This window comes from Elgaria multicarinata, chromosome 10 (genome assembly GCF_023053635.1).
Source record: "Elgaria multicarinata webbii isolate HBS135686 ecotype San Diego chromosome 10, rElgMul1.1.pri, whole genome shotgun sequence".
Classification (NCBI taxonomy): domain Eukaryota; kingdom Metazoa; phylum Chordata; class Lepidosauria; order Squamata; family Anguidae; genus Elgaria; species Elgaria multicarinata.
This window is the reverse complement of record NC_086180.1, coordinates 7,567,016-7,688,076: the sequence shown is the minus strand read 5'-3', so window position 1 is coordinate 7,688,076 and position 121,061 is coordinate 7,567,016. Positions and strand designations below refer to the sequence as shown.

At 46.5% G+C, this 121,061-nt stretch overlaps 1 protein-coding gene across 2 annotated transcripts; it reads right to left on the bottom strand.

Annotated features, from left to right (window-relative positions):
* Positions 1–19,337: 19,337 nt before the first annotated feature.
* SMOX (spermine oxidase) lies at positions 19,338–99,755 on the bottom strand. 2 transcript variants are annotated; one of them, XM_063136140.1, is made up of 7 exons: positions 99,636–99,755; positions 46,044–46,278; positions 33,259–33,485; positions 29,449–29,622; positions 26,471–27,173; positions 21,232–21,392; positions 19,338–19,896 (listed from the first exon to the last, which is right to left on the bottom strand). In XM_063136140.1, the coding sequence occupies exons 2-7, from the start codon at positions 46,249–46,251 to the stop codon at positions 19,759–19,761; spliced, it is 1,611 nt and encodes a 536-aa protein (XP_062992210.1). In that variant the 5' UTR covers positions 46,252–46,278; positions 99,636–99,755; the 3' UTR covers positions 19,338–19,758. The 2 variants fall into 2 exon arrangements, with proteins under 2 accessions (XP_062992210.1, XP_062992212.1); XM_063136142.1 differs by lacking the exon at positions 99,636–99,755 and adding an exon at positions 93,476–93,555.
* Between the last annotated feature and the right edge of the window lie 21,306 nt (positions 99,756–121,061).

The following is a 121,061-nucleotide window of genomic DNA, read 5'->3' as shown; positions in this document are numbered from 1 at the left end:
TCTGGGACTGGAGGGCCCTGGCATTTGCCCTAAAATGCCAGGTGCTGGCGACAGGCATGAATGTGATTATAAAAATTAAAAATTATAAAAAAGGCAAACTGAGATGGGAAGGAAGGAAGGAAAGAAGGAAGAAAGGGGCTGATAGGATGGGACACCAAGAAAGGGTTATAAGTCTATTTTTCTGCTCCCTTTTTCCTTTGCTGTCAAAGCATGGGATGAATTACAGGCCGCCATTCTGGTGTTTGTCAAAATATTTGCCCCACAGCCAGCCAATAGCGTCAAGCAAAACTGGCCCTGATTGAACTGACACAACCCCATCTGTTCTCTGCTGTTCCTGCATGTGTTTTAGAGAAAACAGGCAGGTTTGCCAATACGTGGAAACCTCCAGCGGGGGTAATAACCTTCTGAACCCCAAATTTGTTAAGTCAATGGCAATATTCCCAATAGGACATCTTGGTGGGAAATGTATTTTTCCCCTCCGCTTGTTTATTTGGACTTGGGTAGAAGCTAGCAAATCGAGTCCCTGCAGCAACTGTGGATCGAACCCAAGAGCTGAAAATAGCAGCGTCGTCATTGAACGTCGCCTGTAGATGTTTTCATAGGCAAGTTTTTGACTGGCCATCGAAATCCAACTGGCGCGCAGTCAGAATTCCACTGGAAGTCGTTGCGAAGGTCTGAATGCGGAGAATATGCTTTTCTTTAATGGCAAACTGCAGGGGCCACTAAAATCGGTGGAATTCTGTAAGCAACTGAAGGTCAAAGTGGATGGTACCCAGGCAACGCGCTGGCTGATGCACGTGACACTTCATCAGCAATGGAATAATAATAGCGGCTGGAAATGCAATGAATATTCTCCCTTTTTGATTTGCACGCTAAAAAAATGGTCGTTCGGGTGTGTTGGAAATACTTCTTTTCAAAGACCACACAAATTTCATAGAATCATAGAATAGCAGAGTTGGAAGGGGCCTACAAGGCCATCAAGTCCAACCCCCTGCTCAATGCAGGAATCCACCCTAAAGCATCCCTGACAGATGGTTGTCCAGCTGCCTCTTGAAGGCCTCTAGTGTGGGAGAGCCCACAACCTCACCAGGCAACTGGTTCCATTGTCATACTGCTCTAACAGTCAGGAAGTTTTTCCTGATGTCCAGCCGGAATCTGGCTTCCTTTAACTTGAGCCCGTTCTTCCGTGTCCTGCACTCTGGGAGGATCGAGAAGAGATCCTGGCCCTCCTCTGTGTGACAACCTTTTAAGTATTTGAAGAGCGCTATCACGTCTCCCCTCAATCTTCTCTTCTCCAGGCTAAACATGCCCAGTTCTTTCAGGCTCTCCGGTCATTTAATCAGAGGTAGCCAAAGGGATCATGTCCTAAACAGGATGATATCATAAAGCTGCATAGCCAATCAGATTTGGCTATGTGATTACATCATAGAGGGCTGTGCTTCCTCTATTATTCACACGGCTCCTCTGCTACTACTAGAGCATCTTGGGAAGCTGTGAAGACACACTCTCAATCATGGAGTACTGAGCATACTGTGAATGCAAGATATATACAAATGGAGAAACAGTTAACCTTTTGGTGGTGATTAGGGTGACCCTATGGAAAGGAGGGCAGGGCTCCTGTATCTCTAACAGTTGCATAGAAAAGGGAAGGTCAGCAGGTGTCATCTGTATGCATACAGCACCTGGGGAAATCCCCTCTTCATCACAACAGTCAAGGCTGCAGGAGCCCTGCCCTCTTTTGCATCTGATCACTCTGGCATAGCTTCTGCTGTTTTAATTGTTGTGATGAAGAGGGGATTTTACCAGGTGCTGCAGGCATATAAATGACACCTGTTGAAATGGTCGCCATAGTGGTGATGAAGTACCATCTGTAACTATGTCCAGCCGCCAAGAAACACCGTTTAACTTGTTAATGAGAAGTGGGAAACCTTAGGTCTGTGGGCCAAATTTAGCCCTCCTCTGAGATTCCCCGGATAGTCACTGGTCTCTGATTGATTGTGTAGTTTTCCCCCATTCTGAAAAGTTAGCATTCCTCTTCTAAGGGTTAATTACTAGCAAAAGAGATTTAAGCAAAACGATGCTGGTGTTTTTGTGGTTTTTGGCTCCACCCCTTTGGCCCCGTCCATCACAGGAATGCAGGGCCCCCCCCCCAGCTTCCCTGAAACTGAATTCAGCCCTCAGGCTGAAAGAGCCTCCCCAACCCTGTGTTAACGAAATGCTGTCCTGTAGGGTAAAAGGAGGACAGGGCTCCTGTAACTTTAAGAAAAGGGAATTTCAGCAGGTGTCATTTGTATGCATGCAGCACCTGGTGAAACCCCCTCTTCATCGCAACAGTTAAAGTTACAGGAGTCCTGCCCTCTTTTGTATTTGGAAGGGAGGGCGCCTGCAGCTTTAATTGTTGTGATGAAGAGGGAATTTCATCAGGTGCTGCATGCATACAAAGGACACCGGCTGAAATTCCTTTTTTGATACAACTGTTAAAGATACAGGAGCCCTGTCCTCCTTTTCATAGGGTCACCCTACTGTTCTGCTACCTACCACTGCAATTCTCCTTTTATTGAGAGCAAAGGAAAAGAGAGAGTGTCCAAAGAGGTCCAAATGTTCCCCTGCTGTTTTCTCTGTAGACGCCAACTAGGAGAGTCAACGCTAGCCAATTGCAAATGCCCCAGTGCCTGTCAATGCCCGTACCTAGGGGGCCGTTGAAATGGCAGCCTTCATTCCCATGGAAAGTAGTAGCAAGCTATCTGCACGCGTTCAGATGTACGTGGCGTGGATTCTGGATCAGGTTTTCTCAATGATCCCTCACAAGTTCACGCTTTGGATTGTGTTAAGAAGCTTTGGAAACCAGATGCCGCCATTGCCTTGGGTAGCCAAACTCCGCTGGCATTATCACAGCCCCAAAAGGATTAGTGGAGAATCCACGATTAGGAGTCCACAAGGGCCTCCAAGTATAGAACTAATCAATAAAACTGAGGCATGGTTGTTTTTAACTAGTGAACCATCAAAGTTCTCCCAAACCGACTGAGAAAGTCCACTCCAGTCAATGACCACGGCAGCTGCACAAAGAAAAGTTGTGTCCGTCAGTTGCGAATCCAGTGATAGATCTGTATGATGGTTATGCTCAAGGTTCTGTGACTATGGCCCAGAGCCAAGGGAGGGACATTCACATGTAGGAGGGCACATCGCGCATAGCAAGAGTATCCCTCAGCTCTTTTGGTGCAGGCATTTCCGCTGCTGATGAGACAAGCCGCTGTCCCATTATTCAAAAGACTTGCCTCTTTGATTGTAGGATTTTTATTTTTTTTTAAAGACGAAGGCCATGGCTAGACCTGCAGATATCCTGGGGATCGCCCTGGGATCATCCCTGTGCATTCACATGACGCACAGGGGATCCCGGGACCCGGGAGCATGAGTGTTGTGCCCATTGGGGGTGCAGTAGGGGGAGGGGGAGTTTTTTTTAAAAAAAAACTTAAAAGTTTTTGGACGAGCGCTCGTGCGCTCCTTCTCCTTTAAAAAACAAAATGGCGCCCGCAATGTCACACGCCGTGTGTAGACGAGGGCGACGATCTTGTGATTATAAAATCGTGAGATCGTCGCCCTCCGAACGCCTCGTCTAGCCTTGGCCCAAGTGAAGGGCCTACTTTTCAGTCATGGATGTAACATATGGGGGGGGGGGACAATTGTCAGATTTGACAGCTCCCCCCCCACACACACACACAATCCTTTCTGTCTTATATGAACCTCTCTGCTCAACACAGTTGATTGAACTCCATCAGCAAAATCTCACCGCTGACACAAAAGAAGAAGACTTCATCTGCAATTATACAGGACTGATGTTTTATAACCTTTCTATTTTATTGTTTACAGATGTGTACATAGGTGTACATTTCCTTTAACAAATCTTTGGAGATTTCATGTCTAGGGTTCCCCTCCCCCGCCATCCTTTTTAAAATCTGCAAGTGTATTTATTAGCTGGAGTGGGGTTTCATTTCTTGTCACATGGTTCTGCCAGATTGATTTATGTATACCTTTGCAAGACCAGAATGCACATTATCTTTTGTTTCTTTGTACCAAATACACGCACAAGTCTGACTAAGAAAGTGCATTGTTTTAGATGCATGGTGGCCTACCTTTATTTGTTCAGCCTCCAGAAGGGCCTAACGTCTCCTGAGGTTCCACCACAGACAGAGTTGCCCTAGAAATCCAAAGTAAACTTCCTCCTCAGGCAAGACTTTGAAGGGTTATCCAGGAAAACCAAGAGTTTGATAATACTAGTGAAATATCAAGAAGTGGGGTAGGGGCTTCTACATAGTTCTGGACCATCCCACCATACTTCGAGTGTGAAGGAGTCATTTTGGAATGTTCCCCCCATATTAAAAAAAAACCCACCCTGCATCTAGAAAACTAGCACCTCAGGGCCAGATCTACGCCAAGCAAGATACAACACTTTGAAAGTGGTTTGAACATGGTCTGTGGGATGTATCATGGGCCCCAACAGTTGTCAATACCGTGGTAAACTAATATAGCAGCCATGTACATCCTGCCCAGGAAGAGGACTGTGCTCAATCTTTACCCCTGATGTGCTAGTTTTTTACTTGCAAGGTTTTATTTTACATGGATGAACACTGAAAATGAGAATTCCCACCCAATATGCACACATTTGGTGTAGTTTGGGCCAGATTTCAATGTGGTGGGTCTTCGAAAAACATTCACCCGTGCAACCGTGCTGATGGAAGTGGACTTCCCATTTCCTCTCCTTCTGATATCACTCTCTCCAGGATCCTGAAAATCCTGCACAGAGAGTCAGGTGACCTGCTGAGTGGGTGAACTGCAGTATGTCTAGGGAGGGATCCCCAAAAATCAGGTGGGGGGACCTACCACAAGCGGAGGGCACATCCTGGATCAAACCCAATATATATTACTTCACTTACTTCTAGGGTGACCGTATGGAAAGGAAGACAGGGCTCCTGTATCTTTAACAGTTGCATTGAAAAGGGAAATCATAGAATCATAGAATAGTAGAGTTGGAAGGGGCCTACAAGGCCATCGAGTCCAACCCCATCTTGACCAGATACAGAAGAGGGCAGGGCTCCTGCAGCTTCAACTGTTGTGATGAAGAGGGAATTTCACCAGGCGCTGCATGCATACAAGTGACACCTGCTGAAATTCCCCTTTCGATACAACTGTTAAAGATACAGGAGCCCAGTCCTCCTTTCCATAGGGTCACCATACTTACTTCAAAATGTGGTAAGCTAGCCCTGCTGCATTTGGGGGTCTTCCTTCCTTCTCATTCTGCTGAGCAGAACCCCGGCCCATAATCCAAAAGTCCTACTCTGGTGACGCCATCGTCTCCAGTAGACCTATTGGTCCAACACCATTAGGACTCTCTATAGGAAAACACTTGAATAGGAAAACACTTGAGCACATAAGCTACCTGCAAGGCTCCCTGATGTCAAGAAACTACAGACTGACTACGATGGGGCTATTCCTTCCAAGCATGACCCTATGGAAAGGATTACAGGGCTCCTGTGTCTTTAACAGTTGCACAGAAAAGGGAATTTCTGCTGGGGTCCTTTGTATGCATGCAACACCCAATGAAGCTCCCTCTTCATCACAACAGTTAAAGCTGCAGGAGCCCTGCCCTCTTTTGTATCATGCTAGGCCAGGCTCCTGCAGCTTTAAATGTTGTGATTCATTACAGCGTGAAAATCACCGGCCAGCCTTTGCCATCCCCACCGCCAAGCCTAAAGGAGAGTCATATATTATCTACAGCCGCAGTGGCCAATATTAACAGCAAGCAGAAGATCGTTAGCACAAAATGAGATGAACCTCACAGAATCGTTTGGACGGTGTTAAATTAAGTGAGAGCCGCCCCCCCCCCCGCCCCCCGCTGGGCACAGTGCTAAAAGCCCCATTTCTGCTTTGCTGCTCCTGGAATCGTGTCGGTGGGATGGAGGAGAAAGTCTCACTGGCTTCCCCTCCGATACTGACGCTCCGTCAATGTCATTGTCCTGAACGCAGCAAATTAATTTTGGGGGGAGGGGGTTGGTTTGAAAGAGAGTGTTACATAAGTGATTAGTTGTCATGAACGCCGGCTTGCATTGTTGTTTCTCCCACCCCACCCGCAGCTTTTCCTATAGCCCCCAAAGAACACCCCATCGATTCTAATACAGTTGACCTTGACAACACAAGCCCAGGTCCCAAAAGTCATGATGACAGCGTTATGGAATCAGAGGCGGTATGCCATTGAATAGGAGTGGCAGAAGACGTACGGGGTCAGATTGTGCCTTTGGTTTGTGAACCTGGGCTGCCTCTGAAAGAACGGGTTTGTAGTTTGGGGGTACTCTTAGACCCATTTCTGTCATTGGAGGCTCAAGTAGCCGCCACGGCTCAGAGTGCCTTTTACCATCTTCGGTTGGTTCGCCAACTACGGCCTCTCCTGGACAGGGATAGCTTGCCCACGGTGGTACAGGCATTGGTAACCTCAAGATTGGATTACTGCAACATGCTCTATGTGGGGCTGCCCTCGAAGCTGCTCCGGAAGCTGGAGCTAGTGCAGAATGCTGCAGCTCGGCTGTTGTCTGGAGCTGCCCCTTTCCAGCATGTAACTCCTCTGCTGAGGGAACTGCACTGGCTGCCTATTCGCTACCGGGCCAGGTTTAAGGTTCTGGTACTTGTGTACAAAGCCCTAAACAACTTGGGACCAGGAGAGAGCGCCTTCTCCCTTACCATCCTGCCCGGTCACTGAGGTCATCCGAGGGCCTGCTCCTGGTGGTTCCACCTAGATCCATCCTCCGATTGGAATCCACCAGGGGAAGAGCCTTCAGTGTGGTGGCCCCCCTCCTGTGGAATTCCCTGCCTCTGGAGGTCAGGCAGGCGCCAACCTTGTACTCCTTTCGGCGCCTCCTGAAAACATCTTTATTCCAAGAAGCCTTTCTCTAACATGCAGCCTTGGATTACTGTTATTGCTTCTTTTAAATTTTGTTTTAACTGTTTTTATTCAGTTTTTATTTTCATTTTACATTGTACACCGCTCAGAAATTTTTCAATGGGGAGCGGTATATAAATATTCTAAATAAATAAATAAATAGATAAATAAATAAATAAACAAATAAGAATCAACCATCCCTGCTCCCCCAGTGCTCTGCAGAGGGACAGGAGACTTTGCTGAAAGGGGTGAGCTGGGAGCAAGATACCCCAAAATTGGGCAGGGGAACCTTCCACGAGCCGAGCCTTTCACAGAGTTTGCAGATACCCTGGAATTCGCTGCCACGAGTGACGGCCACCAGCTCGGATGCTCTTAAAAGGAGATTCGACAGATTCGTGGAGGAGAAGGTGGTCAGCGGCTAAATATGACTTCCAAGATCAGAGGCAGAAGGCCTTGGTAGGCCAGGTGCTGAGATCACGGGGGGCAGGCTGCTGCTGCACTTCTGCCCTGCTCGTGGGTTTCCCACTGGGGCATCTGGTTGGGCCACTTTGGGGACAGAATGCCGGGTGAGAGAGGCCTTCGGTCTGACCCAGCACAGCTCTTCTGAGGCACTTTTTAAGAACGAAACAGAAATTAGGGCTGTGCACGCACCCCCCGAACCGCTTCATGGCCCAATCCGGAAGTTTCGGCTTGGGCCCAAACCTCTTCAGTTCAATCCGACCCTCCGCCACTCTGCTCCACAGAGCGAGATCTGGAGTGGCAGATCGAGATTTTGCCCCCCACCCTTTCCTATTTACTTGCCTCCGCAGCAGGCAGCAGAGGCAGGTAAGTGGGGAGGGGGGACAAAATGGGGACCGAATAAGCCTCCCCCCCCTTACCTGGCTCTGCCACCATCACCACACGGACTTTTTACCTGCATTCGGAGCTCCGGATGGAGGCGAACCGCTTCGCATCGATCCGCAGCTCCCCCAACCCGATTCGGATCCGCCTTTGGCGGAGGCGGATCGGGTCGCTCCGCTCCAGAATCACGATCTGAATCGGAGCGGAGCACAGCCCTATCAGAAATACCCACTTATTTATTTATTATTATTACATTTATATCCTGCCTTTTTTTCTCTTCCAAGGAATCCAAGGCATCTTACACGGTCCTCCTCCTCCCCATTTTTGCTCACAACAACAGCAACCCTGTGAGGTAGGTTAGGCTGAGGGTCCGTGACTGACTCAATGAGTTTCATGGTCATGTGGAGACTAGAACTCAGACCTCCCGAGTCCCACTCCAACACTCTAACCACTATGCCACGCTGGCTGTCCTACACCACACTGGCTGTCACACTCAGAAGCAAACATGCAATTACCGGGGCTTCTTTTCAATGAAGGACAGAACTGCTTGTTAAACGAAAGTCCCATTTGCTGCCAATACCACCACCCTGCGCATCAAATCTTTTCTCCTTCCTACAGGAGAGCAACACTCCAGATAAATTCCTGGAGGCGAAAGCTATCCATGGCTACTAGTCCTGATGGTTGTGTGCTATCTCCAGTATCCGAGGCAGTAAGCCTGTGTGCTCCAGTTGCTGGGGAACATGGGTGGGAGGGTGCTGTTGCACCATGTCCTGCTTGTTCATCCCTGGCCCATGGCTGGTTGGCCACTGTGTGAACAGAGTGCTGGACTAGATGGACCCTTGGTCTGATCCAGCATTAGGGCTCTTCTGATGTTCTTATGTCCTGTGAAGCATTTTGACCCCTTTCATACTGCTTTTAACCCGGCTCCCTTTGCTGCGTTTGCAGGAGGAGTTAAGTACTCCATCTAAGCGATTTCCTAGCCAGGGCTAACCAAATTTGGCAGGAAAATAGATAAATATCAATAGGAAAGTTATACCATGACGCCATATTGCTCCGTGTCTATGCTACATGCAAGTTCCCCAAGCCCTTTTGTGCATCGCGACCCCAGTAACTCCAACTCACTGCTACCAAATCCAAACACACACACACACACACACACACACACACACACACACACACACACACACACACATTCTTGATCAGGGTTGCTTCAAGTGGAGGCTGGTGGCTCTGATGTCAGTGGAGCGGTGAATCCACTCCGGGTTTCAGTTAGAACACTAAAGAAGCCTCTGCTGATTCTGCAACACTAATGGCAATGTGGAATCAGCCATCCCAATTGGCATTGCTGGGCATGATGGAGGCTTTTGACGCCTCCTCTTCTCTCAGTGACCCCCACACATCCTTCCCCCCGCCCCAGCCCAGCATTCTTGAGCTTCCCCACCCACCCCACTCCGGTGTATGTGTGTGTGCCTGCACCCCCACAGGCCTGGATGCTCTCCTGCCATGGCTAAATCAGGCTCAAGTTATACCAAAGGGCAACCCAAAAGCAAGTCAGTCAGCAAGCAATAGCCAAAAGCACAGTTTGATCAGGCAAGAGGGAGCCATCCGGAAGAGAGGTCTAAAAAGCTGCCGAGGCAAAAACACAGATATACAATCAGACACAATTAGGGTGACCCTATGAAAAGGAGGACAGGGCTCCTGTATCTTTAACAGTTGCATAGAAAAGGGAATTTCAGCAGGTGTCATTTGTATATATGGAGAACCTGGGGAAATGTCCTCTTCATCACAACAGTTAAAGATGCAGGAGCCCTGCCCTCTTTTAAATCTGGTCACTCTAGTATAGCTCCTGCAGCTTTAACTGTTGCGACGAAGAGGGAATTTCACCAGGTTCTCCATATATACAAATCACACCTGCTGAAATTCCCTTTTCTGTGCAACTGTTAAAGATACAGGAGCCCTGTCCTCCTTTTCATATGGTCACCCTAGACACAATACACTGCCCAAGAAGCAGAGCCAAGCAGAATTCCACAATTGCTTACAGGTGCTTTAGATGATGTCATGACCCTCTTCTGTATATAAAGAGCACTTTCTGAAAGGTTTTTTTTTTTAAGGCAGGGAAAATGCTTTTAATTGTGAAAGTGGGGTAGGGTGACCATATGAAAAGGAAGACAGGGCTCCTGTATCTTTAACAGGTGCATATATGCAAATTTCAGCAGGTGCCATTTGCATATATAGAGAACCTGGTGAAATTCCCTCTTCGTAACAACAGTTAAAGCTGCAGGAGCTATACTAGAGCGACCAGATTTAAAAGAGGGCAGGGCACCTGCAGCTTTAACTGTTGTGATGAAGAGGAAATTGTGGCGCAGAGCGGTAAAGCAGCAGTTTCTGCAGCTGAAACTCCCCACGGCCTGGGTTCGATCCCAGCGGAAGCTGGTTTCAGGCAGCCGGCTCGGGTCGACTCAGCCTTCCATCCTTCCGAGGTCGGTAAAATGAGTACCCAGTTAGCTGGCGGAAAGGTAATAACGGCCGGGGAAGGCAACGGCAAACCACCCCGCTATAAGGCCTGTCAAAAATGTCAGCAAAAGCTGGTGTCCCTCCAAGAGTCAGTAATGACTCAGTGCTTGCACGAGAGATTCTTTTCCTTTTTTCTTCCCCATATATACAAATGACACCTACTGACATTTCTTTTTCAATACAACTGTTAAAGATACAGGAGCCCTGTCCTCCTTTTCATATGGTCACCCTATTCTTGGGTATTTGCACTATTCCACTACACCATGCTGCCACCTAGAGGTGAGGTAGCAGAAAAGCAGGGAAGAAAAAGTTCTTCAGGTAGTGCACAGATCTCTGTCCTGCAACGAAACCAAAAGCAGGTACAGACGATTAACAGCCTTGTGTAGAAAAGCTCAACAATGGGTTGCAAACCTGAGAATCGAGATTCATCATAGTATCTCAGTGTGTGCTCAAGGGAGATTACACAGTATTTATTTATTTAAAAAAAAAATTCTTCAATTAAAATGTCTAGAGGTTTACAACAAATCACTTAACAATGAAAAAAAAATCCACCACCCTATAATAATCAATAAAATAATAGTTAACAACAGTTAAGACCAGCTGTAAAAATAATTTCAGCAGGAGATGGAAAGCACTAGAGGGAGGGGGGAGTGTAGATTATAATGTTTAAATATCTTAACTGGGTCCCTTAGAAACAAACGCAGGCACAGATCTGTTGCAGTGTGGTGTAGTGGCTAAGGTGTTGGACTGGGAGTCGGGAGATCCGGGTTCTAGTCCCCACTCAGCCACGGAAACCCACTGGGTGACTTTGGGCCAGTCACAGACTCTCAGCCCAACCTACCTCACAGGGTTGTTGTTGTGAAGATAAAATGGAGAGGATTATGATGTACGCTGCCTTGGGTTCCCTGCAGGAAAAAAGGAGGGATATAAATGTAATAAATAAATAAATAAATAATTATCTATTTTGTTACTCCTCTTCCCTCTCTTGAACGTGTGTTTGGTGCTGAAACATGAAATGTAGAACGGAGTCCTAATTAAACATACACACGGATTATAATTCCAGTAGCTGTTACGAAAAACAAGCGTACGCTGAATCATCAAGTTAAACCATTCTTTGCTTGGCCGTGCATCTGGAGTTATAAACGTGGTGAGCTTATTTTTGGACTCCGAGTTCTCCCAGGAGGCCGCCCCGTCTGATTTGACATCGAGTTATTGTTATAGGCTTTGTGACCTCGGGATAAGGACTACTACAATCACAAAAGGGCCATTCACAAGTCCACGTAAGTCACACGAGCTCGGATATGGAGTTGTTTCGTTCTTACGCAGGCACACTTCATGCACACAAGGTGGCAGACGTGAACCACTTTTGAAGCTCAGACTCTAGCCGGCTGCTGAATGGCAGGGATAGACAGGTCTTTGCAAAGGGTCTTGCTGAAAACGATAAAGACTAGCCAATGTGTTAGTGCATAAAAACGCATGAACTCCATCAGATTCCTGAAAAGTTTGCCTCTTAATTGGCAGAGAGATAAAAAGATCATAGAATCATAGAATAGTAGAGTTGGAAAGGACCTATAAGGCCATTGAGCAACCCCACACTCAATGCAGGAATCCACCTTAAAGCATCCCTGACAGATGGTTGTCCAGCTGCCTCTCTTGAAGGCCTCTAGTGTGGGAGACTGTAAACAAAGCCCTATGAAGAGAGACTGAAACAACTGGGCATGTTTAGCCTGGAGAAGAGAAGATTGAGGGGAGACATGAAAGGTTGTCACACAGAGGAGGGCGAGAATCTCTTCTCAATCCTCCCAGAGTGCAGGACACGGAATAACGGGCTGAAGTTACAGGAAGCCAGATTTCGGCTGGACATCAGGAAAAACTTCCTGACTGTTAGAGCAGTACGACAATGGAACCCATTAACTATGGAGGTGGTGGGCTCTCCCACCCTAGAGGCCTTCAAGAGGCAGCTGGACAACCATCTGTCAGGGATGCTTTAGGGTGGATTCCTGCACTGAGCAGGGGGTTGGACTCAATGGCTTTAGAGACCCCTTCCAACTCTACTCTTCTATGACTCTAAGTACAGTCTGTGACGCGCATAGACATGTCGCAGGCAGGAAGGTACAGAAGCATGACTCCAACCACGTGGAAACCACATGTGGCACTACCAGCACAAGAACCACGGAAGGCTGGTGGCTCCAACATCAGCGAATCCACTCTGGGTTTCCAGTCGGAAATCTCTTTAGAGTTATAGAAGTGGCCACTTTATTATGGGCTGAAGTGTCATCAGTGTGTGTTTGATACTCAGCTCCACCTCTTGTTTCCAGCTGCACATCCCAGGGAGGCTGTGGAACTCCTGAACCAGTGTTTGGAGGCTGTTTGGGGATGGATGTGGGTGAACAAACTGGAATTTAATCCAGACAAGACAGAGGTACTGTGGGTGGGGGAACCAACTACTTTGGATGGAGGTTTACAACTGGTCTTAGATGGGGTTGTGCTCTCCATAAAAGACCAAGTACGTAGTTGAGTCCTCCCTAATTCTGAGCTAACTGGGGAAGCCCAGGTAGCTGTGGTGTCCAGGAGTGCATTCTACCAGATGAGGCTGGTACGCCAGCTGTGGCCCTATCTGGAGAGCATGGGCCTGGCCTCAGTCATCCATGCGCTAGTCACGTCCAGGCTGGACTACTGTAATGTGCTGTATATGGGGCTGCCTTTGAAGACAGTTCAGAAACTTCAGCTGGAGCGAAATACAGCCACCTGAGTACTGGAAGGGGCAAGGTGTTATAACCACATAACGCCTCTCCCGCGCCAGCTGCACTGGCTACCTGTGTGTTTCCAAGCCCAATTCAAAGTGCTGGTTTTGACCTTTAAAACTCTAAACAGTTTGGGCACCAAGCTACTTGAAGGATCCATATCAGCCTGCCCGCACTTTAAGATCGGAAAGAGAGGCCTTTCTCACCTGCCCACCAGTGAGAGAAATTAGGTGGGTCTCCTCACGGGAGAGGGCCTTCTCAGTGGTGGCCCCACACCTGTGGAACGAACTCCCACCGGCGGTCTGCCATGCACCATCCCCACGGCCTTTTAAGAAGACCTTTAAATGTTTTATTTTACTATGGTCTTCTCCGAAATGAATACTGTTTTGCTGCTGCTATCCTTGTTGTTTTTATTATGTCTTTACCGTTCACTTTTATTGTTTTTAACTGATATCTTAATGTGATTTTATTGCTTTTAGTATTTATACTGTTTTTATGTATGGTTGTAAGCTGCCTTGGGAGGGCTTCTGCCCTGAAAGGTGGCTAAGAAATATTTTGAATAAATAAATAAAATAGAGTCCTGACTGGTTCTGGCTGAAACTTGCAGGAGGGATCACTGCTCCTGTCATCGAAGCCACCAGCCTTCACTGCTTGTACCTCTTGTGTTTTATGGCCATTTTGTGTTGCCAAAATAATTATTATTATTATTATTATTATTATTATTATTATTATTATTATTATTAATTATTTATTTATATAGCACCTTCAATGTACATGGTGCTTTACAGAGTAAAACAGTAAATAGCAAGACCCTGCCGCATAGGCTTACAATCTAATAAAATCATAGTAAAACAATAAGGAGGGGAAGAGAATGCAAACAGGCACAGGGTAGGGTAAGCAGGCACAGGGTAGGGTAAAACTAACAGTATAAAGTCTGCACAACATCAAGTTTTAAAAGCTTTAGGAAAAAGAAAAGTTTTTAGTTGAGCTTTAAAAGCTGCGATTGAACTTGTAGTTCTCAAATGTTCTGGAAGAGCGTTCCAGGCGTAAGGGGCAGCAGAAGAAAATGGACGGAGCCGAGCAAGGGAAGTAGAGGCCCTTGGGCAGGCGAGAAACATGGCATCAGAGGAGCGAAGAGCACGAGCGGGGCAATAGTGTGAGATGAGAGAGGAGAGATAGGAAGGAGCTAGACCGTGAAAAGCTTTGAAGGTTAACAGGAGAAGTTTATAGTGGATTCTGAAGTGAATTGGAAGCCAATGAAGAGATTTCAGAAGCGGAGTAACATGGTCAGAGCGCCGAGCCAAGAAGATGATCTTTGCGGCAGAGTGGTGAACAGAAACCAACGGACTGATGTGAGAGGAAACCACCTGTTTGGGGATTTTGCACATTTTGTGGGTGATCTTTAAGTTGGCCTATGTATTTTTGGCATTTTTCTTACGTCCTTTATTTTTTGCCCGACAAGGGTAATACCACATTTAGCTGTTCAACAGTGGGTCCCTAGACTGGAGGAAGAGGATTTTATACCATCTGAAGCTGTGTCATTATTCTCAGGGGGTGTGGGGAGGTCATCCTCTCCAATTACTAGGTAAAACTGCCTAATTTGGCTGTTTTGTACCTAGCACAGCATCTAAATTGATCTCCAGGTCAATTTACAAAGCCAAGTGGTTTCTCCCAGCCTCACCATATACAGCCACATCTTCCAGATCAATGTAATAATACTGACCTACCTCACTGGGTTGCTGTAAGGATGACTGAGATTATGCAGAGTGCTCAGAGCACTTCAGGAAGGGGCATATAAATACTATGGGTTTTCACCATCACCTCCCAGACAGATGGGTTAAAAGATGTGACTCTGAGAGGCGTCCTCCTGAAGTCATCCGTGTATTTCAGGCACATACACAAACTTCTGCAGACTGCAAACACGTCTAATTTTACCCGCCTGCCTGTAAACAATTGCTAAATTTAGTGCAATGGGAGAAATACGAACCCGGAGCCGAAGGGCAGACGGCTCTGTTTTCGGAGTGCAATGGTGCAGTTAAGAACATAAGAAGAGCCCTGAGGCTGGATCAGACCAAGGGTCCATCTAGTCCAGCACTCTGATCACACAGTGGCCAACCAGCTGTCGACCAGGGACCAACGAAGCAGGACATTAATGCAACAGTACTCTCCCACCCATGTTCCCCAGAGACTGATGCACATAGCCATACCACCTGTGATACTGGAGATAGCGCATAACCATCAGGGCTAGTAGCCATGGATAGCCTTCTCATGCAGAAATTTATCCAACCCCCTTTTAAAACCATCCCAATTGGTGGCCATCACTACATCTTGTGGTAGTGAGTTCCATAATTTAACTATGCTCTGTATGAAGAAGTACTTCCTCTTATTTGTCCTGGATCTCCCACTTATTATTAGTATTAGTATTATTCATGGGATGACTCCAGGTTCTAGTATTATGGGAGAGGGAGAAAAATGTCTCCCTATCCACGTTCTCCACACCATGCATAATTTTGTACACCTCCATCATGTCTCCCCTTAGCTTCCTCTTCTCCAAGCTATACAATCCAAGCTGTTGTCACCTTCCCTCGTAGGGGAGATGCTCCAGCCCCTTCATCATTTTAATTGCCCTTTTCTGCACTTTTCCCAGCTCTATAATATCTTTTTTTAGGTGTAGTGACCAGAACTAAGTATGGTCACACTATAGTTTTGTATAAAGCCAGTCTGGTACTAGCTGTGGACAGGGACGCTATAAACAATCTCAACTCCTTAGGGGGTGGGCAGAATGACCCAGGACAAGCTTAAATTTGCAGCCAATGATCTGATGGATCTAATGCAGGGGTGCATAACCCTTTTGGCCTCGAGGGCCACATGGGATGCTGGCTTGGGCTCAGGGGCCACTGAAGAGGGCCGGAGACAAGGGTAGGCATGGCTGGGCATCTGTCATGGGCCCACATCCCAGCAGGGGCCCATTGAGAGGAGCTCCCTGGAGTTCTTCACCTCGTCTTCACCATTGCAGTTTGCTTGTTCCCCTCCCGCTCAGTCTGGTGATGGAGGGGGAGAGGAAGAGGAGGAGCATTAAATGCCTCTGCCTCCTTGTGTGCTGACAAGCAAGTAAGTAGCAGCAAGGATGAGAAAGAGGGTGTGGAGCTATAGCAGATGGTGGCAATGGTGGTAAGGAGGTAGACCCAGTAGGGTGACCCTATGGAAAGGAGGACCGGGCTCCCGTATCTTTAACAGTTGTATAGAAAAGGGAAATTCAGCAGGTGTCCTTTATCTGCATGCAGCACCTGGTGAAACCCCCTCTCCATCACAACAGTTAAAGCTGCAGGAGCCCTGCCCTCTTCTGTATCTGGTCACTCGAGTATAGCTCCTGCAGCTGTGTGATGCATGCATACAAATGAAATTCCCTTTTCTATACAACTGTTAAAGATACAGAAGCCCTGCCCTCCTTTCCATAGGGTCACCCTACCACTGAGGGAAGGGGCATAGGGTCAGAGCACCATGGTAGGCTGCATTTGACCCCACCGGCCCATAGGTTGAGCACCCCAATCTCCTGCAAATGAACCCCATCCTCTATTCGAAGAGTTCAGCAAGGCCGTCCCAAGACATTTTGCCACCTGAGACAAAGATGGGGCCCCCTCTCCATCCCATTTACAGAATCCAACCAGTCTTGGAAGTTGAGTTTTAGTTTTAACAATTTTACTAGCAATGGGATTACGAACATAGGAAGCCACCTCATCTAGCCCAGTATTGTCAACACTGACTGGCAGCAGCGGCTCTCCAAGGTTTCAGACAGGATTCCTTCCTCGCCCCACCTGGAGATGCTGGGAATCGAACCTAGTCGAACCTTCTGCATACAACACAGTTATTCTACCACTGAGCTATGGATCTCCCGCCCCAGCCAAAGGCAGGAGGTGAGTTCATAGGCTGCCGGACTGGGCGTGTGTCCTGCTCCACTTTGCTCTTGAAGATACCACCTCTCAGTTTGCCTTGAGGCAGGGCTGCCTCTGATCAGACAACCCAGATGAAGGCTACGCAGGCAGCCGGTTTTCAAGCTACTGCTTTATCAACAGGGAAAACAAACGGAAGAGCGTAGCCGTCAACCTTGGCCACGGTCTGCTTGGAATGATATTTAGACTCCTTTCAGAAAAGGGACTGGAGCAGTCAAAAGAAAGGGCGATCCTACAGCAGAACCTGAGCTAGACAAAATAAAAGGGTCTCTCCAGCTTCACTAGAGGCAGCCATTCAGCCCTCGCCCATCTGAGTCTAGCCAAAATGATTAAGCCCTATTAAGAACGTAGCGTTCGGGTACGTTCACATCGGGAACACTGTGCTTCTCTTTTGGCTGTTTGAAAACGGTTGGCGAGGCAACGTCCATGTTCTCGGTATCTGGAGAATGAATGCACTCCCCAAACCGTGAGCACACGCATACTTACCTGCCTAGGAACCCCACTGGTGGGCTTTTTGCCCCTGATTTCCTGCCTTACTGTGTGACATCTTGTCTCACGTACCCACAATTCGGGCCGGTTCTCACGATGTCTAAGCCATGACGTGTGCCGGGATGCTATTTGCCTCATCACCCACCAGGGGGCAGGTTGCCGTGTCTTCCAAACCCGGGTGGCATGGCTTGTTGAAGGGGGAAATAGCCCTCAAATAACCCATGGGCTTGGGAGGGTTGTTTCCCCCCCACACACACAAGCTGGGCCACCCAGCTTCAAACAACACAAGGACAATGCCTGGGCAGGTGAGTAGGCAAATTGCACCCATCATTCAACATGACTTAAAACAAGCCACAGCGATCATACGAACCAGGTCTGTCCTTTCCTTTGCCCTAGAAACTCTCCCCTTCCTTCTTCAGTCTGCCCCTTTTGCACACCAAACTCCCAAGTTCACTCCAGGGCCCGTATTGCCTTTTTAATTTTTTGTGAACCGCCCAGAGAGCTCAGACTATTGGGCGGTATAGAAATGTAATAAATAAATAAATAAATAATTGCCTTAGAACAGCCTTCCTCAACCTGGTGCCCTCCAAATGTGTTGGACTACAACTCCCATCATCCCCAGCTAGCATGATGGGAGTTGTAATCCAACACACCTGGAGGGCAACCGCCACTTGGCAATCCCTCTGTTGGATCAAAACCTTGTCCATCTTCCTTTCTTCCCCTCCTTTTCCCCATATTTGGATTCTCTCTCTCTCTCTCTCTCTCTCTCTCACACACACACACACGGAAATACACACAGCACATGCTCTTCTTTCTCTACTCAATGTTTTCCTTGTGTTCGCTAGGACAGCTAACGTCTATGGTCATCTTAAGCTACTGTTCACACTATAAATACTGTGTCTTACTTGAACGCCTTTAAAATAAATGCTCTATATTTTAATTCTGAATAGATGTTATCCTTTTTAAAAGCCTTTCCTAATGACTCTAATACCTTAGTGTCCACTTCCAAGTGGGTTAAGCCAGGACATGTGTGAACACACGGGTCCTTTTGCCTAGGATGTTCCTGAGCATGCTCACGGTAGCATCCCAACCACAAGGAGCCTTGGGACATGTCGTTTCCAAGGCACCTGACTTCCTTACTAAGGACTTTGGGTTCCCTGGGAAAACTACATTTCTCAGGGCTCTTGCTCAAGGCACCCAGGGATAAAAGGGAATGCCCAGCTCAGAAGACAACCCAAGTTAGAGAAGAACATTTTGGGGAGTGGTGCTCACGTCATCATAGTTCTCACTTCATGACACAAGCAAGCATTGTAGAAATTAGTATTTTGAACGAATTTTGGCAACATCTAAGGTAACTGAAAGACAAACAGAAACAGCTAACTCACATGCTTCCAGGAGAACAGGCTTAACTTCTCTGTTAAAAAGAGTTTGTTCTTCTCTGGGGGTAGATTTTTGCAAGCTAGCAGCCTCCGTGAACATCTGCGCAAGGCCAAAAAAGCCAATGTCTCAATGATCACCATGGAGTATTCCACCCCTCGGACAAATGGAATAAGCACCTTTTCTCTCAGCCGTTTGGTAGCATATAATGGCTTTTTAATCAAGTCCTGTATTGTCTTTGGTTGATTGCTTGAAAACTGGTTTTAGATACTCTGTCTGTGTGCGCGCTTTCTGTTTATATGTTTTTATGTAAATGGTTTTGGTACTTTGCATCACGTATTTTTCATGGTTTTTTCACTTTTGTGAACCACCCAGAGAGCTTCAGCTATAGGGCGGCACAGATAGAAATATAATAAATGAAATGAAATGAACAAATAGACTGCTAAATCACCCCCACTGAAATGGACTCACAAGAGCACAGTGGTTATTACAACATTTATTGAAATATAGAAGGCACTTACAATACCATGTGGGTGGGTGGGGGGGAGAGGGAGGGAAGGAGAGAGAGAGAGAGAGAGAGAGAGAGAGAGAGAGAGACCTCCAAAAGCAGCACCAGAGGTGCAATCAGAAATCAAATTACACGAAAAGAAACAGCTTTCACCCAGGCAGGAAGGAAGAGCGCCCGTTCCTGCTAACAATACAGTACATGGAAGAAAAGAAAAAAACCTACAATCAGCCAACTACAGGTTAAAATGGTTAAGACTCTTTTTTAATATAAAAAGATAAAAATGTTGCTATTATTAGTTTTGTTTTGTTTGTTTTTTTAAAAAGAAAGGAAAAAGAAAAAGAATCCTTTAGACGCGCAACTGTAAAAGGAATCACGAGTTAGTTGGTTCTTCTGAAATCCCAGGGCCTCTCAGTTCCTGCATTGCAAGAGGTCTTGGTACATTTCAGTGAGGTGAGCCGCCTCTCTCTGGCCAGAAAGCAAAGCACCATGGGTAGTGGAATAATACTTCCTGTGGGTGGCCTCTCCTGAAAACATCACCTGCATAGGCTGGAGATCCAGAGGAGGGAAAGCAAGCCGGGAAGGAAAGACAGAGGGAAACATGTTAAAAAGATTTCTTCCAAAGAGAAAACGGTAAGGAATTAACACAATTGGGCTGTTCACACAACGCACTAACTCACACGTAGTGGCTGAGCGTGGGTTGTTTGTTGAACCATGGCTTATCGTGTTATCTGAACACAGCCAGGGGGGCTTGCTTAACCATCCAGTGTGGTTTATTCTCTCAAACAAGCCACCTTGAGAACACATGGTTTGTTGTTGGGCTGTTCAGGGTGGTTAAAAACCCGCCCTAATTTCGGAGGCCGATTCGGAACTTCCAAATTGGCCCCAATCCGACTCGGGCTGCTTCGGGCCCAAGCGACATCTGGATACTTGAAGCGGGTCAGCCATTACGGGTTCCCGGGTACCAACCGAGCAGCTGGGCACAAGGCCGACCAGGAGTCTTGCCCTCCACCCCCGAACCCAGAGCCACTGCCCCCACCTGGCCACAGGACTTACCTGACCTCTCCAGCAGCCGCCCATCCTCAATGAGAAACGCTTTGGTTTGAATTCGGGGTTCAAGCCCAAAGTGGTGAACAGCCCTGGTAAACAAGCTACCCTAGCTGCATTCAGACAACACAATAACCCACCATGGGGGAAAAGGGCTATGTTCAGAGGAATGCGCTGGTTCAAAACAACCCACACTCAACAGCCCCATTCAGATACAACCGCAGGTAAGTGTCTCCATCATCTTCAGAGAATGTCAGCTGTGGAGCCAAGGAAGTCCTCAAAGAGTATAGCCCTACACTAGGGATGTTTCACCTCAGCCCCCTGAGCCCAATGCAGCCCTCTGGGGCTCTCCAGATCACCATCCTCTAGCCCCAACCGACCATCATTCAGTGTTTCCCTGGCTTTTACACTTCCTCCCGCCCATTCTAAAAGCCTCCCCTAAAGCTTAGTTGAAGAGGTTTTTGCAAAAAAAAAGAAGTGCTGCTATTTTGGCCCTGCCCTCTTTTGCCTTGAGACCATCTCCAAATTTGAATTCAGTCCTTGGGCTGAAAGAGGTTCTCCAGCCCTGCTCTATGCTGGCGACCCCCCTCCCCCATGCTGTTCTGTGACCAGTGATTCTATGATGGAGGAGCAAGATCACGCCGGCCCATCGTAGCCCATGAACCTGACCTAGCCACTGCCCATGAGACCCCGGCCTCCACAGTTGTACAGTTAGCAGTGACATCTTTGACGGGGACCGTCTTTAGGAAGATTCACGTTTCTCAAGCTGTGTAAAGCGTCCCTTGCGGAAGTGTTCCCGCCTTCCGGCAGGAGCGCCGTTCCGGCATGAATACTTACAACCGTCTTGGAGCTCTCAGTATAAGGCAATGGCTTTGCAAGTTTCTCCACGTCTGCTCCGGTCGACCCGACCTGAGTGTAGGAATAGGAGCCACGAAAGTAGGGATTGCTGCCCCAAGAGGATCGGAGGATCCGCCGAGGTTTCGGAATGTCTGGATTCCCTAAAACGGAAGAGAGACAAACAAAGCCGTGAGAAAGACACAACAGAAGGCCAAAAATGACCAGGAACCCGGCTACCTAAAAGGAGTCTCACAATGACCATCAACCACTTTGTTTTCGGTATGTTTTCATATCGTGATGCTGATAGCCGCCGCCACTGTCCTGCTAAGCCTACTGAAAAGACTGCAGCAAACCAAAGGCCTTCTTGGCAATAGAGAAGCCCACACACTCATCAATATTGACTACAGACATTATACCAGCCACGAGTCAGTGGTCAGGGAATGCATCCATGTGGCGGCTGTTCCACTTATGGGTGAAGAAGGTGTAACCTGGAGAAAGACTTACAACATGGGCCAAGTTGCATGAAGGGGTCTCCACGCCAACAATGCATGTCCCTGGAACTGGTGGCACTGCCACGCAGAGACACCCCACGACACGTGGCCCAACATCTCTACATGTTATGTTCACCATGTGGAACTGCTTGCAGGAGGACTAATCTGGATTCCTATCTTTTTACTTTATGTTCCTCTTAGAATCATAGAATCGTAGAATCATAGAATAGTAGATCTGGAAGGGGCCTACAAGGATATCGAGTCCAACCCCCTGCTCAATGCAGGAATCCACCCTAAAGCATCCCTGACAGAGGGTTGTCCAGCTGCTTCTTGAAGGCCTCTAGTGTGAGAGAGCCCACAACCTCCTTTGGTAACTGGTTCCATTGTCGCACTGCTCTAACAGTCAGGAAGTTTTTCCTGATGTCCAGGCGGAATCTGACTTCCCGTAACTTGAGCCCGTTATTCCGTGTCCTGCACTATGGGAGGATCGAGAAGAGATCCTGGCCCTCCTCTGTGTGACAACCTTTCAAGTCTTTGAAGAGTGCTCTCATGTCTCCCCTCGATCTTCTCTTCTCCAGGCTAAACATGCCCAGTTCTTTCAGTCTCTCTTCATAGGGCTTTGTTTCCAGACTCCTGATCATCCTGGCTGCCCTCCTCTGAACACGCTCCAGCTTGTCTGCGTCCTTCTTGAATTGTGGAGCCCAGAACTGGACGCAATACTCTAGATGAGGCCTAACCTAATTTGAGGTTAAAAGCCTGTGTGATTTCCTGACTTGGAAGGTTTGAATGTGACCCAAAGCCAGAAGTTTCTAGTGCTGCCCATCCAAAAGAAAAAAGCTTACAAGGTGACATAGCTGAATTTTTGGTTCAGTACACAAGATCCCTTTGTCTGTGTAATCAAAGATCACTTTGCTTAGGGATATTGTTTGCTAAAGAGATATTCTAGCTATTGTTCAGAAGAAACCTAAAGACGTCCTTAGGTCATGCACTGATCAAAGATATATTTGTGGAGAAACAACATGAGAGACTATTCCCCTAAGACCTGTTTTTCAGTTCGTGAAAACATTCTGACGACCTTCTTGAATTAATACGTAAAGATGCTGTTCAGCAGAAAACATTGATCAAGCTTCTTGCTCAAGAGCATGTCCTGTAAAGGTGGTTTGTATCCTGCAATCTCAAATATGGAATTAAGAACATAAGAACATAAGAAGAGCCCTGATGCTGGATCAGACCAAGGGTCCATCTCGTCCAGCACTCTGTTCACACAGTGGCCAACCAGCCATCGGCCAGGGATGGACAAGCAGGACATGGTGCAACAGCACCCTCGCACCCATGTTCCCCAGCAACTGGTGCACACAGGCTTATAGCCTCGAATACTGGAGATAGCACACAACCATCAGGGCTAGTAGGCATTGATAGCCTTTGCCTCCAGGAATATTAGAATTCTACTATGTAACCCCAAACCTGACTCGTACATTCCAAACCAGGATAAAAATTTGTGTATAAATTTGTTGTTGTTGTTTAAAAAAAAAACTTTAGAAAAACTTTCATTAACCACAACAAAATCCCTGGCTATTTCAAAAGGCCTCCAAAGTGCCACACAAGGGAGGGGACCGGATGGCGCCCTCTCCAGGGGTGGGAGAAAGGTAGGGTCATATCCCTGAGATTGCACTGAGCTCCACATGGCCTCAAAAGCAGCAAGACATCTCCAAAGGCCAGTGAAAGAGCAGAGGCATGGCCCTGCCCGTCCCGCTCTATGCACCGAGACAGCAGACGGCCAAACGTGGAGGTGGGGTCGCCACTGCTGACCACGATTCCGGAGCCCTGCAGCCCACACCCTATGACTTCTGATGAAGATGACTAGTGAAGGTACCGGCTGGCAATGTGGCCCAAGATCAAAAGGGTTTCGGAAGCTCGATTTCAGTGCTGGTGACCTCTGAGCGATATTGTAAAAGGCCGGCAACACTGGAAGATCAAAAAGAAAGCTGGGACATTCAGTGTGGCTAAAATCGTACAGGGAGGGCATCAGTGGACAGGGGCCCAAAAGCTGCTACACAATCCTGTGAAGATGAAAGCTTCCGGCTCCCCCGAAATCCAGGCGCCAAACCCAGAGGGTTTAGAGGACGAAGGCCTGAGTACAAGGCGTTGAGTTGTATGAACGGTGCACCACTTTAAACAGATTTACAAAGTGCCGAGTTGCCAATGGTTGATAGGCCGCTCAAGTCCAGAGCGTTTTGAAAGCAAATCCAAATAATCCACTGCACTAACTTGCGTGGGAAAGCAAAGCCCCACCGTCGAATCACTGCGGCGATGAAAGGGACACAGAGTACAAGTGATCGTGAATGGTAAAGATCACAGAAGCGAGGTCTAACCCAGAGCGACTGCAAAGTCCATGGGGTAACTCTCCCAAGAGCCATTCTCAGGCTGCCCTGGGGGCCCTGCGAAAGCACCTCCAGGATCCTCAGTAATGAGAAGCTCAGGAATAAAGGACAGGTTTCCCTGGAAGGTGGTTCCCTCTTCGCATGGCACATCTGAGCACTGTTCAGCAAGTTAAGTGTACCAAGCATCTCCGCTCTAAAATTCTGCCTGGCCCTCCTCCACACAGAGGAGGGCCAGGATCTCTTTTCAATCTTCCCAGAATGCAGGACAAGGAATAACGGACTCAAGTGACAGGAAGCCAGATTCTGGATGGACATCAGGAAAAACTTCCCGACTGTTAGAGTGGTACAATCATGGAACTGATGACCTAGGGAGGTTATGGGCTCTCCCACAGTAGAGGCCTTCAAGAGGCAGCTAGACAACCATCTGTCAGGGATGCTTTAAGGTGGGTTCCTGCAATGAGCAGGGGGTTGGATTTGATGGCCTTAGGGGACCCTTCCAACTCTTCTATTACAGGATTCTATGAATTCCCTGCAACACAAGAGACAAAACCTTTCCTGCAGCTATAACATTTCGGGAACGTTGCCCCAGGGCTGGGGCAATTGAAAGTCTTTGCGCATGAAGGCCGAATTCCATTCTTAGGCACTCCTGACTGTGGAATAAGCTTCCCAGAGGCGCCTGCCTGGTGCCTACAACCTGCTCTTTTCGGCACCAGGTGAAGACCATCTTACTTCCCCAGGCATTTTAGCATTATTGCTTCTGCTGTAATTTCATTCTAAACCTTTGCAGTGCCGCTAGGTTTTATTCTGGTTTGATTTTGATTATATCCAGTCGATTTAAACTTTGATAACAGCGCTTTATCACATTGTATTTTATGGTTTTAATTGTTGTGGACAGCCCAGAAAGCTTTGGTTATTGAATGATATAGAAATGTAAGACATAAATAAATAATCTCAGAAATCTTTACAACAACCCTGTTAAGACAGGTCAACACAGGAAGAGGCTGCAGCTGAGTATCAGAGTGCAGGCTTTGCATATAAAGGGTCTACAGTTAAATTTTCCACATCTCCAGTGAAATCATTGTCGTCAGCAGCAAGGCTGGGGAAGATCTCGGCCCGTGAGAACATGCAGGACTGCTCCCAGTCAGAGCACACAGCTTCAATAAAATAAATAAGATGAACTCAGCAATATGTTGGAGAGGTTGTCAAAAGAAAGGAACGTATTTACATATGTGGTGGGAATGCGAATTTGTACAAAAATTATGGAAAATGATGTTTAACGAGATAAAAGAAATTTTAGGAATGGAGATTGAAGAGACACCTATAGTGGCATTGTTATCATTATATGGAGAACTGAATTGTAATAAAGAGACAAAAGAATTGATAACGAATTTGTTAACAGCAGCAAGATTAATGATATCTAGAAACTGGAAGGTTCAAGGGGATTATCATATAGAAGACTGGTATAAAGAAATATGGGATATTGCTATTAACGATAAATTAACATGTAACATAAAAGTTAGAAGAGGGATGATAAAAACGAATGATTTTGAGGGAATATGGAAACAGTTTCTAGAATTTGTTTTATCAAAGGGGAGAGGGAAAACACCTCCAGAGGAAGCAATGAGATTCTGGAAACATGAATAAGATCCCGTGGTTGGGGGTGCACTTTTATGTTAAGAATGATTATGTTAATAGAATTAAGCTAGAATATATGTTATCAAATGTTTATTTTATATTATTGTGTATTATGTAGTATTGTTTTATTTGTATTGATGTATTGATTTGTATTGATGTTTAATAAAAAGTTTTTTAAAAAAAGAGCACACAGCTTCAGACATTTATAAGTATGCCTATTCTGCAGACAGAAGCCTAGGGGTAAGACAGAGCCTGGGTTCACACAACATGCTAATCCACTCAGTGGTTGTTTCTTGAACCGTGGATTGTTTGTCGAACCGTCTGCTAGTATGTTGTCTGAAGCCAGGATGTTTTCCGCAGGGCGGCCCGTTAGCCATGCAGTGTGGCTTATTTTTCTCCAACAATCCAACCCATGGTTTGTTGTTGGCCTGTTCGGTTAACCCAACAACAAACCCCGGTTAACAAGCCACCTTGCGGAAAATGCCCTGGGTTCAGACATGTTATCCCATGGCTCGACCAACAACCCAGGGTTCAACAACAACCCACCCTCAACCAATGGGTTAGCATACAGTGTGAACAGCGCCATTGTCGCGTGCCTCTGAAGGCACCCGCTAAGTTCATGACAGAGCCAAAATGTGGACATGTGCTACTGATTTGTCTCCCGTTCCAACCCCAATCCACACGGCCTTTTAGCCTTCTGGGCCTGAAAGGGAAGGCGAGAAGATCACAGACCTGTAAATTTACGCAGCATCTCAGTGCAGGTCTCTGCCACGGTTTCGTCGTCGTACTTCTCCATGATCAGGGCCTCTTCCCCACAGATCCAGCCGCTCAGCACGTGGCCGTAGCGCTCCGGCGGGTAGAGGACGTCGAAGCTGCAGATCTTCTTGTACCACAGCTCCTCCGGGTAGGTGAGGCTCTCCGCCTCGGCCTCATCTTCCCAAACAAACTGGAGGCTGTTGCACTCGGGGCTCCAGAAGGGCTCCTCAAACTCCAAGAATATCTTGTCCGTGGTGCTGATGCCCAGCTTCTGAATGGCCAAGACCTTCTCTTCCGGCAGCCGGGGATAGAACATGTTCTCGTGGTGCTTCTTCAGGACTCCCAGGGACACCGTCACGATGACGTGGTCAGCCAGAATGAACTCGCAGTCCTCGCACTCCACGAAGACGTGGTAGCCCGCGTCGTCTTCCTCCATGCGGTCACTGTTGTGGTCGGCCACGCGCTCGATCTCCTGGCTGATGGACTGGTTCCAGTGGATGCATTTGACGGGCTTCTTCAGCTGGATGACCTGCTCTGGGATGGAACGGGACAAGATCTCCACAATCTTCATAAAGCCACACGGGATGATGTGGTGGGCCCCGGGGATTTCGGTCCACTCCCCGAATTCGCTGAGCGAAACTTCGTCCATGCTGTGAGAGCTGCTCTCGCAACTTTCCACCTACGGCAACGGAAGCAGAGAACAAGGCCTTACATGGGGCTGTTTCTCCTCCTAGTGAAGGCTTACCGATGGCCACTAGTCTTGATGGCTACGTGCTACCTCCAGTAACAGAGGAGCAAGCCTACATACACCAGTTGCTGGGGAACATGTGCGAGAGGGTGCTGTTGCATTTGTGTCCTGCTTTGTAGGTTCCTGGTCAACAGCTGGTGGGCCACTGTGTGAACAGAGTGCTGGAGTAGACGGACCCTTGGTCTGATCCAGCAGGGCCCTTCCGATGTCGTCATGATGATGCAAAACAGGGAGAACCTAGTATGGCTGGGCAGTTTAATCGAGGACAGGCCTACGGGTGGATAAGGACAGCTAAATAAAACCTCCATCTGTGGGCAGGGGCAGTCAATGAACACCAGATCCCAGGAACAAAAGAGAAGGGAAGGCTCACCCATTCATGCTCACCTTCCCAGAGGCAATTAATTATAAACAGTGACGGAAGGAAGATATCGGCCCAGACAGGCCTGGGCGTTGATCCAGCAAGGTAAATTCTTACATTTTAAGAGTGAGACTAAGGACCAAGCTAGTTATGATGGAACAGGCATGTGTATTTCGTCTGCCTGTTGCCTCGTTCACATATAAAGTATGTGTGTGGGGCGGGGGCGGGGGCAGTATTTATTTATTTATATTTATATTTATTTGTTACATTTATATACTGCCCCACAGCCGAAGCTCTCTGGGCGGTTTACAAAAGTTAAAAACAATAAACATTTAAAAAGTATACCAAATTTAAAAACATAAAAACAACAGTATCCATTTAAAAACAACACAGTTCGGGGGGGGGGGGGTTCCGTTAAAAAACAAACTTAGCGTTGTTAAATGGTGTTAAATGCCTGGGAGAAGAGGAAAGTTTTGACCTGGCGCCTAAAATATAACAGCGTTGGCGCCAGGCGAGCCTCATTGGGGAGATCATTCCACAGTTGGGGGGCCACCACTGAAAAGGCCCTCTCCCTTGTTGCCATCCTCCCAAGCGTTCCTCGGAGTAGGCACTCGGAGGAGGACCTTAGATGTGGATAGGTTCATGTCGGGAGAGGCGTTCCATCAGGTATTTCAAGTATTCTTTACTTGAAAAGGAACACACTGGGGAAGGGACAAAAAACCTCCCCCAATGTCCATCACAACCGTTTTACCTTGCCGCTTTCCATTTTTAAGCAATTTTCTCCCTGCCTGGCTCCGATACTGGAAGCAAGTCACACTGGACAGTGGGGATGTGAACCCGCTTTAGGGTTCAGTCAGAACCATCCAAGGTTCTGAACCCATTTTAAGGATAGGATTCAGCACCGTGGAGAGCTCCTTTAGAAGCCTGACTGGTTATGACCAAAACCATGGCCTGAATTGGCTTTCCTTTTCCCCCTCCTCCTCCTCCTCCCTCCCAATCCTCTTTCCTTTTGTGTCATGTCTTTTAGATTGTAAGCCTGTGGGCAAGGGCTGTCAAGAAATACTTTTGTAAGCCGCGGTGAGAGCCTTTTTTGGCTGAATGGCGGCATAAATAAATAAAAATGCTTAAATAAAAACGCAGAGCGGATTCACCATCCCACGGACATCGGGCAGCTTCCACTGGTGCGGGCAGAAAATTGCTTTGAGTGATGGAGCACAGGAAATATGGAGAGGAACCAGCAGCCTAACCATGGCTTAGCGTGTTGTCTGGACTTAGGGCAGCCTTCCTCAACCTGGGGTGCTCCAGATGTGTTGGACTACAACTCCCAGAATGCCCCAGCCTGGCTGGGGCATTCTGGGAGATGCAGTCCAACACATCTGGAGCGCCCCAGGTTGAGGAAGGCTGGCTTAGGGTGTCATGCGAACCATGATTTAGCATGTTGTGTGAAGCATGGCTTAGCGTGTCGTCTGAACAGGCCCAGTATGACTTAGCGTGTCATGCGAAACACTCCTAACCACGGTGGCTACATGACCCTGGTTTAAACACACGCACTAACCATTTGCTGAAAAAGGGTTAGCAGCCTAACTATGACTTAGTGTGTTGTCTGAACAGGCCCACTGAAAGAACTGAAAGAGGCCAAGTAACTGTTCTGAGTAACAGAACTGAACAGAGATCACAGCATAATTTGAGGGCAGCGGGTGGAGTCATACTGTTGCTGCTATTGTAAAAAATAATAATAATGGGAGTCAGGAATCCTTGCTGATCTACTGCAAGATCTACCCACACGCCTTGGCTACAGCGTCCCCAGGGCCTGCTGCCACCCACCCCCGCCCTGCCAGCTGGCCTTACCTTAAGGTATTGCTGAATCATGGCGAGTTTTAGCCTCCTGACCGCCTCCGAGTCATCGAGATCAGCTTTGACGCGCTTGCGCACAACGTCTCGCGTGAAGACCCCCACGCTGTTCCTGCTCTCGGCATTGACTGGTTTACCACTCTGGAAGAACTCCTGAGTCAGGTTATAGACCTGTCCCGAGACAGGGAGGGAGAGCACGTGCAAAAAAGGGGTTAGCCACCCGGAGCAGAGCCGGAGCGACGAATCCGTCCACCTCGGGTCGCCTCGTTCTTTTTTTCCCGCCTCCCTCTCCACCACCACCCGATGGTTGAGCTCCTAGTGGGGTGGGGGGTGGGTGGGACCGACTTGGAACGTCACAGGGACCAGAAGGGAAGTAAGAGCCTAGCTCAGCATTGGCGGCCTTCAGCAAAGGAATTTCCCCTTTGGGGGGAAAAAGAAAATAGGAGAATAAAAATGACCTACCTGTCATAAGACCAGGGTGGGGTGGGGATATATACCTGTTGAGAGCCGGCAGAGCACAGTGGCTAAGAGACTGAATGAGGCAGCCACGGTCCCGATCTCACCTCCGCCACCCACTCCAAGCCTCAACCTTCTATACGGAGATGCCAACACTACTGAACTACCTTGAACATTCGAAGGCACTAGCTATAAAACGCGGTATTGCCGCAACCCTGCCTCCAGCCTTCCCCAGCCTCCGGATGCGTTGGACTGCAACTCCCATCATTCCCATTGCTGGCTGAGAAAGATGGGAGTTGTAGTCCAAGACGTTTGCTCTCGGAGAGGCCCACCAAGTGCCCTCAATAGTTTTCAGCAGGAGTCTGCCCTCCCTTCCGCCCCCAACACCGATTTAAAGGGGTCAAAACCACAGCCAGCCAATACACCTCAACACTGCCGCAAACCTTTCCTTCAGCCTGATGCCACCCAGTCTTCGTAAGCCACTTGCCGGCCGGAAGCAGATCCCGCACACAAGACAAGCAAAACCACGTGCATCTCCAGGCTGAATCAGCCAATGCCAATTTTTTTACTGCCCTTTTGTGTTGGCTTTGTGCCAAGTGGACCCCCACCCACCCACCCAAAAAAGAAGCCAATGAATGGTTTTAAAACTTCAAACACTTGTCTGAAACAGCAGCTGAAGAGTCCCAAGGGATGGGGAGGCGTCTTAAACCAGCTGTGTGACCCTAATTCCCAGCATTTTAATTGGCGCTAGGAATGTTCTAAGAGGATCTAACTTAATACATCTCCGAAGCACTCCCCATACCATATCCTTACCCAAGTCGGTGGCGGGGGAAATTGGCGGGGGAAATTCGATGCTCTAAAATCTCATAAGAGGCAGAGTTACTTGAGAGAGAAAGCAGCATCAAGCTTAGAGGGAGTTACTACTTGAGTAAGTAACTGCCCCTTATGCCTGGAACGCTCTTCCAGAACATTTGAGAACCACAAGTTCAATCGCAGCTTTTAAAGCTCAACTAAAAACTTTTCTTTTTCCTAAAGCTTTTAAAACTTGATGTTGTGCAGACTTTATACTGTTCGTTTTACCCTACCCTGTGCCTGCTTACCCTACCCTGTGCCTGTTGGCATTCTCTTCCCCTCCTTATTGTTTTACTATGATTTTATTAGATTGTAAGCCTATGCGGCAGGGTCTTGCTATTTACTGTTTTACTCTGTACAGCACCATGTACATTGATGGTGCTATATAAATAAATTATAATAATAATAATAATAAGTAAGCACGCGTAGGGCCGGGCTGCACATCAGTAGATGTAAATAAGAAACCAGTAGGCGGCCTTTTTCAACCTGGTGATGTTTCATGACAGCAATAATCCCAAGCGGGTCGTGTAGGACTGCCTGAACCATCTGGAAAGCTCACCAAAGAACCTTGATACATGGTCTGAGCAATAAGGGCCCCCTGCTTCTGCTGCTGAACCCCCCCCCCCATCCCCAGCGATGGACTGACCTCCCCTCACATTCTCCTCTAGCTTGGCCCTACCCAGAACTCACCAACCTCAACCTCTCCCCCTTCAAGCTGGCAGGAGCTGGGTCTGACAGTGGCTGCGTTCGGACAACACAATAACCAACGGTGGTTTAAGTAGTCAACCATGAGTTGAACAGTCAACTGTTGGTTATTGTGTCATCTGTCGGGCAAAAACCACCCCACAGTTGACTATTTTCCCAAAATAATAATAATAATAATAATAATAATAATAATAATATATTATTATTTATTACATTTTTACACCACCCCATAGCCGAAGCTCATAGACTCATAGCAGAGTTGGAAGGTGCCTACAAGGCCATCGAGTCCAACCCCCTGCTCATTGCAGGAATCCACCCTAAAGCATCCCTGACAGATGCTTGTCCAGCTGCCTCTTGAACGCCTCTAGGGTGGGAGGGAGCCCACAACCTCCCTAGGTAATTGGTTCTGTCTGGGCGGTTTACATAAAATAACCAACGGGGGGGAGGGGAATCGCTCTGCGGAGTTGACTAGTCGCACAACCATTGGTTAGCGTGTTGTCTGTTGGGCGCAGCGGACTATTTCGCCCCATTGAGTTGACTATTTCGGCAGGCCGCAGAGTCCTCCGGGCAAGAGCAACCAAAGCAGCGACCAACAGAACTTGCAATGGCTGATGGGATACCAGCAGGAGGACTGGGGTGGAGAGGGGGCGGGGGATGTGTCAATCAAGCACACAGTTGGCCAACAGCCAACTCAACGCTGGCCTTAATCCACACCACGGTTGATTATAACCATGCCGTGTGGGGAGTACTCCCTTGGTAATCAACCCCGGACTTGACTATTAACCCAACATTGACTATCGTGCTGTCCGAACGCAGCCAGTCAGTGGCCATCGGAGAATGAACAACGTCGTTGAAATAGGAAGGCCAAAGAAACGAGACGCTACCCTCTTTAGGAAGTTGCAACCACATCAGGAGTGAATGAATGATAGAGGAGAGGCCATAGCCAGTGGAGGTTGGTGGCTCCGACATCAGTGGGACGCCGAATCCACTCTGGGTTTCAGGCAGAACTTTAAAGGACCTCGCCAAGGTGCTTTCAAAGCACCTCGGGGAGCTCTTTTAGAATTTTGACTGGTTCTGACTGAAACCCGGAGCAGTTGCACTGCCCTGCTGACTTTGGAGCCACCAGCCTCCACTGTCCATGGCCCAGTGGCAAATCCGGTGTTTTGCACGCAGATGGTCTCAGGCTTAATGCCCAGGGATCTCCAATAAGAGGGCTGGGAAAGACCTTGACCTGCAGCAGGACGTGGGAAGCAGACGTCAGTCACAGTAAGCATTTCCAGGGCAGTGTCCTAGGCTCAGTTTAAAACCCATTTCAATGGCACGAGCCGTTTGTGGTTTCTCTTCAAGTCTTGATGCCACCTGGCGCCCTTCAGATGCCTTTGGACTACAGCTCCCATCAGCCCCAGGCCAGCAGAGTCAGCGTGGTGTAGTGGCTAGAGTGTCGGACTGGGAGTCGGGAGATCCGGGTTCCAGTCCCCACTCGGCCACGGAAACCCACTGGGTGACTTTGGGCCAGTCACAGACTCTCAGCCCAGCCTACCTCACAGGGTTGTTGTGGTGAGGAGAATATGGAGAGGAGGAGGAGGACTACGTCCGCCGCCTTAGGTTCCTTGCAGGAAAAAAGGTGGGATATAAATGCAATAATAAATAAATAATTAAAACTAAATGCTCGGAGATTACAGGAGTTGTAGTCCAAAGCATCCGGAGCGCCCCGGGTTGCCTGCTTCCGCTTTCTGCATACAATCCGGCCGGTGCCTCTACCCAGGCAAACCTTTCGCGCCGCTAAATACCAACCTCGTTGTATAAATCACTGAATTCTTCAACCACATCTTTCGGGATCCTTTGACCACTGTTGGTGAGGTGGTAAGCCACCCCATTCTTGGAGTACAGGCTGATGCGGCCCACACTCCTCTCGTCGTCCGTCGTCGCTTCAAGTAAGCCATTATCTTCTGCTAGATGATAGACTGGGTTTCCATTGGAACCGTGGATCCACGTAGCTCCCAGTTCAAAAGTGGCGTTTTCTGCAAGGGGAGAGGAGACAGCCTCAAGTCGGAACGTGGGAAGAAAAAGACAAAAACATGGCCAGTCCAAAGCAAAGGAGAATAGGCAGGAATGGAACAAGGAAGAGACGGTGTTTGCAAAACACCTGTACACACACACACACACACACACACACACGAAGCTGATTGGTGGGAGATCCAGGACAAATAAAAGTACTTCTTCAAATAGACAATACTGAGCCTCGTGTGGCGCAGAGCAGTAAAGCAGCAGTTTCTACAGCTGAAACTCTCCCCACGGCCTGAGTTCGATCCCAGCGGAAGCTGGTTCTCAGGCAGCCGGCTCAGGTCGACTCAGCCTTCCATCCTCCCGAGGTCAGTAAAGTGAGTACCCAGTTAGCTGGGGGAAAGGTAATAGCGTCCGGGGAAGGCAACGGCAAACCACCCCGCTATAAGGCCTGCCAAGAAAACGTCAGCGAAAGCTGGCGTCCCTCCAAGAGTCAGTAATGACTCAGTGCTTGCACGAGAGGTTCCTTTCCTTTCCTTCACATAGACAACAGCGCTAACACTGTTATCTTTCAGGCGCCAGGTCAAGTCTTTTCTCTTCTCCCAAGCATTTAATAGCATTTAACAACGCTAAGTTTGTCTTTTAATGGACCCCAGCACTGTTGTTTTTAAATGGAAACTGTTATTGTTATTATTATTATTATTATTATTATTATTATTATTATTATTTATTTATATAGCACCATCAATGTACATGGTGCTGTACAGAGTTGTTTTTATACTGTGGTTTTTATGTTTTTGATGGTTTTAAATTTTGTACATTTTTTAATGTTTACTGTTTTTAACTTTTGTAAACCACCCAGAGCGCTTCGGCTGTGGGGTGGTATATAAATGTAATAAATAAATAAATGAAATTCACATAGCGCATAGTGAAATTATGGGACTCACTGCCACAAGATGTAGCGATGGCCACCAATTTGGGTGGCTTTAAAAGGGGGTTGGATAAATTCCTGGAGGAGAAGGCTATCCATGGCTACTAGCCCTGATGGTCGTGTGCTATCTCCAGTATTCGAGGCGGTAAGCCTGTGTGCCCCAGTTGCTGGGGAACATGGGCGGGAGGGTGCTGTTGCGCCATGTCCTGCCTTGATCATCCCTGGCCGACGGCTGGTTGGCCACTGTGTGAACAGAGCGCTGGACTAGATGGACCCTTGGTCTGATCCAGCATCAGGGCTCTTCTTACGTTATGTTCTTACACACATCCAAAAATTCTGCTCTTGTTTTCTTAACTAGTTTTTCCCCCCCACCACAATTACTGCTGCTGTTTAAACTCAGGGGGTTGTAAAAGACAGTGTGCAGTGATGTACAGAGTGGGCAGCATTTGTTAAATGGGGAGGTAAGCACATGGTGAATGCAGATCTACCCTCCTTGACACCCTCGGGGCACTAACGCTTCTGGCTGTGTTGTGTGCACAGAGGTACGGGACAGCCAGCAAACCAAGGCCAGCAAATCTCCTCCCTGACTTTGCAAGGAGGAGGAACATCTGCCCCGTCACAAGGAACCTTCGCTTGCAAAGAAGCTCTGCAGCAAGGTCAGCACGACCGGGTTAACGATAATGGGTATCAACTATTTCAGATCACCCACGGACAGAACCCTGTTGGATCCTGGAATGGATCCTGGATATGTTTCCAGGGATTTACTAATTGCTGAGGAGCTGGAGGAATCAGAAGACTCAGCAGAAAACTTAAAGGTCAACGTTGCACCTGGACATTGATGTCATGATTGAATAATTGGTGACTTGATTGTTTCAATTAAGGGATTGCAAGCAGTTGCATCATTGTACAGTTAGCCTATAAAAAGGATTGTATTCCCATGTACATGTATAACTCAGAAATTATCACTCTATGAGAGCTGTATTGACTGACCGTATGTAAGTATTTGTATTTGTGAATGCCATAACTAAATTATATTTTTATATGCCAGTAAAGGTTTCTTTAAACCTACTGAAAGTCTCAGTCTTAATCTGTGTCTGTGCTGATTTGCTGGAAACCGCTGCAAAACTCTGTTATAAGGTTATTGGCCAGAAGCCCAGTCTGGCAATAACTAAAATAAGGTTGTAAATATTAGACCAACATATTCCAATAAACCCAACCGTCTGTGTTTCGTTCAACGTGCAGCAGCAGCTGGGCAGAACACAGAGAGGGTCAGGCGAACCTGTAAATAGAGGTTCCTTCGAAACTCAATTAAGCTATCTTCCTCAAAACAGATTTACTTATTTATTTATTACATTTTTATACTGCCCATCAACCGAAGCTCTCTGGGCAGTGCACAATTAAAAACCATACAGTAAAAACAAGACCTGGAGCAGACTGTAGTTCAGATCACGAACTTCTTATTGCACAATTTAGAATCAAACTAAAGAGAATAGGGAAGACCCACAGATCAGTTAGATATGAGCTCACTAATATTCCTAATGAATATGCAGTGGAAGTGAAGAACAGATTTAAGGGACTAGATTTAGTAGATAGGGTCCCGGAAGAACTATGGACAGAAGTTCGCAACATTGTACAAGAGATGGCAACAAAAAATGTCCCAAAGAAAAAGAAAACTAGATGGCTGTCTGCTGAGACACTGGAAGTAACCCAAGAAAGAAGGAAAGCAAAAGGCAACAGTGATAGGGGGAGATATGCCCAATTAAATGCAAAATTCCAGAGGTTAGCCAGAAGAGATAAGGAATTATTTTTAAACAAGCAATGTGCGGAAGTGGAAGAAGACAATAGAATAGGAAGGACAAGAGACCTCTTCCAGAAAATTAGAAACATTGGAGGTAAATTCCAGGCAAAAATGGGAATGATCAAAAACAAAGATGGCAAGGACCTAACAGAAACAGAAGAGATCAAGAAAAGGTGGCAAGAATATATGGACGATCTGTATAGGAAGGATAATAATATCGGGGATAGCTCAGACGGTGTGGTCAGTGAGTTAGAGCCAGACATCCTGAAGAGTGAGGTTGAATGGGCCTTAAGAAGCATTGCTAATGACAAGGCAGCAGGAGACGACGGTATCCCAGCTGAACTGTTTAAAATACTGCAAGATGATGCTGTCAAGGTGATGCATGCCATATGCCAGCAAATTTGGAAAACACAAGAATGGCCATCAGACTGGAAAAAATAAACTTATATCCCCATACCAAAAAAGGGAAACACTAAAGAATGTTCAAACTATCGGACAGTGGCACTTATTTCACATGCCAGCAAGGTAATGCTCAAGATCCTGAAAGGTAGACTCCAGCAATTCATGGAGCGAGAATTGCCAGATGTACAAGCTGGGTTTAGAAAAGGCAGAGGAACTAGAGACCAAATTGCCAATATCTGATGGATAATGGAGAAAGCCAGGGAGTTCCAGAAAAACATCTATTTCTGTTTTATTGACTATTCTAAAGCCTTTGACTGTGTGGATCATAACAAACTGTGGCAAGTTCTTGGTGGTATGGGGATACCAAGTCATCTTGTCTGCCTCCTGAGGAATCTGTATAACGAACAAGTAGCAACGGTAAGAACAGACCACAGAACAACGGACTGGTTTAAAATTGGGAAAGGAGTACAGCAGGGTTGTATACTCTCACCTTACCTATTCAACTTGTATGCAGAACACATCATGCGACGTGCTGGGCTTGACGAATCCAAGGCTGGAGTTAAAATCGCAGGAAGAAACATTAACAATCTCAGATATGCAGATGACACCACTTTGATGGCTGAAAGCGAGGAGGAGCTGAGGAGCCTTATGACAAAGGTGAAAGAAGAAAGTGCAAAAGCCGGGTTGCAGTTAAACCTCAAAAAAACCAGGATTATGGCAACCATCTTGATTGATAACTGGCAAATAGAGGGAGAAAACGTGGAGGCAGTGACAGACTTTGTATTTCTGGGCGCAAAGATTACTACAGACTCTGACTGCAGCCAGGAAATCAGAAGACGTTTACTTCTTGGGAGGAGAGCAATGACAAATCTTGATAAAATAGTTAAGAGCAGACACCACACTGACAACAAAGGTCCGCATAGTTAAAGCAATGGTATTCCCCGTAGTAACCTATGGCTGCAAGAGCTGGACCATAAGGAAAGCTGAGCGAAGGAAGATAGATGCTTTTGAACTGTGGTGTTGGAGGAAAATTCTGAGAGTGCCTTGGACTGCAAGAAGATCAAACAGGTCCATACTCCAGGAAATAAAGCCAGACTGCTCACTTGAGGGAATGGTATTAAAGGCAAAACTGAAGGACTTTGGCCACATAATGAGAAGACAGGATACCCTGGAGAAGAGGCTGATGCTAGGGAAAGTGGAAGGCAAAAGGAAGAGGGGCTGACCAAGGGCAAGACGGATGGATGAGATTCTGGAGGTGACAGACTTGACTTTGGGGAAGCTGGGGGTGGCGACAGCCGACAGAAAGCTCTGGCGTGGGCTGGTCCATGAAGTCACGAAGACTCGGAAACGACTGAACGAATAAACAACAAACATTAAAGGCCAGGGAAAGCCTGTGTAAAAAGGTATGTCAGGAGGTGTTTAAAAGATATTATGAGTTCCACCTCCCGAACCGCACGAGGGAGGGTCCTCCAGAGGGTGGGTGCCGCCACAGAGAAGGCCCTGCCACCGAGGTTCTTCATGGTGGCATTCTGTTCGTCTCGGAATGGCCAGCAGGGCCTCCTCTGAGGATGGAGTTCTGGGCTCCACAATTCAAGAAGGATGCAGACAAGCTGGAGCATGTTCAGAGGAGGGCAACCAGGATGATCAGGGGTCTGGAAACAAAGCCTTATGAAGAGAGACTGAAAGAACTGGGCCTGTTTAGCCTGGAGAAGAGAAGATTGAGGGGAGACATGAGAGCACTCTTCAAATACTTAAAAGGTTGTCACACAGAGGAGGGCCAGGATCTCTTCTCGATCCTCCCAGAGTGCAGGACACGGAATAACGGGCTCAAGTTAAAGGAAGCCAGATTCCAGCTGGACATCAGGAAAAACTTCCTGACTGTTAGAGCAGTACGACAATGGAACCAGTTACCTAGGGAGGTGGTGGGCTCTCCCACACTAGAGGCATTCAAGAGGCAGCTGGACTACCATCTGTCAGGGATGCTTTAGGGTGGATTCCTGCATTGAGCAGGGGGTTGGACTCAATGGCCTTGTAGGCCCCTTCCAACTCTGCTAGTCTATGATTCTATGATCGTAATTGTCGTCTGGGTGTATATAAGGATGAGCCTGGCGTGAGCATCCAGCATCAAAGTGCGAAGTTAATCACATATAATGCAGACGCTCCACAGTGACTGAAAGGCCCCCTCGGAAGTGTGCTGGGGGAATAACTCTGTGTCCATCTCAGCTCCCGCTGAAAGCGAAGCTAACTGCAGCAGCCATGCGGTGCGGGCTACGATTACCTGTTCCTAGTGTGCATTTGCTGCTGGGAAAAGGTACTAATTTCCCTGGGAATATGTCAAAAGAGGGAGGAGCAGGAGGAGGAGGTGGAGGAAAAACTTACAATTTTAAAAACAAATCAAATAACCACTGGGTTCAGAACATTAAAAAAACAGTGTGTTTTTGGAGGCGAAATCAATAAACTGTTCATTATAAAACGGCCCTGTTGTCTTTTTTTTTCTTTTGTTCTCATGTAAAGGGTTAATTTAACCCGAAGAATATTTTTCCCCTGTCCATTCATGCATGGTGAGAATAGGGTTAATGACCTCCATTTGTGGGGTGGGGGCAGGTATGGTTCACACTGCTGGAACACTGTTGTTCTTTTCCCAATGGGACTGGTGCAGGAGAAGACCTTGATGCATACGTTAATTCACATGTGGGTGGGGGATTCCACCCTTGGGCTCTGCAAGAAGGCTGAATACTGCACGAAACCTACCAACGCCTGCACTTCTGCGTGACCAAAGGATACAGAGAGCCCTGCCTGTACAAAAGACTGAGGGGAGACACGTGAGCAGTGTTCAGGTACATAAAAGGGCACCACAGCGAAGATTATTATTATTATTATTATTATTTATTTATATAGCACCATCAATGTACATGGTGCTGTACAGATAACACAATAAATAGCAGGACCCTGCCACGTAGGCTTACAATCTAATAATTTGTAGTAAACAATAAAGAGGGAAGGAGAATGCGAACAGGCACAGGGAAGTGTAAACAGGCACCGGGTAGGGTGAAGCTAAACAGTATAGAGTCAGAACAAACTCAAGTACTAGTAGCCATTAGTATACTTATCAATGGTCAAGAACTATTTTCTACGGCCACAAAAACTAGGACCTAGAATAATGGGTGTAAGTTACAGCTACCTAGATTCAGATTAAATATAAGGGGAAACTTCCTGACGGTGAGATCTGTATAACAGTCTACCTACAGAGGTTGTGGGTTCTCCATCTCTGGAGAATTTTAAGAAGAGACTGGACAGCCACCTCTCATGGATGGTTTAATAGGTTTAACTATCCAGATTCAAAGGGTTAAGGAAAAAGACAATTTTAACAAGATTTTATCACATCAATACAATTCAACCACTGTATTAAACAATTAAAGTGCACTGGCATCTACTGTATACATCTGATTGCATTAATGTTATACAAGAATACCAAAAAAGAAATTAAAAAAACAGGTCAAACGTGTTTCGACACCGGGGTGTCTTCTTCTCACAGAGCTCCTGTAAAATGTACTTGTACGGGCTGACTTAATAGAAAAGCCCTGAATTGGGCAGCCAATGTCACTCCTGTCTATCCAATAGAGCAAGCCTCACTCTATCTGCTGCTGACTGCGTAACTATCTTAGAGCAGCTGGTTTTCATGCACACTGCAGAGGGTTAGACTAGATGGTCTTTATGATCCCTTCCAACTCCACAATTATAGGGGGGAATTCCTAAGGCACTGCTCAAGCAAGGATTTGCACAATGTCAGCAAGAGGAATATGGATGTTTCTTTCTTCAAGACTCCAATCCCATTTGTGGATAAAGCCTCCTCTCTCTCTCTCTCTCTCTCTCACACACACACACACACACACACATGAAAGACCACAACCAGGAAACATTCCACAGGTGCGCTGATCGACGTGATGGCCCCCTAAGGGCTTGGAATATTGAGTATTTCCCTCCTGTCTGGCAGCACTCACAGCCAGGGGGGCTATTTTTGACACCGCGTATCAGCAATCTATGACCCACTTCCCATCCCAACACCAGTGCCAAGAGTTTAGCAGCGTCTGCGATTCTCCACTGAAAAGCCGGACGCTGGACTTGCCAGGCATCCTTCCTCGTCCGCTTCCCTCCCGAAAGCCCGTCAGAGGTCCAGGCTTTAATTTACTGCCGTTTGTTTATCGACTGCGTTGGGAGTGCGTGATGTCGGGGCTGGGCTAAAAAAAGGAGGGTGAGGGGGGTGGCTAGAGCCCACCCCGGCTCATGAAACAATGCACAGCCAAAAAGAAGAGGAAGGTAAGCTCGTTGCCACGAGGAAGGGCTACAGGGTGCGGAAAAGGACGTCATTTGCAGCACAGTCAAGGACACGTTCAGCACCATCCAGGGCAACCTTTAAAAAGAATGGGGCCAGGATGATCATGCATTTGAAAGGTTACTGTGGAGTCATAGATTCATAGAATCATAGAATAGTAGAGTTGGAAAAGGCCTCTAAGGCCATTGAGTCCAAACCAGTGCTCAATGCAGGAATCCACCCTAAAGCACTCCTGACAGATGCTTGTCCAGCTGCCTCTTGAAGGCCTCTAGGGTGGGAGAGCCCACAACCTCCCTAGGTCACTGGTTCCATTGTGTTACCGCTCTAACAATCAGGAAGTTTTTCCTAATGTCCAGATGGAATCTGGCTTCCTTTAACTTGAGCCCATTATTCTGTGTCCTGCACTCTGGGAGGATCGAGAAGAGATCCTGGCCCTCCTCTGTGTGACAACCTTGTAAGTATTTGAAGAGTGCTCTCATGTCTCCCCTCCATCTTCTCTTCTCCAGGCTAAACATGCCCAGTTCTTTCAGTCTCTCTTCATAGGGCTTTTTTTCCAGACCCCTGAGCATCCTGGTTGCCCTCCTCTGAACACGCTCCAGCTTGTCTGCGTCCTAACTGGCACTCTACAACTGTGGGACACTACAGCTTCAGCTTTTCATTGGTGGTACTCTGAAAAGCCTTAAGCCACCAGTTTCTTAGGGACTGAGCTGACAGAAGGCATACCTTAAGCTAAGCAGGATTGGCTCTATAAACTGCCTGGGTCGGGAACTACACGAAAGCTTTTCTGATCTCTTTGGAGGGACGGCGGGCTGTACGTGCGATGGATGATTAGATGAAAGAACCCGGACCAAAGCATCTCAGGGTGGTGTTCCGTTTGCACTCACTTCAACGGGGAGTGTGCAAGAGAATCTCCCAGGGCATGGTGCCCGATGCCCATTTGTGTAAGGACGGGAACGCCGTAGGGATTTGCCAGTGCGAGATGGCTGAATTCCGTGCAAGAATTGGGGGACAATTGCAGAGCGCACAGAGACCTTTGCTATACAGACCCCTCCTCACTGCATGCCTGTTCCATTTTCTGAAAAGAGCCTCCTGATTTTAAGGGGACCCTCCAGCACAGTGTGCAATGTGGCAGGAGCGGGCTGCACCTGAGAGCGCACACACACACACACACACAGCAACTCCAAAATGGAATTCAGCCCTCAGTCTGAAAGAGATTCTGCACCACTTGACTTAGAGACAAACGGAATTACCGTGGCATACGCATACACGAAACTAACACATGTGACTCAGTGCCACTAGCTTAGAAGAATTTTTAAAGGATTTGACAAATTCACGGAGAACAGATCTACAGCTGTATTAGCCTGCTGTTGTAGTAGGGAAAATTGGGTGGGCGAGAACCACAGTGTCTTTTGGCATCACAAAGGCCTCCTTCAGATGGGGGGGGGGGAATGGTGTTCCCTTACCGTGGCTCTGCTTCCTGCTTCCCTTCCGCTTCTGCAACGAGCTGTAATTCCACGAGGAAAAGCGCAGGAAGAGAGCAGCAACCACGTGGCTTGTACAGCCTCAATGCAGTTGAATGGTACAGCGCCTTCTAGTGGGCATTTTGTAGCGCAACTTTGCCTGCATAAGAGTCGGGTTTCCTGAGGTTTTATTTTTAGCGCTAAAACGGGGAAATGGAGGAGATTCACAGAAGGCTGATGGCGGCGCCAGAATGAACCGCGAACACCCGTGAATGGCCAGTAACGAGCGTGCTATAAAATGCTCATTTAAAGAAGTTCAAAGACGAACAGATTTCTTGCAGCATAAAGCATGGTGCCATGTCCTCAGTTGGCCGATAAATCAATATACATGGATAGAGAGGTCAGAAGCCTGTACCGTCTAAGCCAGCCCTTACTCAACCCGAGACCCTCCAGGCGTGTTGGACTACAGCCCCCATCATTCCCACCTGGCATGGCCATTAGCTGGGGATGGTGGGAGTTGTAGGTGAACACACCTCTGGTTGGGTGAAGGCTAGCATAAATAATACAGCCATGGAATGGAAGAGGTACAGTCAGTTCTGTGCAAAGGTTACGAGGCTTATGGACTTCTGGCCCCACTGTTTGCATCTTACATGCCCGTGGTGTGCACACATGCGTGAGCACACACACACACACACACTCCCCTGGGCTACAGATTTCCCTGCCAACAGAGGAGAAGACTTCATGCATCTGATGAAGTGGGCTTTAGTCCATGGAAACAATTGCCACTATAAATCTGTGAGTGCTTGAAGAGGTCACAAGACTTCTTTGTTTTTGCTGCACCGGTCAGACCCACACAGCTCCTTCTCTGGAATCTCAGCTATTTATAGGAACACGAGCGGGTTATTTCTAATGCGAATGAGCATTCTGGCCAACTGCAGTTTCAGCCTCCTGGAAGCCAGGGCTTCAGGCGTGAAAAGCAAAGGCCTGTGGGAAAATAAACAAGACACTGCTCCCCCCACACACACACTCCACCTCCCTGCTTGAGAGGAGAACTGTAATGACCTTTGCACACTGAGAAGTGTGAAGGAAAACATTCATCCATATAAATGAAAAAAAGGTAAATGGTAGTTTATGGGATCCTGGTCAGGGTGGTAGAACTGGCTTAAAAGACAGCAACCAGGATGATCAGGGGTCTGGAAACAAAGCCCTATGAAGAGAGACTGAAAGAACTGGGCATGTTTAGCCTAGAGAACAGAAGATTGAGGGGAGACATGATAGCACTCTTCAAATACTTAAAAGGTTGTCACACAGAGAAGGGCCAGGATCTCTTCTCGATCCTCCCACAGTGCAGGACGCGGAATAACGGGCTGAAGTTACAAGAAGTCCAATTCCAGCTGGACATCAGGAAAAACGTCCTGACTGTTAGAGCAGTACGACAATGGAACCAGTTATCTAGGGAGGTGGTGGGCTCTCCCACACTAGAGGCCTTCAAGAGGCAGCTGGACAAGCATCTGTCAGGGATGCTTTAGGGTGGATTCCTGCATTGAGCAGGGGGTTGGACTGGATGGCCTTGTAGGACCCTTCCAACTCTGCTATTCTATGATTCTATTAATGAAACTAACTGAAGTCATTTTTTTTTCTTCAAAAAATACGTTTTCTTAATCCTTTAAAAAAAAAAAAAAGATTAGACTAATTCACCGAGGATAGATCCATCCATGGTTATTAGCCACAACAAATGGGACTTAAACAATAGAGTGGAGGTCTTCTGTTGCAGAAGGACCTGGCTCCACAGCTCAGTGGAAGAGCATCTGCTTTGCACACAAGAGGTCCCAGGTTCAATTCCGGGCAGCAACTCCAGGGAAGGCTGGAAAAACACCTGCCTGCAAACCTGGAGAACCCCTGCTGCCAGTCAGTGTCGACAACACTGGGGTCTGGCTCCGTATAAGGCAGCTTCCTATCTTCACTATAACAGTCAGCCAGCCACACCCTTCTCCACAGTACTCCATTCCATTCTTCTTCCCAAACAGTTTCCCTTTCCCGTCTGGGCCCCACTCCAACAATCGGCTAGCATTCTGTGGTCAGCAAACACAATCAATCCTCATTGGGGGGGGGTGTTTTTGGGGGGTGATAATTCTCCCTCCGAGGCATCTTTTTCCAAAGATGTTTGTACTTCTGCAAACCTCAGGAGTTCCCTGAGCCTGCTGATCCCTCCCTCCTGGGCCTGGATAACACTGTTTTGGCTATATAACCAGCGGCACGCACCTCCGAACATCAGAAATAAAGGGAATACTGATAGGTTACGTGGAGCCCCGAATAAAGATGTGAAGGCTGGAAAAAACCCGGAAAAATTCGGGGGGGGGGAACCGGGGGGGTTTCGTTTTTTTCCGAAGCCTTTTTTTGGATTTTTTTCCGAAAAATTGAAAAAAAATGAAGAAAAAACGGATTACGGAATGTTTTATTTTAGCATGATGAATAAAATGTCTAAGACAAGATGTTCAGGTATTTACTTCTCCAAATGATTTCTAAAAACTGTACAGCATCAGATTATTACAATTTCTGTGCACCAAGTCCGAGGTTGCAAACTGAGACTACAACTCTCAAATGCAAGAGGAAGATGCATATCTGCCTCTAGGGGGCAGCACTGCCACTGAAGCAGGGACTGAAACTAAGTAGTCATAGCTATAGGTCAGAAAATGAGTCTGATTAAATTTCATGCATATTCATTGAATCTTTGTCCCCCTTTTCTCAGTTCTTTTTATGGTAATGGAGGATTTATGTCTTGACACTGGAGGACTAGCGGAGACATAAATAATTTTCTTTGTTACTAATGTTGGTGGTTTCTTCTGCTGTTGTTTCTTAAAATATATATATATATTGTTATTTGCCTGCGCCTCTTAAACTGGCAGAACCAAAGTGGTTCCTTACAGTTCAGATGTTCCTAACAGTTCAGGAGCTTGTAGCTCCATTTGTTACCAAAAAAAGTAAATTAAATTTGTAATGATTGTTTGAATACACTACTTTTAATATACCAAATGTAATAATTTTACGCCAAACCAACTTAGACATAATTACATTTTATGTTCCTAAAGTCACGAAGTGACTTTCAATCTGTAAAAAGTGCTAATATCGCATTATTTCAATTTTTCCAAAAATTTCCGTTTTCCCCCCAGAAAAAAAAACAGGGGAAAAAGTGGGTGTTTTTCTTTTCATGGCTTCAAAATTTCCGGAAATTTTACATCTCCAGCCCTGAGGAATATTAGATGCTTTGGGGACAAACAGCAAGGAAGACCATCACTTTAACGGCTGCTGAGCTTCCTCTGGGCATCTGTCAGACCACTGTGAGTGCGAAAAGAAGGAAAACCCGTAGGGGAGTAAAAAATACGCCAAAGGTAAGGGCGGAACCAAGGAATCTTCTATGATAATATTAGTAGTAAAAGGTTTATTAAAGTGCCAGGCACCTGGCACTTTAATAAACCTTTAACTACTAATATTATTGTAGAAGATTCCTTGGTTCCGCCCTGGCACTAGTCCACTGTGAGAAGCAAACCGTTGGAGGAAGTAGACCCATGGCTCCATCCGGCAAGGCCGTTTCCTTACCCCTCATGCAAAGCCTGCCCAAGCAGAAGCCACCTTTGCAGGCCGTTCCCTTACCAAGCTTCACGCTTTGTACTCGGCCTCCGATCCGGTCAGACGCTTCGAGGACAGTCACATCCGTGAAACCGTTTTCCAGGAGAGTTTTCGTCGCAGAGAGACCCGCGAGACCAGCGCCGATAACTACTATTCGCGGCTGTCGTTTTCTCCGTAGGCCACTACTAAGAGGGTCATCAGTGCTCTCTGCAGGTATTTCACTACTTTGCATGCCGTCCAAGCTCTCTTTCTAAGGAACCTGCCAAGGAAAGACACGCAAACGGGGTCACCGCATTAGGCTGGCAATTCTCTGTCCTCTTCCCCCTCCTCTGTGTGTGCTCTATCACCTTGAGACCCTTTTCAATCCTTTGGTCCAGCACAGCAATCAATTCTGGAGAAACGTCGGAAGCTCAAGGACTGGCAGATCCGAAAACGAGAGCCAAGCGGCGTTAAGTGGGACACACTGAAAGGGCCTGCAAGAGCAGCTTGGAATATAAATGTTTCTCAACCCGGAGAATAAAAGGTTTGGAAGCGACAGAGGCCTCCACCCGGTCATCAGAGATGTCATTTTCAGAAAATGCACAGAATTTTTAACTTCGTGCTTCTTTTTATAGGCCTGTGGACCCTACAGGAGTGGCAATTTTGTGGTCAAGGGAAAATACTCCTGACACCACGCCGTGAAAACGTGCTGAGCGGAGGAATGATGCAAGCCCGGCTTCTGCCTCTCTGGCAACCACAAAACACACGTTTCGGGGCCTGAAGATATGGGACTTGGCCGCTAGGCCTGGTGTTAAAAGCAAAGCACGCCGTATGAAACCAGAGGGACTCTACACACACAAGGCATTTGGGGTGCACACCGATCAGGGATGAGGTGGAGGCAGCAGCTGGAGGGGAGCCCGCATGAACCGTGCCAGGGAAGGGCTGTGGGTAGAGTAGGGTGGAGGGCACAAAGAGGCACACCACAGCCAGGAAGAGCTCTTGGGCTTGGGGATCTGGCCTTTGATCACCCATCCTATCCGGGAAGCCCAGCTGCCAGCTGGAGAGGACTGCGGAGGACTAAGAAGAGGACAGCTAGAAAGCTGCTAACGCAGCCTTCCCCAACCAGAAACACTGCAGATGAGCTGGGCTACAGCTGGGCGAAGATTATGGGGTTGATAGTCCAAGACAACTGCAGGGCTCCAGGCTGGGAAAGGCTGTGTTATCAGGTGGAAAGCCACAAGATGGATCAGAAGTGTGAAAAAAGTGTTATCTTAAACCAAAACCAAACCTGAAAGCAAAATAAGTTTAGGGAAACTGATTAAAAACAATATATCCAATTTAGGTATAACTATGCTAATTACAATAAAATCATATTGTTAGTAGAAAATATTTTTAATCTTAAAACAAATACGTACATTTAAAATGTAAACAGAATGGTCCACATACAACAGACATCAAACAAAACTCCCAAACGCGTTTCAACCATAAAAGGTCTTCCTCAGCGGGGAGAAAATGAGGTGTGGATTTTTAAAACATATTATACAAATGTTTAAAACAACTTTTTGTGCCCCAGATATAGGGAGTTTCTATAAGACCCAAAGTTGGCTTCAAGAATGTGACAAAAAAGATGGGGGACTAGGCATTCCCTCCCATCTTCAAGAGGCTTGGCTCCCAAGTTATACCTGGTTGCACAACTAATATCTCAAGTTTATGTAGACAGGTATATGCAGGATAAACTTCTGCAGATGAGCTGGGCTACAGCTGGGCGAGGATTATGGGGTTGATAGTCCAAGACAACTGCAGGGCTCCAGGCTGGGAAAGGCTGTGTTATCAGGTGGAAAGTCACAAGATGGATCAGACCAAAGGCCCACCCAGTCTGGCATTCTGTCCACACGGTAGCCAGACAGATTACACGCCCCCCAGCCTACAAAGCAGGACATAAGGGCAATTTAGCACACTCCAGCTCATGTTCTCCAGAAACCCATACAGAGAGGCATACCGCCTCTTCATACTGGATGATGAGGACCAGAGCCATTGATAGTCTTCTTGACCTTCGCACACTTCCACATAGGTAGAGTGCCCACGTGTCCTACCTTACAGCCCTCTGTTCAAAGGCATCCTCTCTTTAAGGGGTGCCCAGTCCCAGCCTTGTTCAAAGATAAAGACGGGAGAGCAGCAGGGGTCATGCAGTTGCCCATCAACAGTGGGCACCCGGACAGCAGACTGAGCGGGCCCACGCGGAACACCTGGTCAGTCTTCCCGTCTCCCACCGCTATGCTGAGATGTAGGGCATTTCTATTTGTTATCGTAATTACTTCTACATTTCCGTCTAACTAAGTTAGCTGACTAAGTAAGCTGGGCTGAAAACAACAGGATGAAATTTAATAGGGATAAATGCCAAGTTCTACATTTAGGAAATAGAAACCAAAGGCACAGTTACAAGATGGGGAATACTTGGCTCAGCAATACTACAAACGAGAAGGATCTTGGAATTGTTGTAGATCACAAGCTGAATAGGAGCCAACAGTGTGATATGGCTGCAAGAAAGGCAAATGCTATTTTGGGCTGCATTAATAGAAGTATAGCTTCCAAATCACGGGAGGTACTGGTTCCTCTCTATTTGGCCCTGGTTAGGCCTCATCTAGAGTATTGCATCCAGTTCTGGGCTCCACAATTCAAGAAGGACACAGACAAGCTGGAGCGTGTTCAGAGGAGGAAAAACCAGGATGATCAGGGGTCTGAAAACAAAGCCCTATGAAGAGAGACTGAAAGAACTGGGCATGTTTAGCCTGAAGAAGAGAAGATTAATAGGAGACATGATAGCACGCTTCAAATACTTAAAAGGTTGTCACACAGAGGAGGGCCAGGATCTCTTCTCCATCCTCCCAGAGTGCAGGACACGGAATAACGGGCTCAAGTTAAAGGAAGCCAGATTCCAGCTGGACATCAGGAAAAACTTCCTGTTAGAGCAGTACGACAATGGAATCAGTTACCTAGGGAGGTGGCGGGCTCTCCCACACTAGAGGCATTCAAGAGGCAGCTGGACAACCCTCTGTCAGGGATGCTTTAGGGTGGATTCCTGCATTGAGCAGGGGGTTGGACTCGATGGCCTTGTAGGCCCCTTCCAACTCTGCTATTCTATGATTCTATGAAATCTTGCTCTCCGCTGCTCTACAATAATTTTAATAACTATGAGCTCACTGCAGCTTCATATCTGTATGCTTTAACCATGCCCAAGTATAGGAGAGCATTTACCCTCGCTCACTTTAATATGTTGCCATCAGCATTACTAGAAGGACGATTTAGTAAGATCCCGGTTGATGAATGGATATGTCCCTGTGGTTCTAGAGCAGCCTTCCTCAACCTGGGGCGCTCCAGATGTGTTGGACTGCATCTCCCAGAATGCCCCAGCCAGGAGTTGTAGTCCAACACATCTGGAGCGCCCAAGGTTGAGGAAGGCTGTTTTAGAGCAACAGAATCTGTTGAACATGTCATTTTGCACTATAACATGCATGAGGAATGCAGAAAAAAAGTTAGTCTTTCCTTTATTAACAGCCTTTTCTGGATGTAGCCCCACAACGATGGTATTAATCCGTTAAGGGATGTGTCCTCCCATATTACTGAAAGGGTCTCTTAAGTTTCTCATGACCTCAATGCAAATTAGAAAAATAACATTGCAATCCTTCTGAGAGAAGCAACTCACCAAGCTATATTTTGTTTTTATGTCACTTTTTATCTATCCTTTGTATGTTTTGGTGTTGATTTTGCTGGTCTGTGACCGTAATAAATAACAATGATGATAAGTAAGCAGACACTCATGCTATGCAACCCAGCGTCCTCTTCTGTCCTCCTCTTTGCTGATGCATTGCCTCTATTTTAGCGATGCCTGCGTGGCCACCTAAGACAGCCTGTGGACACTTGGAATGCATTTTCTTTTTAAGGAAATTTCCCCCTCTGCAGTTTCATCTCCCCTTGGAACACCAGGCATTGTGTGACACTGCAAATGTTTACGGCTCATCGTTTTTCGGCGTGCATGCGTCATATAGCATTCAAGGGTCCCCACCCCATCCCCATGGAATGTGGGCTCCGGTCCTATTTGTTCAGCTTATCTCCTGCTGTTTCTTGCGGGCAGGAGGATCGCACATCAAAAGGCCGCTCTTAAAAGAAGCATGAATGAAGCTGCCCACCAGTCTCCATTGGCTGCTGAGGTATCTCCAAAGTAGGAACTCAGGTTTTATCTAGCTCGGCTGGTTCTACAAAATCACAAAAACACTTCTCCCCACCCAGCTCTTCCTTATCAGATAAGCCAGTTAAAAACTAGGCACAAAGAGAGAAAACGGACCGGTTTGGGGGGGAAGTCTTAAAGCCACACCAGACAGGACGCCGCAATGAGCAATTGCATGAGTAAGTGGGGGGGGGCTTGTTTTTTTGAGTAAGCAGCAAGCAAGTGGAGGGAGGCAATCCGGATTAGGACCCTGGTGGGGATAGCGGGGCTTTAACCTTTGCCCCTGTGGCTCCAATCCAGATCCCCCTTCCCACTGCTATTTGCACAGGAATGAAAAGTTCCATTGGAGCAAACGGCAGCTTCCGGTGGAGGGGGGGTCGGTCCGCTCAGGATTGAAAAGGGAGCAAAGGGTTAAAGCCCCACCTTCTCCCAACAGAGTCCCAATCTGGACTGAGCTTCCCAGGCCTGCTATTTACTACTACTTCTTTTTTAATGGCAACTGATAACCGCATGAACGGTGTTGTGTCTAGTCCGGGCGTGACATACTGTCAGAGACAATGAACCTGCAAAACCGTGAAAAGCGTTGCTTGTCTAAAATGGCCCTCTCAGTTCAGGGCGGCTCTTCGTGCTAAAATAAAGCTGGGGGGGGGGAAGGTGGGCTGCAATTCCATTGCCATATGCAAAAGGGAACTTGCAGCAGTAAGATACTTTATAGAGCCTATTATGGAGGCATTTGTGGAAGCTGTTTTTCATTCATTCATTCATTCCTGTATTAGTTAGGCTAGGTTACTGAATGGAATTATATTACATTTAGTAAATGAATGATTGAAACACTGCTGTTCTATTATGCATTACTTTATTATCATTACTATTCCAGTTACTTGTTTGAGGCAAGAGTTTTTACTGAACGGATCGTTATTGGTCACCGATACATCTAGGGGTGACCATATTACGCCAGCTTTAAAATCATTACACTGGCTGCCAGTTAGTTTCTGGGCGAAGTATAAAGGGTTGGTTATCACCTTTAAGGCCCTACATGGTTTGGGCCCAGGCTACCTGCGGGATCGCCTTCTCCCGTACAATCCGCCCCGCACACTCAGGTCCTCTGGGAAGAATCTACTCCACTCAACAAAAACAAGGCTGACAACCATTACCCAGAGGACCTTTTCTTCTGCCACTCCCAGATTGTGGAACGGCCTGCCGGGAGAGATTCGTCAACTTAAAGGGTCTTCCAGAATTTAAGAAAGCCATAAAGACTGATCTCTTCCGGCAGGCCTACCCATTGGAATTTTAAGATGCCTTTTAATAATGTGCTGCTTTTTAATAATGTATTAGTTTTATATTTTAATCTATCATATGTATTTTATGGTGTTTTGCATTTGTGTTGTACCCCGCCTCGATCCAGAGGGAGAGGCGGGTAACAAATAAATATTTAGTAGTAGTAGTAGTAGTATTCAGGGAGCCACCGTGGAGAGACATGGGTTCTACATTCTCCCCTCTCTTCCTTCCCCACACCTAAGCCACTCCCGTGAGATGCTCGAAGGAGGTTTAAGCATCTAACCTACTCCTTTCAAAGAGGTTTCATTGTGTCCATTGAGTAGAGCAAGAGGCAAACAGCATCAACGCACCCTCTCTTCCAACCAACACGCCTTCTTGTAAAGAGCCCCAGTCTATATCCAGCGATGATCTAAGGAACATTTTTAGCCTTTGTCTTCAGGAGCATCTCATTGAATAAGGGAACCTTCAAGCGAAACACAGTTCATAAGCCACACGGCCTTCTGATTTGCAGTTTGAAGCAGGCTACACGTACAGGAGGTGGACCGTGTACACCAAGCCGGGCGTAGCCCACAAGCCATGTAAGGAGGCCTATGACCCATGTATGGTGGCTACTTTGATGCCAGCTTGATGTGCCAAAAAAAAAAAGTAAGAACTCTCTCACACAGACCTCATATTGATTATTCTTCCAGCCAAACAACGTAATTGTGTAAATCAATGTATACCTCTAGCATCAGCCTTTTCCAACCCAATGCCTGATAGATGTGCTGGACTACAAGTCCCATTACCAGCCAGACAGCATCTGGAAGGTGCCAGGTTGAGAAAACAACCTTACATTTTGGAAAACTGCTCATTTCCCCTATACTGAAGCAACAGCCTGATAATCCCTAGTCAGGACAAATGACAGAAATGGATCTATTTTGCTGCCAATTTCCCCAGTTCAGACACCACCCTCTTCGCGTCCGCCACGTGAATCCACAGAGGGAAGACAATTAAATCCCATGGCACCAAAAAAAGGTCTAAACTTCTAAAACAAGCTAAATTGGTATGTAACTAAGTTGATGACAGTACCATGGAGCCAGGAGAATTTCAGGATCACATTATATGGTGTGCCAAGCTTGTAAAATGCAACGTGTATAGAGTCGTATAGTACCAGGGAATTTCTCAGCTCCACGGCTGACAGCTGGAATAACTCTCCTGCCCAAAACCCACCCAGCTGATCGGTTTTAAGAGCCGGCAGAGGATTGCAAGCCTTCTGAGGTGATAAGAAGCTGCAGTACACTGAGAGTGGAGATGACACGGAACGTTGTCCTCAAATGTTGCTCATGAGTTCCAACTATTCAGGGAGCAGCTGTCAGAATATTGGGGTCAGCTTCTGTGAGGGAAGGGGAATCTGTCAGTTGCACTAGATTAAGATCTTGCACTACCTCCTTATGAGGGGGTTTGATGGTGCTAAGGACGAGATCTCCAGGAGATTCTTTGACTGCGATCTCCAGTCATCACTGGCTGTTGTTGAAATGAGCCACTCAAATACAACATATAAAAGTATAAGTACTACCCCGGGAAAGATCCCTTTATATTTAACCTCTCTTACTTCATATGAGCTAAGATGGTTATTCACCCGGTGCAGTTTAAATTCACTCCAGTTGATGGAGGTGAAGGCGCGTGAAAGCAGACTGCCCAGCTGGCTGCCCCAAAATTGAGGATATGACACATTTTCTAGTCGAATGCCCAATGTATGCGGAATTGAGGAAGCAATATCTTGAGCCTTTAATTCCTAGGTTTAATTACGTGCCACCCAAAAAGGCAACTCAAATACTTCTGTTAGGCTCTGATCATTATATATCATTTAGGTCTGCAAAATTTGTACATCGGGCGCTGGAGGTGAGGAAGTTCCTGACTACCTTATAGGATCAAATTATAGCCTGTTGATACCATATAGTTAACATAAATAAGACAACCTGGCTGTCTATGATGTTATTAATGTTATTAATGATTGTATTACTCTTTCGGCTGCGGTGAGTTGGCAGCTGGGTGTGCAATTATTCTGTTTGTATGAGAATGGCCTACCTGGCTAATATGCAATAAAGTGTGTGTGAGATCTTGCACAACCCTAGTGACAGCGGTGTATTTTATTGATTTCATTTCTATACTGCCCAATAGCTGGATCTCTCCGAATGGTTCATAACATTTAAACCTAGATGTAGGATGAGGTCTGGGGAAAGGTCCCAGGTGATAGACAATCTATTTCACAGGGGTCCAAGTTGCCAGCAAGAAAATGTGTTAATTAAAAAAAAAAAAGCAGGAGAGGTAGAGCACCGTGGCAGGTGCCAAGAAAGGTGTCCGAGGGCATATTGGAGGCCACAGGCACCACACAGCCTACAACTGAGGTAAAGGACAGACAATGAATTGACAACCAGGAGCTCGAGGGAAGGATGCTGAAGGAGATGTGAGGAAAATGGCAACAGGGATAGGACACCAAGGTGGGGAAAGGACCTGTAGAAACCTCAAAGCCCTTCAATCTGGAAGGGTGCGTGGACATATTTGGGGATGGAAGAGACAGACAGGAGAGCTAAGGAACCTGATCAAAAGATGGGGTAGCTAAGAGTACCAATTCATTAATTCTCAAATGCAGGACACAGACTCATGGGCTCAAGTTACAGGGGACCAGATTCCGGCTGGACATCAGGAAAAACCTCCTGACTGTTAGAGCAGTACGACAATGGAATCCATGACCTATGGAGGTCGTGGGCTCTCCCACCTTAGAGGCATTCAAGAGGCAGCTGGACAGCCATCAGTCAGGAATGCTTTAAGGTGGATTCCTGCATTGAGCAGGGGGTTGGACTCGGTGGCCATATAGGCCCCTTCCAACTCTACGATTCTATGATTCCATGAATCACTAATCTGATCTGACCAGCAGGGATGAAAAGTGTATAGGGGAGATCAATAAGGCGGTGGCTTTGATCAGCACTTGGCAAGTAACGTCTCTCAGGCATCACATGTTGAATGCCAATCTGTGGCCGTCTTACGTTGCCCAAGCATGTCTTTCCCCATCAGGCAACCCAACACCCAAACAATCGCTTCGGGGGATTTGGCCTCAGGGGTAGAATGCAGCCTGCTATGCCCGAATCAAGCTCTGTGATCCCTTTGGAAGTGCAGGAGGGAGAAAAGGAGAGAGAGAGAGAAAGAGAGAGAGAGAAAGAGAGAGAGAGACAGCCTCCCAGTGCCATGCCATGCCCTTTCTCGGGTATGGGATGAGACTCTACATTGGGGACAAGAGAAGAATTAAGACAGTGGTGTTGAACCTCTTTCATCCTGAGGGCCAAATTCCATTTTCCATTCTGGAGAAACTCTCGGGGGCTGCATTCCAGTAGTGGGCGGGGCCAAAAGGAAAGGGGCGGGACCAAATATGCCAGGGATAAATACCAAGTTCTACATCTAGGAAATAGAAATAGAAACAAAGCCCTATGAAGAGAGACTGAAACAACTGGGCATGTTTAGCCTGGAGAAGAGAAGATTGAGGGGAGACATGAGAGCACTCTTCAAATACTTAACAGGTCGTCACACAGAGGAGGGCCAGGATCTCTTCTCGATCCTCCCAGAGTGCAGGACACGGAATAATGGGCGCAAGTTAAAGGAAGCCAGATTCCAGCTGGACATCAGGAAAAACTTCCTGACTGTTAGAGCAGTACGACAATGGAACCAGTTACCTAGGGAGGTTGTGGGCTCTCCCACATTAGAGGCATTCAAGAGGCAGCTGGACAACCATCTGTCAGGGATGCTTTAGGGTGGATTCCTTCACTGAGCAGGGGGTTGGACTCGATGGCCTTATACACCCCTTCCAATTCTACTGTTCTATGATTCTATTATGTCTTAAAGCTCTTGCTGCCAGTCAGCCTTAGGAGAGGCATTTGAGAATGGGGAACATATGGCACAAAATCTGGGAAACCCCCAAACAATCGGTATTTGGGGAAAACAGGCGTGACCCTTTGGGGAACCCCAGAGGACCAGATTAAAAAAAACCAAGCCTGAGGTGCTGCACCCATGAATTAAGATAAACATTTTGTGGGCTCCCACTTGTTCCTGCATCATTCTCAAGAACCGCACAAATATAGAAGGCAACCAGAGCACGCCTGGCAGACAGACACATCAGGTTCCTAAATGGCCACTTCTGCAATTTCCTGTTTCAGCCAATCCCAACAAATCTGGGGTTATTTTCAAGACAGATTTTCTATAGGTTACTTCGTTTTCATCCGGGTTTTGCCAACAAGGATGGAAATAATGGAATTGAGCAATAAGTGCAAGCTCTGAATCAAGACCATCAAGAGCCGGTTGCATTAGCTACACAGACACGACTGGTCCGAGGAAATCTTGCTCGTCACAAAGAGATGCGCGCACCAGAACGGATCGTCCAAATGAAAGCAACACAAAGGGCCATCACAATGCCAACCTGTAGGAACTACGCCAGTCTTTGGCTGTGCTGCCTATTACAGGTTTTTCAGTTTTACATTAAAAGTAATCAGGTAGCTTAAATCTCAAACCAACAACCCGAAATTTAAAAGAGACACTAAAAATGGTTAGGCTGGTCCCTACAGGGAAAATACATCTGCGGAGGTGTGAGAAGCCCACCTCAATAAGCAGGAGTACAACATACTGGCAATCATCCACTCATCTGGTCACCTATGGCAAATGAGAATCGTCTCCAGGTGACCATGCAGGGAACTTTCTGCAAAATGGGAGAACGTTGGTTCTTTTTCCTTTTTTACCCATTTAGGCCTTCAATGACAAATAAAAAGATGTGTAGGTAGCAGAGCCAGTAACTTCTATTTGCAGTTTGCTAAAAGGTACTGCAAGGCCTGGGGAAAATGTATGTCGACGCAGTTAGTGAGTCACTAGGAAAAGGAAAGGAACCTCTCGTGCAAGCACTGAGTCATTACTGACTCTTGGAGGGACGCCAGCTTTCGCTGACATTTTCTTGGCAGGCCTTATCGCGGGTGGTTTGCCGTTGCCTTCCCCAGCCTTTATTACCTTTCCCCCAGCTAACTGGGGACTCATTTTACCGACCTCGGGAGGATGGAAGGCTGAGTCGACCCGAGCCGGCTGCCTGAGAACCAGCTTCCGCTGGGATCGAACTCAGGCCATGGGGAGAGTTTCAGCCACAAGCGATATGCAGAGGCCCAGACCAAGTTGAGTTCACGGGCGTCGTGATGGATCCTGCAATGAGATCTGGGACCTTGAAAAGGCCAAATGTGAAATCACTGGAATGAGATCCACAAGGCCCTACTTTGTACACTGCATTCAAAGCATGGGCCAAACTCACTTCTATCAGCCTTCTCTTTTCGAGAAAGCCGAATTTCTAGAGCCCCATGCAGGGTCACTTACTTGTCCTCTAAGAAAAGGACCCCAGCAAGTAAAAAGGTAAACAAAGAATTGCTGATCCCCAAGGGAGTGTCAGGCATTCAGTTCAAGAGGTTGGGTGGGTGGTGTGCATGTTTTGAAAGGAGCGACGGTGGGGAAAGGCTTGAGATAAAATACCTGTCTGTTTAAAAATGCACCTGGCACTTCCCCGTTACACAGTAACCTACCTGTCCCAGTTCAAGCAACCTCCACGCACTCATGCTGGAACTGCCCTCCTGGTGGTGCTGTCTACCAAGAGTTAGATTGGAAATCTCCCCCAATTCTCACCCTTTGTTTCTTGCTCAAAGGTGTTAAAGATCTGTGTGTATGCGTTGAACATGCCCCTGTCCCAAGTACTTCTTCACACAGCGTAGAGTTAAATTATGGAACTCACTACCACAAGATGTAGTGATGGCCACCAACTGGGATGGCTTTAAAAGGGGGTTGGATCAATTCCTGGAGGCGAAGGCTATCAGTGGCTACTAGCCCTGATGGTTGTGTGCTATCTCCAGTATTCGAGGCAATAAGCCTGTGTGCCCCAGTTGCTGGGGAACATGGGCGGGAGGGTGCACCATGCCCTGCTTGTTCATCCCTGGCCGATGGCTGGTTGGCCACTGTGTGAACAGAGTGCTGGACTAGATGGACCCTTGGTCTGATCCAGCATCACGGCACTTCTTATGTTCTTATTATTATTATTATTATTATTATTATTATTATTATTATTATTATTTATTTATTTATTTATTTATATAGCACCATCAATGTACATGGTGCTGTACAGAGTAAAACAGTAAAACAGTAAATAGCAAGACCCTGCCGCGTAGGCTTACATTCTAATTAAATCATGGTAAAACAATAAGGAGGGGAAGAGAATGCAAACAGGCACAGGGTAGGGAAACACTAACAGTATAAAGTCCAGACAACATCAAGTTTTAAAAGTTTTAGGAAAGAGAAAGGTTTTTAGCTAAGCTTTAAAAGCTGCGATTGAACTTGTAGTTCTCAAATGTTCTGGAAGAGCGTTCCAGGAGAGACCCTTGGGCAGGCGAGAAACATGGCATCAGAGGAGCGAAGAGCACGAGCGGAGCAATAGTGTGAGATGAGGGAGGAGAGATAGGAAGGAGCTAGACAGTGAAAAGCTTTGAAGGTCAACAGGAGACGTTTATATTGGATTCTGAAGTGAATTGGAAGCCAATGAAGAGATTTCAGAAGTGGAGTTACATGGTCAGAGCGGCGAGCCAGGAAGATGATCTTAGCGGCAGAGTGGTGGACAGAAACCAACGGACTGATGTGAGAAGAAGGAAGGCCAGAGAGAAGAAGGTTGCAGTAGTCCAGCCGAGAAATAACCAGTACATGAACAAGCATCTTGGCAGAAGAGACAGACAAAAATGATCGAATCCTGGCAATATTATACAGGAAAAAACGGCAGGATTTAGCTACTGCCTCAATATGAGGAATAAAGGAGAGCGAGGAATCAAATATAAAGCCAAGACTACATTGTTATGCATTGTCATGCATTGTTAACCTTAGAGTTTACAGTGCCAGAATCCTGCCCCAGAGGTGTGCCTGCCTCCAGCACTACAGGTCTTTGGCCTCCCAGCTCCTGAGATTACAAGAGAGCCAAAGGTTTTCAAGCCCCATCCTTAAGGGCTAGGAACTTGCTTTTTTCTTCTTTTTTCTTTTATTATTTTCCACAGTAAACGCGAAGATTTCGAAGGGAATCTGCTACGCTTGCTGTAGAGTCACTGAATTGCGAAATGCACATCGCTTCGGAGGCGAAGCGGGGATTCCGTCCGTGGGATGGGGCGCCAGTGTTTATGAGGCTTCTCCCTTTTTTAACTCGGCGTGTGAGTGAACCGTTGCCTTTTGAACCGTTGCCGCCTGCCAGGTTGGTCACCGGTACACCTAGGGGTGACCACATTACACCAACGTTAAAATCACTCCACTGGCTGCCAATTAGTTTCCGGGCAAAGTACAAAGTGTTGGTCGTTACCTTTAAAGCCCTACATGGTTTGGGTCCAGGTTACCTGCAGGATCGCCTTCTCCCATACAGTCCGCCCCGCACACTCAGGTCCTCTGGGGTGAACTTACTTCAGTCAGCTAAAACTAGGCTGACATCAGTTTCCCAGAGGACCTTTTTCTTCTGTCGCCCCCAGATTGTGGAACGGCCTGCCGGAGAAGATTCGTAAAATTAACTCTCTCTGTGATTTTAAGGCAGCTTTAAAGACTAGCCTTTTCCGGCAGGCCTATCCAGATCAATGTAAAATCATGATTTTTTAAGATGTATTGATTCCTGTTCTAATGTTGTTCCCCGCCTCAATCCAAAGGGAGAGGCGGGTAAGAAATAAATTTTATTATTATTATTATTATTATTATTATTATTATTATTATTATTATTATTATTATTATTATTATTATTATTCCAGATGGGGAGATCTGCAAGATGCAAAGAAAACGAAGCAAGGGCGCCGGGGTGGGGGTGGGGGTGGGGTTTCCGTGCCCCCAAGCAAAAACCAGTTAAGGAATGCCCTCCCATCCACTTGTCACTTCTGCTCAGGTTTCGCCTGGCCAAATCCAAGCACGCACACCAAGCTACGCAGTGACACACACATCCTGCTCAGGCAGGTTTGACCCGGGATCAGCAGACTCCACCCCACCTAGAAAGCTCCCTTCGGTGGGAGGGGGCGGAGGAGCCCGTTGTGATCAAATTCCACACAACTCACTGGAATTAAAGCTCACGCTGTCTCTTTGGGAGAGAACGCAGTGTGCTCTTTTCATCAATGGTCAAGAGATCCCTGGAGAGGCGTGCAAAAGCCTGCCATACCTCCCGCCCCCGCTTTCAGAAGGCGCCCGCCAGCCTTCAGGAACAACAAACACACATTGTGCAATGGCCCCCATTCCCCCCCACCACTGGCTGATCAGCGCGCCATGAAGCGAGCCCGCGCGGAGGACCCCGGCCACCTGGCATTCTGAACTACAGCTTGCAGTTCCTGCCAGACAGAACATCCTCCCGGTTACGGCTCTGCCTTTTGTCAGCTTTAAGATCGACTGTTTAAGTTGATGTGCGCAATTCGTTCCAACTGGAGCAGGAGGGGGAAGGAATGGCGCTCCAATCGTCAGAGCCATGTGTGTACTTCATTGTTACATATTGACAATAAAGGGGCTGATTAGTGACTCACTAATTGGGTTGACATACATTTTCCCCAGGCCTTGCAGTACCTTTTAGCAAACTGCAAATAGAAGTTACCTACACATCTTTTTATTTGTCATTGAAGGCCTAAATGGGTAAAAAAGGAAAAAGAACCAACGTTCTCCCATTTTGCAGAACGTTCCCTGCATGGAACTTAGGGGAAGTTAGGGGAGGCTGAGGAGTAGTAACTTAAGAACATAAGAAGAGCCATGCTGGATCAGATCGAGGGTCCATAGAATCATAGAATAGTACAGTTGGAAGGGGCCTATAAGGCCATCCAGTCCAACCCCCTGCTCAATGCAGGAATCCACCCTAAAGCATACCTGACAGATGGTTGTCCATCTAGTCCAGTGGTTCCCAAACTTTTTCAGGTAACAGCCCCATTTGTTCCACAAACTCATGCCCAGTGCCCCCTACCCTACACTATAAAAATCATTATTCAGAATAGCCGTTTTCAATGACCCACTAAGGAAGATAATAACAATAAAATTCAAAACAGTAACAATTAATTGAATATTTATTCAAAATCCGAAGCACCCACTGCAGGCTTGCCGAGGGAGGGAGGGAAAAGAGAGCGAACGCCTCTGTTTTGCAGCCGGCGTGGCAGGGCACACCAAGCAGGGCATGTCTCTTCATTAGCGTTTTGGTGCTTTTGAAACATTTCAATTCACCGTTAAAAGGACTCTTCTTAAACGGTATTAATACATGTGTGGATTCTTCCCCTATATGGCTTGGGACCAAACTACCTTCTCCCATAAAAATGTCCCTGGGTTTTAAGACCTTCTGGAGAGCGCTTTTCGGAAAAGGCCACCTTGAGCGCCCCCCTGCCCCCCCTTTTCCTCTTAACGCCCCCCCTATGCAATCCCACCGCCCCCAAGGGGGCAGTACCGCCCACTTTGGGAACCACTGATCTAGTCCATCGTTCACAGTGGCCAACCAGGAACCCACAAGCAGGACACGGTGCAACAGCACCCTCACACCCCTGTTCCCCAGCAACTGGTAGTGACTTGCCCAAGGCTATATAGCAGGGAGTGGCAAACATTTTTCAGTCTGCACACTGAATTCCAATTTGGGAAGGGTCGCAGGGACCACATCCCAGCGGTGGGTGGGGCTATGAGCATGGGCGGAGCCAAAGTGAGCAGGGCCAGATGTAATTCTAGGGCAGAAAAAGGGAGAAACAAGTTCTCAGGATGCAAAAGATTCTTTATTTCAAAGCCTGACGCTGCGTTTCGGCCTGTGTCCTTTCAAAGGCCATCCTCAAGGGGTTGATAAGAGACCTCTGCAGAGATATTCCTAGCAAAGTGATCGTCTCCTTTGATAATCGATGGCAATTGAAATAAAGAATCTTTTGCATCCTGAAAACCTGTTTCTCCCCCTTTTTTCTGTCCTGACTTGGATGCTCTCATCCTTTTGGCGGGATATAATTCCAACCAATTCAACATTTTTACATCCTGCATAAAAAAACACAGCACAACTCTAAGTCAATTCTATGCGGGGCATTTAAAGTTTAATTGCCTCTTTAATGCCCTCTCAACACTGATTGGAAAGAATAACAGAAGGAACTGGCAGGTGGGATGAGGACTGCCCAGGGCCACATCCGATCCGTGGGCCAGAGTTTCCCCATCCCTGCAATACTGGGAGCTTTCTAGCTGAGCAGGGATTTCAAGCAGGAATTCTTACGTCCAAAGCCACAACATTAATACTTGATGCGCAACTCGGGCAATGGTGGTGATGCGCTCACTGCTGAGCTGGGCCAGGGGGGAAAGTTATCTACTTTGAAAAGGTTTATGTGTTCGACAATGAAAGCCTCTATTAATAAACGTGGGCTGGAGTTTAGAAGATGTCTGTTCAGAGCTGCAAAATTAGAGTGTACGAAATTACACATGGTGTGGAGAATGTGTACAGGGAGACATTTTTCTCCCACTCGCAAAATACTAGAACCCCGTGGGGTCATCCCATGAAGCTGAATGGTGAGAGATTCAGGACAAATAAAAGGAAGGGCTTCTTCACACAGCGCATGGTTAAACAATGGAATTCACTACCACAAGATGTCGTGATGGCCACCAATTTGGAGGGCTTTAAAAGGGGGTTGGATAAATTCCTGGAGAAGAAGGCTATCAATGGCTACTAGCCCTGATGGCTGTGTGCTACCTCCAGTATCCGAGGCAGTAAGCCTGTGTGCACCAGTTGCTGGGGAACATGGGTGGGAGGGTGCTATTGCACCATGTCCTGCTTTGTTGGTCCCTGGCTGATGGTTGGTTGGCCACTGTGTGAACAGAGTGCTGGACTAGATGGACCCTTGGTCTGATCCAGCATGAGGTCTCTTCTGAGGTTCTTATAAAATTTATAAATGTATGTGCTGATATCCCATCATTCCTCCAAAGAACTCAAAATGGTGTTCTCCCATCCTTTCCCCTTTTATCCTCACAACATTGCTGTAAAGTGGGTTCAGCTGAGAAACGTCAGCTAGCCCGAGGTCGCCCAAGTGGGATTGGAACCTGGGTCTCTCCACTCAAACATTCTCGCCACTACACGACACCGGCTATAAAAATAGAAAATAGGGAGGGAACAGAAATTAGAGGACAAAAGAAAAGTTCATCAACTCTGATCACGTTGCAGGGCTCGCATTCCAAAGTGGGTCACAGAATGCAAGGAATGCCAAAGGGGGGGGAGGGGAACTAGCCGGGTGGACAACAAGTGAACTGGAATTCACTCCAGACCCACATGCTTCGAGTTTAAATGCTGGATGTTAAAAGGGGAGAGCGGCTTGGGGGCGGGGGGTTATGCATGCCCACCCACCGGTTCATCTATTTTGCAGAATTGAAAACATCTCAAGTTCAGACACAACCAGGAGTGTTGCTGGGCACTTAAATCTGTCGGCATCAGTAGAAGGTGGGCTTTTTTCCTAAGCTTAATTGCCATGCACAGAGGCTTGGGCTACTCAGCTACGACCCCCCTTGAAAACTGCCCCCCTGCATGGCAAAAAATATATAAAAAATAAAACCACCCATGAACACTTAATGCTTTAGAAAATGGATCTGGGGCCATGGGAAACACATTGGAGCCCAGACCTTACACACCCAGGCCTAACAACACCCTCGCACACAACATTAATATATTGTAAGAGTATAAGCAGCAGTCTACTTTGGCTGGCAGTGGGTCTCTCAAATCTCGAGCGGAGAGGTCTGTCCAGCCTTCTACCCAAGATCCTTTCACCGGTGGTGCCAGGGACTGAAATTACCCAGCACCTATCGCCCTTTCCTTCCCTATGGCAAAAAGAACAAAGGGCACAAACGAATTGGTGCAAAATGAGAGATGGCGCTAGATCTTATCAGCGTGTCGGCGCCTGCTACCTCCAGTATCCGAGGCAGAAAGCCTGTGTGCACCAGTTGCTGGGGAACATGGGTGGGAGGGTGCTGTTGCACCAGGTCCTGCTTTGTTGGTCCCTGGTCGACAGCTGGTTGGCCCCTGTATGAACAGAGTGCTGGACTAGATGGACCCTTGGTCTGTTCTAGCAAGGTACTTCTTATGTTCTTGTGTTGTCCTTTCAATAAGTCATTTTAATAAGGCTTGCGGCAAGACAGCGTTCCAGTGGATTGTACCCAATGGGACGGATCCGTCTCCCAATGCACCCCCCAAGACTGTCCGCCTGTGGCATCCATCTGACAAGGCTCGGTGCTTGGTCCGTTGTTGTTTTCCTTATACATGTTGCCCTTGAGCAAGCTTATTCAATCTCATGGCCTCCAATATCATCTGTATGCCGATGATACACAATTATATCTTTCTTCTCCGGATCTTTCTCCTGATGTTCACGATCGTATCTCGGCATGTCTTTCAGATATCTCAGCTTGGCTGCTTCATCGTCATTTGAAACTTAATATGGCAAAGACTGAATTGCTTGTTTTTCCTCCTAAACCTTCTCCTCATCTCTCATTCTCTCTTACTGTCAATAATGTTACACTTACAAGGACTACAAGGAAGCTCGTAGTCTTGGCTTTATATTTGATTCCTCGCTCTCCTTTATTCCTCATATTGAGGCAGTAGCTAAATCCTGTCGATTTTTCCTGTATAATATTGCCAGGATTCGATCATTTTTGTCTGTCTCTTCTGCCAAGACTCTTGTTCGTGCATTGGTTATTTCTCGGTTGGACTACTGCAACCTTCTTCTCTCTGGCCTTCCTTCTTCTCACATCAGTTCGTTGGTTTCTGTTCACCACTCTGCTGCTAAGATCATCTTCTTGGCTCGCGGCTCTGACCATGTAACTCCACTTCTGAAATCTCTTCATTGGCTTCCAATTCACTCCAGAATCCAATATAAACTTCTCCTGTTGACCTACAAAGCTTTTCACTGTCTAGCTCCTTCCTATCTTTCCTCTCTCATCTCACACTATCGCCCCACTCGTGCTCTTTGCTCCTCTAATGCCATGTTTCTCGCCTGCCCAAGGGTCTCTACTTCCCTTGCTCGGCTTCGTCCATTTCCTTCCACTGCCCCTTACGCCTGGAACGCTCTTCCAGAACATTTGAGAACTACAAGTTCAATCGCAGCTTTTAAAGCTCAGCTAAAAACTTTTCTTTTTCCTAAAGCTTTTAAAACTTGAATTGTTCTGACTTTTATACTGCCTGTTTGGTGCATTCTCTTCCCCTCCTTATTGCTTTATTATGATTTTATTAGAATGTAAGCCTATGCGGCAGGGTCTCGCTATTTATTGTTTTACTCTGTACAGCACCATGTACATTAATGGTGCTATATAAATATATAATAATAATAATAATAATAATAATAATAATAATAATAATAATAATAATAATAATAATCAGGTCGTGGCTGCAAGCCATAAGAGACGGGATCTTGACACAACAAAGCCAGGCAGTCAAAAGCACACTTGCGGGGATCCATAAAGCTACGCCCACCTATCACAACCCTCAGTTTGCACAACACTTTGTTAGCAGTGTTGACAAATACACTAACAACCAGGAGTGAACAGCCTAAAAGCAGCTAAAAAAATAAGACGTTGGATAACCTTTAATTAAAAAAAAATCTCACTCACAGCTGCCACTGAGCCTTGGGCCACAGATGCTTCCAGAGAATACGCAGAATAACAACAACATTACCATGTTCCGTGGCACTGCTCAGAGCAAGAAAATAGAGCTAACTGGGACCCAGAAATTCTAACCCTGTTGATGAGTAACACATAGTGGTGCTTTTTTTTAAATCCCAAATGTGCCCACAGGCCGAGATAAGCTGGAGACGTATAACTGGCGTTATCATTGGAGCCCTTAGCATGACTTTCAAAGGTTGGGCAGGAGTAACTGGGGACCGAGACTTTTCTGTGCTGGCACCCTGCATTTGCTAGCTGAGAACCCAAGGGATTCTCGTATCGGATGCCTGCCAAAAACGACCAAGAGTTTCCCCCCCCCAACCGAGGCTAAAAAGTTCTAATTTGGGGTACTGAGGGGAAATTTCGCACCCCAAAAGATGGGATTTGGAATAGAGATTGAAGAGACACCTACAGTGGCATTACTATCATTATACGGAAATTTAAAGTGTAACAAAGAGACTAAAGAATTGATAAATTTGTTGACAGCAGCAAGGTTAATTATATCTAGGAACTGGAAGGTTCAAGGAGATTATCATATTGAAGAGTGGTATAAGGAAATTTGGGATATAGCTATTAATGATAAGCTGACATGTAATATAAAGCTAAGAAAAGGTATAACAAATGTAAATGAATTTGAGGGAATTTGGAAACAGTTCCTAGAATGTGTATTCTCTAAGGGGAGTGGAAAACCACCACCAGAAGAAACAATGAGATTTTGGAAGCAGGAATAGATCCCGAGGGGTGGAGGGGAGCACTTATGTTATGTTATGTGATTATGTAAAAATGATAATTATAAATGTGGAATTGTAAGCAATTTATGTATTGATTTATGTGTTTTAATTACCCTGTTTCCCCGAAAGTAAGACATCCCCCGAAAATAAGACCTACTTCCAGTTTTGCCTCTCGCTGTAATATAAGGCATCCCCCCCGAAAATAAGACCTTTTTTTTTGTTCAACAATAAATGTGTACCGTATTCTTCTTCATGGAAAAATAAGACATCCCCTGAAAATAAGACCTAGCGCATCTTTGGGAGCAAAAATTGATATAAGACACTGTCTTATTTTCGGGGAAACAGGGTAGTATTATGTTGTTGTATTTTCTAAAATAAAAAAATTTAAAAAAGAAAAAAAAGATGGGATTTGGATTTTAGATCCATTGTCAAACCGTTGAATAGGACAGTTTGGCAAAATATCAGTGAATTATGTGTTTCGTGGTTGGGTTTGCTCTGTGAGGACCACTGATCTCAGAGGACAACAACAACTCAAGCAAAAAAAAATAGGCCAGGGCCAACGCTTGGGAATTCCTTCAGCTGTAGGCCTTGGAGGGCTCTGGCTACCCATCATCAAAAGTGGAGTTCATTATCTAGTCTGACTAGGCAACCGTGAGCCATACAGCCTTGAGCAGCAGAACAAATTAATAAGTTGATGGTAAGAAAAGGAAGCAGCAAGAGAAGATAGGAAACAAATATGATTGGATGAAGCAAGAGCGGAGGAACAGGCCCGGCTTATCTGTTTTATTTATTAAACAGCTCATAAAACTCAAAAAACACATTTCTTTAGGCACTGAACCACGTAAGACATAACAATGACACTAAAAATATAAACAGAATCCCTATAAAAGTAATAAACATACCAACATAGCCTAAAATAATTATATATATATATATATATATATAAAAAAACACCGACCATTGGGTATAAGAATTAAAGAATTAAATAGACTAGAATCTTTAACACTAGAAGTGCTAAAATACTTGATAAGCCTGTGAGATGCCTTAGCTTGGTGCTAAAAAGGTAGCACTGGGTCTGTTCAGACAACACACTAAGCCGTGGTTAGGCCACTAACCCTTTTGCAGCAAATGGTTAAACTGTGGTTAGGTAGCCACCATGGTTAAGAATGGTTCACACAGCACGCTAAGTTATGGTTCACATGACACGCTAAGCCATAATGTTGAGCTCAAAATACTTAACCACTGTGGCTTAGCGTGTTGTCTGAACAGGGCACCAGGCAAGCTTCCCTTGGAAGGGTTTTCCAGAGCTGGGGAGTCACCACTGGAAAAGCTCTGTTGGCACCCTCTGATGGGCTGCCATGGAGGATTTTAAGGTATGAGGTACCTTAATGGGAAGAAGCACTCCATCAGGCTAGCCAAAATACAAAACAAAAAACCCACACCCACTCAGGATCCGGGTTTCACCTGAACCACAAAGGGTTATATATAGCTCTCATCCAAACACTGGACTTCAAAGCTTGAAATGTCCTCCAAAATGGCGCCCTTTCAAGTTGCCCAATTGGCTAAGGCCTACGGGCCTGGAAAGATATGGTTTTAATACTCCCAGGAGCCATGATACTGCAATTCCATGGATGGTACCATGTTTGGCACAGACGAGTGATGAAAACGCATGTGAGAACACACCGTAGAGGCCCATCTGTACAACCCCATTGCCATTCTTGACTCACTACTGTCATTGATGATCATCCCCAAAGCAAGCCAAAGATTGCTGGGTGGGGGGGTGGGGGTTAAATAAGAGGGGAGTTGACAACATGAACCAAATGCATAATATTTGAAAGTCAAGAAAATAAGAGTTATCACCACCACCTCACTGGTTAACACTGGCCCTCAACGGGTGGGGTAGGTCTACCACTGAGCTATGGGTGGGGCTGAAGCTCAGTGGTAGAGACATGCAGAATGTTCCAGATTCAATCCCCAGCATCTCCAGGTAGGGTTGGGGAAAACCCCTACCTGAAACCCCTGAGTGCTGCCAGTCAGGGTCAACAATACTGCCCTAGATGAACCAATGGTCCTGGTTCAGACCACACGGCCATCATAAGGCAGCTTCAAATGTTCCTATGACCCAAATGAAGACTGATCATTCTCCTCTTGTTTAAGACTTTTTTAAAAAAAGAGAAGGAGAAAGGCAGACGTGAGAAAGAGAGGGGGCATGAAACAGGAGAAAAGGGAGCGATAACTCTACGCATCAGGTTGGGTCCAAGATCTAAAATGGAAAATTGGTCTAAAAGGCATTCGTAGATGAAGTTGTTTTAGAAGGGGCAAACTCTAGATTATATCTCTCACTGCATGCAATGGCTCTTTTCTTTTGCCCCTTCCTGGCTGGCCATCCTGACCTGACTTGTTTTCGGCTTCACATTGTTAAAATTCAGACCTGAAAAAGAATGGATGACTTCTCTGGGTGACCTTCCTAGTATTTTTTGTAAGGGAGGAAAAAATTGCACACGAACGAAGCCTCAGCGTGGACATTTCGCTTTTAAAGATCTTGGAGGAAGCAAAGTCTTGCCGGTCTATAAATGGACTTCCATCATGATTCGCAACCAAGACACGGTCCAGGAAATGAAAAGCTACCAGCAAAGGGCCCCTTTTTTCCAGCATCACCCAAAAGGGGGGGGGAATAGGCGGGGAAGCCAACCACTTTTAAAGACGGGCATTTTCAGCAGTGTCTATTTTGGGACATGCTGGCAGCAATATTCAAGTGATCCCTTTTGAAAGGACTGCACCCAAAACTGCTTAGCTCAGTAAAACTCAATTACCATCGCTTGTTTGCATAATCATTTTATGTTTTAAAAATGACTCCTGGCTTAATGTCGTGACTCAGCTAAACGGAAAAAGGAGGGGCGAAGGTAAAAAGCAATTAGGAGGCAACTGTGGTGTGAAGAAGAAGAAGAAGGAAACCCGTTCCTAAGAGGATCAAGAGCTGGAAACAAGGAGAGGAAATGACAGGTGCCAATAAACACATAGCTGTTGCCTGGAACACCAGTGCCTTGCTTCAAGACTGCTGGGAGAGCACGTTTTCCCAACACTCGAAACACAATATTCACTGGGAAAATACCGTTTCCTATCCCCGCCCCAGGAAGCACATCCATCACTGTTAAGGGAATCGTGTGCAGCACGACTGTGCAAGTCTCACGGACACCTATTTCAACAGTACTAAGACAGTAAGAATAGCCCAGCTGGATTAGGACAAAAGTCCTTCAGCTTGAACCTAAAGTTCTCCAACCCTGGCGAAGTAGATTCCTTCTGGAAGCAAACGATTAGAGCACGAAGGCGGCAGCCCTGCCCTGTGATTGGTCCCCATCACGGGGTAAACTGCCTCTGAATGTGGAAGTTCCACTTCGCAAGGGGAACAACCTCTGTGAATTTGCCCCATCCTTTTTCAAAAGCTATCCCAACTAGGGTCTATCATGACACAGACAGTCGGGTCACCACGTGTGATGAAGCAACTTGTACTTCTGATCGGTAAACTATTCACAGCCATCAACGGGAACAGTTTCGTGATCCTTGCGTTTTGTTGTTGATGTTTTTGAAAAAGAAATCTTTAGAAACAAAGATCTCCCCCACTGTATCGCTCCAACTAGTGCTGCCCACCCCGCCCCATCTCCACCCCACGGATTCTCTGCCATTTTGAGTCACTCTGGCCTTTCCTCTTCTTAAGAACATAAGAAGGGCCCTGCTGGATCAGACCAAGGGTCCATCTAGTCCAGCACTCTGTTCACACAGTGGCCAACCAGCTGTCGACCAGGGACCAACAAAGCAGGACATGGTGCAACAGCACCCTCCCACCCATGTTCCCCAGCAACTGGTGCACACAGGCTTACTGCCTCGAATACTGGAGATAACACACAACCATCAGGGCTAGTAGCCTTTGACAACCTTCTCCTCCAGGAATTTATCCAACCCCCTTTTAAAGCCCTCCAAATTGGTAGAGATCACTATATCGTGGTAGTGAATCCCATAATTTAACTATGCGCTGTGTGAAGTACTTCCTTTTATTTATCCCAAATCTCCCACCAATCAGCTTCATGGGATGACCCCGGGTTCCAGTAATTTGAGAGAGGGAGAAAAATGTCTCCCTATCAACATTCTCTACACCATGCATAATTTTGTACACCTCTACCGTGTCTCCCCTTAGCCTCCTTTTTTCCAAGCTAAACAATCCCAGCTGCTGTCACCTTCCCTCATAGGGGAGATGCTCCAGCCCCTTCATTATTCTAGTTGCCCTTTCCTGCACTTTTTCCAGCTCTATGATATCCTTTTTTAGGTGTGGTGACCAGAACTGTACACAGTTCTGTGGTCGCACCATAGATTTGTATAAAGGCAGTTATGATACTGGCAGTTTTATTCTCAATTCCTTTTCTGATCATGCCTAACATGGAGTTTGCCTTCTTTACAGTGGCCGCACATGGGGTTCTTAGTTACATGTATTTATTTGCACCTCTCTGGTGCTGGAGAGCACTCATCCCTTGATTTTGAGGTGTGGATGTAGGGACGGGGAGGGTGGCGGGGGGGTCACAGATTCATAGAATCATAGAATAATAGAGTTGGAAGGGGCCTATAAGGCCATTGAGTCCAACCCCCTGCTCAATGCAGGAATCCACCCTGGATTCCTAAATAGAAGCAGCGCTATCCCATGCCCCAAGTCAGTAAACATACACATCCATTCGTGACAATGTGGAAAAGGGGATGGGTATGTTCGTTGGCCCAAACCTAGCTTGCGTGGAACGCTACAGAAAATGTCTGGGAATTTTTAACCATCAGGAAAAGCCCTATTTAAAGAAGTCTTTAAAGGCGGACACCACCAAATGCCACGTACTGTAGCTGAGCAGGCGTCTCAGCTGCTACCCAGCAGCCCTGGAAGCTCAAGAGGAACAAATGCAATGCCTTTATGAGCCTCAAATGAAATTATACCATTACACAAATCCAATCTTCAAAGCTGGCTTTGAACTGAGATCCAAATTCTCTCTCTCTCTCTCTCTCTCTCTCTCTCTCTGTGTGTGTGTGTGTGTGTGTGTGTGTGTGCATATCAGGGAGGGGTGAGAAAAGGAGAAGCCAGTACCATTTGGACAACAGAGACTGAACTACGCGGTACGCATATCTCCCTGCTACAAACGGTACGAGCAGCAGTGAATTGTGGCATACTACGAAGGGGGCAGCGGCTACCCATTGCCTCGTTGGCTACTTGCCTCCTTGATCCTCATCCCAACAGACTAGAAGCAGTATCAGTGCAAGGAAAAGCAGGTAGGGCACCTTCCAAGGTGAACACCAAGGCGTAACTGTCTCACATTTTGGACGAGGGTGGAGCATAGCTCAGCTTTCTAGGCAGAATGCCCACGGCCGAATCCTTGACAGCTCCAGTTGTGGCAGGGCTCAAAAATACCCCCTCTGCCTAAAACCTTGGGATGCTGCTGTCAGGCACAGTAGACTAGAATGGGTAGGCGACCTGGTGCCCACAGGCACCAATGTTATTATTATTATTATTATTATTATTATTTATTTATATAGCACCATCAATGTACATGGTGCTGTACAGATTACACAGTAAATAGCAAGACCCTGCCGCATAGGCTTACAATCTAATAAGTAGTAGTAAACAATAAAGAGGGAAGGAGAATGCAAACAGGCACAGGGAGGTGTAAACAGGCACCGGGTAGGGTGAAGCTAACAGTATAGAGTCAGAACAAACTCAATATTTGAAGGCTATAGGGAAAAGAAAAGTTTTTAGCTGAGTTTTAAAAGCAGTGATTGAGTTTGTAGTTCTCAAGTGTTCTGGAAGAGCGTTCCAGGCGTAAGGGGCAGCAGAAGAAAAAGGACGAAGCTGAGTAAGGGAAGTGGAGGTCCTTGGGCAGGCGAGAAGCATGGCATCAGAGGAGCGGAGAGCACGAGCGGGGCGATAGTGTGAGATGAGAGAGGAGAGATAGGCAGGAGCTAGACCGTGAAGAGCTTTGAAGGTCAGCAGGACCTTCTTCCAGCCCACCAAGGTGCCTACCCCTCCGACTTTTAAAAAAAATATCACATTTTCCTACCAGCAGCTGGGATTGCTAAAAAAAATGGGTTTCTGTTGATGTTAAAGACTGACAGTTCAAAGGAGTTGTTTAGCGTGATGCGACTCAGTACCCCCATCACTGCCTTGCATTCAGTCTTTGGGGAAGGCGGCTTACACGGCTTGGGACCACAATACCTGACGGAACGCCTCTCCCAACGTGAATATACCCGGTCACTATGTTCAACATCTAAGGTCCTCCTCCGGGTGCCTACTCCGAGAGAGGCTCGGAGTGTGGCAACGAGGGACAGGGCCTTTTCGGTGGTGGCCCCCAGAGTATGGAACGATCTCCCTGACGAGGCTCGCCTGGCACCAACGCTGCTACCTTTCCGGCGCCAGGTTAAGACTTTCCTCTTTGCCCAGGCATATGGCGGCACATCTTAATCACCCACATGTTTAGTTTTTTAACGGTTTTTAATGCTTTATGTGTATGTATGTTCTGTGTTTTAGAATTTTACATTTTGTAGACTCGTTTTAATCTTAATTTTAGAATTTCTGTAAACCAACCAGAGAGCCCTGGCTATGGGAGTGGTATGTAAGTGCAATAAATAAATAAATAAATAAATAAATAAATAAATAAATAAATAAAAGGCCGTGCCTCCCCATGACAGCCATTTTGTGGTGGTGCCGGGGAACAGATTCTCAAATTGCCAAATGTGCCTACTTCGGAACTAAACGATACTGCTACTACTACACATGGCATACCAGACTGTCTCGGCCCAGACTGGCCGTTAGCGCCTTCTGGCTAGGAAGGGGCATACATGGGCCTCCTTTTCTCAGACACTTAACTAGCAGCGATATCTTCTCTTTTTTTTCCTTTTTGTTAAAGAAAAAAGCACAGGGGGACATGATCTGAATTTGGACCCTGACATGGAGGAGGGAGAGCTTCATCCCTTAAGAACAAAAGGATACAAGAGCCTTGCTCTTGTATCAGACCAAGGGACCATCTAGTCCAGCACTCTGTTCACACAGTGGCCAACCAGCCGTTGACCAGCGAACCACAAGCAGGACACAGTGCAACAGCACCCTCCCACCCATGTTCCCCAGAAACTGGTGCACACAGGCTTACTGCCTCTGATAGTGGAGATAGCACACAACCATCAGAGCTAGTAGCCATTGATAGCCTTCTCCTCCAGGAATTTATCCAAACTCCTTTTAAAGCCATCCAAATTGGTGGCCCTCACTACATCTTGTGTTAGTGAGTTCCATCATTTAACTAGGCATCATTTAACTAGTCCTTCCTTTTATCTGTCCTGAATCTCCCACCCATCAGCTTCGTGGGATGACCCCTTTGGGTTCTAGTATTTTGAGGGAGGGAGAAAAAAATGTCTCCGTATCCACATTCTGCACACCTTGCCCCACCACTGCAGTCCCAACTTGGACCGGAGATCCCACCCCTACAACAGGAATTGCCAAAAGGTGACCCACACATCCATTCAAAACAGGGCGTGTGCATTTATACAGAAAGCCCTCGTAAAAGCACCGATGCGTCCATGCAAAAGTCTGCAGCCACAGCCAGCTCCTTTTCTTCCTCGAAGAGCGCGGTTTCCTCCTTCCCCACCAATCCGCTTTCGAGAGCGCCTGTGCTGAAGGCGATGAACACCCCTGTTAATTCCAATTTTCAAAAAATAAAAGTACGTGGCTAGGCAGGGCTTTTGCACCACAAATCAAACACTCCTTCCTTATATCCCGACAACCACAAAGGTTCTAGCCCGCTCGCCCTTCCAAGCTATTTTGTGGACGCACCCTTAAGAACGCCCTCCGTTCTTCACCTATTTAACGGCCACAGGCATGCCTTACCTCACAGAGCTGTTAGGAAGAGTAGCAAAAGATCGTGCAGCACCCTGCACTCAAAAAAAAAGAAAGAAAGAAAGAAAGAAAGAAAGAAAGAAAGAAAGAAAGAAAGAAAGAAAGAAAGAAACTCACAAACACAAATCCCTCAGAAACTAGACAGATTGCATTTCTAACCGGATATGCTTTTGGCAAAGTTTGCAGCTCTGCCAACAGCCAGAGGGATTGCTGTTTTCTCTTCCCCATAAAAAAATGTCCCTCTCCTTTGAAGAAACCTGGCTTAACTTCTGAAACAGCAGCCTTTCATGCCCTCAGAAACAGCGCCTCATTATAAATATATTGAGGTGGAAGTTATCTAATCATGTAATCACATCTGATCAAAATCCTGCTGAATTCTGGGCTACAACTGCATTACTTGGGCAATTCGTTCCCTGCGTTAATTATGTTATTTCCTTTTGGCAGTTTTGCACTTGCATTTTAATACCAAATGATGGTGTGGTTTAAACAGGACTCTGCTTTGCTCTACTGCCTCTGATTTCTCCCTTCCAAAACTTGTCAAAAGGCTTCTCAGCATCTTCTTTCGTCCTCCTTCCGCGTTCTCCAAAAGGGCTGTTTTCCAAAGCTATCCGGAGGAGCCCTCTTCAAAGATCGACAATTTCTAGGACAATCATATATTTCCATCTCTGCTCCTCTGAACGAACACTGCTGATTTTAGGAAATAATTCACCAAGCCTACAAGTAATAACGATGTGTTCTTCACAACCCCAATAGTGACAACCAAGTTTACAATGTAGGAAAGTGTGCAAGTACTTTAAAGCTATCCTTCCCCAAATTTGCAAACACAGAATTTAAACGGCGGCACTGTCGGCTTTCCTAGCTCCTTCTAAACATGTTCTAAATAAACAGATGTGATTTTGGAAGTGTTATCAGCCCCTCCACACACACACACACCATTCTCTTTTATTAAGGACTCCGTTGAGCAAATAATTCTTCCAACTGCTGGCATTCAAAGTTCTACACCAATCTTACAAATTTTTCAATCAATCCATCTCCTGCAGAATCCCAGGGCACTGCATAGGATTCTGGGAGATGTTTTAGGGCAGGGCAGCATGGTGCCCTCCAGATACCTTGGACTCCAACTCCCACCAGCCCCATCCAGCACGGCCAACGGTCCAGGATTATGGGAGTTGTAGTCCAAAACGTCTGGAGGGCACCAGGTTGTCTACCCCTGTCTAGGGGGTGCAATGGCCAGGGCTACTTAGCATCACCACCGCCCTACGTGAGCTGTTGCGTTGGAATAACTGTGAATTCACCCCCAGGGTCTGCACACCAAAGGGAGAAATCTTACCAGATTGTAAGCCTAGTAGATGGTATAACCAGGGCTCTAAAAAAAAAAAAAGGTTGTGCCTTGGTAACCAACTGGTTCTCAGCACTAGGCAGGGTCTTGCCTCCAACATCCTGCTGAGTTTCGGAGGTGCTTCGAGCTCCTCCACAGCCCAGCAGGCCTTTGGAGGGTGTCTTCCCCAACTCTGAGCTGAGTCAGGGGGCAGAAATTGGCCAAACCTGTGTTTGGCTTCACGCTGGCATAGACTTTCACCACAGTGAGTCAATTTGTGGACTAACACATGAATACAGCAGTCGGCACTGTACAAGTAATAAATTGTGACAAAAACGTAGGAGATTGCCGCATATCGAGTCAGATCATTGGTCCATCTAGCTTGGTATTGTCTACACCAGTGGTTCCCAAACTTTTTGGTTCCACAAACTCATGCCCAGTGCCCCCTACCCTACACTATAAAAATCATTATTCAGAATAGCGGTTTTCAACGACCCACTAAGGAAGATAATAACAATAAAATTCAAAACAGTAACAATTAATTGAATATTTATTCAAAATCTGAAGCAACGGCCATTGGCTTGCCAAGGGAGGGAGGGAAAAGAGAGCGAACGCCTCTGTTTTGCAGCCGGCGTGGCAGGGCACACCAAGCAGGGCATGTCTCTTCATTAGCGTTTTGGTGCTTTTGAAACATTTCAATTCACCGTTAAAAGGACTCTTCTTAAACGGTATGAATACATGTGTGGATTCTTCCCCTATATGGCTTGGGACCAAACTACCTTCTCCCATAAAAATGTCCCTGGGTTTTAAGACCTTCTGGAGAGGCGCTTTTCGGAAAAGGCCACCTTGAGCGCCCCCCCCCCCGCCGCCCCTTTTCCTCTTAACGCCCCCCTATGCAATCCCACCGCCCCCAAGGGGGCAGTACCGCCCACTTTGGGAACCACTGGTCTACACTGACTGGCAGCAGCATGCCCTACCTGGAGATATCAGGGATTGAACCCGGGACCTTCTGAACGAGGAGCATCTGTTCTACCACCGAACCACAGTCCTTCCCCGATGATGTCAGACATCGGTGAGGAGCAAGATGTCTCTTTTAGAGAAAGCTATGCGCCATCATTGATCTCCCTTTGGATTCCCAAGAACAGAAGCGTTCTCCTGCAAAACCCAGTTTACATATTACCAATCGCGGGGCGGGGGGGAGGGAGGACACACTCAACACACACCCCTCTGTGCTGTGCTCCAGATGGGCAGGTCCTACTGTCCTCTAAGCTTTGGGGGTGAACGTCACCATTCTAAATCATAATGGCACAGATCCTAAATCTTGTGGGGCGCCCAGATCTCCAGTGCAGACCCTTAGCCTCAACGCATGGAGGGTGGAGGAGAGGGGCCATCAGGAATGTGACGGAGGGGAGCAGGATCCATGGGTGCATTCTCACTCTTCGCCCTCGCACGTTTTGGCCATTAAGGTGGCCAGTTTAAGGAGAATGGAAAAGGGGAAAAAATGTCTATTAAATGAGCCATGCAACAGCTTTTAAATCATGTGGGGCCTCAACAGGGGCATAAACACTCATTTTATCAAAAGGGATTTGTACTTCTATCTTCTTAATTATTCTATTGCCCCAATTTTTGACTTTTTAAAAGTTAGTATCATGTTTTAAGATCCATGTATTTATCACTTGCTTTTAACACGTGTTTACTGTGTGTGAAATGGTCTGAAGACTTATTCAGTAAACGTTGATTGATTAAATGGGCAACGAGGAGTAAGGGACCGCCGAAGCAGGCCTCGAGTCTCATGATGCGCCGTAAGTACTGCCAATATTGGAAATCCCAGCTATCAGCCAAAGCATACAAGAAGTAAGCTATTGCAAAGGCCAAAGAAAATTTGGAGAGAGGAGCAGATAAGATTACAAGGGGAACAAAGACAGGGCAGCAAGACTCTGAAAGGCGGGAATGGAAAGCATGGGGTAGCGTCAAATGAATAAATCTTCAAACGTTATTAGCCCACATACCGTTTTAGTAGTCCACTGACACTATAATAGTCTGAAAGGAAAGACCAGAATCACATGCCTTCCAGTTTACAGACGCTTTCCCTGCCTGGCATCAATTCTAGTCGTCAGAGGCAAGTGGTTTATTTGTTTATTTATTTGACTTCGACCTTGTCTTTCTAGTAGAAATAGCACTCAAAAGCATCTTTTAATGTTCTAAAATGGCAGGAGTGGAAGCACAAATGAAATTACTTCTTCTCGTGCCGATTTTTAAAGTTGAGACTACCCCCCATCTCCCCCTGACCCTCCCCCCCCCCCCAGTCTCACACACACACACAGGGAGGGGAGATATACATGCCTTCTTCATAGGGAAAAATGCACACGCAGTTTTGGATGTTCCAAACTGGCATGGGAAGAGGAAGTGAAACGAATGGATTTCCTCTTCTTCTGCTTCTTTTGAACTGCTTGAGTTCACTCGGGTGAGCCCCACTGCATTCTAATTCCGTCTTTCTTCCGGAGTTTCAGATCCCATACCTCGGGCGGCATTGACATCGCTTCCATACAAAACTCAAGAGACTTTGGATCTTGTAAAGCATTGTGCATGGGGTCCTGCATGAAACAGCCCAAAATCATGCATCACACATTTTGCTGCCAGAGGTGAGCAGGATTACAACATGCATGGGATTGCACCCAAAGTTACTTAGCTAAATAGTGCTTTACAACATAAGGAAAACAGACAGATCCCTGCCCCAAGGAGCTTACACTCTAAGATGCAACTCATTATTATTATTATTATTATTATTATTATTATTAACTTTCTTTTATTTAATTTTTTAAAAAATATTTAATTTTTTTAATAATATGTTCTATCTAAAGGGAGTGGGAAACCACCTCCAGAAGAAACAATGAGATTCTGGACACAAGAACAGATCCCGGGGTGGGGGGTTGCACTTTTATGTTAAGTATGATTATGTTAATACATTAAATTAGAAAAGTTATTAAGATTATTCAATGTTTATGTATTATGTTGGTTTTTCTGTTATTGTATTGATGTATGTTTAAGTTTTGCAAAGAATAAAAACTATTTAAAAAAAAAAATAAGATGCAACTCTAAAGTAAGCAGGGGTCCCCAAACCTTTTGGGTCAGTGGGCACATTTCAAATTGTGATAGTATCACGGGCGCTTGCGCAAAATGGTGGTCTTGGTGGGCACAGCCAGTCACAAAACACCCACTTCACAGTCAGCAAACTGATGAGGCTCAGAGATAGTATTTATTGTTGCATTTATATCCTGCCTTTTTTCCTCCAAGGAACCCAAGGCATTGTACATAATCCTCCTCCTTCTGTCCATTTTATCCTCCCAACATCAACCCCGTGAGGTGGGTTGGGCCAAGAGTCTGTGACTGGCCCAAAGGCACCCAGTGGGTTTCCATGGCCAAGCAGGGACCAGAACCCAGATCTCCTGACTCCTAGTCCAACACTCTGACCACTACACCACACTGTCTCTCAGATAGTAACTTGGTCAAGCAACAGTGTACAAAGCAGAGGTGGGGGCTGAGCCCCAAACACCAAATCATTTATTTGCCCCCTACCAAGGACAGCAAAATACCCATTTCACAGCAAGGAAGCTGGTGATGATGCAAGAAACGCACACAGCCGCACCCAGAAATCCCAGACCACACCCATACTCACACAAACAAGCCGTGCAAACAACACACAACAAAACCCCAAGAAAAAGCACCTCTTGTTCTCCACCACTACGTCTAGAACCACCACCACCGCCTGATTACACAAACCAGGCATTCAACCGTCCACTGACCACTTATTTATTTTATTTATTTATTTATTTATTTATTTATTACATTTTCGTACCGCCCAATAGTCGAAGCTCTCTGGGCGGTTCACAAAAATTAAAACCATAATAAAACAACCAACAGGTTAAAAGCACAAATACAAAATACAATATAAAAAGCACAACCAGGATAAAAACCACACAGCAAAATTGATATAAGATTAAAATACAGAGTTAAAACAGTAAGATTTAAATTTAAGTTAAAATTAAGTGTTAAAATACTGAGAGAATAAAAAGGTCTTCATGTGGCGACGAAAGGAGTACAGTGTAGGCGCCAGGCGGACCTCTCTGGGGAGCTCATTCCACAACCGGGGTGCCACAGCGGAGAAAGCCCTCCTCCTGGTAGCCACCTGCCTCACTTCCTTTGGCAGGAGCTCACGGAGAAGGGCCCCTGTAGATGATCTTAAGGTCCGGGCAGGTACATATAGGAGGAGGCGCACTTGCCTCGTACAGGATACCACCATACAGAGATCCCGGGCCAGCCCTGCAGCAACTACGGGCAGCAAGCAAATGCTTGCAACATATACAAGGGTGTCCATTTTGGCACTGGGACCTGCAGCATTTTTTTACTCTTTCGAATATGCTTTGGTTTCTAAACATGATGCCTCCAATATGGAAATTACTCATGAGATATGCACAAACCTCCCTCTCTCAATGATCTCTGTCACAAGGTCACCTTCCAGAGTTCAACAAATTTACTCAGTTAAAATAAAAGGTTCTTGCATAGAGGAATTTAAACAGTTAAAATGCTGTTTTTAAAACTGAACACTACCTCTAGGAAACAGAATCCAAAAGCCATTTTATACATCACAAAATTAGGTTTGAACCCTCTTACGAGCGACTAATTTGAGCAACTAATTTTGTAAAGTGTAGGCACAGAGGTTTGAGAACAGAGCTCAACACTGACCCTTTCTACCATTGACCTGGTTTTCACATAATTCCAACTCATTGATCAAACAACCCAGGATTTGGCAGGCCTCTGCCTGCTCACCAGCGCTGCTTTCCATCCTCTTTGCTAATCAACCCAGGAATAAACCACTCCTGGGTTGTTGACCACTATATCCAAACCCAGCACATTGGGCTATTGCTGGTTAAACAATCCAGAGTTTTAATCCAACAACAAACCATGGATTCAAACTCTGGATTGCTTCATCCTCAACAACCCAGAGTGCTGGGTTTTGATATCACAATCTTAGCAGAACAGATGCCAAGTGGAAGCAGCAAGTGCACAGGATGCAGCATGTACGCTCATGACAAGCCATGGCTTAAACAATCCATGGGTTGTCATTATATGTGAACTGGACCAAGGTCCACTTAACCAAAAGAAATTTATGATAGAATCCTACACACATTTACCTGGGAGTAAGTCCCATTGAACACAATAAGATGAAGCCCTGGTTAGGCCTCAGCTAGAGTATTGCGTCCAGTTCCAGGCGCCACAATTCAAGGACGCAGACAAGCTGGAGCGTGTTCAGAGGAGGGCAACCAGGATGCTCAGGGGTCTGGAAACAAAGCCCTATGAAGAGAGACTGAAAGAACTGGGCATGTTTAGCCTGGAGAAGAGAAGATCGAGGGGAGACATGATAGCACTCTTCAAATACTTAAAAGGTTGTCACATGGAGGAGGGCCAGGATCTCTTCTCGATCCTCCCAGAGTGCAGGACACGGAATAACGGGCTCAAGTTAAAGGAAGCCAGATTCCAGCTGGACATCAGGAAAAACTTCCTGACTGTTAGAGCAGTACGACAATGGAATCAGTTACCTAGGGAGGTTGTGGGCTCTCCCACACTAGCGGCCCTCAAGAGGCAGCTGGACAACCATCTGTCAGGGATGCTTTAGGGTGGATTCCTGCATTGAGCAGGGGGTTGGACTTGATGGCCTTGTAGGCCCCTTCCAACTCTGCTATTCTATGATTCTATGATTCTATGAGTGTACATGTACTGATTTGCATTGTAAATTTAGAAGTCAGAAACTTCTTCTGAAAAGGCGAAAATGAACCCAAGGCAATATCATTAGGATCCTCTGAATTGACCTGAAGTTAAAATATATCCGCTTCAATGCTCTCAAAATAGCTTTGGGCATCTTACCCATCAAAAAAAAGAAAAAGAACTGATCAAGCACTGATCCAATAATGAGGAAGGGTTTTTTAAGCATTAACTTCACTTGAATACTTTAATTAGGCTAATTGCAAAAGCAATTACTTAACAATTACTGAGAAACAATGAAATTAACATTTTTAAAAAATGCAATGAAGTCTACGGCACAGCCACATTTAGAATACAGCGTGCAGCTCTGGTAACTCCAGCTTTTTAAAAAAGGATATTAATGAGTTGGGAACGGTGCAGAAAGGAGCAACCAAGATGATAACAGAGGGGGGTGCAACTGCCCTAGGAGGAAAGCTAAAGCATTTGGAGGCTTTCGGGTTGTTTTTTAAAAAATGGCCCCATTCAGAAGACACCTTAAACCACAGCTTTAACCACGGTGATTAAGCCAGAAAACCAGGCCATCTTCAGAAGACACTTTAAACCATGGCTTTAACCACTGCGAATAAGGCTTTTTGCTGTAGTCACCGTGGTTAAAACCGTGGTTTAAGGTGTCTTCTGAACACAGCCCGGCTTTCTGGCTTAACCACCATTATTAAAGCCGTGGTTTAAGGTGTCTTCTGAACACAGCCCGGCTTTCTGGCTTAAGCACCATTATTAAAGCCATGGTTTAAGGTGTCTTCTGAACACAGCCCGGCTTTCTGGCTTAACCACCATTATTAAAGCCGTGGTTTAAGGTGTCTTCTGAATACAGCCCGGCTTTCTGGCTTTACCACCATTATTAAAGCCATGGTTTAAGGAGTCTTCTGAACACAGCCCGGCTTTCTGGCTTTACCACCATTATTAAAGCCATGGTTTAAGGAGTCTTCTGAACACAGCCCGGCTTTCTGGCTTAACCACCATTATTAAAGCTGTGGTTTAAGGTGTCTTCTGAACACAGCCCGGCTTTCTGGCTTTACCACCATTATTAAAGCCATGGTTTAAGGAGTCTTCTGAACAGGGCCAGTGGCTAATATTTATAAAAAATTATCAAGATTTATAAAAAATTATGCGTGGTGTGGAGAAAGTAGATCTAAAGAAGCTTTTCTTCCTCTTTCTCTCGTAATACCAGAGCCAAGGTTCGCCCAATGAAATAGATTCAGAACAAAGTATTATTATTATTATTTTTTTATTTATATAGCACCATCAATGTACATGGTGCTGTACAGAGTAAAACAGTAAATAGCAAGACCCTGCCGCATAGGCTTACATTCTAATAAAATCATAATAAAACAATAAGGAGGGGAAGAGAATGCACCAAACAGGCACAGGTAGAGTAAAACTAACAGTATAAAGTCAGAGCAAAATCAAGTTTTAAAAGCTTTAGGAAAAAGAAAAGTTTTTAGCTGAGCTTTAAAAGCTGTGATTGAACTTGTAGTTCTCAAATGTTCTGGAAGAGCGTTCCAGGCGTAAGGGGCAGCAGAAGAAAATGGACGAAGCCGAGCAAGGGAAGTAGAGACCCTTGGGCAGGTGAGAAACATGGCATCAGAGGAGCGAAGAGCACGAGCGGGGCAATAGTGTGAGATGAGAGAGGAGAGATAGGAAGGAGCTAGACAGTGAAAAGCTTTGTAGGTCAACGGGAGAAGGTTATATTGGATTCTGAAGTGAATTGGAAGCCAATGAAGAGATTTCAGAAGTGGAGTAACATGGTCAGAGCAGCGAGCCAAGAAGATGATCTTAGCAGCAGAGTGGTGAACAGAAACCAATGGACTGATGTGAGAAGAAGGGAGGCCAGTGAGAAGAAGGTTGCAGTAGTCCAACCGAGAAATAACCAATGCATGAACAAGAGTCTTGGCAGAAGAGACAGACAAAAATGGTCGAATCCTGGCAATATTATACAGGAAAAAACGACAGGATTTAGAAGTAAAGTACTTCTTCATGCAACACACAGTATATTTATCAAATTCACGGCCACACAAGATGTAGTGATGGCCACTAGCTTAGATAGTTTTAAAGGACAGTTAAACAAAGGAGGATGGCTGTGTGCTGTGCTGTCCCCGGTCCCTATCACTAGCAAAACAAGAAGGTAGCAGTTCCTGGAACAACCACAAATGCTCGTTCACAGGATGGGGAAGGCCAGCAGAGCTCACAGAAGGGAGATCCACCAGCCTGTCCAGTTCTGGAAATGAGCGTTTCCCCTCATTTCCAGGGGTCCTTTAGGAAGTGCTAGCTCCTGTTGTGATAGCAATGGGTCCCACTGGTGCAACAGAACCAGTGGAATTGCAGCGGCAATATAGGATACTGCCCAAAGGCTCCTGGCAATTCAATTAGTTGGAACTTCCAAGGTTCAGAAGAAACCTGACCCTAAATACCAGTTGCTGGATGCCAATAGCAGGGAAGGACAATTGTCTTGCACTCGTCCAAAAACTTCAACTACTGTATTTCTTCGATTGTAAGATGCCATCGATTGTAAGACGCACACTAATTTCAGTACCACCAACAGGGGGAAAAAAACCTAAGAAACACCCGCGATTCTAAGATGCACCCCATTTTTAGAGATGTTTATATGGGGAAAAAAGCGTGTCTTAGAATCGAAGAAATAGGGTAGTTCAAAATATGGCAGCCAGGCTGGTCACCGGTACACCTAGGGGTGACCATATTATGCCAACTTTAAAATCATTACACTGGCTGCCAATTAGTTTCCAGGCAAAGTATAAAGGGTTGATTATTACCTTTAAAGCCCTACATGGTTTGGGTCCAGGTTACCTGCGGGATCGCCTTCTCACGTACAATCCACCCTGCACACTCAGGTCCTCTGGGTAGAATTTACTTCAGTCAACCAAAACTAGGCTGACAACCATTTATTTATTTATTTATTTATTACATTTTTATACCACCCAATATCCGAAGCTCTCTGGGCGGTTCACAACACCATTACCCAGAGGACCTTCTCTTCTGCTGCTCCCAGACTGTGGAATAGCCTGCTTGAAGAGATTCATCAACTTAACAGTATTTCTGAATTTTAAAACACTATAAAGACAGATCTCTTCTGGCAGGCCTACCCAGTTGAATCTTAAAATGTCTTAAAAGATTTTGAGATTTTTAATAATGTATTGGTTTAATGTTTTTAACCAGTTTTATGTATTTTATAATTTTGTATTCAATGTTGTTACCCGCCTCGATCCAGAGGGAGAGGCGGGTAAGAAATACATCATTATTATTTTTATTATTATTATTACTATTATTATTATTATTATGCTGCCTGGATGCAAAACTGGATGGCAAAGGAGATCAGACTCTGGTCTGATCCAGCAGAGAGGCTCTTACGTTCAGCTCTGCTATGCTATGAGGCTTGCCCCTGATTCCTGTACAGCATGGAATCACAGAATCATAGAATAGTAGAGCTGGAAGGGGCTTATTATTTATTTATTTATTTATTTATTTATTTATTTCACTTATATACCGCTCCCATAGCCAGGGCTCTCTGGGCGGTTTACAGAAATTCCAAAATTGAGGTAAAAACAAGTATACAAAATTTAAACCTCTAAAACACAGAACATACACACATAAAGCATTAAAAACTGATTAAAAACTAAACATGTGGGTAATTAGGATGTGCCGCCATATGTCTGGGCAAAGAGGAAAGTCTTAACCTGGTGCTGGAAAGATCGCAGCGTTGGCGCCAGGCGAGTCTCATCACGGAGATCGTTCCACAGTCTGGGGGCCACCACCGAAAAGGCCCTGTCCCTTGTTGCCACACTCCGAGGCTTATAAGTCCATCATGTCCAACCCCCTGCTCAACGCAGGAATCCACCTTAAAGCATCCATGACAGATGGAAAGCTTCCTTCACCCCTCTCCTTGCTCACAAAATGATGCCATAACATTTAAAAAGGAAACTTATACTGAGACCTCGGCAGCCTCCACTTCGAGGAATATTTGGACAATATTTCACCATAATCAAATAACAGGGGGTCAATAGACCGGTCAATTGACAATATTTGGCCGGTCAATTAACTTGATGTTCCAAGGCTTGCCGGAAAGAAGTTAATCAATAACAAGAGATCCATGAGAGGAGGGGTTTAGATCTCGGAAGCTACCTTATACTGAGTCAGACCATTGATCCATCTAGACCAGCCTTGTCGACACTGACCGGCAGCAGCTCACCAGGATTTCAGGCAGGATTCTTTCCTAGTCCTACCTGGAGAGGCCAAGGATCAAAGCTGTGACCTTCTGCATGCAAAGCAGGTGGTCTACCAATGAGCAATGAACTCTCTCCTGTTAGACATCCTGCTTTCTATATAAACACACACACACACACACACACACACACATCTGGTGGTTTTGCTTGTTAGACTGTATTTTACAACACGGGGAAAGTCACAGCGCCATACCCAGGCTAGAATATGGGTTTAATATAGAATCATAGAATCACAGAATAGCAGAGTTGGAAGGGGCCTACAAGGCCATCGAGTCCAACCCCCTGCTCAATGCAGGAATCCACCCTAAAGCATCCCTGACAGATGCTTGTCCAGCTGCCTCTTGAGGGCCTCTAGTGTGGGAGAGCCCACAACCTCCCTAGGTAACTGATTCCATTGTCGTACTGCTCTAACAGTCAGGAAGTTTTTCCTGATGTCCAGCTGGAACCTGGCTTCCTTTAACTTGAGCCCGTTATTCCGTGTCCTGCACTCTGGGAGGATCAAGAAGAGATCCTGGCCCTCCTCTGTGTGACAACCTTTCAAGTCTTTGAAGAGTGCTATCATGTCTCCCCTCCATCTTCTCTTCTCCAGGCTAAACCTGCCCAGTTCTTTCAGTCTCTCTTCATAGGGCTTTGTTTCCAGACCCCTGATCATCCTGGCTGCCCTCCTCTGAACACGCTCCAGCTTGTCTGTGTCCTTCTTGAATTGTGGAGCCCAGAACTCCACAATGGGATGAACAACTTGAAATTCCTAGATACCAACATCAAATTATTAGCAGTCACTGAGTGTCTGCAATTTTCTCCCTTCAACTGAAACATCAGGTGCCACCGCAACCCTAAACATATTTATCCAGTCCCTCTGTTCAGTGGGATTTACTCTCTAGTAAGCCTGTTTGATTGCAGCCAGACTGTTGTAAACCAATCTATGCGTGTGTTTTGATTCAGGCCACGAGCTTTGAGTAATTCAAAAATAAGTTTAGTTGAAACGGGTCAATTAACCAAGTACCCTCGGAATTATCCCTTGTAATGACTCTGTAATGTTTTAATTATCAAATCATTTACAAACTGGATTGCATTCTCCGGAATGCAAACCAGCTACGTAATTCCAATTTAGCCATGGAGTCATCTGACCATGCCTATGCTCTCAGCCCCAGTTTCCCATCTGTAAAATGGAACAACAGTGAAGACAACAGAGAGAAGGAAACATGACCACTAGCCTCTGACCATTCGTAATCTAGTAGGCCTTTAAAATAACATTTACCACAAAGTACAAATTATATTTGAACAGTATCTTGAAAATTCAAAGGCTCAATATGTAGCACAAAGGATTATCAGTCAATAAAACCAAGTTTATATATTTTAAGCAAACATGGTTGTTTACACTCTATCAAATGCTGTACGGCAGAATCCCCCCCACGTCCTTAACTTAACCTCACATGTTATTCCTTAGATATAATACTTCACAGTAAGTGCTGCAACACTACGTAAACATGGGATTAACCGGGTGAAACAAGGGCACGCTTTCGGCCTACACTTTGCGCTTAACAGCAGATCACAAACTTAAAACGAGAGAAAGTGCACGAATGAGTGTACACGCGGAGTACGATGGGATCAACTACGCAGCATGCAAACATTTGTAGCTGGGCCTGGGGCCGGGTATGTGGTTTGGTTGGTTGGTTGGTTTTAGAAGGACAGCATCAAGAAAGGAGAAATTTTCAACAGAAAAATGGCAGGAATCAATGGAGCGCTTTACTCTCCCTATGCCTACTACAGCCGTCCTCAACCTGGTGCCCTCCAGATGTGCTGGACTATAACTCCATTGGCCATGCTGGCTGGGAATTATGGGAGCTGTAGTACATCACATCTGGAAAGCATGTGGTTGGGCTAGGTTGGACTAATTCTACCCACCACCACCATGTCTCCATCCTTTGGGCTTCAAACACTTATTTGCCCTACACCAACAGGAGGTAGCCTGGTCCCTTCCAGAGGTTTTGGGCTACATTCCCATCAGCCCCATACGTACAGGATATGGAATAACAGGCTCAAGTTACAGGAAGCCAGATTCCGGCTGGACATCAGGAAAAACTTCCTGACTGTTAGAGCAGTACGACAATGGAACCAGTTACCTAGGGAGGTGGTGGGCTCTCCCACACTAGAGGCCTTCAAGAGGCAGCTGGACAGCCATCTATCAGGGATGCTTTAGGGTGGATTCCTGCATTGAGCAGGGGGTTGGACTCGATGGCCTTATAGGCCCCTTCCAACTCTGGTTTTAATTTTTGTGAACCGCCCAGAGAGCTCCGGCTATTCGGCAGTATAGAAATGCAATAAATAAATAAATACTATTCTATGATTCTATGATATGGCTAGTGGTTAAAGATTACTATTATTATTATTTATTATATTTATATAACACCCCATAGCCGAAGCCCTCTGGGCGGTTTACAGAAGTTAAAAACAGTAAACATTAAAAATATACAAAATTTAAAACCATCAAAAACATAAAAACAACAGTATCCATTTAAAAACAACAGTTCTGGGTCCCGTTAAAAAACAAACTTCGCGTTGTTAAATGCTGTTAAATGCCTGGGAGAAGAGAAAAGCCTTGACCTGGTGCCTGAAAAATAACAGTATTGGAGCCAGGCAAACCTCATCGGGGAGATCATTCCACAGTCAGGGGGGCCACCACCGAAAAGGCCTCTCCCTTGTTGCCATCCTCCGACCGTCCCTCGGAGTAGGCACTCCGAGTAGGACCTTAGATGTTGAGCGCAATGTACAGGTAGGTTAATGTCAGGAGAGGCTTTCCATCAGGTATTGCGGTCCCAAGCCGTGTAAGGCTTTATAGGTTAAAACCAGCACCTTGAATTGGGCTTGGAAACATATAGGCAGCCAATGCAAGTGGGCCAGAATTGGTGTTAAATGTTCAAACCTCCTTGTTCCAGTTATCAAACTGGCCGCTGCATTTTGCACAAGCTGCAGCTTCCGAACCGTCTTCAAAAACTGCCCCATGTAGAGGGTATTGCAGTAATCTGATTTGGAGGTTACCAGGGTATGGACAACTGAAGCTAGGTTATCCCTGTCCAGATAGGGGCGTAGCTGGGCCACCAACCGGAGTTGGTAGAAAGCACTCCGTGCCACCGAGGATACCTGAGCCTCAAGTGACAGAGATGGTTCTAGCAGAACCCCCAAGCTACAAACCTGCTCCTTCAGGGGGAGGGCAACCCCATCCAGAACCGGTTGAACACCCCTCCATCTGGTCAGAGGAACCACCCACCAGCAGCATCTCAGTCTTGTCTGGATTGAGTTTCAGTTTATTAGCCCTCATCCAGTCCATTGTCACAGCCATGCACCAGTTCAGCACATCCACAGGAGAAATAGAGCTGCGTGTCATCAGCGTAGTGATGACTCCAAAACTCCGGATGAGTACACCCAATGGTTTCATGTACATGTTAAACAGCATGGGGGCCAAGACTGACCCCTGCGGAACCCCATACTGGAGAGTCCACAGGGCCGAGCAATGCGCCCCAAGCATCACCTTCTGGAGGCGACCCACCAAGTAGGAGCGGAACCACTGCAATGCAGTGCCTCCCACTCCCAACTCAGCCAGACGTTCCAGAATGATACCATGGTCGATGGTATCGAAAGCCGCTGAGAGATCAAGGAGAATCAACAGAGTCATACTCCCCCTGTCTTTCTCCCGGCACAGGTCATCATACAGGGCGACCAAGGCTTTTTCTGTGCCAAAACCAGGCCTGAAACCCGACTGAAATGGATCCAGATAATCGGTGTCATCCAGTGTCTGGATCTGGCCCACAACCACCCGCTCAAGGACCTTGCCCAGGAATGGAACATTTGTTGTTATTTAGGGTGACCATATGGAAAGGAAGACAGGGCTCCTGTACCTTTAACAGTTGTATTGAAAAGGGAATTTCAGCAGGTGCCATTTTTATGCATGCAGCACCTGGTGAAATTCCCTCTCCATCACAAAAGTTAAACTGTTTCAACTGTTGTGATGAAGAGGAAATTCCCTTTTCTATACAACTGTTAAAGACACAGGAGCCCTGTCCTCCTTTCCGTATGGTCACCCTATTGTTATTGTTGTTTATTAAATTTATTCAACACCTTTCTCAAAAAAAAAGACTCAAGGCATCTGACAACAGGGATTAAACATACAAAAACCCAACAATTTAAAACCGCTAAAAACAATAAAATAGCAAGACCTGATAAAACAACTGAATTAAGCCCATTTTATGCTGTCAAATGCCTGGGTGTAGAGCAGCCTTCCTGGGGCATTCTGGGAGTTGTAGTCCAACACATCTGGAGCGCCCCAGGTTGAGGAAGGCTGGTGTAGAGGAAAATCTTAACCAGGCACTGAAAAGATGGCAACCCTGGCAACAGGCAGACCTCACTGAGATGAATCCTAAATATCTTGCAAACACTGCTGCCTTATAGCAAATCATGTTTGGGTGCTAACAAGAGATGACTGCTATCGTGTGCACCCTTACTTGAGAGGAAGCCCCACTTAACTCAGTGGGACTTTCTTCCGAGTAAACATGCCAAGGCACAGGCTGGAAAGGTTACTACGATCACAGTATCATCCATGCCAAATTCTTCATCACTACGCTTGCGTTGGCAAGCGTCTCTAGATTTCCCGTATCCCCAATATTGTAATGCTGAGAACGGCTGCCAAAACTAAACAAGTTCATTAATTTGCTCTAGGAAATCAAAGGGGTATATAAAAAAATAATAACCTGCAATTAAGCTACTGTTAATTTGTCTGTATCAACCGTATTTCAAGCTCTCACAGGTGGAGAAAGAGAATCTCGCCAGGGTACAAGGAGAAGGAAAGTTTAATTTATTCAGGAAAATAAATTAGGAGACAATATTTATTCATCCAGCTCCTTCACTAGCAAGTCCCATTTTCCTAATCCATGAATTTGGACCATTTTTGCCTCTATCACAATCATTTGGTGGGGGTTAAAGCCAGTAATAAAATATTATTAGTCAATGATTTGACAGTAAGACACCAAGATTGCTAAAATAATGTCTGTACATTGGAACACTTGGAATGTGCTATATAAATGTTGGTATCATTATACGCAACAAGGTGTGACAATAACCATTAGCTTAGGTTTGAATTACATGCTGTGGCGAAACACATGGACACTTACCAACATACATCTTCCTGGGATATGAAGCAGCGGATGGGGAAAAGCCTATTTGTGAAGACACGTCACCATTGCTAACGCAACGACGTCACATCAACCATTTCTTTCAACCACACAATACCAAGGAGACGTGACTGAGCGGCACTCCCCTAAGTACAGATTGGACCATATTACACCTGTCCTGAAATCCCTGAACTGGTTGTCAATGGCTTTCCAGGCTCAATTCAAGGTGTTGATCCTAACCTTTAAAACCCTAAATGGCTTAGAACCCGGCTATCTAAGGAATTGACCATCTTGCTGTGAACCTAAGTACTAAGACCTACAGGTAAGGAGGGCACCATTACCTTTAGAGGCCTGTTTGTCGGGGACATATGAAAGACCTTTCTTCCAAACTATAGCAAACACTCCTTCAAGAACTACAACTGGCCTTTAGAAAGGGTGTCAAGATGCATCTTTTCATTTATCCTTTTAAAATATGTAAGTTTTAACGTCTTCATTTTATCGTCGCAAGGTTTCATTGTTTTAAAATCGTTGTACACTGGCCTGGTGGCTTTTTAGCAGATAACACAGTATATAAATGTTACTAATGAAATTAATTAATGAAAGGGATCAGGCCCAATGTGTTTGAGTTTGCCTATCAACGGCTATTAGACTTGACAGGTCAATAGAACAACCACGTACAAGTAGCATTATTGCATGCATGTACAAGTAGCATTATTGCGTGCATCAGATGCTCGTGGCAAAGTAACAGGAGGACAGCCACGCCTTCTTGCCGTGTTTATCAGTTTCCCAGAGGCTGCCGGCTACTGGGAAAAGGATAAGATGGACCTTGGTTAGATCCAGAAAGGCAATTCTTCTGCTCTTACAGCCAGCGTACAACCAGACCTCGATTGAAAAGAGCTCATGCTGAACACTTATTTTCCGAAGTCTGTCTACTTGAACTCTATACACACTGCGTTTTCATATACATCAGCAATTTGAGCTGGCAGAAGTACTCTTTGGAACATTTCCACCGACACATAATGCTGTATGTACTCTTTCGGCTAGCACATTATCTCAACACAAAGCATGCCAGGCTGATGCGGCTGAAACCAGTGACGAAACCCCCATCCAGCAGTGTTATTGGGGGAAGGGAAGGCTTTTGTTAGCAGAATTCTCCCTTTTTTTTCCCATCCATCCATCCACGCACCCACCCACCCACCGAAAACTGCAGAAAGGTGGGTCAATTTCTCCTTAGTGTAGCTAATGATTCATTCCTATCTTTAGATAATGGGCAAATGGGATACTTAGTATTATCGGGGTGTGAAGCAACTCACAAGGGGGGGATTTTTACCCCAAAACAAACCCCCCCCTCAATTGCTGCAGCAGTTGACAAAAGACAATATACCTTGTACAGAGCAGCACAAAACCTCACCTTTGTTCAATTCTGTTTCTTTTTAAATAGTTTTTAAAAATGTCTTTCATTGCATTTTTTTAAAAAAAGAACTGTTTTCTGAGCTTTTCTGTCCATCGCCTTGCGCCCATGCATCCATTAGAAAGGCGACTCAGAAATGTAATTTTAAACAAATAATTACTTTGCGCCCCTCAGTTTTATCACGCACTCGCTTTTCATCACAATTTCATAGCTCCGAGGCGGCGTCTACCTTCGCCCATTTCATCTTTTGTGACATTCCAGGGCCGGGGGGGGGGGTGGGTGGGTGGGTGGGGGAATAATATTTAAGAGCGATTCATGCTGCAATATCAGCCAGGATAAAGCGGACTTTATTCTCTGGGAAAAGGGCCGGGTATGTTGTCACTGCTGCTGCTGGAATCTCACACTCTCTCTGGCAGACACATAAAGAGGAAATAATTCTGAAAATGAGACCGGGGAAGAGAAGAGAGGGGAGGGGAGCCGTGCCATTTATGAGCCAAGGTGGAAGAGACAGAAAGAAAAGGAACCTGATCCTTTTGTGGGTGTGACTCACTACACCTCTATCGTCAACAGCAGTTGCACCTTCAAAGGTGTGCGGGGGGGGGGGGGCAATCTGAGCCTTCACATAAATTGGGGGGGGGGTCCCACGGTGTGGGATTCTGCACTAAAAGACAATGGAAAGAACTATTTCCCCAACACACACACACACACCTGAGTTATAGTGAGTTTCTAAAGGGGTAAGAGGAACACCGGCTTATCTTACATGGTGATAGCAAGCTTTGATACCTAAAATGATAATGGGAACACTGTTCCCCCACCCCCCCCAAAAAAAACACTAAATGGGGGGGAGAGTGTAGCTTTCAAACAAGGGCACCTCCTGCAGTGCAAACTCCCAAAATTTAAAATGGTGGGGAAGGGGACACTTGACTAGTTGCATAATAATAAGGACATAAAGCTCCATGCACCCTTCTAGTCCTCATGAGCCTAAGCAAAGAAGAGAGGGCAGCATGCAACACACATGCACACCTTAAATAATAATAATAATAACAACAACAACAACCCACATCACCGCCTACTTACTCCTTTCCTTTCCTCCTAAATCCTCAGAAAAGACTAGGGTGAATGGGGCAAGGGAGGGGGTCTGCCTCTATAGACCCCCCCCCCAAGGTCTGGGGAGATACTGAGGAGGGGGCTAGATTGAGAGGAATTGGGGAGGGGGACGCTTTGGTGCCTATTAAAACAAGGCCACTATTAACCTACATGGGTTTAGGAACGGGGGGGGGGTGTCTCTAGTAATCCCCTAATAATAGGGCTTCGCCTCCAAAGATATCTCCCAATATCTTTGTAGGAGACTACAAAGATATTGGGGGGCGGGTCCTGCGAGGATGGACACAGGACCCCCCCCCCCTCCAGATAGAGGTGAAATTGGGGAGTGGGGGGTTGGCTTGATGGCTTGACGGGAGTAAGAATCCACCCCCCTCCTCAAGAGGATGGGATAGGGAGGTGGGGGTCTCAAGGGTATCCCCTAAACGGGGTGGGGGGCTGCGTCCTAAGGAGAGAGCCCCCTCCCTCCCCCTGCAGAAGGAAGAGATACGGGAGGGGGGTCTCAAGCGGGAGACCCCTCCTCATCCTTGAGAGGGAGGAAGGGAGGGAGGGAGGGGTGATGGTATTGAGGGGGGGCTTCGCTGGGGGGGGGGGTCGCCGGTACCTCTCTATTGCGGTGACGGGGGGAGAGAAGGGCTCTTCAGCGTGGCGGCGGGTGGCGGTGGCGGCGGCGGCGCCCTGCGGACCCCGCGACTACAGCGGCTGCTGGCTCTGCGGCGAGGCGACGACCGGCGGCCTGCTCCTCGGCGGCCCGTCCTTCCTCCTCCTCCTCCTCCCTCCTCCTCCTCCTCCTCCTCGGCCGCCCACCGGCGCTGGGCTCCGCCTCGCAGGCGGCACCACCGGCCCCGCCTCGCCCGCAGGCGGCCCAGGAGGCGAGAGGGCGGGCGGGGAGGCGGCCAACCCTCCACGGCCGCCTCCCCTCTCGCGCGGTCCGGGTGCCTCCGCCGAGGAAAGGGCGGGGAGGCCGCAGGGCCCGGACACGCTCCCTACACACCCCGCACACTCACGCACACACTTTTTATTCCCATGCCTCTGGACATGGGCAGAGTGCCTTCCTCCCCCCCCCCCCACACACACACATACACACTCTATTTATTCCCATGCCTCTGGACATGGGCAGAGTGCCTTCCTCCCCCCCCACACACACACTCTATTTATTCCCATGCCTCTGGACATGGGCAGAGTGCCTTCCTCCCCCTCCCACACACACACACACACACACACTCTATTTATTCCCATGCCTCTGGACATGGGCAGAGTGCCTTCCTCCCTCCACACACAAACACTATTCCCATGCCTCGACATGGGCAGAGTGCCTTCCTCCCCCCCCCCACACACACAAACACTATTCCCGTGCCTCTGGACATGGGCAGAGTGCCTTCCTCCTCCCCCCCCCACATACACACACTATTTATTCCCATGCCTCTGGACATGGGCAGAGTGCCTTCCTCCCCCCACACACACACACTCTATTTATTCCCATGCCTCTGGACATGGGCAGAGTGCCTTCCTCCCCCTCCCACACACACACACACACACACTCTATTTATTCCCATGCCTCTGGACATGGGCAGAGTGCCTTCCTCCCTCCACACACAAACACTATTCCCATGCCTCGACATGGGCAGAGTGCCTTCCTCCCCCCCCCCCCACACACACACTCTATTTATTCCCATGCCTCTGGACATGGGCAGAGTGCCTTCCTCCCCCTCCCACACACACACACACACACACACACACACTCTATTTATTCCCATGCCTCTGGACATGGGCAGAGTGCCTTCCTCCCTCCACACACAAACACTATTCCCATGCCTCGACATGGGCAGAGTGCCTTCCTCCCCACACACACACACACAAACACTATTCCCGTGCCTCTGGACATGGGCAGAGTGCCTTCCTCCTCCCCCCCCCACATACACACACTATTTATTCCCATGCCTCTGGACATGGGCAGAGTGCCTTCCTCCTCCCCCCCCCACATACACACACTATTTATTCCCATGCCTCTGGACATGGGCAGAGTGCCTTCCTCCCCCCCACACACACACACTCTGTTTATTCCCATGCCTCTGGACATGGGCAGAGTGCCTTCCTCCCCCTCCCACACACACACACACACACACACACACACACACTCTATTTATTCCCATGCCTCTGGACATGGGCAGAGTGCCTTCCTCCCCCTCCCACACACACACACACACACACTCTATTTATTCCCATGCCTCTGGACATGGGCAGAGTGCCTTCCTCCCTCCACACACAAACACTATTCCCATGCCTCGACATGGGCAGAGTGCCTTCCTCCCCCCCCACACACACACTCTATTTATTCCCATGCCTCTGGACATGGGCAGAGTGCCTTCCTCCCCCTCCCACACACACACACACACACACACACACACTCTATTTATTCCCATGCCTCTGGACATGGGCAGAGTGCCTTCCTCCCTCCACACACAAACACTATTCCCATGCCTCGACATGGGCAGAGTGCCTTCCTCCCCACACACACACACACAAACACTATTCCCGTGCCTCTGGACATGGGCAGAGTGCCTTCCTCCTCCCCCCCCCACATACACACACTATTTATTCCCATGCCTCTGGACATGGGCAGAGTGCCTTCCTCCTCCCCCCCCCACATACACACACTATTTATTCCCATGCCTCTGGACATGGGCAGAGTGCCTTCCTCCCCCCCACACACACACACTCTGTTTATTCCCATGCCTCTGGACATGGGCAGAGTGCCTTCCTCCCCCTCCCACACACACACACACACACACACACACACACTCTATTTATTCCCATGCCTCTGGACATGGGCAGAGTGCCTTCCTCTCCCCCCCCCCCCCACACACACACATACACACTCTATTTATTCCCATGCCTCTGGACATGGGCAGAGTGCCTTCCTCCCCCCACACACACACACTCTATTTATTCCCATGCCTCTGGACATGGGCAGAGTGCCTTCCTCCCCCTCCCACACACACACACACACACACACTCTATTTATTCCCATGCCTCTGGACATGGGCAGAGTGCCTTCCTCCCTCCACACACAAACACTATTCCCATGCCTCGACATGGGCAGAGTGCCTTCCTCCCCCCCCACACACACACAAACACTATTCCCGTGCCTCTGGACATGGGCAGAGTGCCTTCCTCCTCCCCCCCCCCCACATACACACACTATTTATTCCCATGCCTCTGGACATGGGCAGAGTGCCTTCCTCCCCAGGAAAAACAACCGCTCCTCCCCCCACATACACACACACTGCTACTGATGTCCATGCCTCTGGGTATGGGCAGAGTGACTTCCTCCCCCCATATACACGCACGCACACACTGCTTTTGATGTCCATGCCTCTGAGTATGGGCAGAGCGCCTCCCCAGGAAAAAGGACCTCTCTCCTCCCCCCTCCCCCCCCATACGCACAGGCTGAGTTCAGACAACATACTAATCAACTGGGGGGGGGGGTAATAGGAACAGGATGGGAAATAACCATTGATTAGTGTGTCATCTGAACTCAGCCACACACTGCTATTTATGTCCATGCCTCTGAGCATGTGCAGAGTGCCTTCCTCCCCAAGAAAAAGTACCTCTCTCCCCCCCCCACATATACACACAAGGGCAAAGTGCCTCAAGTACATATGCAAAGGGAGGCCCCAGCGCTCAGACACACAGACAAGCACCCTTACAGAAACATACAGCTGCTATTTATTTCCGTGCCTCTGGGCATGTGCAGAGTGCCTTCCTCTCTACCACCCCCGAGTGGGTTTCTTTCCTCCCCAGGAAAAGAACCTCCCTGCCATACACACAAACACAAGGACAAAGCGCCTCAGAGCGTATGCCGAGTGCCTTTCCTGTAAGGGTTTCCAGAATGGGCACCATGTTAGGCAGCAAAAACAACAAAGAAGTCTCCTTGTGGTACCTTAAAGACTAATGGATTTATCCTTGTAGAATCTTTCATGTGGGTCCCACCACCACCCCACAACCTCAGAAAAGAAGCTGGGAGCACACATCCCCTCATTGCCTTTTGCCCTGAGTGTGTTCAGCTTTTGTTTTCATGGGGGTGGGGGAGAGCAGGGCACAGCCTCAAAACATGCACAAAGTGCATTTCCCTTGGAGAGAGCCAATGCTGTGTTTGTCTTGTATCCCCTTCCAAAAGATCTCAGAGCAGTATTTTTGCATGACATCAAGCCTGCAAGGAAGTTAGGCTGAGAAAGTTAGGTGACTCGCCCAAGGCTGATGAGTTTCATTGTCAAGAAACTCCGGTGAAACTTTGTAAACCGCCCAGAGAGCCCTGGCTATGGGAGCGGTATATAAGTGTAATAAATAAATAAAATATTGTCAAGGAGAAAGATGAACATGAATTTCCTGCGGAGTCAATACGCTCCAATCATTGCACCACGCGTCATTAAAAGTGTGCACCGTGCAAAAAATGGGCATTTATTTCTTTAATAACATTTATATACCCCCCCATAGCCAAAGCTCTGGGCGGTTTACAAAAGTTAACAAGGACATTGTGCTTCTTAGCATATACCGAATATCTTTTCCCTGGAATGCACTTTGTTCTCAGGTCTGATTTTGAAAATGGAAAGTAACTAAAAGGTCCTGCAGCAAAAAGTTGCAGTGCATCCTCGCCTTCTAACAGGAGTGTTCCTGTTCGGGGTTTCAGCCAGCCATGCCCTCCAATATACACCATTGCCCCCCTCTTCCATTTTTCTTTTACAACAGACAGTCAAACACTCTGGGGCTACAGAGCACGCTCAATCCTCATTGAGCGGTTATCAGAGAAGTTTTGACCTTTTAAGTTTATTTTTTAAAAAAATACATTTTGTATTTCTGCAAATCTCAGGATTCCGTCCCACCTCGTACCTCCGCGAGCAGGCTGGTCCCTCCTCCCTTTTGTTCCTCAGTGGCCTCATTTTGCCTCCAGTGCTGTTGGCACTTACCACCTGAGTTCGCTGTTGAAGGGAGTGATTCTTTCCCCTGCACTTGCATCACCACACTAAAGAGGAAAGCTGCTCCCGAAAAGTCATTTGAGGACATGTGTGTGATACGATAAGGCCTTCAGGGTGGCCTCATTTTCGTTATCAGGTTAGGAGCGGCATCTTGAATCCCCGTTTGGCATGGATAAAGGCGAAGGATAGTGGGGGAAATCAGGGTTTGTGCAAAAAGTAACCATTATTATTATTATTATTATTATTATTAATTATTGCATTTATATCCTGCCTTTTTTCCTCCGAGGAACCCAAAGCTCATGTGGCAGAGCAGTAAAGCAGCAGTTTCTGCAGCCGAAACTCTCCCCGCGCCCTGAGTTCGATCCCAGCGGAAGCTGGTTTCAGGCAGCCGGCTCGGGTTGACTCAGCCTTCCATCCTCCCGAGGTCGGTAAAATGAGTACCCAGCTAGCTGGGGGAAAGGTAATAATGGCCGGGGAAGGCAACAGCAAACCACCCCACTATAAGGCCTACCAAGAAAACATCAGCGAAAGCTGGCATCCCTCCAAGAGTCAGCAATGACTCAGTGCTTGCACGAGAGGTTCCTTTCCTTTCCCTTCCCGCCTTTTTTCCTTTGAGGAACCCAAGGCGGCATACATAATCCTCCTCTTCCTCTCCATTTTATCCTCACAACAACAACCCTGTGAGGTAGGTCGGGCTGAGAGTATGTGACCGGCCCAAAGTCACCCAGTGGGTTTCCATGGCTGAGTGGGGACTAGAACCCGGATCTCCCAACTTCCAGCCCAACACTTTAGCCACTACACCACAACTTTAAGACCATTAGTTGGTCCTTCCTGTGCCACGAACAACTGACTTCATCAAACTTCATAGCGTCTTAATTTTCAGATTTTTAATCTACCGCACAACGTACATTAGTATACAAATTATAAAACTGCTAGGATTTGGCTATACATACACAGTCTTTTTCTTTTCTTCATTTTTTTAAAGATGTTTGATGCCAAAACGCTTTTAGGGTTTTGTGGATGGCTTGTTTCCATAAAGAATGAAGTTGATTTGAAGAGAATTCTATGTCGATCAGAACCAGATTTTTACAAGGTTCCCAAAATGAAGCACCTGATGCTTTAGGAGACGCCAGAGGCAGCATGCAAGACACGAAGCCAAGTTAGAAGAAAATTGCAGGAACCTGATTCTCTTTTTGTAGCCCTGCAAATCTAGCTGAATTATATTTAGCACAGGCATCCCCAACCTGGAGCCCTCCAGTTGTTTTGGATTACAACTCCCATCAGTCCCAGATAATATAAGATGGAAGTTGTAATCCAAAACAGCTGGAGGGTGTCGGGTTGCGGAAGGCTGATTTAGCAGATTTCAAATTTTCCAGGCATCTCACATACATTATCAGTAATTCACAACATTCCTGTAAAGTAGGCGAAGTATTATTACCATCATACCACAGATTTAGGAGAGTGGGGGAGGACTGAAGCTCAGACAAAAAAAGTTTGCATAATACCACTTAGTTAGCAATTCTATGTATGCTTACCTGGAAGTAAATACTGTTGAACCCGCTGGGATTTGGTTCTGAGTAAACATCCAGAGTCTCACGATGCATTTGGTTTTGTTGATGAGATTTGAACCTAAGCCTTTGCATACTTACTCAGAAGTTCAAGCGATGGTTCTTTCCCCCAAATAAGTGTGGTAGGGATCAGAGCCTTAGCCACTAAAATACAGCGGCTGTCACAGTATCCCAGCTCAGGCTGTCACAGTATCCCAGCTCAGGGTGTGTTCGCACCTACCTTGTGCAAAAGCAGTAGTTTGCTCCAGCAAATACTTCACTCCTGGACCGTCCACACTCCACTTGAGGAGTAAACTATGATTGTTCTTCTCCGCTGTCCTCAGTGCTGTCAGGTGCAAAAGGCTACAGCAGCGAAAGCAAAATCAGTAGTCGTCCTAGCAATAAGCTGCCAATGTGGACACACCCATACACATCAGGAACCAAAAGCCCCAGCCTGAACCTGGTAGAGCACACTTCAGGCAGGAATGATTGTAGACCAAGCCTGAGGAGATCATCTGTTCTGCACTGGAATCGTATGCGGCATATTGCAAATGACATGGTACCTGCTCCCACTGATTCAGCCAGATTTTTAACAGCCAGGGAAAGAAAATACAAGTTCAGAAGGAGATGTAAAACAGGGAGAGGAAAAGAAATTCCGCAGCCTTAATATCTGAAACTTCTTAAGCACTGTAGCAGGGGAAGGGTGGGGAGAAAAACTGTGCCCCCACCCACCCACCCCCATGTTTTATTCTTCACTCAGCCTTGCTCCTCTGTCTGATTCACAATCGTCTCTAGCGTTGCCAAGAGTGATGTCACAAACAGCTGAGACAGGAGAGGGGGCCTAAAGTTGAAGAGAGACGTCATATTTAAAGAGAAAGGTCACTGCCGGTTCTCCGTCCCGAAAGCGAGCTCAGTTTTGCCATCTGCATGACAGATGTACATTCTATCAAGTCGAGAGCTGGCTCAGCTCTCCGTCTCCTCCTCATCCTTCAGGAGCACCACCCTGCATTTTTTCTCATTTATTTTTTTAAAAGCGCCACATGTACATTTATTTATACATTCTTCCTTTGCCTCTTTTTGGACATATTTATAAAGCAGTTGCAAAACAGTTCCAGGGACTGGGGTGAGGGGGGAGAGAGAGGTTTCCTGAGGACGCCATCCATACTCGCCCAGTGTTACTGTCTGCAGTTAGCTTTGGCTTTCAACTTGACCCTGGAGAAAGATAGGCTTGTTCTGAACACAGTCAGGGCGCTTTGAAATCACTCCCACTCCTCTACAGATAAGTCTAAGATAAGAGGGGGTTTTTTTGCTAAGGAGCAGATCTTGTATCAGGGTAACATTGAGCTTGTGTTGCATTTAATCCCCCCTCTGCTTCTTTTGCCCTTGACATCCTGTTTCCTGTTCGCATGTACTTCCTCCTCTAGGAATGGCAGGCTTCTACTTCTACCCAACACTATCCTGAAAAAACATAAACTAGAATTCGCAGAACTGCACCCATGCATCGAAACATCTTCAAATGAATTAGATGCAACCAATTGGTTACTTGCAAGCATAGTTCGCGGAGAAAAATCATGCCACGTTACTGCATCATCACTGTACTTTGGCCTGCACCTGTGTTCATAAAAGTATACAGATCCTTTTACATGTTATTTTGTTAAATTTAACAACTAGAGTCTTTCTTTCTGAGCAATAACTAAACTTTGACTGTGTTACTTTTAACTGTAGCTGTCTCTTAAACCCTTCATACAGCTGTATGTTACTGCCATATCATTGTACTTCAGCCTATATTTGTGTTTATAAAGGTGTACAGAGTCTTGTTTGTTTGATTGTTTTCATATCTCATTTTGCTCTCATTTGTAATTTGTTACGTTTGTTTAATGATATTTCACATTTTTTATAGTAAAAATAAAACTTTATAGTGCATAAAAAGCTTCATGGAAATAAATAAACTCCCAGCTTTGAATTATAGTGAAAACCATTATTATTTGTGGAATCTGTGTGTCAAGTGATTTCCAATGAAGTGTGTTTCATGAGAATCAGTCAATAGGAAGGCAGTCAAAAATGAATGACCAACTCTCTCCTGACTTTGAATTACCGTATTTCTTTGATTCTAAGACGCCATCGATTGTGAGACGCACACTAATTTCAGTACTACCAACAGAAAAAAAGCTTTGATCCTAAGGATAATAAATGCACCCGCGATTCTAAGACGCACCCCGTTTTTAGAGATGTTTATATGGGGGGAAAGTGTGTCTTAGAATCGAAGAGATACGATATATATGTAAGATAAGATAAATTCCCCAGCCCCTGTGCCAAACAATAAATAAAGCCATTTTCTAATCTTAGACAAAGCTTTGATACCCCTCACCCCCCATTCTTGGGGCTTCTGTCGCAGCTCCTTGCTCCCAGATAGACAGAATGTGTTTCCAGACTAAACTTTTGATGTGCAATCACCTTGCTTCATTCATAGAATATTAGCGGGAGAGGGGAGGTCTAGATGATGTCATCCAGTGGTAATCCTGTAGGTATGGCAGGTACCATCACTGTGCTGTTTTCAGCGCCTCCTGAAAACATCTTTATTTCAAGAAGCCCAGTAGCAATTGCAAAGGATAAAGCATGCAACCCCAGGTTGGAATCACTTTGTCAAGGCCAGCAAGATAGGAAAAGAAACTGCTGAAATGCAGAGACAAGCTGGGTGGGGTTGTCCAGGTAGAGAGAACACCTGGAGGGTCAGAAAGGAGACTGCATTCTTTGGGTGGAGCCCTCAAAAGTCTGGCAAGACAGGTCCTGTGGACAAGCTTCTCAGAGACAGGAACCAGGAAGGAAACCAGAAGTTATAAGCTCTATGTCTCCAGAAGTGATCAGTCGTCATTCCGCAAAGGGGCACTGACGCCTGATTCAGCAAAAGCTGAGCCTGGAGCTAAGTTGCGCCATGATCCCAGGGATTCTGTGGCATAGATCGACCTCACTGTGATTGGCACATGTCAGTGGCAGTTAACAACAACGCCTTACGAGAGGCAAGCGGAACAGGGTCTATCCGGAGAGCTGAAATCCTATTACAGCAGGCTGATATCATCTCTTGGGATGTAGGATTGCATCAAGGTAGCCGGTCCTGTGCTTTCCAGTCCACCTTCATCTGATACCCCTACGAACCATACAGCACCTAAAACCCCAATTATCCTCGAAACCAGCAAAAACTCTTTCTGACAAAGTCATGGTTGTTCGGATAAGGCGAGGGGAAAAAGAGCATTGCAGAGCAAACGCAAGGAAAAAGTTTTCTAATTCAAATGCAGCTTTTATTTCAGGTTCAGGTCTTATCAGTACTTCTTCTTAGACGGCCCAGCTCACACATTTGTGGGGAGGCTATAGTTCAGGGGCAGAGACCTTTTGCATGTATAATAGAGATCAATAAGTAGCAGTCCCTGGACCAAATCCACCCTCGGAATGGTAGCAGAGTTTGGGTAAAGGAAGCATTCTTATGCCAGGGACAGAATATTTGTCTATTTAACCCTGCACTGACAAGAGCCTCGCGTGGCGCAGAGCGGTAAAGCAGCAGTTTCTGCAGCTGAAACTCTCCCCATGGCATGAGTTCGATCCCAGAGGAAGATGGTTTCAGGCAGCCGGCTCGGGTCTACTCAGCCTTCCATCCTCCCGAGGTCGGTAAAATGAGTCCCCAGTTAGCTGGGGGAAAGGGAATAACAGCCGGGGAAGGCAACAGCAAACCACCCCGCTATAAGGCCTGCCAAGAAAACGTCAGTGAAAGCTGGCATCCCTCCAAGAATCAGTAATAACTCAGTGCTTGCAAGAGAGGTTCCTTTCCTTCCTTTCTGCACTGATAGTCAGGGTCCCCAAGGTCTCCATAGGGAGAGGCATTTTTCATTCATTCATTCATACATTCATTCATACACCTCATAAATAAATTTCCCTAGTCATTGTACAATTTAAAACATCATCATCATCATCATCATCATCATCATCATCATCATCATCATCATAATGGCAAAAGATACAAGCAAATTCCCAGTAAAAACAATCAATCATATAAAACTACTGCCAATGGAGCATAAAATATGAATGAAAAAATAAATAAAACGGCTCTCAAGGTATCAATCAATCCTTTATTTACAGTCAATAGACCAGAAAAAGGAAGGTACAGTTATTCCAAGCAAAAGGTCAATAAGATAACCTAAGCATATAAAACATATCACTAGTAATACATTTTAATACATAAAAATCAAGGGTAAAAGGGAGTAAGATCAGAGCAAGGATGGGACATGTGTTAACATTAGATCTTGAACAGAACATAGGAGGTATGTTATACCTCTCAAGGTATAAAAGTTAAAACCGCATGACAGTGATTTAAATGATAGGTCTTCAATGCTAAAAAAAAATAATACCAAAATACTTTAAAAGCCCAGGAAGAACAAAGATGTGTCAGCCTGGTGCTGAAAAGATAGCAACGTGGGCAAGCTTTCCTTAGGGGCTTGTCTATGCACTGTAATTAGGGGTGTGCTCCGCTCCGTTACGGATCCCCAGATCCGAAGCGGAGCGGGCCAATCCACACCTCCAAAGCCCAGTTCCGGAGCGGAGCAGGGGAGGTCCGGATCGGCCTGAAGTGGTTCGGAACGGTCCGAAGATTCGGACCGTTCTGATGCTTCGGAGCCAGGTAAGTGGGGAGGGGAGCTTACCTGGCTCCCCTGTCTGCCGCGGTCTGTGCGGTGACAGCGGCAGAGCCAGGTAAGAGGGAAGGGGAGGGGGCTTACCTGGCTCCATCATCCGCCCCCCCCCCCGCCTCCGGTCTGTGCATCAGCTTCAACTGCCGCCCAGGCCTAAGGCCGGAAATAGGCCTATTTCCGGCCTTAGGCCTGGGCAACAGTTGAAGCCACACACGGACCACGGCAGACAACGGAACTAGGTAGGGGGGAAGGGGCACCTTATTCAGCCCCCATTTTGTCCCCCCTTCTCCACTTACCTGCCTCCACCACCCGCCGCGGAGGCAAGTAAGTGGGGAAGGTAGGACAAAATGGCGTCCGAATATCGATCCGGACCACCAGATCTCACTCCGGATCTGATTCCGGAGCAGATCAGGGGAGGTCCGGATCAACCTGAAACAGTTCGGGCCTGATCCGGAAGGTCCGGATCAGGATCCAAAGCGGTTCGGGGAGGGGGTGCACAGCCCTACTGTACTCCGTGGTGGCTGCACAGTTGTGCTCCGTTGTTTATATGACGCAGCTGCTAGCTCACAGTCACACCGTATTATTCCCCGCGAAGCTGAACATTTTCAAAGTGTCGTTTTACCACAAGTGTTTATTTTGCTCCAATGTCACCCCAGTTGTTTGTGTGCGTGTCAGTGGTGGCATGCGCGTGACCGTGGCCAGGTCAGAAGGAATGGGTGCAGTAGAGGGCCAGCAGCCTTGCGCTTGTTAAAACAAGCATGGGCAGAAAGTAGATCTCCAGATAGTTTGGACTTCAACTCTCAGAAGCCCCTATCAGCAATGCCAATGGTCAGGAATGCTGGGAGTTGAAGTCCAAAAACACCTGGAGATCTCTTTTCTGCCCACCCATCATAAAATGAGGCTTCAGCCCTTGGTTTTTAACATCAGCAAGATGTAGCCATGTCGGTCTTTTAAGGGAAGCGCTCTTTAAAGAGTTCCAGATGATCTTTCCTCAACCCATATGGAAAGCATTTTCTGCTGCCGCTGGTTGGGTTATTTTTAAATGCTTTTGGCACGACACGGATCCTGCCAGGTCCCTTTCTTAATACCTCCCATTGTTCCTTTTCATGTGTGTGTGTGCGCGCGCCCAAGTCAAAAGCTTGTTTCGATTAAAATAGCTGCCGGTTTGCCAAGCCGTGCGCCTGGAGATTATGGATCGTTGAGGGCCAGCCACGTGTCAGCCAGAGAGGATGGGAAGTGCCTCGCACTTGACCTTTACTCAGAGTAGGAAAAGGAGTCTGTTCCGTGGCATATCACTCAGTGATCTAATCACTGTGGCTTCTCCGGAGCCATCCAATCAATTGCACGTGTGGACTTCTTTTTCCTCTGGTTACAAATAAAGCAATGCTTTATGTAGGTCAGAAAGAAGCCGTGATGCGGGAGTCTTTCTATGCCTCTGATTCCGATACACTCTAAAAGCTCCATCCGGCAAGCGTTTTACTCGTCGTCACTGGGTACTCACGGATTATTATTATTATTATTATTATTATTTATTTATTTATTTATTTATATAGCACCATCAGTGTACATGGTGCTGTACAGAGTAAAACAGTAAATAGCAAGACCATGCCGCATAGGCTTACAATCTAATAAAATCATAGTAAAACAATAAGGAGGGGAAGAGAATGCAAACAGGTACAGGGTAGGGTAAGCACTTTGTCTGCCTCTCACGCATCCTCCGCCCCTTCTGGCCTTTGTTGCACTGCAAAAAAACCCAGAGAAAGTCTGGTTGCTGCTCTCTCGTACTGGAAGCGACGTCAGAGCGGCGACAGAGAAGGGACGGGAGCCGCGTGTTTGACCGAGATGTGATGGGGCTCTAAGAAGGTGCTGTTGCATTCACATCCTGCTTATGGGTTTCCCGTGGGCCACTGTTTGGCCACTCTGTGAACAGAATGCTGGACTAGACGGACCCTTGGTCTGATCCAGCAGGGCTCTTCATATGTTTTAAAGTGGGACCATTTTCAAATCAATCTTAGGAGAGGCATTTAAGGCGGGTGTAGGGAGTGCATAAAAGCTAGGAAACCACCCATTTGCTCATAGTCAGAGAAAGGAGAGGAGGCGCTGCCTTCTGGGGAATCTCAGAGGGCCAGATTAGCACCTATGATCTAAAGATATATATTTGTGGGGTTGCAGCAGGGAAGTCGAGTTTTCCACTGCTAGGTTTTCTAATGTTGTGGAATTGCAGGGGAAATGGCGAATTCCCCTGTCAAAACTGGTGCTCCGGAGGTGGAAGTCCCACAGCTGAGTGAGCCAGACAAAAGGCTGGATTTCGGAAGACTGGATGCTCCATCCGACGAGCGTTTATTGCACGCTCGTTCCTGGGCACTCACAGAGTTTGCTCAGGTCCCTCCCATAATGTTGCCTGCCTCCCGCACGCCTTCCACCCCTTTAGGCCTTCCTCGCGTGACAAAAAAAGCCCTCTTTAAGTCCGATGTTTTTTTAAACTGGGAATCGCTGCTCTTTCCTGCTGTGTGCAGGAAAAGCAGCGCCATTAGAGCAGCGACTCAATGCACCTCGTGCTCATTGGGTACTTCCTCTTTTGAAAGAGGAAGTCACTGAGGAACAAAAACACAGGTGGAGAAGCGACAGTAGGGAGCGTGTTCACCCCCGGTGTGATGGAGCTTTGGGCAAAGTGAAGTAAGGAAAACACCAGCAGGGTTGTCATAGGTTTTGGGTTGGTCAGAGCCCAGTGCCTCAGATTGCAAATGGATTCAGGATCCCTTCCCATTCCATAACTCCTGAGTCTAAGATTTCTAGAAGAAGAGCAATCAGCGTCTCAAACATCTGACAACAGACGGCTGTGGATGTGTTTTAATAGGATGGACCAAGAAGACATAGGTGATGTGACCATCCTTTTAAAGCCATCCAAATTGGTGGTCATCACACCATCTTGTGGTAGCGAATTCCATGGTTTAACTATGCGCTGTGTGAAGAAGTCCTTCCTTTTATTTGTCCTGAATCTCCTACCCATCAGCATCATGGGATGCTGTTATGGAACCTAATCATGCCATGCATAACATCAGGGGTTCATACACTTCTTCATCTTCCAGTGCACTATATACCATCATTCACCAGTAATGTCCTACTGCCAGGGGAGACCCAGAGGAGGGCCAGGATCTCTTCTTGATCATCCCAGAGTGCAGGACACAGACTAATGGGCTCACGTTACAGGAAGCCAGATTCTGGCTGGACATCAGGAAAAACCTCCTGACTGTTAGAGCAGTATGACAATGATCTAGGAAGGTCATGGGCTCTCCCACCCTAGAGGCCTTCAAGAGGCAGCTGGACAACCATCTGTCAGGGATACTTTAAGGTGGATTCCTGCACTGAGCGGGGGATTGGACTCAATGGCCTTATAGGCCTCTTCCAACTCTACTATTCTATGATTCTATGAGGCTGGTGGCTCCGATGTTGGTGGGGCAGCAAATCCTCTCCGAATTTCAGTTGGAACCAGTAAGAACTCTAAAGAAGCTATCAAAAGTGCAGATGCCCAAAGCAGATTCACCACCCCACCAACATCAGAGCCACCAGCTTCCACTGCCTACTGCATTCTAGAGGACAAATTGACCAGTTGCTATGCCAAAGAACAAATGGACACAAATGTGACATCATGAATGGCAATATTCAAAATCCAGGGGCAGGGAGGGGAGATTTCAAGAACCTTGGAATGACCTTACAGTGGCCCTTTTTGAACAAAGGAAGTTCAAGGACAGATAGGAAAGATGAAATAGCTGGATACAATTCATCATGTTTGAATAAGGACAAAGTTTCTTTGTTTGTTTTATCTCATCATTATCTCATCATTTCAATGATATCTATGTTATCACCCATAGATAATGTTTTGTGAGTGGCAAGTGTTAAAGTAATTATCACTGTCTGTACTTTTTGCATTTCAATTCTCTCTGACCACCCAGTTTACACTCCAGCCTCCGCTAAGATATGCAAAATTGAGGTTAACTCTTCATGCATCTGATCAATTGGAGGGTGTCCACAAAAGCTTAGACCAGGCCTACCCAGATGAATTTTAAACTTAAGAATTTTAAGATGTTGTGATTGTTATTTTAATATTGTATTGGATTTACATGCTCTTTTAACCAGTTTTATGTATTGTATTGTTGTATTGAATGTTGTTCCCTGCCTCAATCCAGAGGGAGAGGCGGGTAGGAAATTATTATTATTATTATTATTATTATTATTATTATTATTATTATTATTATTATTATTATTATGCCACAAGACTCTTTGTTGTTTTTGCTGCAACAGAACAACCCCTCTAAAACCAGTGATGTTTCAGTCGCTGTTGTCCAATTTCATTCCTCGAGGATGTAAAACCCTTTAATCTTTGCAACCACAAAAATTTAGTCTCTAAAGGAAGCCCTTCCGTCATAGTATCAAAGAAGAATTACATTCCTTCCAAGGGTGCCACACAAACGCACGTAGAGACATCCAGAAACCTGACATCCTGTTACTGTGGGAACCACCTCTTGGCCTGACATCCACCTTCTTTGCAATGTGTCACACTGTGGACACAAGAGGTTGTGAAAGCACCAGTGGCACTTGGCAGGAAATGATGCATTTGATGCTAGGGTGACCATATGAAAAGGCGGACAGGGCTCCTGTATCTTTAACAGTTGCATAGAAAGGGGAATTTCAGCAGGTGTCATTTGTATATATGGGGTATCTGGTGAAATTCCCTCTTCATCACAACAGTTGAAGCTGCAGGAGCTATACTAGAGTGACCAGATTTAAAAGAGGACAGGGCACCTGCAACTTTAACTGTTGTGTTGAAGAGGAAATTTCACCAGGTTCCCCATATATACAAATGACACCTGCTGAAATTTCCTTTTCAATACAACTGCTAAAGATACAGGAGCCCTGTCTTCATATAGGGCGTTACTAGACGAGGCTCTAGCGCGCGTTACCTTCCGCAGTCACGTCGAGGCTTCCAGATGACGTTCACGAGGATCCGCCGTTATCCCGCGGTGAAGCCTCTTTCTCCCGACTTTAAAAAAGTGAGTTTTAGGACGCCTTTTCCTGCTGTCCCGCGGTAATTCGGAGTACGTGTGGGAGGATGTGAGGTCACTGCGGTCCGCACTGGGCAGGAAAAGGCGTGCTAAGGGGGAGTGGTCAGCGGCTTCGGTCAAGCCGCCTCCGCCATTTGCGCGCAGTCCGGCAGCTGGGGCAGCGCGGCGGAGCGGCTTTTTTTTATTATTTCCCCAGTGACAGTTTGCGCAGGAACGGAGGACCGGAAAAGTGGCTGGTGACTCCTTGCGGTGGGCAGCTACCGTGGCCGCATAATGGCGGTGCTGTACGCTGCCTGTTAGTGTGGGTACCAGGCTGGCAGAGGGCAGAGCTGTTTGTGGGCTGCTGCCATGGCTACGGCCAGATGTGGGTTGGCTCCTTGGGATGGGGCAGAGGGCACAGAGGCGATCATCGCCGCCGACACCTCAGAGGCATGATGGGAGATGTAGGCACAGAGTGGCCATGCAGACGATTGACCTCGGGTCATATGACACCCGCCACGACCCCCATCAGGAAGTGAGCGCATCAATGTTGACCCTCAACAGCACCAGCAGCACTTCGGCTGGCACTGGCACTGCCGCCGCTGCCGCCGCCAGGGCCGGCGGCGGCATCGCTGACGGCTGCGCAAGTTTGCGGTCTTTCGGACGTGCGCAAACCGTGCAGCGAGCGAAAAAAAAAGCCGCGGCAATCAGGCCGGTGTGGCTGCGCAACCGTTCTCGCGGCGGCAGCAGCACAACCGGCGCAAACTTCCGCCACAAATCGAAGGCAGGTGTGGATGATGAGGCGTCACGGCTGAACGGGAAAAGCCGCTTTCACCGCTCCTCAACGACGGAACACCCGGTACGTCTAGCAACGCCCATGGTCACCCTATTTGATCAGCCAGATAGGAGAAAATTCTCATCATGAATCAAACTTCCGCTGGAAGGGGGGGGGGGAGAGAAATTCTCCATGGTGGCCATGGACTTCTTCTACAGAGGACAGTCCTCTATTTGAAAGGCTGCCAGAGGACTGTCTCTTGAGGATGTCTGCTATTTGAAGGGTTGTCATGTCCAATTTTGTTTTAAAGATAAACAACCATCAAAACTGTTGTCCATCCCAACAACACCTGAACAGGTAAGCACACAGGTCATCTGGTGACAGTTTTCCACGCTGTGGTGAGATATACTGTATTTCTCTTCAAATTATAATAATTATTTCTAAACTGCATCTGTACATATAAATTTGTGCATGCAAATTTTATGCAAATCGCTGTCCTCTTTTGGGGTAATGTGCTTCCTTTTAGCGAGACCTAAGTGGCCGCCTTCGATCTAGCACCAAAGAAAAATGTCAAGGAGATGCCCAAATGCCTGCTGGCATGCTGCAGAAGCATATCAGCATCATGTATCTCAACTTTTTTAGGTGGCAGGATTGGACCTGTGAACGGGAGGCAATTCCATTTGTCCATCCATTTATTAAATGTCTTTACTGCCTTTCCAAGGGCTCAAGGTGGCTGACACGGACAAAATAACAAAGTCATAATGAAAACATTTAAACTCATCTAACCAAAAACACATCCAATCAAAATATAAATAAAACACAACAACAACAACAACAACAATAATACAGGATGTGTGTCTGTCTGTCTGTCCATCAGTGCCATAGCACCAAGATGATGAACCTAAACATCTTAAAGTTGGCATACATACTAACGGGGCCCTGGAGATGTGCACCATGGGGGTAATTTTATTATTAAAATGCATTGATTTTAATTGATTTTAATGTGTCCAGCCGGCTGAAGCCTGCAGTAACATTTTCAGCCATTAGGGGCAGGCTTTCCCTAACTAGCACATACTGTATTTCTTCGATTCTAAGACACACTTTTTTTCCTATATAAACATCTCTAAAAACGGGGTGCGTCTTAGAATCGTGGGTGCGATTAGTATTCTTGGAATCAAAGCTTTTTTTTCTGTTGGCGGTACTGAAATTAGCATGCGTTTTACAATCGATGGCGTCTTACAATTGAAGAAATACGGTAGATCTGCAGTTCATGCAGTTTGAAGCCTTGGGGAATTAGTAGGCCGAGGGACAGAGTTATATGCCCTGCTTCTGCTCCCCTACTATGGGGCAATTTCAAGCGAAGCCATTTGCTAGTCAGTTAGAAAGAAATCATCGCACTCGCCAGATTACAGCCCACTTCAGCAGCAAATCAACTTAAAACACCAAAAGCCTACTCGATAAAATGCCCTTGCCTTCCGGTAGGAGGATAACAGAAATGAAGCCAGCCTTTCCTCCCTTGGCAGGGAGTTCCAAAGCCTTGGTGCAGCCACTAAAAAGGCCTTGCATAGAACACTGCATAGAGCACCGCGAAGCTAGGAGTGGCTATCCGAGTGATGCTCCTTTTCCTGGGTTTTGATTAGGGATGTACACGGACCCCCTGATCCTCTTCGCGCCCGATCCGCAAATTGCGGATCGGGCCTGCTCCGCCCCGCCTCGATCCACCTAGGGGCCACTCCGCTCCGCTGCGGAGCTCCGGCTCCGAATCGGAGCTCCGCAGTGGTGGGGAGTGGCGCCAGGTAAGCCCCCCCCCTCCTCCTCCCCCTTACCTGTGTCTGTCGTGGCCCATCCCAGCTTCACTAGAGCCCGCGGCTCAACCAGGAACCGTAGGCCCCAATTGCGGCCTACACTTCCTGGTTGAGCCGCGGGCTCTAGTGAAGCTGGGATGGGCCATGACGGACGCAGGTAAGACCCCCTCCCCCTTACCTGGCTCTGCCGCCGCCGTCGCCACATGGGCGGCGGTGGCGGCAGGGCCAGGTTAAAAAACCCTCCCTCCACTCCCTTACCTCCATCCGTCCGTGAACCCGCGGCTGCTTCAACGGAGCCTGAGGCCTCAACCAGGAAGACCAGGCCGCGGCCTAGTCTTCCTGTTTGAGTCCTCAGGCTCCGTTGAAGCAGCCGCAGGACCGCAGACAGATGCAGGTAAGACCCCCCCTCCCCCTTGCCCCCTTACCTGGCTCTGCCGCCGTCGCCGCGTGGGCGGCAGCGACAGCGGCAGGGCCAAATAAACCCCCTTACCTTTTTTGCGGAGCTCCGGATCGAGGCGAAGGATCCGCCTTCACCTCGATCCACTCCGCAACGCTCCGCGGCTCCCCCAATCCTCTTTGCATCCGTCTTAAGCGGAGGCGAAGGCCCCCCCCCCCCGATCTGCTCCTGCTTCTCCGGTCAGAGGAGAAGCGGAGCACATCCCTAGTTTTGATCTCATTAATAAGAACTATTGGAGATGTTTTGTTCCTGCCAAGCATGGCATGATATCATTAGAGGCATGAGAGGTCATAGAGGCCCCTTGCACCCTCCTTGAATGCTCCCACATCTCATACCACTTACAAGAAGTGGGTGGCGGTCATAAAGAGGGTCTCTCCCTGTCAGGAGGTGGACAGGGAGGCCTTGAATGTTGCCACACTTGCAATCCAGGGATGCTGCAGAAACGGGGAAGCAGTGTAGCTCAGTGGTGGAGCACCTGCTTTGCATGAAGGTCCCCAGTTCCAATCTGGATATTAGCCAGAAAGAAAAACTCCTGCCTGAAGAACAATTGTGGATAGTCAGTGTTGACAATACTGGCCTAGATGAACCAACAGTCTAAGCCAGCACCCAATCTCCCAACCACGCCACCCATGGTTCCCTGCAACCCTGGATGCTGCTGGGATCACGTGCTGCTGCAGCCAGGGCCTCCGTCTCTGCCACAGTTTCCCACAGCCTTCCCCGCTTTCCCCCGCGAAGTATCAAAAAGCAAGAGAAAAGTCCTCCTATGCAGAACGATGCATCAGGACTCAATAAAGATCAGCCCAGGGCAGACATCCCCAAGCTGTTGCTCTGTAGATGTTTTGGACTACAACTCCCAGCATTCCTGACCATGCTGGCTGAGACTGATGGGAGCGGAGCCAATAACAGCTGAAGAATGCCAGGTTGGGGAAGGCTAGAGCATCCAGATCTACACTACTGCTCTAAAGTGCTTTAAAGCACTTTATAACAGTTTTGAAAACGGTATATGGAGTGTGTCCTGGGTAGGGTGACCATGTGAAAAGGAGGACAGGGCTCCTGTATCTTTAATAGTTGTGTAGAAAAGGGAATTGCTGTGCCTTTCTGCCAGGAGCCGCACTTCAAAGCCACCAAGAGGAGGGCTTCCAAAGGCTAATACCGTATTTCTTTGATTGTAAGACGCCATCGATTGTAAGACGCACGCTAATTTCAGTACCGCCAACAGAAAAAAAAGCTTTGATTCTAAGAATAATAATCGCACCCGCGATTCTAAGACGCACCCCGTTTTTGGAGATGTTTATATAGGAAAAAAAGTGTGTCTTAGAATCGAAGAAATACAGTATCACTTCGTAAGCCTCTCCTCCGGCCAGTGACACCACAAAGTCCCACCAATTTGGGGGCTTGAGGAGCGTCTTCTCATTCCCCCACCCTCACCTGCAACGACACTCCTGTGGTCAGGCAAGCTGAACGCCGAGTAAGGCATCAGTGCCTACACTGTTTAATAAATAAATGAATAATAATAATAATGCCCTTCATGATTCAGTATTCAATAAATGTTCACCTAAAAAAATAATTCCCTGGGTGCACACCCTAATGAAATGTGCTGTGCACGCCTAAGCCTGAAATTCCCTTTTCTATACAACTGTTAAAGATTCAGGAGCTCTGTCCTCCTTTCCATTCGGTCACCCTAGATGGGCTTTTGGTCCCCCCTTATGTTTGCTATGAAATTGTTGGTTCAAGCACAAACAGTAGGGTGACCCTATGAAAAAGAGGACAGGGCTCCTGTATCTTTAACAGTTGTATTGAAAAGGGAATTTCAGCAAGTGTCATTTGTATATATGGAGAACCTGGTGAAATTCCCTCTTCATCATAACCGTTAAAGCTGCAGGTGCCCCGCCCTCTTTTAAATCTGGTCACAGTATAGCTGCAGTATAGCTCCTGAAGCTTTAACTGGTATGATGAAGAGGACATTTCACCAGGTTCTCCATATATACAAAGGACACCTGCTGAAATTCCCTTTTCATAGAATCATAGAATAGCAGAGTTGGAAGGGGCCTACAAGGCCATTGAGTCCAACCATAGAGTCCTTTTCTATGCAACTGTTAAAGACACAGGAGCCCTGTCCTCCTTTTCATATGGTCACCCTAGTCCTGGGCCCCAAGAGTTGTCAAAACTGTTATAAAGCGCTTTAAAGCAGTAGTGTAGATCCTGCGCAGAAGAACTGAGAGTCCTGTCTGCAATTGATCAGGGGAGGGACAATTGCCTAAAACCCACTGTTCAACTCCTCCTACCCTAATCTACACCAAGCAGGATATTGCATTACAAAAGCGGTGTGAAAGCAGTATGCAAAAGGCAAGAGCCACACTACTGCCTTATAGTGGTATTGAAGTGCACTGACAACTGTTGAGCCGCACTGACACCTACCGTAGACCGCTTTCATACCACTATATCCTGCTTGGTTAGGCCTAAGTTTGTTATGTAAGCCTATGCAGCAGCGTCCTGCTATTTACTGTTTTACTCTGTACAGCACCATGTACATTGATGGTGCTATATAAATAATAATAATAATAATAATAATAATAATAATAATAATAATACTATGTCCGCAGGTGGCAGGCCTCTGAAAGATCCAAGCGGAATCCTTGTAAAACGAACACCAGCCCAGAATAGAACAGGCTGAGCTAGGTGGACCGGTCTTCCCGCTCAGGATTTGGCAGTTCCTGATAAACTCAGTTGAGTAAAGAAGGACTTTGGAAAGTCAGTGCACTAGGGAAGCCTTTCTTCCAGGTGTGTTGGACTACGGGACTCATCATCCCCAGCCATGAAGCAGGAATTGTTGTCCAGCACCTCCGGAGGGCACCAGGTTGGTAAAAGCTGCACTAGAAGTTTTATTTGTTTATAATATCTCTCGGCTGCCTTTCAGAACAAGAGCAGCGATGCAGAAATAAAAACAGTAGAAACGCAATGAAAACAGCAACAGTAGGGTGACCCTATGGAAAGGAGGACAGGGCTCCTGTATCTTTAACAGTTGTATTGAAAAGGAAATCTTAGCAGGTGTCATTTGTATATATGTGGAACCTGGGGAAATTCCCTCTTCATCACAACAGTTCAAGCTGCAGGAGCCCTGCCCTCTTTTAAATCTGGTCACTCTAGTATAGCTCCTGCAGCTTTAACTGGTGTGATGAAGATGGAATTTCACCAGGATTTCCATATATACAAATGACATCTGCTGAATTTCCCTTTTCTATGCAACTGTTAAAGATACAGGAGCCCTGTCCTCCTTTTCATATGGTCACCCTAAGCAACAGCAGCAAATACTCTAAAATACCCTACTCAGTGCCTGTTTGCATTCCCTTCCCCTCCTTATTGCTTTACTATGATTTTATTAGAATGTAAGCCTATGCGGCAGGGTCTTGCTATTTACTGTTTTATGCTGTACAGCACCATGTACATTGATGGTGCTATATAAATAAATAAATAATAATAATAATAATAATAATAAAAGAAAATCATACACCAGCAATAAAATAAAGCATGCAACAGACACCTGCAGCTACAACCCAGCCCGACAACCCATAATCAGGGGCAGGCCAGAGTAAAGTAGGTTTTTAGGACCTTCTAAAAAGTCTGCAATAATGGGGCCTGGCAGACCCCGATGGCAGCTCATTCCAAGGTGTGGGTCACTATGGGAAAAACAGAGTTCTTCCTTGCTGATCTTTCGTCTGACACATTTTCAAGCAATGCCCTTCTTTTAAACGCTGTGCGTGTCACTGGAGGTCAGGACAAACAAGACATCTTTGCAACTTCTTCTTCCCCCGGCTCTTTTTGTTAAAAACAACTGAAAGCAAAGACATTGACCCCAGATCATTCTTGCTTCTCCTCTGGTGTTTCAGCAGCTGAGGGAAAAAGCTGGCCAAATTTGCAACAGCTGCCTTAAAAGGGAGGCTTTGTCAACGTCGTTCCAGTAAGTAAACACACAAACGGCCGTAAACCTGAACCCCTTCTCTCTGTCGCCTCGTTGCTAAAATCACCCTAGTTCGTAACAGCTTTGGTGTACAGAATCACTGGAATCATTCCATCCTTGTTCCTTACGTGTTGGTTTTTGCTGCACTGGCCTTGGTTTTGCTCTGATGCTATTTTAACTTTTCTTTTCATTTAAGCTGTCGTCATTTTATTATGGGGTTTCCATAGCATTGGGGATCATCCAGTCTAGCCTCTATCCATTGCTGTTACCCACTTTAAATACTCTATTTACTTATTTTTTTATGCCGCTCCTTATCCAAAGATTTTGGAGCGGTGAACAACAAATAGAATAATAGAATAAAAACAACACATTAAAAGTTACGTTTTTAAAAGAACAAAAGAGCAACAGAACTTTAATAAATATATTGCTCTGAATTGACTGATTTGTAGCCCAATTTTGGCAGCGTTGTATAAATACAACTCCTTTTATGCACATTGACTGGGTTCACACAAACAAGTTAACCCACACTCCCTGGTTGAGTATGGGTTGTTGTTGAACCATTTCTTTTATTTATTTATTTATTTTACAATATTTATATACCACTCCCCATTCAAGAACTTCGGAGCGGTGGACAAATTGAATAAAATAATAAAAACAGAGTAAAAACAGAATTAAAAACACATTTTTAAAAGAAACAAAAGTGCAATAACCATGGGTTGTTTGCTGAACTATGGATTATTTGTTGAACCGTGGATATTTATTGAACCATGGCTTAGCGTGTTGTTTGAACTCAGGGCATTTTCCATAGTGTGGATTGTTAACTATGCAGCAGTGTGGCTTGTTTTTCTTGAGCAAGCAGCTTTGAGCACCCATGTTTAGGTATTATGTGAACAACCCCTATGAATTAAGCATTCTTCCTGCACTTCACACATGGCAGTGTGTGCCTCTTTTTCTACATAAAGGCTAACTATAGGGTGACCATATGGAAAGGAGGATAAGGCTCCTGTATCTTTAACAGTTGCGTAGAAAGGGGAATTTCAGCAGGTGTCGTTTGTATGCATGCAGCACCTGGTGAAATTCCTCTTCATCACAACCGTTAAATCTAGAGGAGCTATATTAGAGTGACCAGATACAAAAGAGGGCACAACTCCTGCAGGTTTAACTGTTGTGATGAAGAGGGAATTTTGCTAGGTGCTGCATGCATACAAATGACACCTGCTGAAATTTCCTTTTCTATGTAACTGTTAAAGATACAGGAGACCTGTCCTCCCTTCCATGTGGTCACCCTAGCTAACTATGACTATTGATTCATGGTGACCAGTAAAGACTAGCATTGCTCAGCTAAAAAGGAAGTCTTTGTAACAGGGGTGTAAACCTATTTCACCCTAAAAATAAATTGCTTTCGAAAAGAAATTCAAAGGAGAAGAATTTTTTCAGAAATTCTCATAGATTGGGCTCAGGGGTTTTGGCCCATCAGGGTGGGAGAGATATTTGCTGGAGCAGGGCCGGTGTTAAGGGGCAGCATGGTTGGGCAACTACTGAGGACCCACACCCCAGCAGGGGTCCACTGACAAGAGCCCTCTGGGCCTTCTCCTCCTCTTCACCATTGCAACCATCAGCTAATGGGTGGTACAGAAATGTAATTTGTTATAAAACATAAATAAATTTACCTGTTTGTTCACCTGCCTCCCACTCTGGACCAGGCAAAGCAGTGCTGAGGAGCAAGAGAGGCTCGGAAGGTGGCAATAACTGAGAGGGCCTTCTCCATGGTGGCCCCCCAACTATGAAATGAGATCCTCACAGAGGCCTGCCTGGTGCCAATACTATCATCCTTTCAGTGCCAGGTTAAAACTGCCCTCTACTCCCAGGCATTTAATGGCATATGATGGGGCATTTATACCAGTCGTCCCAACAGGTCTAGTATTTGATTGAAACTGTTTTTAGTTGTCTAAATTGCTTTAAATTTTGGATATTTAATTTTTATGCTGTATTTTATCATCTTATGAATTGTTGTGAACCTCCCAGAGAGCTTCAGCTATTGGTTGGTATAGAGATAAAATAATTATTAAGAATAATAATTTATTATTATTATTAAGAATATTATTATTATTATTATTATTATTAATAATAATAATAATAATAATAATAATAATAATAATACTCTACCAACCAGATACAAAAGAGGGCAGGGCTCCTGCAGCTTGAACTGTTGTGATGAAGAGGGAATTGCACCTGGTGCTGCATGCATACAAATGACACCCTCTGAAATCATAGGCATGCACAAGGGCTGTGCCGGGTGTGCCCACGCACACCCTAATGCCTCAAGCAATAAGTGCCAAATTGAGGGGGGCATTGAATAGGGGACCCAGAGGGGGGTCAGACGCAGCAGCAATGGTCCTCTGGCTGCCAACCGGCTGCTCCTCCACTGCACCAAAAAACTGTAGCCCCCAAAGACAGCAACATTGCTCCCAGAAGCAGGAGCGAAAAGGAATCGCTGTGTCTTTCTGCCAGGAGCCGCACTTCAAAGGCGCCAAGAGGAGGGCTTCCAAAGGCTAATATCACTTCGTAAGCCTCTCCTCCGGCCAGTGACACCACAAAGTCCCACCAATTTTGGGGCTTGAGGAGCGTCTTCTCATTCCCCCACCCTCACCTGCAACGGCACTCCTGTGGTCAGGCAAGCTGAACGCCGAGTAAAGCATCAGTGCTTACACTGTTTAATAAATAAATGAATAATAATAATGCCCTTCATGATTCAGTATTCAATAAATATTCACCTAAAAAAAATAATTCCCTGGGTGCACACCCTAATGAAATGTGCTGTGCACGCCTAAGGCTGAAATTCCCTTTTCTATACAACTGTTAAAGATACAGGAGCTCTGTCCTCCTTTCCATATGGTCACCCTAGATGGGCTTTTGGTCCCCCCTTACGTTTGCTATGAAATTGTTGGTTCAAGCACAAACAGTAGGGTGATCCTGTGAAAAGGAGGACAGGGCTCCTGTATCTTTAACAGTTGTATTGAAAAGGGAATTTCAGCAGGTGTCATTTGTATATATGGAGAACCTGGTGAAATCCCCTCTTCATCACACCAGTTAAAGCTGCAGGTGCCCCGCCCTCTTTTAAATCTGAACACTCTAATATAGCTCCTGTAGCTTTAACTGTTGTGATAAAGAGGGAATTTCACCAGGTTCGCCATATATACAAACAACACCTGCTGAAATTCTCTTTTTTATCCAACTGTTAAAGATTTATTTATTTATTACATTTATGTATTTATTTATTACATTTTAGATACAGGATACAGGAGCCCTGTCCTCCTTATTTTTATTTATTTATTTATTTATTTAAGGATTTTTATGCTGCCATTCAGCCAAAAAAGGCTCTCACGGCGGCTTACAAAAGTATTTCTTGACAGTCCCTGCCCACAGTCTTACAATCTAAAAGACATGACACAAAAGGAAAGGGGATTGGGAGGGAGGAGGAGGAGGGAAAGGAAAGGAAATTCAGGCACTACAATCTTAGTTGCAAAGTTCAGTAGAACTTTCCATATGGTCACCCTAACAAACAGTTAGATAGATAAGTTGCAGATCCAAGGTGTACTGCACGTATTAGATTTCCAAGAGAAATGATGGTATATTTCTTATTATTATTATTTGTTTATATACTGCCTTTTTTCCTCTTGCCAGGAGCCCGAGGAAAGCAGCCTACGTGGTGCTCATCCTCTCCATTTTTATCCACACAACAGCCCTGTAAGGTAGCATAGGCCAAGAGGCCATGACTCACCCAAAGTGGGAACTAAAAACCGGGTATCCTGAGTCCCTGTCCAACGCTCTGACCATTACACCGCTCTGGCGCTCCATTTCACATTCTCATGCTAAACATATTTTCTCTGAAAATAAGTCCTCCTGATTTTGTTCAAGTTAAATTAGATGAGATGTGTACACACACACACACACACACACACACACACACACCCCAAGTGTTCACCAACCCAATTCAAAGGAAGAAAAGAAAAATGCTTTATTTATTTATTTATTTATTTATTTATTTATTTCAAACTAGAGTCCCCACGCAAACAATTTAGGCAGAGAGAACACTGTGTTTCTGTGTTTTGCCTATAACTCCCATGCCACCACGCAATCTTTGTGGACTGTCCTTCTGTCGTGCAGTTTCAGCTCCAAATCATTATCAGTAGCCTTTTCCCAGTTGTCGTACCCTTTGTGAGTACACCTATGTGTTTTCACCACAATTGGCATCGTGAGCAGTGACATGGCGACAGAGCGAAACACAGCATTTTCCATTACGCTATATTCCAATCAGGGGTAGAGTTTGTACCATGCTGGGGTGAAATGTCATCATGATTTGTACCATGCTAGGGTGAAATGTCATCATGATTTAGCTGATGGAAAATGTTTTAGCCCTGGCTGCATTAGACATTCTCCATTAGTCTGCACAAATGTCACTTGAACCAGATTACATAGGCAGGCATGAACCCAGCCAATAAAGTAACACCTGGCAACTCTGAAACATTTTCTTCTTCAAAATCACCAGTTTCCCAAACTTCAGATTCAATTATTTATTTATTTGCAATATTTATATACCGCTCCCCATTCAAAATTTCGGAGCGGTGTACAAGATAAAATAAAATAAAAAACGGAATAAAACGCCTTAAAATAGATTTTTAAAAGAAGCAAAATGGAACATGAACCATGAACCGTGGCTGGTTTGCTACAATCTAGGGCGACCTTATGAAAAGGAGGACAGCAGCTCCTGTATCTTTAAAAGGTTGTATTGAAAAGGGGGTTTCAGCAGGTGTCATTTGCATGCATGCAGCACCTGGTGAAATTCCCTCTTCATCACAACCGTTAAAGCTGCAGGAGTGGCCAGATACAAAAGAAGGCAGGGCTCCTGCAGCTTTAACAGTTGCGATGAAGAGGGAATTTCACCAGGTGCTGC

Coding starts and splice junctions, on each gene's coding strand:
- SMOX (XM_063136140.1), bottom strand. CDS start 46,251: ATGCAAAGTAGTGAAATACCTGCAGAGAGCACTGATGACCCTCTTAGT. Junction 21,393..26,470: donor GATGCTGCGTAAATTTACAG/GTCTGTGATCTT, acceptor CTTCCGTTTTAG/GGAATCCAGACATTCCGAAA. Junction 19,897..21,231: donor CTGAGAGCTCCAAGACGGTT/GTAAGTATTCAT, acceptor CTGGATCTCCAG/CCTATGCAGGTGATGTTTTC.